This window comes from Eptesicus fuscus, chromosome 15 (assembly GCF_027574615.1).
Source record: "Eptesicus fuscus isolate TK198812 chromosome 15, DD_ASM_mEF_20220401, whole genome shotgun sequence".
In the NCBI taxonomy this organism is placed as follows: domain Eukaryota; kingdom Metazoa; phylum Chordata; class Mammalia; order Chiroptera; family Vespertilionidae; genus Eptesicus; species Eptesicus fuscus.
In genome coordinates, this window is record NC_072487.1 from 54,963,645 (window position 1) to 55,107,823 (window position 144,179).

The window sequence follows — 144,179 nt, forward strand, 5'->3', positions numbered from 1 at the left end:
GCCTGATTGTTGGGAATGACTGACTAACTGAACCCAGAAGGCTTCCTGGCAGAGGGAGAAATGGAACTGTGCCTCGAAGGGTATGTGGAGATGGGAAAAGTAGAAAGGAAATAAGGAAAGGCATTCATATATATTTAGGGACCCCAATTTATCAGGAGAATACATTTACAACAAGGTATTGATTTTTTTAAAGTTTTCTTTAAGCACGGTATTTTAAAAGGCAATACGTTGATTTTCAAGAATAGTCTGTTTCACGCAGCGCCTGATTCTGGGCCAGAGGAAGCTGGTGCGGAAAGGACACAATTGGGATTCAGGAGGGGAGCTTGAAGAGGAGGCTGCAGCTGATTGAACAGAGCAAACAGAAAGCTCTTATCACCTGTTCATCACGACTGGAGACAGCACACAAAAAGATGCATGTTTTAGCTTGAGGGATTTAAACAAATAAGAAAAGGCATTTTGACATTCCCACCACTCCCACTCTAATCCTTACTCAATCTTATTTGCTCTTCTAATTATCTCTTGAATTCACTCGCAGGTCTGTCTCTATTGCCTTATCCTTATCCCAAACCACCTTCTCCTCTTGTCTAGATGATCAAAGGTCTCTTCAACTGGCCACCTCACTATATTCATTCCTTTTTTTCCGGGGGGTGGGAGGGAGAGATAATTTTTAATGCTTTTTTTTCTTATTGTTGTTTATTTTGCTTTCTGTTTGTTTTTTACAAACACACCAGAGAATCGTGCGATGCTGCCAGCATTGGATGCAATCCTGGGCTGCAAGTCGGCACACTTTTTCGCAACTGGTCCCGTGATGGCAGACTTTTCATCTCACCTTTACTATTAACTCTGCCCTCCCAGATTATCTTCAAAATAAAGAAACATGCCATCCTTTCTCCCGTATGACTTTGTTGTGGAATTACCACCATTGGATGTGCCTTCTTTCTGTGCTCTGGTTTGCCTCTTTTGACCGTGTCACCCACACCTGCGGTCGGCAGTCTGTTCAGTCATCCCTGATCCCCTTCCCAGAGGCGATAACAGATTTTTGGCTCCTGTGGTGTCAGCACAGTTAATCATGGCTCCTACGGGAAGACTTGGGGAAACCCAGAATTTCCCACCAGAGGACCCACCACATCCTCACTTCTGCATCTTGAACACCAGAAAATGACAGAAAGGACCCTTTTATTCTTGTCCCACTGTTCCAAACTACTCTCTGTATCCTGAACAATTCTTTCATAAAATAAATCCGGGCATAAGCAGTTTTCTTCCTTAAACCTTTCAATAGTTGACTAGTAGGCTTATAACTAATTCCAAACTTTTTAACAAGGCCTCCTGGCCCTGTATTATCTGGGCCCTCTCTGCTCTGGTCTCTACATGTCCCATTGCCGGTGCTCTTTATGCTTCAGCCACGTGGCCATGCTTTGTCTCATGTCAGGCACTTTCCCACCACCCTCTTCACTCCTGGGCACCCATAGATCACTTCTTTGGAGGAGACTTTCCTGGCTCCCTATAGGTTAACCCCATTACAGGACTCAGAGAGACATTGTCTTTATCTGACTTGTCATTATTTGTTGAATGTCATCATCTTTCCAAGAGACACTTGGGGTACAGTTGGCGAACAAAATAGGCAGGGAGTTGTGAAACATACATTCTCGCAGCTAGAGAAAGATAATAAAATAAACATAATAAATTATAAAGTATGTTAGACCACAGAGGTATAAATAGAAAAGAAAGATATAGTGTAAGATCAGGAATGCCAGATGAGGGAAGCAGGTTGCAATATTAAAAGAGAATGGTCAGCATATCTCCAATACCATATGCCAATTAACTCAAGAAGTGTTAAGGTAAACATAAAAACTATGACTATAAAACTATAACTTTGAATAAAGCCTGGTATGGAATAGTAAGCCCTCAATACATGTTGACCAAAGAGACAAGTGAGCAATATACTCATACTAGAGGCCCAGTGCATGAAATTCGTGCACAGGGACGGAGGGTCCCCTAGCCCAGCCTGCACCCTCTCCAATTCAGGACCCCTCAGAGGATGTCTGACTGATGGTTTAGACCTGATCCCAGGGATCGGGCCTAAACCAGCAGTCAGACATCCCTCTCACAATCCGGGACCGCTGGCTCCTAACTGCTCACCTGCCTGCCTGCCTGCCTGATCACCCCTAACCACCTCTGCCTGCCGGCCTGGTTGCCACCAACTGCCCCCCCTGATGGCCTGGTCACCCCATGCAGCCTGCTGTTCAGTCATTTGGTTGTCCCTCACTAACCCCCCTGCTGGCCTTGTCACCCCACTCAGCCTTCTGTTTGGTCATTACTGAGGGCATCCTGGACAATTTGCATATTACCCTTTTATTAGTATAGATACTTATACTCATTCAAAATCCAAGGTTGCTTCCATTACAGAACAGATGAATCATCCTATGATCACGCAGCAGTGTAGGCAAAGCAAGGCGGGTGCCAGTGTTGTCTGAATCCTCCTCTGAAATCTCTCATGGAGAAAGGGAATTTGTCTCACTTCTTTCTCCTGTCTTTTGTGAGACCCCAACAGGGCCCAACAGAGCTATTTAATTAACCTGTCATGAGGGCACAGGGACTTCATGGCAGTGAATCCTAAGAGCACCCAAGGACCGAGGAGCTAATGACACACACACATGAAACTACTCTGTTCTAGAGATTTGACGTGAGGATAGATTTGGTATCTCAACTCATGGTTCTCTCTCCCTGTCTCTCTCTGTCTCTCTCTCCCTGTCTCTCTCTCTCCTTCTGTGTCTTCCTCCTTCCCTCCCTCCTTCCTCCCTTGTCTTCTCTTCTGAAAAACAAACAGCTTGGTTCCTGGGCAGCTGAGCTTTAAATTGGAAATGCAGTCTTCCTTGGCAGAACAGCAGTGTCACAGCCTCCCCACTGCTCGGAGCAGCCTGTGACATACATCCCTGCAGGCAAGGCCATAGAGGGCTGTGTAATATCCTGGAACCACCCCCCTAGAGGACCTCCCCGCACGTTTCCTTTAGGATTCTACTCCAGCGGTGCATTTCCTCTCCTCTCCAGCAGTTCCTCACCCTGGATTGATCTTTTGCTTTTTTTTCTCTCCACTTAATTACTGATCCCATTCCTTGGATCATTAGAAACCACCATGGCCCTGACAATGAGGACCACAACAGGCGTCAAAGGGAAATGTAGAGGGACCAGTGACTGGGAAGTCTGACAAAGTGCTCTGGTCCCCCCCCCCCCCCCCCCCCCGCCCCACCCCGACCTTCATAAGATAAATTTCCTTTCTAGGCTGTTTCTGAGAGGCCCCGGTGAAACCAGGGGCTCTTATCTATCTCTTCTCTCTGCTAATCTCAAAAATACAAAAGTTGGATTGAAGCCAGCTCCTACGTGGTTCTGATTCCTTCTCACCTAGATGATTGTGGTCGCTGATAAGTCTTCCTAACTCCAGTAGACACCCACTCTCAGGTAAAGGAGAATTCTTTGCCTTTAATCTATTCAGTCCTACAACATAGATCGTGATGACAACATCATCGTAAAGTTTGTTGTTGATAACTGCAGTCATTTTTGAAATGTTATAACCAGAGCCAGATGCAGGAGGATGCAAATACTGAAGTACATTTAAGAATCACATTTACTGCCCTGGCTGGTGTGGTGCACCAAAGGGTCGAAGGTTCGATTCCCAGTTAAGGGCACGTACTTGAGTTGCAGGTTCGATCCCCGGCCCTAGTCCAGGCAAGTGCAGGAAGCAACCAATCAATGTGCCTCTCTCTCACATCGATGTTTCTCTCTCTCACTCTCTCCCACCCCTCCCTTCCACTCTAAAAACAATTTTAAAAAGAAAAAAGAAAAAAAATACCCTTGGGTGATGATTAAAACAAAACAAAATAAAATCACATTCACTGCTTTTCAATTGAGAGCTTTGGGGACATATTCTCTGCCTATTTTCTCCCCAGACTTTAAACTGAGCACAACTTTCCCTGGAATTTACCTGATGTCTGCGCCCTTCAGGGGTGGGTGCGTGCATGTGTGTCCCTGAGTGTTCTTGCTTCCGGGCATCGAGATTCCAGTTTAATTGAGCATCAAAACCTTATTTCCTTCCAGCCTTTGATTTTATTGAAGGAAACATTAACTAGGCTTTCATTAAGAAAAGCTCTTTGTGCCCTGCTACTTTTTCCATCTGTGTGTTTTGTTTTGTTTTCCTGGTGGAAAGTTAGGGGTAAACAATATTAACAATTTAAAAAGAAGTTAGGACCATTCTCTGCGTGTCTGGGCAAGTGTTTTCCTATTAAGCAGTTCTCCTGGTGGTGGCCCCTAGATGACCCAGGGTCCCCCTTCCATCAGCCAATTAGATGGTAGTATGCTCTCTGCTTTCTCCCCAGCTTCTGGGCTTCTGCTGAGCTCTGTGCTCAGCACATCCTTGTGCTCCAGCTTGTTTTGGAAAGACTGGTCTCTACCAGAGATGGCTTACTTCTAGGTAGACTTGGACACTTGGACACCCCCCCCATCCCCACCCCACATTTTACTTCAGTTTTTGTTATATATAATTAAGGAACACATCTTTTAGAACAGCAATCGAAAGTGATTTTTTTTTAACAATCAAAGAGATCCAGAGGTAGAATTCAGTGGAATAATTTCTCCTTTCAATTTTACATTTTGAAATATGTTTTAGGTTTACATTTTTATTTCTAGGCTTTCCAGACACTTTATTTTTCCTTGTTGTTTGGATCCAAGGTAGAGTGGGTCTTATCTGGATGGAGTAAGCAGAAGGGACTGATCTAAGAACTATATTAGGACCATATAATTGGGTTCATGCAAGACCTAGAAAGGATGGACCCCAGACCTAGATTAGGGCTGGGTCAGGAGCTAAGGAACTGACCCAGGGCAAGTGTGATATTGAGTGATCGAGCTGAGCAAATTAAGCACATTGTCAGTGTCAACATTTGTGTACCTACTAGGTGCAAGGTGCTAAGGTTACCGTTCTGGTCACATAGATTGAAGCAGACTGACAGTCTAAAAAAGGAGCAGATATTAAACAATTATACAAAATCATGAAGGAGGAGGATGAAAGTGTATGATAGATCAGAGCCAATCAGGCAGTTAAGGATACTTTGCCATTGAAAACCGGTGTTTAATGCCGGTCTAAAGGAGAGGCAGATGTGTGCTAGGCAAATATGAAGGAGGAAGAGTGCTCTAAGAGGCGGGATGTGAGAGGGCCCAGGCCTGAGAAAGAGCTTGGCATGTTGCAGAGACTCAGTGAGAAGCTGAAGTACAGAAAGGTTGGGGTGAGCAGGGAGTGGAGACTGTTATAAAATGGGACTGGAGAGGTTTAAGAGAGTCAAAAATGATTGCAAGCTTAGACATTAGCCAGGCAACCTTCTGCCTCAGTTCTGAGAAGCCCAGGAATAGGGGCCCTAGACATCAAGTACTACTCTGGTGATAAGAGGCAGTGGCTGTCTTGCAGACTGTCCATTCAGGCTTAGGGCTGAAGTGTGAGTCAGGCATGCTAGTCTGCTTGAAGGATAGCCATGGGTAAATTGGACACCTGAATCAGAGTGACTCATCATATGTAAGCAGAAGGGACAGAGCTAATGACTGGTCACAAGGACCAGGCCAGTGCACTATGGGAGCCCCGAGGGAACCAGGAATGATCCTTGGGTCTAAAAAGCCACTGACAACAATGTGGGAGCCTGGTATCCTCACAGGACCCCTGAGTCCTGTGTATTTTGTGAAAATATGACTCAATTCTGGATTTCCCTGGATTGTGGATTTTATGCCCTTTGTATCTCTCTGCTTTAATCTGGGCTAGTTCAAGGGCTAAATCATGGATCTAGCTGTGACAGAATGTGGAGGGGGTAGAAGGAGAAAAAAAGGAATGTCAATTCCACCCTAATGTCATATGTGGGTTTTCTCATTGTCATTCCTTACAAGCTTTGAAAAACATCTCTCAAACTTAATAGTCAAGTATTTCTCTTGAAAGCCTCAATAGTGCCTTCTTAAATCCCACACCATCTCTTGATGAAATCTAGTTTGCACTCATCTACAATCCCATTTAATTTGTTCCTATCCCTTAATGTCTTTGCTGCTTTAAAAAAAGAAAAGGTTTTTCAGCATTGGGAAATTAAATGCAGACTGTGATCCTGGTTGGAGATAATGTACTGAATCCAGAACAGTAAGGGGTAGCTCAGTCACACCAAGGAAGTTAATGCCTCTTTAACATGTGTTAAAGATGAGTTGGATTTGGGGATTGTGGCTAACTGGTAATATAAATTTTTCTTTATTTTATTTTTTCTATTATCAGTTATCCCCTTATACCCCTTCCACCTGCCTCCACTCTCCCTGCCCCCTGCAATCACCACACTGTTGTTCGTGTCCATGAGTTCTTTCTCTTTATATTTTATTTTTTGTTCACTCCCTTATATTTTTAAATATATTTTATTTTACATAAAATATAACTCTCACAACTTATTTTTTTTCTTGCCTTTTCATTTTCTACTGAAACCTCCCATCCCCTCCTTACTTCCAATTAATATTTGGACCACATAGAAATAAGCTCTATTTTTCCCCTTTCTAGACATTATCTCATTTCAATCCTACACCACCTAATTCTGAGGAACTTTTAGAAAGTTTCACCACTTTGAAGGTTGTAAAACTCATGTCAAAGACCTGAGAATGGATTGTGCTGTCACATTCTTGCTTCCGGTGTCCCCTGACACCAGGGCAAAGTACACTGCTCAGTGGCCCAGAATCTCAATAAATAATCAGTATTCTGTATCAGAGAAATTAAAGGGGAAAAAACAAAAACAAAAAAAACGCACACACAATACTCTGCAAGGAATACTTCTCAGCGCCACTAGGGGTCCCTGTTTGAGAATTGTGTGAGCCCTGAGGATTATTTGCCTCAATCCTTGGATGGTTTCTCTCTGGCCCTTGGTGGTTTCTTCGCATGCCCCTCAGTACTCTGCAGAAGACTCAAGGGGACCTCTGCAGAGCCACCCAGCTCTCTGTGCAGCCTTCCCCGCTGGTCTCTGCCTTGTGGACTCCAGTTGCTTTGGCCACCCGACATTCCCAGCTCTAACTACTCAACTCCACCAGCCACTTTCCTGGGTTCCCCCTCTCTGTGTGTGGCCTGGGGAGAGTCTCCAGGCAGTAAACTAGGGCAATCACTTCTTTTGGTTCCCACCTTTCAGGGATCACTGCCCTTCATTGCCTCACGGCCAATGCCTTGAATACCATTGTCTCGTTTATTTTATCTCTATCTTACAGTTGTGTCAGGCGTGAAATCCAGTCACAATCATTTCCTCTTGGCTGGAAGCAAAATCCCTCCAGGGCTATTTTAAGGTTGTTTAAGATGGTTTTCTGTGCTCGCTTTTCTGAGGTGCCACTTCATATGATAATAAACCCAGAGAGTAATCTGATGGTAAATTTTTATTTTGTGGCAAAATGAAAATTCAAAACTTTTCTCTTGGGATTATGTTCCTGTGTCATTAATTTAATTTGCAATCATTATGGTTTTTCTGCAAAGGAATTTTTAGAATTAAGAAAATTTTACCTACAAATAATTTTCAAATGAATTAAATTGTTATGAACACTGATATTTAGTCATGAATGAAGTTGTGAGAATTTTACATTTTTAGGTATATACTTACATATTTATTCATTTGGTTTTCCATGGTTTGGGTGCCTTTTTGTTCACTTCGTCTATGTTCATGGGCTCTTAACTAGCTCACAGGCCCTAGGAATTGGGCCTCATTGCACCCAATGGAGAAAACAGCCCTGCTTTCCTGTAGGGGTTTGAAGTGGTAATCACCACCACTTACAGGAGATTTAATATCACCCCAATCATGGTATCTGAGCTTGAGGTGTCTTTCATTTCCCCAAATGTCAGTAAGGCACCTCAATAATTTTCAGATTTTCTTCGGTTAGGTACCAAGCAAGAAAAGGTTTGTCCCCTTTGGCAAAACTGTGACCTTTATCTCAGATGAAGCAAGTTCTTCAGCCAAAAACTTCTCATGTCCCAGGGGCTCACTTTCTGTCCCCCTAAATTAGCCAGGGTCCACATGCCCCCCTTGCTGTTTCTCTTCCCCACCTTGAGGGGACAGCTGCCGGTGTCTGGAGGCATGTGCAGTTGTCACAGCTTGGGCAGGAGGGCTGCTGCTATTGGCATCTCGCGCATAGCCCTGTAACTGGCGTGGGCCGCATGTCACACATAATGTTGAATTTGATCAGAGAAAGTGATAATACACAAGTCCAAAGTTGGTATCTTAGAAAAGGAAATGTGTTTTAAAGTTTCATTCTGGAAGAGGTAAGGAAGGTCTTAGTTAAAGGAAACACAAGTTTAAAAAAAAAATTGGCATTAATTCATGACCTTTTAAGAAAAGTGCGGTTGGCCATAGGTACTAGCAGCCCCTGTGTCACTCACTCTTCGTACCACGGGGAAGGGTGACACAGAAACAAGACAAACAGAAAAGAGGAAATAAACAGCAGACCCCCGAAGCGTGTAAAGTGAGCATTCCTTTGCATAGAGAATAAAAGGTGTAGAGGAAAATTCTTTTTATCTGGCCTCGGAAGTTTTAGAAAAGTCTAAAATCAAGTCTGCTTGGTTGTTTTGGGTTTTTCAAAAGAAGAACCAAAATGGACTCATTTCCTAATAGAATAGTTTCAGGTCAAAAGAGGAAAGAAATGTTCTCAAATTATCTACTGCTGCCCAGCTACTCTATTCTTACAAGTTAAGAGAATGTATTGTGGCATCAGTGTTTTATATTTGGTATACACACACACACACACATACACACACACACACACACACACATACACACACACACACACACACACACACACACACACACACACACACACACGGCTGAAGGAACCCAGTGAGAGGGATTAGTGATGTATTGATCCTGTTAACGAAAAAAACCATTGAAAACTGTAAAGAATTTTAGTGAGTTTATTTGAGCCAAAATGTCGACATATGCCGGGAAGCAGAACCTCAATGAATTGAGATAATGCTCCAAAGAAATGGTGGGTTCCATCTGTATTTATACATTGCCATCAGAGGAGGGACATAGGTGAGCTACATGAAATTCATTGGTGACGGATTAAGGAGGTGGGATAAAGTCAAAGGGTGGGAAACCCCTGGGATTGGATAAAAAGTAAAATGATGGACACATACTTAGGTGGGTACAGGAACAATTAACATGATAATGAAGGAATTTGAAGTATCTGTCCTGGCGCCCACCACATTTGGTTGTGCCCCAGGGGCTCCAGCAAAAGAAGGAAGTTACAAGTTACCCAGACATCTCACAGACATCTCACAGATATGTTTTTTTTTGTTTGTTTGTTTGTTTTTTTGTTTGTTTTTAATTTTTTTTATTTTTTAATATTTTTATTGAGGTATTATATGTGTACATATCTTACTATTACCCCCCCCCCCCACACCCACACATGCCCTCCCCCCCCAGAGTTTTGCGTCCATTGTTTATGCTTATATGCATGCATACAAGTCCTTCGTTTGATTTCATAACTCCCCCACCTTTCCCAAACTTTCCCCCTGTAATTTGAAAGTCTGTTTGATGCTTTACTGTCTCTGTATCTATCTTTTTGTTCACCACTTTATAATGGTCTTTACTATCCCTAAATGAGTGAGATCATGTGGTATTGTTCTTTCATTGACTGGCTTATTTCACTTAGCATAATGTTCTCCAATTCCATCCAGGTTGCTGCAAATGATGAGAATTCCTTCTTTTTTATGGCAGCATAGTATTCCATTGTCTCACAGATATGTTATCTTAGAGGCAAAAAGGCAAATGGGCTCAGTAAAGAAGATCTAAGTTGACCTTTGTCAGGGAAGATATCGGCCTAGGACATGACTGCCCACTATAACCTGTTTGTAGTTAAATATTTAATTTTCAAACCATCCTTTGTGGTTATTTCAGGTCTCTGAGTTTGCAAGACTGCCACATAGGCCTCCCCTGAGCTTGTCAGGTTAGCATGTGGCTCCTTCCGTTCACAATCCAAAGTGGTTAATAGCCGTGTAGTCAAAGGAGCCAGGGCAAAGAGTGGCCATGGAAGGAGATCAGAGATGAGTGCAGGCACAATTGTCAGCAAGGGCAGAAACAAGTAAGTCCCTAAGTTGCAAACCCAGAGGATGGGGCACAGAAAGAGGAGATCCATGCAGGGTGGACAATACCCAACATCTTGTAGCAGAAGCCTTTTCATGGCACGGGGCACTGTGAAGCACCAGGCAATTGGAATGCTGCTGATTACGGCTGTGTGCCCAGGGGCTCCCTATCGGGTCATTTTGTCTCTACGACTGTTCATGGCTTGTATATATTACTTTCCTTTCCCTGGAATGATTATTTATTTGACTTGACTGCATTGTAGATCACTGTTTTGCATTGTTTGTATACAGCCTGCTTATCTAGAGGACAAGTGATGTTTTTATGTAAATACCTAAGGGCCTGGTAAACATATGGTCTTACACCATGCTGCGTTTTTCTGTTTCAGCCTGGACAGTTGTCGACGGTGCAGCCTTGCTTCATGGTGTAAGAAATGGCTGTAGGAAACAACACTCAGCGAAGTTATTCCATCATCCCATGTTTTATATTTGTTGAGGTATGTGTATTTTTTTTTTTACCTTTATGGAAAAATTGGAATCATAGTAGCAATTTCTATCCTGAGAAATTGGAGTAAAATTATTTCATCTTATGATTGATAATTACATTTTGATAGCACAAACTGGATAAAGATTTAATAAATTATGCAATGTTTCTTTAATAGGAAGCCATAGAACATATAAACTTTACCTCCATGGGGGTATAAAATAATTGTGTTTGTTATATTTCTTTTATATTCAGTGGTAACTTCAATATAGTATGAATTATGAGTGCAGCATTTAAATTAAGCTGTTTTTCAAAAATCAATGTCATGTTTCAGGAATTCAGTACACCAGGCAGTTTACAGGTGATGTTAGTTGATGGTCTTTTGCCTTTATTGGAGTCCGAATAAAGAAAAAAGTCTTAAAGTTGTCTGTCTCTACTTGGCATTTTTCTTCAGTGGGGTATTGAAAGCTTGTGTACTGTGCAATTTTCTTTGGTCATGAATGATTTTGTTGAGTTGCTCCAAGTTTGTACCTGAAAACAGTTTCTCTAGCACCTTTTTGGTTAAACTTCTTGTATCTCCCTCTGTATGTGTTTGCTATGGAGCAGACGAAGACATGAAAATTTTAAGAAATGTGGAATTATATGATTCACACACATTTTTTAAAAAAACTATTCCAGGTTATCTCAACATAAGATGTTCATTTGCCAGAGACAGTGGTATATCTCCCTTCTCAATAGATACTAGGCATCTAATGGTATGTTTTTTATCCTGAAGATCAGGTTTCAAATATGAAAATGTAAACAGCTGAAAAGTAACTGTCAGAATTTCCTTTCTGGGTAACTGCCTGGCAGTTTTCACATCCCCAGGGTCAGTCAGCTGTAGCATGTTCTTGTGTTGTGGGATCTTTTTAGCTGAGTGTCACAGGAACATGGATGTTGATCCATTTAATTCGCCAGGTGAAAACAAACACTTGGATTAATCCTCTACTTATATTAGCAGAGATACACTTTCAGTACACATGCTATTTAAACATGCCCTATGAATCAATGCAACAAGTGTTTTTATCTTCTAACTCTTGAAATAACTTTAGCTATCTATATAGTCAGTTGGATAATTTTGAGCATTCTGATTTTGGACCAATAATATATGTGTTTGACTGATCCTTAAGTTTCACCTTATAGTCGCCCCTTTGTAGTTTAGATGAACAAATATTACTTGATGATTTACTTTCTAGTGATATTTGTGAATCTGATATATTGCAGAATCAGGTGGAAATAAGAAATTAGGGTAGGACAGAGGTATTAATATAAGCTAAGTCGCACATAGACTAGAACTAAATCTCTGAAAGGATAGGCAAAGAACTCATCTCTCATCATAAACACATATTCTTAATACTCTTCCTTTAACTTGCTATCCAAGACCAAGGGTAACTCCATTCAGACCATAACTATCCATCTTGTATATTGTGGGTTCTAGTCACTGTTGTTCATATTGGAATTGGAATGTAGGAAAAGGAGTCCTTTCTCCTGCTGCTCACCCAGGAAAGGGTAGAACGCTATCGAATTAGTTTTTGATGGTAAAACTTTTCTTTTGCTATAAGAAAAATGAATTTTTAAAGTGAGCTGCAGAAATTGGAGTATAAGTCATCTGTCGTCATCTTTATGCTCCCAAAAGCAATTTTATTTGACATTTTCTTAAAAATCAAACAGGAACCAAATCTCAAAGTAAGAGGTTTAATTTATTGCTGGAAACTATATCTCTGAAGATTTTTTTAGCCCGCTAATGCGTGAATGATGAGCTTTACTGGTAGAGCAGGCAACAAGAGACATAAATCAGTTTTTCTGTGCCTTAACCTGACACAAACATAAATATCAGTCTAAAAATCTGGGAGAGGAAAGATAGTTTATTCTTTTTCTTGCTGTGTTGTCATCCTTATTTTGTATGGAAATTTAAGATTTACCAGTGACTTCTCTCAGAAACAAGCAGGAGAAAAAAAAAAAAAAGAAATAGAATTAAGTAGAAATTGAAAGAGAAGGAGGTGAATCTCAAAGTGGCTTTTACAACTCTCATGTATTTCATTCATCAAACACTTCTTGTTTATCTATCAGGGGTCCTCAAACTTTTTAAACAGGGGCCAGTTCACTGTCCCTCCAACCGTTGGAGGGCCAGACTATAGTTTAAAAAAAACTATGAACAAATCCTATGCACCTGCACATATCTTATTTTGAAGTAAAATAACAAAACGTCAAAAACACCCGCCTGTGGCCCGTGGGCCGTAGTTTGAGGACGCCTGAATTATTCCAGGTATTCTGATATAACTGAAATATCAAAAAACTTGGTCAAAAATAACTTGGGTAAAATGTCAATTTGATCAATGAATATCTTTTCACTGTTACTTTTTAATCATGAAAGAATTCCAACAGAGAAAACAATGCAATAGACATCCTTGCACCCACCATCAAGACCACATCTTAAAATCTTGCAATATGTTCATCAAATATTTTTTCAAGGAAAATAAAATATTACAGCTAAGGTTAAAGTCTTACTGTCCTGAACCCAGAAGTAACTAGATTTTTGAAGTTAGAGGCTTCATTCCTCTGTATGATTCTCGTGTGCTTTTCATATTTTTTCTACATGTGTATATATCCATAAATAATATTTTAGGGAGATTTCACATAAATTATACTGTACTGAACTTTTCTTTTTCTTTTCTTTTTTTGTTTTGTTTTGCAACTCGCCTTTTCATTTAACAATAAGTATCTGAGATTTATCCAGATTGGCAATTATTCATTTTAATTGTTGCATTTTATCCTATTGTGTGAATATATCTATTGAGGGACAATTTGGTTGATTCTTTTTTTTAAAAAAAAACCAACATATAATATATTGATTAAAGTACAAAGTAAAATAACTGTGCACATACATTAAAATAGAAAACGTTTAAACATTAAGAATATCAACAAATGTATCCAAAAGCTAGATGATCAAATATTGAGAAAAATTATTACTTGTCAATTATATTTAATCACATGCACAAGCAGGATTTTCAATTTTTCATGAAAAACAATTCTCATGTAAAATGTTGGTTGATTCTTTTTTGTTTGTTTTCCTAATTTTTTTTTCACTTTCTCAAGTTTTGTTTTTTTTACTCTTACAACTTTTTCTTTTGCAAAAGATATTATTTCTGTTTTCACGTGCATGTGAACAAGAGCTTCCCTTGGATTAACACCTAGCAGTGGGATTGCTGGGGGATAATTACATTTTCCACTTGTTTATTGCTGCATTAGAGGATCAATGTTGATATTTTATATCAGTTTCCTTGGAAACAAACACACGTTGTTAAACTCTATTGGTGTGTCTGTAATTTTCTTAGATTTTCTTTTCAGACAGTTACATCATTTGCAGGTAGTAGCAGATTTGTTTCATTTTTTCTGATTGTTATGACTTTAATTTGTTTTTCTTGTCTTATTGCTTTGGTACTATATTGGATAGAAGCAGTGGTAGAGGCCATCTTTGCCTTGTTTCTGACTTTTACATGAGTGTGGACTCTCACTTCTTATTTTTTTGTTCTCTGACTGCTAGATTAGATTTGTTTAACCCGTTTATGTTGTTAAAAATCTGCCTGTTTTTATACTTACGGTTTTTCTTTTACCTTCTTTCAGATTATTCTGTTATCTGAAATTATTGGTATCCTAATTCTCCTGAATGTTGTTCTGCTGTCTCTAGCACATGGTGAATTATTACCTCGTTTATTTTTATAATTTGTTTTGAGCTCATTTTTAGCAGAACTTGCTTCTTCTGTGGGATTCATGTGGGCCTTAGGTTTTAAGAGTATGTCTTTGAAGGAATTTTGCATGCATGTTTCTCTTGAGCTTAGGCTTCTTTATCCAGAACCCAAACTTGTACATCCTGAAAATATAATTAGTCAAAGTTCACTTTCTTTGTAGTCTTCTTATGCCAGCAGGTGGATTTAGATAGAACACATTTTCTCTGAAATGAAAAGCAAACTTTCAGAATTCTGGCTTTTACATGGGAGTCTCTGTTCCAACTCGAGTTCTCAAGTCCTATCACCATGGACATTAAAGCCCAAATCCTATTACTGAGATTGACATGTAACCCTTTCTCTACTCCCATCTAGGCCCACTGGATCATCAGGTTATTCACTTACTACTCTTATTTTTTAGGACATTTACTTTCTCGTTTCTGTTCCTTGAACTCAATAATATTAACTTTTGGTGAGGATAAAGGTACTTACAACAAAATAGCTAAAAAAAAAAAATAGTGATCTAAATAATCAAATATTCTTTCTATGGTACTTTTTCACCCAGGGTACTTCTTTCTCTCTTTCCTTCCCTCCTTCCACCCTCCCTACCTTCCTCTCTGCCTTTCTTTCACAATGTTTTTTTTCCTTCTCTCCCTCTCTCGCTGTGTTCCTCCTTTCTCCTTTTCTCTGTCATTTCAGCAACCTCTCTCATACTTGATGACCTACAGAAGGAGGATTTTCCTGGGGAAAAACACACTCATTTTGGTGATTAGAGTATCAGGTTTCCCCTAAAAATAAAAATATAAGCTGTATAAGGTCTTTTATGTCTTCACTATCCGTTCCAGATATATTCTTCCAAAAATGCTTAGGACTGAGATATCCCTTTGACAAATCTTCCCAGATAACAATAGATTCTTCTCAACAAGTTCACTGAATTCTCTGTAAACTCATGAATAACTCAGTCAAGTCTATTTCAAATATATCTATTTTAAAAGCAAAACTCTAAGTGGAGCTTAGCTTCCTTGGAAGACAATATTAAGTACCAGGACTTTGGGTGCAATGAATGCAATTGTTGCTTAATGTGTACAGATGTGACAGTTTTATCATTTTGATGGTTGCTTGTACCTGCAATTTTTATTGCCTGTTTTTGACAACTCATTTTTCTCAGCTCGAACCTACCAGGTGAATGTTATAAATCCCAGCCTGGAGATAAATAATCTCATGAAGTTCTGCAAGAACTTGATGATTCTGAGTATTTTTCTCAGGGGCCAGAAGTTAAAGAATTTTATATCATCATTTTTGGAAATGTGCCATCTCATTGTTTCTTATTTTTTGTGTGCCTCAGGTTATAAAAAACAATGAGTCTTGGTCTGGCTTTCTGATCTTTACTTACAGGTGCTTAGATTTAGCAGCTCTGAATGTTTTATTCCTGAGACTTAGATTGTTACTGTCTTAGATGTTTATGTTTAAGTCACATTGAGAACTTTTTCTCTCATTTTTAAAAAACTCAGTTGGTGTTTGCCTAGGAGAATTCTAATCCTCATGTATAATTGAGTAGAATGAGAAAAGAACTTGATGTCGAAAGTCCTAGTTTCAGTCGGCCATCTGTTGCTGCTACACAGTAACTTCTTTGGACCTCAGTTGCTTCATCTGTGAAATGGAAATAAAAACTTCCTCATGGGCACTTTCAAGAAATAAATGAGGTAATGGACCTGAAAGTACTTGCTAAGTAATAAGTATTTAATAAATATTAACAAAAATAATTTAAAATAACTACTCTTACCCATTAGAACACAGATAAAAACAAAAACAACAAATGAAACAAACCAAACACACACACACACACACACACACACACACACACACACACACACACACACATGCAGACACAAACACCAAAATCCTGACACTTAGAGAGGGACATTGGCAATACTGCTAGGTTTAAGGGACCAATATTTTTAGAATATATACTGAGGTGCTATTGGATAAGATTCAAACAAGGCAATGAAAAAATTGTGGCCTTCTAAATTGCAATGACAAACGCAAATTGTAAAGTACTTTCCCATTTTTTATTATTTGCTCATCATTTTGACCAGTGTTTATCATACTGGAGCAAATGGACAATACCAATATTTATTTTCCATCGTATCAAAACACCAGTGCTGATATTTAAAATGAAATGTGGTGGTCATTACCCTTCACCCTTATTCTCAGATGCTCGCCAGCTGAGTGAGGGCTCCTCTGTTCCACAGCACTGAGTCTCTCCAACTGGGATGTTTTGAGATCAAGGTTCCAGTTAAAACAAATTATCACGAGGGGAAGAGAAGTTAGGACTAAGCAAATGCATCTGACCCCAGGGGACAAAGGATCCGGAGAGGTGGCGGTACCCACTCTGCAGGAAATCAAGTGCTTGCACTCCGAGGGAAGGACTGGGCATTGGGCCTGTGGACCTTCCAGTTCCTTCTTTTTGTAACCCTCCCACCACACCCTCTTCTTGTTTTCTAAAAATGGTAATGGTCATAACAATAAAATGTCAGGGCAGGATTTTGCATAGGCAGGGATGAGGTCAGAAGAAAAGCACCTTTGCTCCTGTCGACATTGTGATGAAATACATAACTCTCTGCAGTATATTATTTTGCACAGTCTGCAGGTGAAATGATTTTGATGCATTTTTCTTGCATAAAATTTATCCTTTAAATATAATATGAACTAGTCTGAGTTGTCATCGGTATGTGTGGCTGGCCAAGCTCTTTATTTATTTTTTTGAATCTTAATTCCAAGATTATATGAACCTAATTTCTAAGTCAATGCAAAGTTATGATTATTTATTCCAAAAAAATCAAACAAGAGCATTCTGATCTATCTCACAGCATATAAAAATACAATTTATAGGAATGCTCACTTATAAGAAAAGAAGTATAAATTAGCGATCTGTAGGGAGAGCAGTTTGGAACTGGGTACCAAAATCTTCAGGCTTTTGCATTCCCCTTTTTGACTCCAAAAGTACACTTCAATTCTACTCTACAGAAATAATCATGTATATGGCATGTTTTGCTATACGGCTACTTATCATAAAATCATTAATGATGAAAAAGCCCTAATATTAAAATACAGGGGGTTTAAAAATTCTTTCTTTTCATTAAAAAAGTGGAACATTATTCATCCATAAAAATTATATTATAGAAACATACTTCATTCCATGAAAAAATTCCAATTAGGATGTTAGGGGAGAGGGAATGGTCAGAGCAGTATATGACCTGCGTTTCTCTAGGCTTCACCATACGGTGCATATGGCTGGCATGACATCAGTAAGAACCAAAATCTCATTGTCTATTGCTGACATCCGGCAGCCCTGTGGTCTTCCCCAGTTAAGCCCAGGATTGTCATGTGCGCTCATGAAGCCGGCTCTTGTTACTCAGAGAATTAGAGAATTTTCATTATCTCCAGCCATGCACATTCCCTTCCTCAAGCAAAGAAGCCACAGAAAGGTGCCTCGCTGTAGTCATCACCAGCATTGTTCAGATGGGGAAGGCTGACCTCTGAGCCCCTGGTACTTTCCCTACACAGAGGCTGGGAAGAAGCCCTGCTCCTGAACTCCACATCTCACTCTGTCACCTGAGCAACAGTGGATGCTGCTGTGTCTGATGTTTTCGTCTACAGCACTCCTGTTCACAGCACTTAGACATGAATCCATGTGGAAGGACCAATGCCTAAAAGCACACACTTTAACTCTCCTACCCTCGTTTTTTTTTCCTTCTGCTTTCTCCGTGCAGATTAATTCATGGGAAAAGTTTTGGGGGGACCATCAGACTCAGACATGTTAGGATCATGGCAGTAGATATTGCAGCCTCCAAGCCAGATAACTTTTTCATTCAAATTCCTCAGTAGAGACATAAAATGTGATGCCTTTTTGGAAATATGTATATGTGCCTATGCAACCATATGCCTAGAAAGAAGAGATATGCACAAAAATCAGTACTCATCTCTGGGTGTTGGGATTAAATGTGTATATATATATATATATATATTGCATGAATTTGATTACTGTTTCCATCAGAAAAAGATTAAATAACCTTTTTAAGGCTGCAGTAAGTTATTGACATCTAGTATGAAATACAGAATTCTTTATACAAAAGTAGAAACACTTAATTTTGGGTATATTACATGGAATTTAGATAACTTGTGAATTCATTTTCTTTTGATAGTAGACAAAAGAATACTTAGCCAAAAAAAAAAAAAAGGCATTTCAAAGACTCATTTTCCTTGGAATTATTTGTTATTTCACCAAGTAAAAATTTCAACTCTATGTTACTAAAACATGTTTCTCTCAACCAATAATTGTTCAGATTCATCTTTGGCATTTCCTGAGACAAAACCCTTTGAAGCTTAAATATTGGTGTGCTTTCTTTTCAGCCCTGAAGGAAGACAGTGTGATAATTTGGGGGAAACTTTAGATTTGAGTATCTGAAAAAATAGTTGTATGCCCCTCAGCAAGCTACTGAGCATCTCCAAGTTTTCGTTCTCTCATTTATAAAAGGATAATAATACCTGCTTTACTAGGTTGTCCTGAGGATAAATAGTTTTTAAGGTCCCAGCACACTGCAGCTAGATGCTCTCTAATCATTAGCTCACAGGACAAACCAGCTAGGACCACACACCATAGAAAAGCAGGCATTTGATCAGCTCAAGGGTGCCCTTGAGTTTTCTTTACATTATGTTTATTCAACTTACTCTGTTCTGTCATTTTTATTCGGTAACCTGTCGTGGGCTGAAGGAGGGTTATTTATATGGTTCCATGCAGACAAAGTCTGTGACCTGCACATGTTTGGGTGACTTTGGCATGGCCTCTAGCTCAAGTGAAAACTCAAATTGCTGACTTGTCAACCTAAAGACACACACAACTTCACTGTTTAATTTGTTTGCTTTCCACAGAAATTAGACTATTTTGAAAGAGTTGAATGAAAAGACATAGTTTTGACACACTTCAAACATAAGATGCAAAATAGCCAACTAAACTTGTGCAGCCAGTTTGGGAGTTTCTGACTTGATCTGGCCACTGAAAAACAACCTTGTGTTGGATGAAATTTTTCCATTCGGACTGAACATTCAAGCTTGCATTGTATAAGCAGCGACAAATTCTGACACATATTTCCAGGTGAAATCAGGACCTTCATTGTTTACTGGATGTGTATAATGTTACCACATTGCCTTCCTGCTGTAGAGAATTTCATGCTGAGTTCTTTTTTTTAAAATACATTTTATTGATTTTTACAGAGAAGAAGGGAGATAGTTAGAAACATTCATGAGAGAGAAACATTGATCAGCTGCCTCCTGCAGGCCCCCTACAGGGATCGAGCTGGCAACCAAGGTACATATGCTTGACCAGAATCGAACCCAGGACCCTTCAGTCCACAGGCTAATGCTCTATCCACTGAGCCAAACCAGTTAAGGCTCATGCTGAGTTCTTAATGGCAAATTCCACTTTTCATTGTGAGACTCCTTCATGAGTGAATATATTTATTTTATTTTAATTTTATTTATTTTTAAATTTTATTAAATGTATTGTGGTGACATTGTTAATAAAGTTATATAGGTTTCAAGTGTACAGTTCTGTAATACATCGTCTGTGTAGTGCATTGTGTATTCACTACTCCAAGTCAAAGTTACTGTCACCATACATTTGACCCCCTTTACTCTTTTTTACTGCCCCCTACTCCCCTTTCTCCCTGGTCACCACAATACTATTTTTTGTTTGTTTATTTGTCTTATTTGTTCATTTGATGTTTTTAGTTTTATATCCCACATGAGTGAATCATATGTTTTTTTACATTTTTCTGTCTGACTTATTTTGCTTAGTATGATATTCTCAAGATTCATCGATGTTATCACAAATGGCAGTATTTCCTCTTTTCTATGGCTGAGTAGTACTCTATTGTATATATATATCCATGGTCAGCAAACTGCAGCTCGCGAGCCACATACGGCTCTTTGGCCCCTTGAGTGTGGCTCTTCGACAATATACCACGGCCTGGGCGAGTCTATTTTGAAGAAGTGGCATTAGAAGAAGTTTAAGTTTAAAAAATTTGGCTCTCAAAAGAAATTTCAATCATGTACTGTTGATATTTGGCTCTGTTGACTAATGATTTTGCCGACCACTGGTATATATGTTCCACATCTTCTTTATCCAGTCATCTATCAAAGGGCACTTTGGTTGTTTCCATGTCTTGCCATACATATATATATATATGTACTCCTGTGTACATTGCAGCATTATGTATGGTGGCCAAGACAATCTTTTTCATCTTCATATCTATTTTTCATCTTTATATCTCTTAATAGCTATTATAAAGAAGTTATTTTTACAGAGTATATGCTTATCTTGGGTTGGATTCCTCCAGAAACAGAGCTTGAAACAAAGATTTGAATTCAAGTAGTTTATCTGGATGATAATCCCAGAAAGTCCCTGTGGAGAGCAGGGAAATGGAAAGGAATGAAGCAAATACAGGGGGCATGAGAGAGCAGGTTCCCACGTGGAGGTCTGGGGCTCTGTGCATGCTGGGGCTCAGTGCATGCTGGAGACGGTGGAAGGCTACCCAGATTATGCCTCAGAGTTATCCTAACTGTGGGATGAGGAAGCTGGAGTATTTATCATACGGTAGCTGCATTGTTGTTTGAGGTTTACTCCAAGGGGTGTTGATTCCAGACACTGTGGCCAGCCCTGCATGCAGCCCGCACACTTCTGTACCTCAGGAAGCCCTCAAGGAGAGAGGTGCTTTGTAAGAAAACAGCGAATGCCAAGGGACTATGGCAGGGCACTGGCTGCCTCTGCTGTTAATGTTCGATAAACTCATTGCACAGAATTGAATGGAATTTGCCAAGAGCTATAAGAAATGTCAAGTGATCCTAAAGCCTGAAATCATTGATTTTTACTCACCTCCTGCAGATACATGTTTTCCACAGTTTCAACTTTGTCAGGACAGGGTGACTTGAGGGCAGTGCCATCCCTGAAAGCAGCAGCAAGACAGGTTTTCTTCTAACTCCATCACTTTTGGGATGTCTCCCACACCCAGGCTATGTTATAGATGGAGCAATAAAAGTACTTTTTGTGCTTTTTTAAAAATCAAGCTATATGGGATCCCAGTAGAGATGCTGGGGACGGGGGAGGGGGAGGGCGGAGAGATTCTTCATGGTCCTTTGGAAAGAGTACTAGGCCAGGGAGTAGGGAATGTAGGTTTCCATCTTTTGTCTTGTGTGACCTGTACCATGTGGCCTTGCAGAATTCACTTTGAACCTTCTAATCCTCATTTTGCTGATCTGTAAAATGTACAGATTGAATACAGAGGTTTCTTCTAGCTTCCAGTATGATTGTCCTATGAAATAAAGCAATGACACCTATATGTGTTATGTGGATCAAGTAGGGATTGGTAGAAAAAATATAGCCTTAAAACATATGTGCAAATACACGTATTTATTTCTAAAAGATGTGATGTGTCTACTTATTCTGTCTTTATTTTTACTCCCAAAATGAGCAAACAAATTTTCATGGCATTCAGAATATGTCCTTTTCAAATGGTTGGGTTTTTTTTCCTTAAAAACAAATTATTTCTGCCCTGGCTGGATGGCTCAGTTGGTTGGAGCATCGTCCCGTACACCAAAAGGTTATGGGTTTGATTCCCAGTTAGGGCACATACCTGGGTTGCCGGTTTGATCCCTGGTCAGGGCATGTATGGAAGCAACCAAGCAATCAATGTTCTCCCTCACAGCAATGTTTCTTTCTCTCCTTATTCCTCTCTCCCTCACTCACTCTGTCTCCCTTGCTCTCTCTCTCTCTAATAATCAATAAAAACATTTTAAAAATGATTTATTTTCCCACTTACAAATGAGACTATTACATTTTTCATGTATCAGAACAAGGGAAGGAAGTTGAGAAAGAGAATTATGTCTTTTGTTTTTCTTTGACTGACATGATTAAGTGGTCTGTGGAGATTAATATCTATTGGAAATGTGTGTGCTGCCCCATGTGATGCAAATTTCTCTGAATTTCTCATTTGTCTTTATAAGCTCAGCAGAGTTAGAGTTGTATAAAATATCCCCCACCTCTTAATATTTAAAAAAAACAACAACACTTTTTTTTGCTGATTTAGGCTAAGTGGTGTGCAGGAGTTACTAGCACCCAGCTCAAGTCCACTGGGGATTTGTAGGGCTCACTTGCCCCAACCCCTGTCTCTTTGAGGACTTTATATCACACTATGAATAAAGGAAATCAAGTATTTTAAGATAGGGATGAAAAGTCATATCATGATATAAATGTCAAAGAGAAGGAGGACTCACATCCCATGCTAGCACTACCTTGAATCACCTTTGGCTCTGACATCCCCACCTGGGTCCTTTAAGGGTGGGTGTCCCCAGGGTTGGCCGATGCTCAGCTGAGGACACAGAGTGGACCACGAGAACAACCCCTCATTGCCTACTCAGGACTGAGAGTGATCATAGCCCCTTCCTACTGGCATCCCTCCAAAAAGGAACATTACTTACCACAGTTAGGAAGAGTAGACATGCAACGAATACATATGTGGTAAGAGGTTTTTCTGTAGTGATTACTTGCATTCTCTTGATTATTTGCCAGATTATACCTTTTACAATCTGCAATTATTTTAATTTTCTTGTTTTTTTTTATTGTCTCAGTGTACTATAACTCTATGTATAGCCAATGTAAGATAATAAATATTGGTTCAGTGGATGAATAAATAAACCCTCAAGGAAAATCTAAATATCCAGTCCCCTTTTCTTCCACTTTCAAGAAATGAAGAAGCATGAGATAGATAATGAGCTAGAAGCATCAGAACACACTAACCTGTATGATTATTACAAAGGCTTCCCGCTATTTCATTGTACCTGGACTGGGAGAACTAAACAGAGTTGTCTTTATACCCTCTAATGCAGGCGTCCTCAAACTACGGCCCGCGGGCCACATGCGGGTGTTTTTGCCGTTTTGTTTTTTTACTTCAAAATAAGATATGTGCAGTGTGCATAGGAATTTGTTCATAGTTTTTTTAAACTATGGTCCGGCCCTCCAACGGTCTGAGGGACAGTGAACTGGCCTCCTGTTTTAAAAGTTTGAGGACCCCTGCTCTAATGCTTTGATTTAGTGTGTGTGGAGTTTTTTGTTTTGTTTTGTTTTGTTTTTTGATACTGTGGTTTTTCTCCAGCCATGGTTTGAAGGTTTTCATACTCTAAAGTCTAAACTATTGAGCAAAGTGTTCCCTTTCTTGGAGCCCACGTGCACTTTCAGAACATTGTAGCAGGGGGCTGAGATGGAAGGATGCGGTGAGGAGAAAGTGGGGGTAAGCATGGGGAATATAACCCAAGCTTCTACCCCTTAAGTCAGCTCCAGGCTATGTGACATTGGGCCACCCTTATTCCCCACCAATGGCAATTTTATCACCAATGGACTGTATTTCAGCATGTGAACTGATCAAAGAATTCTTGATGGAACCATGATCTGCCTGGCTTGTCCTTCAGGAACTAGAGGAAGAAGAATTAAATAGTGAGATAGTTAAGAAAACAGTGCGGACTAGAGTCTAAGGAGAGGTCCTAAATGAAAGGCTAGTGGCCCTGTCCTAACTACAAGCATCGTTTGTTCAGGTCACACACCATTTTATTTATTTATTTATTAATATATTTTATTGATTTTTTACAGAGAGGAAGGGAGAAGGATAGAGAGTTAGAAACATCGATGAGAGAGAAACATTGATCAGCTGAATCTTGCACACCCCCTACTGGGGATGTGCCCGCAACCAAGGTACATGCCCTTGACCGGAATCAAACCTGAGACCCTTCAGTCTGCAGGCTGACGCTCTACTGACTGAGCCAAACCAGTTAGGGCTCACACACCATTTTAACAGTCAGGAAACTTACCAAGCTCTGATACCTCTTGAAAAATTGAAAGATGTGGTAATACTGGGATCATATCTCATAATGCAACAATCTCCTAGGGCTTGGAAACAGCATCTCCTTTAAATAGAAGCTAGAGTTCTTGGTTAACCAAGTCCCATTATTACTACTATCTTATGTTCTTCTAAGTTCACTCAACTTATATTGGTCCCTATAGGCTTATAGGATTTCAACTCTGGTCTGTGAATAGATTTAGGAATATTAAAGGGACAGTACTCACTGGATATGTATTTCATTGTCAGGGTGGAAGTGAATGGGCAGTCACTGCCTGACTACACTGGAGAAAATCAAGGGCTCTGAGAAGTTGTGGTTCTTCTTGCTTGGGCATCTTTAGGAGACACACACATGGAGATGTCTCTTGAACCGGAGTATATTTTGGTGGTTGAGAATTTTTTGGTAGTGGTGGTGGGCTTTCCACTCCCTTGTGATAGTTTTGTCAGCATGCCACGCTTTGCATTTTAGTCAATTTGTGCTGCTCTCTTTGTAAACACCCTCACCTCTTCTGGATACTGCAGCTATTCTGTAGTCTATATACTTCAACCTTCATTTGTTCCAAATGGATAACTATCTCTCTACTGGAAAATTTGCTTAGTCTCAGTAAATGTGTGTCTATTATTAGTTCAGATTAGTTTTGCCAAATCACTGAATATAATATCCTTGGGGCAGAATAAATTAATACATTTGTAAAGGTAATTTCATTAACTACCTTTTCCACAGCAGTGAGAAAAAGGAGATAGAAAATTTCAAGTGAATCCTTAGAGTGATTTTCTAAAAGACCCACACAAATTCTAATTAGTTGTAAACTGTAATTTGGTACTTTTCCCATTTACAGTGAGAGATCTCTCTGGCCGCTACCACCTTCTTTAGTGGTTCCCTTTGGGCCAGACTAAAAAAGAGAAATGTCTAAGTTGGGTATGCCATTTTGGCCCTCTAGTCCTTGGTTTCCTTATGCACTCTCTAGCAATCATTTATTGAGTGTGCCTGTGAGAGCCCTGAGCAATGAAAGAGAGAGCTCAGAAACTAATGAAGTGAAAGAACCAGACCTATGATTCTCAAAGGGTAATCTCCAACCTGTAGCATCAACATGATGTTGGAACTTGTCAGAGATGCAAATTCACAACTCCCACTCCAGATATATGAATGAGAAAGTCTAGGGGTGGGCCCCATAATTGTGTTGTAACATGCCCTCTGGGTGATCCTGACATATATTGAAGTTTAAGGGCTGGAGTTTTCTGTGTTCCATGTATAGCAATCTACCCTGGGTTTCCTCACAAAGCTTTCTCTGAAACTAAACAAATAAACAAAGGGGTGAGGTCCATGGTATTCAAATAGGCAGCCTTTTTTCTTCTGTAAGTTCTCCCTGTCTAGTAGAGATGTGTGCTGCATGGGTATTGCAGCGTAGGGGTGTTATAGACAGGACCAACCTTTAAGGTAATTCTGGAGAGGGTGAAACATTCGCTTCTTATTTATCTTTATATTTAAGGTAATTTCTCAGATTTCTTGGGCATGTTTAGCCAGCCAATGCCTCCACAGCCCAGTAGTCAATGCTTCTTCCTTTCCCACAACCTCCTTTCCATTGTCAATTGATCAGAAAGATAGGATCGACCAATTCTCACAATGAAGGACTCACGTTTAGTCCAAACCATGGAAATGCACAGGGTAAAATTGGCAACATATTGTGAGCAGTTGACAGTGCAATTTCCTTGCTAGCCAGAGTATTTGATTTCAACGTCACATGAATATAAAGGAATCTGCTTATTCCAGATTTGCCCATTTTTTTCAGCTACTGAGGTAGTCCCTTGAACGAATTTCTGCAAATGTGGGTTATTTTAGCAGCGAGAAGTTTAAAAATAGCACATCAGCTATCTTCTGGATCACAGCCTTGCAGATTTAATCATTCGCTCTGTCTTCAAGATTAACACTGATTCCTGTAGACAGTTTGATTGTGCAGTGACTATTAACCCAGGTCTGAGCCCAGGAATAATGGAGCCCTGCATGTGAGAAATGAGCAGTATTTCTTGGAAATATGTGGATTATTTTCATAACCACTTAAGCTTCCTTCAGATGTAAAATGATTATTAGAATTATGAAACCAAGTATATTGGTTTAAGCATATTTGCTATGTCCTGACAATTGCCTTAAGTTTGTGATCATGAACCATACTTTGCTAACCCCCCGAACAATGGTCAGTGCTGCAATCAAATACGCAGTGGCATGCTGCCATAGGCCAACGCACCACTGGCTTTGGGGTAGTGAGGTATAGATGGTATGCACCTCACAAGAAATTAATGTGACCGTGCTACTTCTTCAGAGCACTGAGGGGATCATTCGGGAAAAGATAAGGACTTGTGCAGATAATGAAGCAAGCAGTTCAGAGGCCAGCGGATCCTTAATTCAGGGGACACAGGAGTTCCCTGGACTCTGTGGGGTCTGTGTGGAGAATACCCAGTGGTTAGCAACAGACAGGGAAAATGAGTTGGTGCATTCCACCCACCCCACTCTCCAGAGCCCTTTGCAAGGGATACTTGATTTGCCTTAAGTATTAGAGGATTCATAGTCTCTCATCAATTTCCCCCCAAACATTTGACAGGGTATCCTATGAATATGATGGAATGTACACATTCCTGTTGGCAACTTTGTTGGCAAAAATAGAGAGGCATTTAAAACCAAGAACTTGGAAGAAGAATGCAATTTCCTTTTTTATTTATCTTTACAATGGAAATTAAGCACTCCTCCATTTTTTAATCTTAACTAATTTTAATTTTATACTCATGCTTTAATTATAATTATAGTATTATGAGCCCCCAGTTAATTTCAGAGTTAAAATTGCTGCTGAAAATAGTAATCAAAAAGATAGGAGTGGAGATTTCACAGGGGACACCCGCCCAGTCAGAAATGAGCTTCATTAAGGTGGAAAGAGAAGAGCAGCCCTGACACCCAGGAGCTGGCCTGGTGCTGTGGGCGAGGCCCCAGCGTTCTGAGGAACACAGACAGTTGTACAGGACATCAGCGTCGGACAAGGCCATTTTGTGACGATGATGGGTGAAGACAAAAACAAGACCACTCTGAGTTCACATCTGAGCCGATAAAACACACACATTATCCAAGCAAGAAAACGCCGAACCTCCCCTAACAGGAGTCTCAGCTAATAGGAGTGACTGTTGTTTCTTTACTAGTCACAGCTTTAGTCTCCCTCTAGTCTGCCTGCCCTTAGATAAGATTTATTCAGATAATCATGAAATCATTCCTTCTTTCCGAAATTACCCGACCCAGAGCGAAGCCTGCTTCTTTGGATCTTCTTCAAATCGCTGTCAAATCCCCAATCCTGTCGTCCTTTCTAACATCCTCTTGCGGAGACTCCCACAGTTCCCCTTGGTGTGCCTTCTCCCTCCCTGCAGTGAGTGACAAACCCAGCTTGCTCAACTGCAGGGGTTGCCCCTGGTGGCCTTGGCTAGAGAGTATTCTGGAAGTGCGTTTATTATTTGGTTGTATCCATTCTGGAAAACAAATTTGAATTGTTCTAGTTATGCCCACCTCCTTGACCCTGGGCATGGCTTGCTGATTCAATAGCTCCGTCCCTCTCTGACTTCAGTTTTTCTGGGAGATTTGTTCTTCATGGGTTTATATGCTGAAAAGAGTGTAGTCCTTTAGAGTCACCTTAGAATCCAAACTGAAAATGTGTATTCGTCAGGGTTCTCTAAAGAAACAGAACCAACAGGGTGGGTGGGTGGATGAGGTTGATATGATATTAAACATCTTAGTATACTGCATGGGAAAGTAAAAGTTTATTTAATTTTTAATTCGGTTGTTATGGTGTTATTTGTGCACTTACAGAAACTTCTAACAGCTGTCTTTAAAAATGTAACAATTAAGACTACAGCAACCCCAGCAGGTAGCAAACTAAACCTATGAAAGCATGGAAAACAGAGAGACTATTTTAAAGATTTCACCAATGGAAAAAGAACTGCTCAAATGTCTTAACAGAAGTTGCTAAGCAGAGTCACAAAGGCAATTAGAGTGAGCACAGGGGAGGGAAATGAGTGGTGATAATTAAAGCTGCCACCAGATCCACGCACAGTGCAAACCCACCCTCATCTATGTCCTTTAGAGAGACTGAGGAAGCCAGCACGGGAGCAGACACAGGGTCGTTGCTAAGCCAGTCGTGTAGTGAACACTCCCCTCTGCCCGGCTTCTCCCCCATGGAAAAGAGAAACCATGTCATCTCATCATTGCCAGGAAGCTCTGCCATTCACGCCCAGTCCTTGCCCGTGCCTCTCACTGAAGATGAATGGGGCTCCCCGACACCCTGCAGCTAAATGGTCTCGGGGGGACTGGAGGGAGGTTCCCCCTTTTGAGTTATTCTCAGCAGCTCTGCTCAGGGTCTGGGGTGCTGGGTGCATGACACTTAATTCACTCCAGCCATTTGGTGACAAAAGCTTCATGAGAAGAGAAGCATTTGGTGCAGAAATCTAGATGCATTTTTCAACCTCTTGATGATTATCATTACCGCTAAGGGCCGGGTTATGACTGTTAGGACTGTGCCACCCTTTTTCTCTCTTATACCTGGGAATACCTGTTAGGCTGAATTTGGCAATGTTGCTCTAGTCTTAATTGTTACATTTTTAAAGACAGCTGTTAGAAGTTTCTATACTGTGCACCCTCAGCACATGCACACACACACATAACATAATTAATATGACATGGTAATACATACAATTGTGTTTAAAGAGTATAAAACAATATATCACGTAGAGGAGCTCAGTAGCTGGTTGATGAAATTAAGATGTTCTATTCCTTCTGACTCCAAGTTCTCAACATTTTGACCGCATTTCACCTCACAATACTTACAGATGTGGGGAGCGCTCCAGAGCTGTGTCTGTGTCCTGCGCATCCCCCACCCGCCCCCCACCCCCCAGGGTGACATTCCTCCTCCTCCTGCAGCACTGTCACGGGCCCTCGCTGGGAACTCAGGTTTGCACCCCGCAATGCTCCACAAACTCGGCATTTTCTCAGCTGACGCTTAGCTCCCTGGTCCACTCTGAAACCCACCCATCCCAAGTAGAACTCCCCTGGCCTCAGAACAGGGGCAAGGGGTCCCCCCAGTTTTCCCCTTGGTGGTACCATCTCATATACTTGCCATTCCCCATAGTGTTCTGGCAGAAGTAATGCGGCTCCACACCTTGTTTGAGTGTCCACTGAACCAGTAGGCCTGTCTTCCAGATCTGAGTTTCTTAACCTCAGCACAGTGCCATTTTGGACTGGGTGATTTTGGGGGTGGGGGCTGTGCTGTGGATTGTAAGATGTTTAGGAGCACCCCTGGCCTCCACCCACTAAATGCTAGCAGCGGCTCCCCTCCAGGTGTGGCAACCAGAATTGTCTTCAGGTCAGTTTTGCTTAGGGAGGGCCAAATAATATGTCTTTACACCAAATCTTTTTATTTTTATTTTTAAATATATTTTATTGATTTTTTACAGAGAGGAAGGGAGAGGGATAGAGAGTTAGAAACATCGATCAGCTGCCTCCTGCACACTCCCCACCGGGCACGTGCCCACAACCAAGGTACATGCCCCTGACCGGAATCGAACCTGGGACCTTGAGTCTGCAGGCTGACGCTCTATCCACTGAGCCAAACCGGCCAGGGCTACACCAAATCTTTTCATCTGTCTCCTACAGTTGGCAGTTTTCATTGCTCAATACCCCCCTTATTCTATCACAGATTTTTTTTACCATAGACTTGTGTAGGCTTTTTTTTTTTAACCTGGCATTTCTGGAAACCACTTGACAACTGCCCAGTAGACCAATGTGGTGAACCAGTACCCACAGAACAGGTTTCAGCCCAGGACAGGGCCAGGTTAGGGGACAGCCCACGGCTTCTTGGGGAGCCTCCCAGCCAGTCCCTATCCTTCAGTCAGAACCTGTCTTGATTGTGGGGACTGCAGTGCCCAACTGTCCACACTGCGAGTTGGATTGCTCTTCATTCCGTTTGGAATAGAACAAACAGGAAGAATGTTTGCTCATTCCTGGGCTACCTTGAAAAGCCAACTTAGCCATAAAATTTGTGCATGCTCTTTACCTGATAGGGTGTCATGTGGATTTATTTCAGCTCTGGTGAGAATATGGCTTTTAGCTACACCAAAATGCATCAGACAACCCCCTAACCAAATCAATCTCTATATGCCTTTTAGCTGTCATCCCAAACCCACGTAAACCTTTCACAGATTGTGAGTTAAACTCAGTCCTTTGCCATGATCCATATTATATAGTAGGATGGCACAAACATAAATCGCCATTTCTCTATTATTTGTTCTGAGAATGCGGACAGCTGTATATGATTTGGCTTTTTCTGCAGATAGCTTAGAGCAGGAGCCCTTGAATTGGGTTCTGCAGAGAACGAGACTTCTGACAAACTCAAAGAAGGCGGGGGATGGGGCCAGGAGGAAGCCTGTGTGATTCCTCCCCCTGCCCCATCTCCTGGGCACCCCCATGGCGGTATGCTTCTAATACTGGGGCCCTGGAGGAAATTGTGTCTGCAAACATTTCACTGCTCGCAAGGCTTTAAACCACAGTCCTGAAGGAAACACCATGTTTCTGCCTCTGAAAGGTCCGAGCTAGTCTCAGGATGACCGGCCCTAAAATGACTAGAAGTCAACAGCTATAGAGGATACCAACTTTGGGGGACAAATGTCTCCTGAATTTGCATGGCAACATTCTAGTTGGCATAGACTAGTGCTGGCCATGACATCCAGAAGATAGAACTTCCAGAAGTTTAGTGAAGACCATCATATTCTGAGAGACAAATACCCCCTCCCCCCGCCCAATTATTAAATCCTTTTGCTAATTTACCTGCAGCAACAAGGACCTATAATGATAAGTTCTAAGGGGAACTTAAGCCTTTGGATTTCCCATCCCAACTATGGGACAGCGAAAGAAAGCCACAGACTATTTTCTGCCTGACCAGCTAACTAAGAGTGTTAGAAAATGCATTTAATACATGGGTTGGGAAAATTATGCTCTATTTTGAGGTAGCTTGAGCTCCTCTGGGAAATGATGGCATGACAATTCTAGTATAAATGAAAAGCCCAGTTAGTTTAATTCTGTCAATTTAAAGAAAATTATATATAAATATAGATGTGAAACATATACACGTAATACCTAGATGTATGTAACCAAACCAGTACTTCATCATTGTAGAAAACAAGTCAATCTTCAGATTATAGTTTTATAAACATTTTCAGTAAATTATGGAACAATATGAAACCCCTGTTCAAACTTCTCTCCTGTTCCTATTACTGTGCTGGAACCTGTGGCTTGATATCTGGGACTAAATCTCCCCCATCTTATAAAGATGGACTCACAAAGCCTCTCGCTGCCCTAGATGAGCTGTTGTAAGGAATAATAAAAAGATGCCACTGAGCTTTAGCCTCTGACAACTGACAGTGGGAGAGGCTGCATGAGATGGAAAGATTCTGCAAAGAGTTTTCTCTCCCAATCAGGTGGTAGATTCTTTGCTGTTGTTGATGGTTACACACTAACAATGGTTAAAAATGTTCTGCTAGGAAAATAATGAGTCTAGGGCTATATCCCAAAAGATACGATCCACTATTAAATTTTGAGCATTCATTTCAGATATGGTGGGAAACTTAATTAAAGCTTCCACTTAGATGACTGAACTTCTTTTTCCTTCTCACTGAACCCAAAGTTGCTGATGTCCAGGCCTCTGTCATTGAGCCTTAAGGGAGTGTTCTATTTCTTCCTTATGAGGAGGATACCCTGGTGACAGTTTCACTTGGTGGAGAAAATGCCCTGTGGGCTCCTTCTCAGTGCCCATCGATGGCCCAGGGTTGGCACTTATCAACACTCTGGAGAGGATCTGTGGGTGTGAAAGGCTGTTCACATGTGGGGCCTGAATTTGAGCCTGCTCAGCAATCTGTCATTTGGGGTCATTTGAGGAGTGGATTTTACCAGCAATTCCTCCTTAAGTGAAAAGAATCATTAAGTCAATTCCTTTCAAGCACATGGCATCTTTAATATTTCTGATGGACCATTTGTGGAGAGAAATACTGTCACTGCTCACATGACAGGATCCCAAAAATAGAAGACACTGCAGACAGACTTAACAAGGGCCCTTCCTCACCTCACTGCGCAGGGCTGATTGGCTCATTCTGGTCCCTCACAGCTCGCCCAAAGCAAGAGCCAGACAGACCACTTACCTTACAAGAATTCACCCATAAACTCCCAGATTCCCAGAACTTCACATCTCAGGTGCCAAATGTGCAGCTGACCATGGAGCATGCAGTGAAGATGGCCAGAAAGGAGCAACAATAGGAGGGCCCACCGCAGTCGGTGGGAGTGACATGCTTCAGACACACCTTTCTGCCCATGCTTACGTATGTACCACATTTGCCTCCGGAGGCTTCATACACCCCCACTTCACATTACTTCCCCACTGTTCCCTGTGCCTGTCCAGCCAAATAATACCGCTTAACCGTGTCAAGATTAGGACAATAAGTTGGTGACTATTAAGATGCTTTTGTAAAAATGGTAGATCCACTCCTGTTACACCAAACCAGATACACATATTGGGGCTTGGAGGGCCCTTAGGATCAACCCATCCATACCACTTATTTAGCATTGGGGAAACTGAGGCCCAGTGAGATTAAAATCTCTTGTCCAGTCACACAGTAACTTTAGTGAGAGAACTAAGACCAAACCCCATGCCTCCTGACTCCCAATTCAGTGTTCTTTCTACAAGACCAAAGGACCCCTGACTTCTTTTCATCTTTTACAATCTCAGTCCCTTTTTTCCCCCATTTTATTTTACATTTAATTAATTTATTTATTTTAAATCTTTATTGCTGAAAGTATTACATGTGTCTTCTTTTCCCCCCATTGACCTCTCTAGCCCACTTCCACCCCCCACCCAGCCCCTGGCCTTCACCACCCTAATGTCTGTATCCATGGGTTATGCATACAGATTCTTTGGTTGATCTCTCCCACTCACCACACTCCCCCTCCCCACCTTCTCTCTGAGCCCCGAGTTTACACCCTGACCTGAGGATTCCACTGCATGTCTTCTGGGCAGGTGTCACAGTAGCTCTTCTAAAAGTGAGTTTCCTGCCAAAACCGGTTTGGCTCAGTGGATAGAGCATCGGCCTGCGGACTCAAGGGTCCCAGGTTCGATTCCGGTCAAGGGCATGTACCTTGGTTGCTAGCACATCCCCAGTAGGAGGTGTGCAAGAGGCAGCTGATCAATGTTTCTCTCTCATCGATGTTTCTAACTCTCTATCCCTCTCTCTTCCTCTCTGTAAAAAATCAATAAAATATATTTTTAAAAAAGACGTTTAAAAGTGAGTTTCCTGGGAAACACGTAGCTTATGTGGCAGAACAATATAGTGAGATAATAATTTGTATGTGTGTTTATCCCCATTCCCCTACACACACACACACACACACACACACACACACACACACCATTATATTCCATTTCAACACCAAGCCAGTAGTAGTGTACTTCTCAAATACCGGGGATCCATGCCAGGAAAACGGCTAAAGCTACTTATATTCACTGACTTTTCTTGTCTTTTAGCAAAGCTTATATTCAGAGGAGAAAAATAGTCCCCAAGACTAGACAAGAGGAAAAAAATGGGTGGGTCTTTCAATTAATGGGACATATGTCCTGCTGGGTGGCAGAACTTTTGCAAGACCTCAAAGGTGACAACCACATGCAAGACCTCAAAGGTGACAACCACATGCAAGACCTCAAAGGTGACAACCACATGGGACACCAAGGAGGCTGGACCTTGGGCCCAGAGGCTTGGAGTCCAGCAAAGATACCTGTGACCAAACTGTGGCACAGAAGTAGCAGAGCCACTGGAACTAGAAGGACCTGAGTGAGCAGGAATCTGAGGGCTTCAGGGCTGCCCAGCGCAGTACAGACCAGCACCCTGCGGGCTCTCTGATACACTCGTAAGATCCTGAGGAATCCCATTAATTGCTACAGGATAAATTTCTGTGGCCCCATGTGATGGCAGCTCAAACTCAGATATAGATTGACATTTTTTAAAAAGGGAATTTAAAAATATATCCTATTTTAAAGGCAACATTTTTATCTGCTAAATTTGTATGAAAATTGTTATGAAAGCATAGGTATTATGTTTGCTTCAACAACTGGAATCCTAGCAACATTTGTTCTCAGAATCTAAAAAGACCCAAATTCAAAACTAATGATTTGCCCCAAAAGATTTATGGTGAGGTGGAGATTTTGTTTGCTCTGTGAAACCTTTTCTGACCAGACATCCCCTCTCTGGGCTTCTACTGTATCTTCTAAATGCATCTAGAATTGTTCTTGACGCTCTGCATTATACTAGTTTTGTATAGGACTATCTCTCTTCCTACACTGTGAGCTCATTAAATGTAGTGTGTGCCGTAGTCTTCAGGGCATCCCCGGGAACCAGCACGAACTCGGGCATGTAGGTAAATCAGTGGATCTGTATTATGCTGCAGTCAGAGCTGTGGCTCTCCTGTAGCCTTTTTCCTGAAAAGAGGTTCAGGACGAATTGGGGATCCGCAGCTCAGGCTACGTGTCATTTCATCCTGAGGTTAAAAAAAAAAAAAGCAAACCTGTGCATTCTTCATTTGACCCAATGAAAATCAGAAAACCCAAAGTTATTTAGAAGGTGTGAGGTGTCTAGCTTTTCAAATTTGTTGCTGCTGTTGCTTTCAACTCAGGTCAATTCAATAAACTTAAGGGGAGTACTAGTATATTTGGGGCACTTTGCTATGAGAAAGAGTGTGCCTTTGCACTCACGTATACACACACACACACACACACACACACAATCTGGAAGCTCCTAGCCTGTTGGGGAGGGTAGGCAAAACCAATACAAATGGTGAGTAAAAACCATTTGCAAATTCCCTTATGATCATACCCACTGTAGGACCCTCTTCCAGGACTAGCATAAACCCAGCTGATTGTAACTCTGGTACAAAGACCAGCCCATGCAAGTCACTTTGGGGGTGCAGGAGTACAAAGGCTGGATTCTGAAAGCAAGGAGTCCACATCTTTTATTTGGGCCTGGAAGTGGCTATAGTATTTGCCTCAGAAATTTGGTGAGAATATATCACACTTAAAAGTACAGTATAAAAAAGAGTATAAAAAGGCTATCAAAGAAAGAATCTATATATATAAAAGCCTAATATGCAAAGTGTTCTCTCGGAAGTTTGACCAGGAGACCAGGAATTCAATAGCTCGCTATGATGTGTTGACCTCCAGGAGGCGGCACAGAACAAAGGAAGGCCCGGGGAAGGAAGGCCTCTATCGGCCCTGATTGCTAGCCAGGCCTAGGGACCCTACCCATGCACGAATTTTGTGCACCGAGCCACTAGTAAGTATATAAAACAGATATCAGGGAATTAAGTGGAGAAGATAGAATATAAAGAGATAGAAAGGATAAATAAGGTGTATTTAATCAATAAATTTAAACACACAAAAAGAAACTGGACAGAGGTTGAAATTGACAGTAAATTTCAGTGGGACTATTGGAGATATGATAGGTTGGGAAAGATGATATTATTTAAAAGCAGAGTCCATTGAGTTCACCATAAATGCTGCACAGAAACTGGGGAAGCCATAATTTAAAAGAGTAAATAGTCAATTCATTATAGAGGTTATTGGACAGGGTTGCTGCTAAATTTGGAGGAGAATGAGTTGGCTGGGAGGACCAATAAGAAGTTAATAGAAATTTGCAGGGATGAAATACAAACTATGTGAGCTGAAGGAGTCAAATGTCGAAAGATCCCTCTCCCCAAGTCACTATATTATTTACCCAGGAGTCGATATAAAAGTATTTTGGGCTGCAGCCCCCAAGGAGATTCTTATGACCAAATTGGCCATCCCCATGACCTGCCCTGTCAAAATCAACCAGTTCTTAACTCAGAATGAAAAAAAATGATTAGGTCTGCTTCCATAAGTTTGCCTTCTTTATTATTGGATCAGAGGTTTGATATAGAATCAAAGCCACAATGATATATTAATCCTTTTTTTTTCAATTACAGTTTATATTCAGTATTATTCTGTATTAATTTCAGGTGTACAGCATAGTGGTTAGACAATCATGTACTTTTAGAGTGGGCCTGTCCCCGCCCCCTCCCGATATTTCAAGTACCCACCTGGCCTCATAGTTATTACGATATTATTCACTATATTCCCTATGCTGTAATTTACATCTCTGTGACTATTCTGTAACTACCAATTTGTACTTCTTAATCCCTTCACCTTTTTCACACCCAGTCCCCTACCCTATCCCCTCTGTCCACCATCAGTCTATTCTCTGTATCTATTTTGTTTTATTTTGTTCTTTAGATTCCACATATAAAGTAACACATTAATTCTTAATTAATTCTCAATTTTATATTGAAATAAAAATAGTGTTTGCAGTGTTGTTTAGTAAAAAAAAAAAAAAAAAGTTCAGTGTAAGGTTTAAATAATATCTGTTTATTTTCCAGTTCATCAAATTTTCCACATCTCCAAGATCACAGACACAGAAACAGAAGTTAGTTTCTTAAGTGCCTTAAGCTAATTTGGCATCCCTGATTAACTCTTCCTGGAGAATCAGTAGACCTTTAGAAATTAAAATTTACTTTATTTTTTCCATGTATAAAAGCAATGAGCAGAAAATGCAGAAAAGAAAAGAAAAAGAAACCATCCATTGTCCAATCATCCAAAGAAGTCTACTGCTAATAATTTGATGCTGTTACAAATTATTAGCAGTAGATTTTTAATCGCCCTTTTTATCTTTGTAATTAAAAGGGAGATTAAAAAGGCTTTTTTTGCAAAATAAGATGCCTAAATCTAAAGTACTGGGTATTTAAAGCTTCCATCTCTGCAACAAGATCTTAAAAAGCTCTTTAATGGGAAGTAAAATTCAGCCTTAAAACTGACCATAAATTTAGAGGACCCATTTGGCGGCTGCAGCAGCAGATCAGCCGATTCGAAGGCCTCTCCAGTCTCTGTGCCTTGCCAAGTGACTGAGGTGGAGAGGCAATGGAACCATTGCCTTCTGATTTTAATTAATGTTTAATTCTCAGTAGCAGAAGTACACTTCCTCTTGTAAGTTCTCATTAAGTTTCTTAGAATCAGTTAACACTCTGTTTATAAAGATGTGGATATTTTCCCTAATTACTGTGATTTTGATTACTGCTGTCAAAATCAGTGCTCTGTGTCAAGAGATCGTGACAGTGGCGTACATCCTTCTCCCCTCCCTCCCCTGGAAACGATCCAGTCCTCTCTGGAAATTAAATGCAGTAAAAGGCTTAATAAAGTGGAGAAGGGGGGTTGGGTGGTGAATCCAGACATATCACGTCTCATTTCAAGCCACTCCAGAATAAAACCAGAATGTATTCATCAGAGTGATGAAATGTGCGGTCTGTTTAAACATTAAGGATATAGATGCAGAGTTCTATTACTTATGATAAATTTCATTATTGCAAAATCCAATTCATTCTGCTGAACAGGAATGCTGACATGATTTATGATCTCAGAAACACATTTCCCACTCCTGCTTTTTCCTTTCATGTGGAGAGATATGGATGAGGGTATATGTAAATCCTGGCTTCTCCACCCCTTCAGCTGCCCCTGCTCTGGGGTAGAATAAGTTTCATCACTGGCAACGTTTGGAAGAAGCACTAGACATGCATGGCTCAGCTTCTTCCTCCTTCCTACCCATTTGGGAGCCAGATACCACAGGAAACATGTTCTGGTCTGTGCCTTCTTTGTGGGGAAGGACTGTGGTTTTCTAGCACTGTCTGTGCTTAAGTAGATATGTCCACCTAATTCTGTGGTTCAGTATTAGAAGCTCCATCTAAGCCACATCCTCCAAACCAGCCCTTCGGAATACCAAGAGAGACTAGCTTGATCTCTCTTACACCTTCTCTCTTAATTGATTCAAAATACTTGGTGGGTGAAAAGGGTGCTATTTACTGGCTCCCTTAAAAATGAACATCACCAAACACAAAGGCTGGTAATAAAAATTAAACACACACACACACACACACACACACACCAACACACACACAAAAAACACCACTCTATTTTTAGGCATGTTTTTAAGGAGCTTTTTTCTTTAGTCACTCTCTATTCTAAATTTTCAGTGTAAATTCTGTAACACATCCTGCCTTTTAGCATTTAATTCTGGATCTGTTTAATTAAAAGGAAGGAGAGAGAGGAAGCCTAGCTGTCAATGGCCAGAATTTTCCTTGGCAGAAGGCTATTATCTTCACAAGTTGTTATTTTCCTCCTGTTGTATTAGGAGTGATTTTCCCCGTTTTCCTGAGATGAGGTAAGGTTGAATGACTAGCCCAAGTTCTCACAGCTGGTTAGCAGCAGAGCAGGGAAATGAACTGTACAGTTTGAAGGCCAGAGCTTTTTCTTCACGTAAGCTTTCACTACATCTCTCCCCACAACCCTTACCTACCCTTTCGCTATCAAGGCCACTAGGAGAATGGGAGGAGAAATAAGGAACAAAAAATGGTGCCTTGACAAATAATACTTGCTGGAAGTGTAATAAAAAAATGTAGTTTTGCCTGCTTGCTACAATGAAGGACAAACTCATGAGACAGGTGTTGGTGCAAAAGGAAAGAGATTTATTCAGGTGCCATGCAACCTGGGAGAATGGTGGACTCTCATCTCAAAGACCATCTCCCCTTCCTGCTCAAGCCTGCAGTTCTTAGAGGGGAGGGATTTTTTTTTTCCTATCCAGCTATCTTGCTACCCTTTGGCATACTCAGGTCCTGTCCATTCATCTTTCTAGGTTTCAATGTATTGGGGCCCTATCCATGCATCTTTCTAACTTTTGGCATGTTCAGTGGCTCAGTGTTAACCTCCCCCAGAGCCATCTTGGTCAATGGGGGAGACTCCCTGGCACTCTGACTGACTGTCTATCAGTAGAGGGCAGTGATTTGCCTGGAAGCCATTTTTTAAAAATATTTTTTTTATTGATTTCAGAGAGGAAGGGAGAGGGAAAGAGAGATAGAAACATCAATGGTGAGAGAGAATCATTGATCGGCTGCCTCCTACATGCCCCCTACTTGAGATGAGGCCCACAACCGAAGCATGTGCCCTGACCAGGAATCAAATGGTGACCTCCTGATTCACAGGTTGACACTCAACCACTGAGCCACACCGGTTGGGCTGGAAGTCGGCTAGCTATAAATTGAGGGTTTTTTAAGTATTGGGGTGTTTTTTTCTGCCCCCAAACAGATTAAGCCACATGAAACAAGGATTTAGCAAAATTTATCCTACTGCAATAATTTAATTTTTCCAGGTGCTTTTGAAAAAGACCTGTGTGAGATCTCACATTTAAAAAAAATTCTTATTTGAATATGCTTTTGATTTTTTTGGTCTAAAAATTATTTGCAATTGCAAAACTATTCTGATGACTCTTTTCTTCCAAATTTGTTGAACTGATTTGAAAGTGTCACTACAAAGGTCAACATTTTTTGAGTTTATTTCTCAGAGAATTCTTGCCTATGAGAAGGTTAAGATTCATTCATGTCACCACAATAACAGAACCCATATTTTATAGAAACATCCAAGTGAACTTTGCTCACTGTTTATTCACTTGTAGAGTGGTGCTGTTTTCATCCTGTGCCTGTAGACAGTATCAGGGAGAAATACTCTAAGGGTTTATGAAGTTGAGGAAAATATAACTCAACTGGAAACTCATGTTCTAGGAGTTCAGAGTATGACCCTCAGGGGTGAAGGCAAATGTTATAGAGGAGTATGTACTCATAGCTCAAGTCTGCCACTTACCTGGAAGGGCTTCATCAATGTGTGCAGAATGAACTAAGGTAAAAACCTGGATGAGCCTTAGGGTCGGTTGGAATTAGACAGCCATACCATGCTTCAAATAGAATTTGATGTATTCTTCCTTTGTGTTGTTCCTTAAGATATCAAATTTTAAATCCTAGAATTCTAACTCCTAAGGTGTAACACTAAAAGTATTTTTGAGGATAGAGGGTGAGAAAGCTAGGACATTAAAATTTTCTACGAAGTGTAATCATTCATAAGTAATTATATCAGCCATCTGGCATTTATATGATAGTAGATACGGGAAAACTTGCATTTATTTTGTATTGGCATTTAATAATTTTTATCCCTGAAAAATTACAGGGCTGTGTGTGTTCTAGAGTGTAGAAATGCAGTTCTTCATGTCATACACTGTGCATTCCAAATCTACATATTCTCCCTTTTCCCCTTCCAATTCTTTTCATGATTGTGTGCCTTTGCCTGTCTGTACCAGTGGAGGGGGAGAGACCAGACCAGTATTTGTTGTATTATAGAAGTTTCCCACACAGAGAACTGTTGAATTTTACTCTCATTACAGCTAAGTGGGAGCTCTAAGCATCACTGATGCTAGTTCACCACCATGCAGATTCAGCTGTCTCCTCGATTCCTAGGACTTAGAAATGCTGAATCCGCAGCTGCTGTGATATTTTCTTTTTTCTGCTCAAAAAAAAATTTTAAGGCCACCAACATCTTTCATTTATTTTGGAAAAAAACGAACATGTGCATGCTGTACTTTTATTTCCTTCATTTTCATTTAAAACAGATGATGTTTCTATGCAGATTTTTCTAAGAAAAATAGTTTCCTGTCCGCTTTGATTTGTTGATCATTTTATAGTGCTTATAGAATTACCAAGAGCACTTATTCTTCTCCTGCTGCTAGAACGCCAATGCCCCCTGCTGATAAATTCCCCAGAACCTTCCTTCAGAAAATGAGAACATAACCCTCTGTGTTACAACAGGCACGGTATTCACCAGCCTTGTCTGAAAGGGACACGTGCTTCTAGGGTCATCTTAGTCGGCTGTATTAGCCTCTCATTAGTGTAATTTCCTCTATTAGCCTTTACTAACACAGTTAGAAGTTATTTCATGCTTGGCTGGCTTTATTATAAAAACAATTTTAAAGGTATCGATAGAGCTTTGCACCTGACAAAATGAGAACCAGAACTAACATTTGATTATGATAATATAATTTCTGTTACATTATATTTACATTTAATGGGAGAAGTCCCTTAAAATACCTTTGTATTTGTCTTTGTTTCTTTAGTATTTTAGAACTTATGTCATAATGAGATTTTAAAACCTAATGCTCTTGATTTACTTGAATTCCTTCTAATGTCACCTCCATCAAGTAATTTCTTGGTTTCCCTAGTGATAGAAAACATGTCACCTACCAAACCAACCAACTGCATCTTTGCCTGCTATAACAGCTTTTGCTATAACAAATCTAATTCCTCTTAATTCTTCAGAAGTTGAAAAGAAAGATTATGTTCTTCTCTTGACATACTTCTCTTTCCCGGGAAGAATATTGCCAACTATAAAAAAAAGACAAACACATTTATGTTTGACCAAAGGGACAAAATGTCAGAATGCCAGTAGAATATAAAATTCCTATTTTCAAATAGTATGTTAATTTTTAGTCCTCTCTCTCTCTCTCTCTCTCTCTCTCTCTCTCTCTCTCTCTCTCTCACTCTCTCTCTCTCTCATTGGTTACAATACACTTTAAAAAGGGTTATTTTTGGCCCTAGCTGCTGGTTTGGCTTAGTGGATAGAGCATCGGCCTGCAGACTGAAGGGTCCCAGGTTTATTTCTGGTCAAGGGCACATGCCTGGGTTGTGGGCTGGATCTCCAGTAGGGGGCTTGCAGAAGGTAGCCAATCAATGATTCTCTCTCATCATTGATGTTTCTATCTCCCTCTCCCTTCCTCTCTGAAATCAATAAAAATATTTTTTTAAAAAAAAGGTTATTTTTGAACTCAATAAAGGACAGAGGAGACAAATTCCATTTCTGTATAGTGTGATTTGAATGTTCCTAAGAACATGCCATCTCAGGGCTTCTTCATAAATGCCTAGAAATTGTTAGGTCTCCTGGCTCAGCCCACATATTCTTAAGCAAGCAGTGTCATGTCAGATGCGGATTTCTCATGAGGTTGGAAAATTAGTGAATTTGGACTGAGATGTTTTCATCAGCACAAGGCCAGTTGGATCTTTGTGAGACTCATCATTCCATTGAGCTCTGCCACGACTCTTCAGGCAGATGCAAAATCAAAGCTCCTAGTGCTTTCTATGCAACCCACTCCCCCCTCCTTTCATTTGCAGTTAATTTTGCTGTCCTGGTAGCCAATAACCAATAACAAAACAAGCAATGGCCTTAAACCAAGCACTAATAGCCACATTCATATTGCTAGGTTTGTTCTGCCACTAAGTCTTAAAAGTTGCTCTTTGCTATTATAGTGTTCCTAAGATAATGCAGGATGGTTTTATTTTTTGAGGGAACAAATTATAATATATATATATTTTTAATTTTTATTGAATTTATTGGGGTGACATTGGGGAATAAAATTATATAGGTTTCAAGTGTGCAGTTGTATAATCTATATATATAAAAGCCTAAGTGACTGTTACAACCGAACAACCAGTCGACCAGTCACTATGACACGCACTGACAACCAGGGGGCAGACACTCAACACAGGAGCTTCCCCCTGGTGGTCAGTGCGCTCCCACAGCCAACCTCCCTTGCCGGCCAACCTCCTGTGGTCCCTTCCCCCCGGAAGCCAGACAACCTCCCATGGTCCTGCCAAACTCCCGTGTTCCCTCCCCCACCCCCTCCCGCTAAGGCTCTGGGCACTGGAGAATCTGGGCCCGGGAAGCCTGTAGGAGGAGAGTGACCCCAACGCTGATCAAGACAGAGTAGCAGCTCAGAGGGGGTAGAAGGGGCAAAGCATACCTGCAAACATGTAAAGTAAGCACCACCGCCATCTTACCACGACTCAGAAAGAAGAAAAATAAGAGAGAGCAGTATTTCCAAGGAAGACAAACTAGTTAACAACTGAGAGTGAACAGGCTTTCTCCTGTCTTGTTTAAGTATTACTGTTCAATTAAATTACATTTAATGTTCCTCTCATTACCATCACCCAGTATTTGAACAATAGATTTTAGACCCAAGTGTTAGGGCTTTTGTTTATCTTTATGAAATTTCTTTAAGTTAAATTTAGTTGTTCATTCCAGACTGTTGAGGACTTTCTGGATTCTGATTTTGTCTTTCAGTACATAGGCTATCCTTCAAAGCCTACATCATTCACAGATTTGATAAGGCTGACTTCTAACTCACTGGCATAAGACTGAGAAATGACCACATCTAGAATTCTCCATTAATATTACTACTGACTCATTAATAAACTCACTTTGAGTTCCTCCAATATTCAATATACCTATTATCCAGTCCACTTTTCTATCTTGTCCACCAGGTTCTCAAGGTCACATTTTGCCAGGTTCCTGGATGTGATCTAAATATACCACAAATAACTCATTTCCCTGCTGTGCCAACCTAGTAACTCCATTAAAGAATGAAATAAGATCAGTCTGAGATGACCTGACTCATGCTTACTGAACCCATCCTGGCTCAGAGTGATCAATGCTTCCTCTTCTAAGAGCAAAGAAAGTTGCAAATCAACGAATAGCAGGTAATAATACCACATGTATAGTGCTACTTAGAGACTATTCTAAGTTTTTCATATGTAATTAGTTCATTTAATCTTCACATCACCTATCGGTTGGTGGATAGTATTGTCTTCATTTTATAGAAGAAGAAACTGAGATATAGAGAATTTAAGTGACTCTCCCAAGATCAGTGATGGACAAAGGCAGGATTTGAACCTAAACTCTCAGCTTCTAGAGTCAGGTGCCTTTATCACTGAATTATACTACCCCTTAACAGTAACAGAAGTGGCTGCATCTGGTGTCTTTGGCCACAATAATAACGCACAACAAACCACTCCAAAACTCAGTGGTGTGCAACAGTGATCATTTATTTAGCTTATGAGTCTGTAGATTGCTTTTTAGACCTTTCTGGGCAGTTCCCCTGGTCTTGGCTTGGCTCACTCATAAGTCTGAGAGTTGACCAGCTATTGTCTGGGGCTCACACATCTTTGTGGGTTAATTAGCTGTCACCTGGGGTGACTTGACTCTCCTCCATATATCTAATGGCTCCCTCTAGCAGGCTAACCAGGCATGTCCTCCTGGTGAAAGCAGAGGTGCAAGAGCAAATGGGAACACACAGATGCTTTTTATGCCTCTGCTTGTAGTCACATCCAATGAAGTTTTTGCTGCAGTGCCCAAGGATTCTCCCAATATCAACACTGTTCCCTGAAATCATGGGCAGCACCTCCCAGAAGGAGGAAGGCCCCAATAATATGTCACCTGGAGCCAAACCCTTTACACAACTAGATTCAGAAATCTGGCCTCCAGAGGAGATTCTTCAAAAAGAGAGGAACACACAAAAAATAAGCGACACAAAAGCAACTCCAGCTTCCTCTCACTCCTCCTGCCTCAGGCTTCTAGATAATGTCATTGGGGGCTTACATCAACCTGCTCTTCACCTGTAATGTCAGAGAAGAGGATTTTTACAACCATCACAAAGAAGGGAATGGACTCTAAAGAGATATTTAGGAGGAAACGTGTTTTTGGTTTCTAATGGGGTTTAGATTTACTACATGGCAATTTACAGAGCATTCCTTGTTATTAATGGTTGTCCTGAGGCGCTTGAGAGAACGTGGGCTGTAGGAGCAGTGGTTTGTGGGTATTGGCACCCATCTGGCTAGCATCTGGATCTTGAATCCTAGTCTGGCTTTTATTCATTTACTGAACAAGCCTTCATGGAGCACCCACCACATACCAGGCTCCGGGAACATAATGGCTCTGCTGTATGCACCATCCCTGGGGACCTCTTGGTCCAGGGCACTGATTTTTTACAGGCCCCACATGGAAGGATATATCTTTCAGACTTAGGGTACTCATTGGAATCTCTTTAGGAATTAAAGTTGCATGATTATTATTATTACTAGAGGCCCAATGCACAAAATTCATGCAAGAGTAGGCCTTCCTTCCCCCGGCTGCTGGCACTTGCTTCCCTCTGGCACCTGGGATCCGGGCTTCCCTCGCAGCCCAGGCTTCATCCGGAAGGTCATCAGAAGGACATCCGGTCTAATTAGCATATTATGCTTTTATTATTATAGATTCTCTCTCCAACACCTCTGAGTCCTTGAACTTGCTGAGTGAATATAACCGCCTCTTGAATATATCCAGCTAAACATATTTTTTTTCTTATTTCAAGGGAATAGAGTTGCTGTCCTCCTTCATAGGAAACAAAGGAGCCATTGCCTGGGAATGGGTTTGGCTAAACCTGGCTTAGCTCATACAGCAATACTAATAGTTATCAGAATCTACTTTGGAAGACTCTATGATGGTGATGATGCAGGTTGGAAGGGGACAGATGGCAAAGCTCAGACCAGCACCCTGACTACACTCTGGTTCTGACATAAAAAAATGTCATGAAAATGTAAAGACACCATTGAAATGATCTTTCACATACTGGACTTTCTACCCTCTGAGGCCATGTGACAGGTCAAAAGGCAGAGGCAGCAGTCAAGAATGACAAGGTACTCAATGATAAACAATTATTAACTTCCTAATATGTAACTAAGTCCCTGAACCTTTTCAGCTCAACATGCCCAGCTAGAGCAAATGCTCTAAATGTATCTTCTAAAGTAATTTCACATTTCATTGAATAAATTTCCACTGACAAGGCATGCTCAGCCATAAGAACCCTGGTATAATGGCAGAGTATTTAGAGTGCTAAATGATACAGACTATGCATTGTGCCTTGTTCAGAATGTTTTAAAATGAAACAATCATTTCAAAAGGAACAAATATCAATCTGAGAGTATAAAAGCAAGAAAAGGAGGCTTAGATTACTTTGCAGAACCTCCAGTCAAGCATAGATAGCCAGAGAGTGACAATTTTTCATAAGAATTGGGAGATTATGCACTCTGGGAGCCTTTCCCCTATCATGGGTGTTAGAATAATTGCTCCCCTAATTCAGTTCTCTAAGCAGCTTAATTCCTGTTCTTATCTCAGTGCAATTTAGAGAGAACATAGGAACAAAAATGCCGAATCTTTTCAGTATCTGCTTCTCTAAATGAAACTGTTCAAATGACTCCAAGTTCTGAGTTTATGTGGTTGACCTCATGCTGGACATTCCTCTCAAAGACAAGGTAAAGAAAGCCTCTCCCAAGCAGAGACTCAAATTGAGACACAGTTTTAGGATTATTGGGAGGGGGAGGAGTATAATAACATCTTCCTAATGAAATACATTGGCGGACACCTTAGCCTAAGATTAGAGGGAAGAAAAGTCTTTGCTCCATTCAATGCTGTAAATTTAGTAGAATTACCATGTTTGCATCAATTTTCATGCCAAACTCCATGATACAGAAACAATATCAGATGCCAGAATTGGGGCCATCCCTGGGGCAGGAGATAGCCATCTTAACTGAAGCTACTGGTGCTTCCTCCAACATTAAAATAAACCATCATTGATGAGCAAATAACTGGCCATACCCCCATGCTAGGTTGCCTCTTGTGCCCTCTCCTGTGGAGAGGATACTTTGGAACTAGTTTTCTTGCCGCAGGAACATGGAGTACTTCGAAGGAGCACAGAAATCCTTCCAGCATCTACTAAAAACCTTGTGGTATTCCATTTCAGGACCCATTTTATATGCCTGAACAGGTGGTGCTCCTTTGTTCATCAGAGGTGGCCTAGTTCCAATCAATTGTAATGACGGGAGTACCATGTGGAAAGAGATTGGAAGACCGAACTGGCTTCATCAGGAAAGAACCCCAAGAATTACTGCTGTCTTTCATAATTATGGATGGAGGAGTTTGGCATGTTTTGATCATTCTAGTCCTGTTGACTTAAAACTACTATTTTTTCTCATTTCTTTAAAAAACACGGGGACCAGGAAGCTTAGTTGGGTGTGGCAGATGGGTTTAGGTCCTCCACATTTTGAACAAGGAAGATGTCGGTCCTATATGCGTGTCATCTGATAGTTTATCAGGTGCCTGTTATAAAGTGGTGCAGGCATTTCTAAGCGGCAGCTATCCAGCATTGGAGCACTTGGAGAAGTGGACAAGTGGTTTGCCCTGGAGACAAAGGAGGAGCTGCACCTCCAGCGAGCAACAAAAGGTTTGAAACTGCCAGGTCTCTTCTTGTCCCCTGCTAGGCAAGAGGCACAGCTGCATTTGAGGACACACGTTTCCTAGAGATGACTGCCTTCCTTTCTCTTCATCCTCTCCCATGCCCAGTACAGTATAGGTACTTGACACGTTGTGATAAGGGTTGAATTTGTTGTGATAAGGGTTGAATCCATGCTGCCTAGAGATGCCTAGTGCTAAACTGGCACAACTTAGAAAACACATTTTACGATGAAATCATTTATTAAGGGATCACATTGCTGCATTAGCACTCAAAGGTTTATTGTTTTTTAATTCACAACACAGAAGAGCTCTCTGTCCCTTCCTCCTCAATGCATCCCCACTGACCTGCCTCAGAGAATACTGGGGCTAATTCTATTATGTCCTTCATCCCTATCTATATTCACCACAATTAGAAAACAAGGACTCAGGTAATCTCTCACCCTGTAGCCTCTTGTGCTCACACAACACCATCTCTCATCGACTCTATCTCCCACCTACCTCAACCCTGAATTGCAGCCCTGTGAACTCTACAACTCACCAGTGTGTCATCGCTAAAGTCCCTTGTTCTTTGTAACCTTGTCTGAACAGTTCCTTCCTCTTCTTACTGTGAGCTTGGCTTTCGCAATTATATAGCTTCCTAGAGCTCTCCCAAGGGCTATGTTTTATTTCCTCACACCCTTGTGCTTTTGGTCTTGGAGACAAGGTAGGTGTCCTTGCTCCTCATCACTTCTAGACAGTTGCCCTATTCACCTTCAAAACCACCAAGTTTTGAAACTCATGCCATCAATTGGTACCACTCACTCTGCCTCCTTGGTGCGGTTATCCAAAGTTCTGGACCACTCCCTCCCCTATTCTTTGAAGATTCTTGTTCATGGCTCACTATTACATTCTCTTCAACTCTGTCTCCTTTGCTCATTCATCTAATTTCTTTGACTCCTCTTTTCTCTCTGTGTGCTCACTTCCTAGGTAATCACATACTCCGATGACTCCCAAAATGTATCTCTAACTTGCATATCTGACTGCCTCCTGGACATATGCACTTAGATGTCTATTAGGCATCTCAAAATGTATATGTTCAAAATTAAACGTCTTATTTTCCCCATCCCAAATGTACTCTTTTTTATGGCCTCCTCATGTGACAAAGACTTTACTTTGTGCAATGCTGTTTCCCTAATGCCTCGCATAGTTTATCAATAAATGTTCAATGAATGAATTTCTTTATATCTTCATAATAGTAGTTGAAAACTAACCTTACACGGTATTTTACTTCCTCTCTGTTGTGAGAGAACTAAGTGGGATTTTGTGAGCTTGCTCCGGAAATGCCATGGCACAGCAAGATCAGTGATATGCCGAGTCCCCGGTAACTGACCTGTAAACAGAACTTTCTACCAACTCTGATTTCTCTGACAAGGGACTCTGCTGCACTCTAATGTGGATTACTGCCAAGGTCACCCTCTCCAGTGACAGGTTTAAAGGTGTCACTTCCCTGCTCAAAACCCTTCAGTTGTTTCCTCTTGAGTATAAATAATGTTAACGACTTCTGCCTGCATGCACAGCCCTCCTCTTCTGAGTTTGCACCTACTTGTCATCTTTCATCCTGAGAAGGAGCCCTTGGTACACCCAGCATGCTATCCCTAAAGGTGAAGCTGGTCCCTGAACACATCTGTGTCAGTTTCCTTGATGGAAAATAACAAAAATGAGACTGGCTTAGCAAAAAAAAAAAAAAAAAAAAAAAAAAAGGAGGGGGGATATGTTAACTCATGTAACTGTAAAGCTCTCTATTTACTAACATAGGAAAATAATCAAAATATGCAAGCTATGGAATAACATGTACAGTGTAATTCTACCTATGAATCTACCTATGATTGTGTGTATTCACATGGGGAGAAAAAAAATCTAGAAAAATAAATAGATACTACATGTTAATTGAAAGATGAAACAGAGGGCCAGAGACCATGGGATACCAGGACACAGGCTTTATTGGCGATCACCCTGCCGCCGCCTTCCAGAGGGGAAAAGGGAAAGAGAGAGAGCTTGAGAGAGCTTGCTGGGGTGAGAGTGCCTTTTAAGGGGAGGAAAAGAGGGGACGGGGCTTAGGGCACTCAGCCCACGCTGATTGGTGGTTTCATGTAAGGCACATGATTAGGCACCTAGGGATTTAGGAATTGGGGGTTTAGGGTATATGGCAGGTGCTGATTGGTGGTTCAATGTACAGTCCATATAAGGTGTTCAGGAATGTCCGGCTGCAGGTGGAGTTTACATCATACTCTGTCCATCAGTTGGGGGAAGGGAGGATCTATCATTCCAGGCTTTTGCTAATATTAAAAAAAATTGAGAGTCCGGGCAGGGTCAGGGGATGAAGGTCCGTCTTCCATAGCTACTTCCTGCTGAGAGGGGGCGTTGTTAGGGGCATCTACCCGGGGTCTCAAGGATTCTGGTGTTAGGTTCTGAATTCAGTGCCAGATAGATCTCTCCCACCTTCTGGTTGGCGAACGCCTGCATTCTGTTCTGCAAAAGACTAGAAAACAGCGCATGAGAAAGGGGGCTAAAGAGCAAAATTAAAGGAATAGACACGAGTTGGCCTAATGATGGTAGGCTGGACGAGGAGTGCAGCAGCATAATTTCCCTAAGAGACTGGTTGGTGAAGTCTTGAGAGTGAAGTCTTGTTGAGTCACTTGGGAGGTAGAAGCTGGTCCTGAGGCTGCCACAGCGTCACTTGTCTGGTTTTGCTGCTTTTCTGAGCCTGAAATATAACTGAGACCTAGATGTTATTTTTAGGGGGGAAAAGAGTAGGGATCTCAGTTGCCTCACTAGTGATATGAAAGGGGAGAATAGGTTACCCTGGGGGTGAGGTTCTTGCTTTCCCAGTTTTGCCCCTTGCTGGGCATTCACATGTTTCTTGTAGGTCCTGAGACAGGGTTTCAAAGTAGGTAGAGCAGTGGTTAAGCTCCCTGTGGCAGTTCCAACTCCTTCTGTGATGCTGAGGGTTAGGAGGAGAGGGATGATCTGAACTCCTCTTTTGTGTCAGATATGATGGGTTACGGGACAGTGAAAGACTGATTATTGGGACTGCATCTACATTGGGTGAGAGATAGATGAGAGTACAGGTTCTTGTTCAGCTGATGGGGAGACAGATGTATGTGTTTTCCCCATAGAGGAAGAAAAATCCCTGATCATGGAGACAAGCTGAAAGGTGTAGGGAGAAGAGGTGGGCTAAAGGGATGAGATTCCTTTTTCTAGTTCCACAATCTAAGCTGAGAGGGTGGTCACCATGGCGCTACCAATAAGGGGTGACAGATGAGTGATTGAGATTGTGTTGCAGTGAAAGTGGGAGGGAAAGAGAAGGAAAGGAGTAGTGGAAGCCAGGGACCAGGATGGTTGGATAAGAGGTTAGATACTGAATATTCTGGTTTAGCTTAAGAAGTATCCAGCAACCTTGTCCTGCCAGGCTTGGAGACTGAAGCCTCACTATAAACATGTCTAGATGCTAGAAAAGGCAGCGGGGGAGGGAGCAGGCTCCGCAGCCTGTTCCCAGGCTAGCCAGGCCTCTAGCCGCTTCAGTCCCAAATGGCCACATTCTTCCTACAGATAATGGTCATAGAGGAGATAAGGAGATAAGGCACTTACAGTCCAAGGAATGGCTTGGCCTTTTGGGGTAAGAGAGTGAAACTGAGGTAGGTGACTGTGGTTTGGAACAACTGGGTTTTAAGAGGGGATGCATGGTAGCCCTGGCCGGGCACCGAGGTAGAATGAGAAAAGAGTGAATGGGGGAATTTAGTAAGATGCAGTGTAGACATGAGGTGGCTAATAGCTGTGAGACTAATCCGTCAACCACCATAATAGAGACTGAGGAGGGGACAAGGGTCCCAGCAGATTAGAAGGGCAGAATAAGTGGCCCCAGTGTCAATTAAAAAGGAGATCGGCTTACCTGCCACCACAATCGTTACCCCGTTACCCGAGGCTCTGTCCTGGTGATGGAAGTCTGTGGGGCCCTGTCGGGGCCTGGGCAGCTTCTTTGGTGGTCAGTCCCAGGAGGTCTGGGAGCTCCAAACCGGATCCAGAGGGTGGCCATGCTGGACTGGCTGAGGCCAGACCTGGAGGAGCCAGACTACAGTCTGAGTTCCAGTGGCCTTCCCTTCCGCACCTTGGGCAGGGCCCAGGTGGGGGTCTCGGGTTTGAGCAGGACTTAGCTCAGTGTCCTTCCTTGTTGCATTTGAAGCATGGGCCCGGAGGAGGCTTGGCTCCTGACTTACCCACGGTTGGAGGACTGGCACTCCGTTTGGGGTTCATGAGAGTGGTGGCTAGGAGCTGGAAGGCCCCCTACTGGGCCTGAGCCTTGGCTGATCTCGCTTGATTTTGGATTTGGGTCTCCTTGTCTCTATTATTAAAGACCTTAAAGGTTAGGTTAACGAGGTCTTTTTGAGGGGCTTGTGGACCTGCAGTTGCGGCGTATGTCGGGGAGTAAAGGTGGTCAGGTCAGTGGGAAAGAAACCTGAGATGCCTCTCAATCTGTAAGGCTGGACATAGAGAATGGGACATGGACTCAGACTATGCCCTCAGTTCCTGCTGCCTTCCTCAGGGGTAGAGTGGACGCGAGAGTAGAAGAAGCTGTTGAGGAAGGCAGTCTTTGGGCCTGAGAATGAGTGTTAGATGGAAAGGCTGTTTTGGAGCTCAGGTTCTCAGGATTTGGGCTCTGGGACTGGGGAGAAGGCGGCTGCTGGTTAAGAGGGTCTGAAGAGAAAGAGTCTAGATGTTTTTCAATTTGAAAAAGGTCAGAGAGTGAGAAGGGAAATGGCCAGCCACCTGTGAATTTGTTTGCTGGAGGCCACAGGAGCGGAGATAAGGCGGAGAACACAGGGAAAGGAGGGGGGTGGTTAGAATTCTCAGAGGTAGAAATGCCCCATCCTGCCTCCCAAAATGAGGGCGGGACCAGGAGGGGCTTTGCATGGAGACTGAGGACTCAGGAAGCGAAGATCCTGAGGGAGAGGAAAGGCCTGTAAATGCCGCCGCTGCCTCCGGTCAGTGGGTGGGACCAGTGAGTGCAAAGGAAAAAAAAAGTTAAACGTACTCCTGGAGTCCTCCAAGGACTCCAGCACTCCACTCCGGCAGCGTTGACCTGGAGAAAAAAAAAGTGCTTAGGCAGAGAGGGACAGGTTTAGGATTGTAAGGAGGTCGCGAGATTGAGACACGTGGAAAGAAACGATCCGCTGGGTTGAAAGAGTCAGAAGACAGAGAAAGGGGTTTGAGAGGACAAAGAGGACTTCCAGAGGAGGATCTGATGGGTGGAACATGAGGAATAAAGCAAGGGGGGAGAGCGGGAGGATGGGTGGGGAGGGGAAAGCCTGTTCGTTGGAATCTCGAATGCTTCCCAATCCGGTGGCAAAAATTATCTAGATCTCGGAGGAAATTGGAATTTCCAGGCCACAGAGAGACATTGTCGAGTTTATATTGTGGCCAGGTAGAACTTCTTGGAGGTTACGAGAGGGTTTGGATTGAGGGGTTCCCTTGACCGGAGGGAAAGGCCACCGAGAAGTTGGGGAAGGAATAAGAAGCGTCCTTCTTTTCCCTCTGCCAACCTGTAGAAAAAAGGACAGGAGAAGGTTGCAAGGTCGTCACCCTGAACCTTTCCCGTGGAGTAGAACAGAGTTTTCCCGGCCAGGTACCTGGGCTTTCGTAGAAAGTAGAACGTAGAACGTATTACGTAGAATGTAGAACGTAGAACGTAGAACGTAGAATGTAGAGCCGTGTACGGGAAACTCTGAGGCCTTTCCAGGTCAAGGGAACCGGGAGTAGGGGGTGTTGGGAAAATCCCTGAAGCCTACCGGTTAGAAGGAAGCGATGAGATTCCCACGTGTCCTGGCACGGCAGGGTTCGAGGAGTGTTCTGAGCAGGCCAATCGACTCAGAACCATGCCGCCGAGCAGAGCCAGAGCAGGAGTCAGAAGCTCGGGGCTAGGTTCGAGGATAGTCCATGCTCACCCAGGTTCAGCACCATGATGAAAGATGAAACAGAGGGCCGGAGACCTTGGGATACCAGGACACAGGCTTTATTGGCGATCACCCTGCCGCCGCCTTCCAGAGGAGGAAAGGGAGAGAGAGAGAGCTTGAGAGAGCTTGCTGGGGTGAGAGTGCCTTTTAAGGGGAGGAAAAGAGGGGACGGGGCTTAGGGCACTCAGCCCACGCTGATTGGTGGTTTCATGTAAGGCACATGATTAGGCACCTAGGGATTTAGGAATTGGGGGTTTAGGGTATATGGCAGGTGCTGATTGGTGGTTCAATGTACAGTCCATATAAGGTGTTCAGGAATGTCCGGCTGCAGGTGGAGTTTACATCATACTCTGTCCATCAGTTGGGGGAAGGGAGGATCTATCATTAATAATGATTAATCTCTAGTGAGTTAAATTCTGATTAGAATTTTAAATTCTGATTAGAAATTCTGTTTCATAATTTTCTAAAAGGTTCAAATTTATGTTTGGTTCATGGTACAACCCTGCTAATGCAAAGCCATCATGTACTGTCCCATATGAAGCCACTAGACATGTGTGGCTATTTAAATTTAAATAAATTAAGGAAAAATAAGATTTAAAAGTCTGTTCTTCAGTTTCAGTAGCCATGTTTCAAGGGCTTGGTAGCCTCACGTGGCTAGTGGCTACCATGTTGAGAGTACAGACAAAGAACATTTCCATCGATGCACAATGTTACTCCCACAGAGTGAAACCTGACAAGCGAAATTAACCTAGATGCTCATGAAATTGCTTTCAGTAGGATAATTGACTTTGCTTAGATGCAGCCGGAGTGAAGCAGGTGCAGGCCTGAGCACCTGTGATCTGACAATCTCCAGGAGTGTGAGTGAGCATCGGGTCTGTGTTCATTTATGCAGCATAGTGTGTTTGGGAGAGGCACTATTACAGAGGCAACTTAACCAGTAATTTTAAGGAATATATGGAAAATCCCTACCTGGTAATTTTAAAGAAAAATGAGAACATCTAAATCTTATGCAACATTGACACAAAGCGGACACATCTCCGCGGCTGTTGCGGACGCGGAGACCACGCCATCTTGAGAAACAGAGCTGCCTGAGACTCGGATCCTGGCTTCTGACACAAACCAGGACCCTGCAGCCACTGGGGACAGAGAACTGCGATCACAGCTTCAGACCAACAAACAACAAGAATCCAGACGTCCCGGCAGAATTCCGTGAGTCAAAGAGCCTACCCCCTCCCCGCAGGCACGCAGACAGCTCCATTTTAACTGATAGATCCGCCTCTCTCCCAAGCCGCAGAGCTGTGCGCAGGGACTCGCTCCCCCTCAGGGAATTTGGCGCGCGCGCGCGCGAGAGCGCACAGGAGAGAATCAGCTCCCTGTTGGGGAAATCTGTCAGTGCGCACAGAGGGCACCCCTTCGGAGAATTTGGGGGAATTTGGCTTGCGGGTCACAGCTCTCCCTTCAGGGAATCTTAGTGCTTGCACAGAGGGGCTTTCCCTTGGGGGAATTTGGCGCGCAGGACAGACTCCGCCCCCCTTCCGGGACTCCGGGAGAGTGCACGGAGCCAGCTCACCTTCAGGAAATCAAGAGTGTGCGCCCTAGCCGGTTTGGCTCAGTAGAGAGAGCACACACAGGTCGCAGCTCCACTTCAGGGAATTTGGCACGCCGGACACAGCTGCCTGGGATCCCTGACTCACAGCGCATTCACACTAAGAGCCAGCGACCCCAATTGTTGGTGCATGCACACATAGGGACCCTGAGTCTCAACGAGAAACCGCACAAGGCAACAGAGACTCTGACACTCTAGTCCTGGTGCAGACAAAGGGAAACTCTGACTCCTGGCACTTGCTAAGGATCTCATTTTCGGCACATACCAACAGTGTGGTGCAGACAGGGTCCCTGAATCTAAGTGTGCACACGAGACCACACGGAACACTGGGGACACTGACCCTGGGCAAGTCTGGTTCCCACCAACCAAAGGCAGCCACACGTCCTAGTGTCAGAGCACTTCAGTGAAACTCGGGTGGAGTGAAGTCCCCACAGCACACGGCCCAGGTCCACGCAAACGGAAGCTTGAGCTTTCTGGTGATAGCCAGAATGGGGAAACGAAATAACTCACAGAGGAAAGAAAATGTGGAGTCGCCAAGAAAGGAAATCAGTGAAACTGAAGCTTGCAACATGACCGAAAAGGAGTTTAGAGTAATGGTCGTGGAATTTATACATCGGATGGATGAGAAAATCAACAACTTATGCAAGAATCAGGAAGAAATGAAAAGTGATATAGCTACAATCAAAAACACCATGGAAAGTTTCAACAGTAGACTACAAGAAGCAGAGGACCGAATTAGTGAGTTAGAAGATCAGGTACAGAAACAAGCTCAATCTCAACAGCAATTGGAGAAAAAAATTAAAAAGCAGGAGGAAAGCCTAAGGGAGCTTCGGGACAACATGAAACGAAGTAACATGCGTATAATAGGGCTGCCAGAAGGACAAGAAGAGCAGCAGGGATTAGAAAATCTATTTGAAGAAATAATGACAGAAAACTTCCCGGATATGGGAAAGATAAAAGTTACGCAAGTACAGAGAGTCCCAAGCAGGATCAACCCCAAAAGACACACACCAAGACATGTCATAATTTCAATGGCAAATATAAATGATAAAGAGAGAATCTTAAAGGCGGCAAGAGAGAGACAGAGAGTTACCTACAAAGGAACACCCATCAGATTGTCAAATGATTACTCAACAGAAACACAACAAGCTAGAAGTGAATGGACGGAGGTATACAAAGTGTTGCAAAGCAAAGGACTGAATCCAAGAATACTATATCCAGCAAGACTATCAATCAAAATTGAAGGGGAAATCAGGAGCTTTGCAGATAAAAAAAGGCTTAAGGAGTTTATTACCACCAAACCAGCAATGCAAGAATTGCTAAAGGGAATACTGTAAAAAGAAGAAATAAACAGGTAAGAAGGAATATAGACACAAAAATAGATATGACCACAAACAAATACCTTTCAGTAATATCTTTAAATGTAAATGGACTAAATGCTCCAATCAAAAGATATCGAGTAGCTGAATGGATTAAAAAACACGACCCATATATATGCTGTCTACAAGAGACCCACCTCAGAACAAGAGACTCACACAGATTGAAAGTGAAGGGATGGAAAAATATCTTTCAGGCAAATGGAAATGAAAAAAAAGCTGGGGTAGCAATACTTATATCTGACAAAATAGACCTCAAAGTAAATGCCATAACAAGAGATAAAGAAGGCCACTTCATAATACTAAAGGGAGAAATCCAACAAGAAGAAATAATTCTGGTAAACATATATGCTCCCAATATAGGAGCACCCAAATACATAAAAAAACTCCTGGAAGATTTCAAGGGAGAGATTAATAGCAATACAATCATAGTAGGAGACTTTAATACCCCACTATCACCACTGGACAAATCCTCTAAACAAAAAATCAGCAAAGAAACAGCAATCCTAAATGAATCACTAGACCAGATGGAATTAATTGACATCTTTAGAACATTTCACCCCAAAGCCACAGAATATACATTCTTCTCAAGTGCACATGGGTCATTTTCAAAGATAGACCATATGCTGGGTCACAGGCAAAGTCTCTTCAAATTCAAGAAGATAGAAATTATATCAAGCGTCTTCTCAGATCACAGTGGCATGAAACTGGAAATCAACTACAATAAATACAATCCAAAGAAATCAAACACTTGGAGACTAAACAGCATGCTATTAAACCATGACTGGGTCACCAGAGAGATCAAGGAAGAAATAAAAAACATCATGGCAACAAATGACAATGAAAACACAACAATCCAAAATCTTTGGGATACAGCGAAAGCAGTCTTGAGAGGGAAGTTCATAGCTCTACAAGCCTATTGCAAAAAACAAGAATCAATGGTAATAAATTACTTAACCCTACAACTCAAAGAGCTAGAAAAAGAGCAGCAAGAAAAGCCCACTGTAACCAGAAGGAAGGAAATAACAAAGATCAGAGCGGAGATAAATGACATAGAGACCAAAGAAACAATACGAAAGATCAACAAAACCAAGAGCTGGTTCTTTGAAAGGATAAACAAGATTGATGGACCTCTAGCCAGGCTCACCAAGAAGCAAAGAGAGAGGACCCAAATAAACAAAATCAGAAATGAAAGAGGTGAAATAACAACAGACCCCGCTGAGATACAAAGGATTGTTACAAAATACTACGAACAACTCTATTCCAACAAACTGGACAACCTGGAGGAAATGGACATATTCCTAGAAAAATATAACCTTCCTAAAATCAATCAAGAAGAATCTAAAGAGCTCAATAGGCCAATAACTATGGACGAAATTGAAGCAGTCATCAAGAAGCTTCCGGCAAACAAAAGCCCGGGGCCTGATGGCTTCACAGGAGAGTTTTACCAAACATTCAAGGAAGAACTAAAACCTATCCTCCTCAGACTATTTCAAAAAATTCAAGAGGAAGGAACACTTCCAAGCTCCTTCTATGAAGCCAGCATCACCCTAATACCAAAACCAGATAAAGACAACACAATGAAAGAGAATTACAGGCCAATATCCCTCATGAACATAGATGCCAAAATCCTCAACAAAATTCTAGCAAATCGGCTCCAGCAGTACATCAGAAAGATCATACACCATGACCAAGTAGGATTTATCCCAGGAATGCAAGGATGGTATAATATCCGCAAATCAATAAACGTGATACATCACATAAACAAATTGAGAGATAAAAATCACATAGTCATATCAATTGATGCAGAAAAAGCATTTGACAAAATCCAACACCCTTTCTTGATAAAAACTCTCAACAAGGTGGGAATAGAAGGCTCATACCTCAACATAATAAAAGCTATATATGATAAACCCACAGCAAACATCATACTCAATGGACAAAAACTAAAAACATTTCCCCTAAGAACAGGAACAAGACAGGGATGCCCACTCTCACCACTCCTGTTTGACATAGTACTGGAAGTATTAGCCATTGCAATTAGACAAGAAGAAGAAATAAAAGGCATCCAAATTGGAAAAGAACAAGTAAAGCTGTCTTTATTTGCAGACGACATGATATTGTACATAAAAAATCCGAAAGACTCCGTCAAAAAACTAATAGACTTAATAAATGAATTTGGCAATGTAGCAGGATACAAAATTAACGCCAAGAAATCTATGGCCTTTCTATACACCAATAGTGAACTTACAGACAGAGAGACTAAAAAGGCAATTCCATTTACCATCGCACCAAAAAAATTAAGATACCTAGGAATAAACTTAACTAAGGAGGTAAAAGACCTATACACGGAAAACTACAGGACACTGAAAAAAGAGATAGAGGAAGACGTAAACAGATGGAAGAACATACCATGTTCATGGATTGGTAGAATCAACATCATTAAAATGTCCATACTACCCAAAGCAATCTATAGATTCAATGCACTCCCCATTAAAATACCAATGGCATATTTCACCGACCTTGAAAGAACTCTCCAAAAATTCATCTGGAATAAAAAAAGACCCCGAATAGCCACAGCAATCCTGCGAAAGAAGAATAAAGTAGGAGGGATCTCAATACCAGATTTCAAGCTGTATTACAAAGCCACTGTTCTCAAAACAGCCTGGTACTGGCACAAGAACAGACATATAGATCAGTGGAACAGAATAGAGAATCCAGATATTGACCCAAACCACTATGCTCAATTAATATTTGACAAAGGAGGCATGAACATACAATGGAGTCAAGACAGTCTCTTCAATAAATGGTGTTGGGAAAATTGGACAGATACATGCAAAAAAATGAAGCTTGATCACCAACTTACGCCATACACAAAAATAAACTCAAAATGGATACAGGACTTAAACATAAGACGGGAAACCATAAAAATACTAGAGGAATCCACAGGTAGCAAAATCTCAGACATATGCCAAAAGAAATTCTTCACTGACACTGCCCCTAGGGCAATGGAAGCTAAAGAGAAAATTAACAAATGGGACTACATCAAAATAAAAAGCTTTTTCACAGCAAAAGAAACCATTAACAAAACAACAAGAAGGCCTACTGCATGGGAGAACATATTTGCAAATGGCATCACTGATAAAGGTTTGATCTCCAACATCTACATGCAGCTTATACAACTTAATAAAAGGAAGATAAATGATCCAATAAAGAAATGGGCAACAGACCTAAATAGAAGCTTTTCAAAAGAAGACAGAAGGAAGGCCAAGAGACACATGAAAACATGCTCAACGTCACTAATTATCCGAGAGATGCAAATCAAAACAACAATGCGGTACCATCTCACACCTGTCAGAATGGCTATCATCAACAAATCAACAAACGACAAGTGTTGGCGAGGATGCGGAGAAAAAGGAACCCTCGTGCACTGCTGGTGGGAATGCAGACTGGTGCAGCCACTGTGGAGAACAGTATGGAGCTTCCTCAAAAAACTGAAAATGGAACTCCCATTTGACCCAGTAATCCCACTCCTGGGAATATATCCGAAGAAACTAGAAACACCAATCAGAAAGGATATATGCACCCCTATGTTCATAGCAGCACAATTCACCATAGCTAAGATTTGGAAACAGCCTAGGTGCCCGTCAGCAGATGACTGGATCAGAAAACTGTGGTACATCTACACAATGGAATACTATGCTGCCATAAAAAAGAAGGAATTCTCATCATTTGCAGCAACCTGGATGGAATTGGAGAACATTATGCTAAGTGAAATAAGCCAGTCAATGAAAGAAAAATACCACATGATCCCACTCATTTAGGGATAGTAAAGATCAGTATAAAGTGACGAACAAAAAGATAGATACAGAGACAGTAAAGCATCAAACAGACTTTCAAATTACAGGGGGAAGGTTAGGGAGAGGTGGGGGAGTTATGAAATCAAATGAAGGACTTGTATGCATGCATATAAGCATAAACAATGGACGCAAAACTCTGGGGGGGGAGGGCATGTGTGGGTGTGGGGTGGGGGGGGGTAATGGTAAGATATGTACACATATAATACCTCAATAAAAAATATTAAAAAAAAAATAAATAAATAAATAAATCTTATGCAACATTGAGATTTACCTGTTTAATTAGAAAGAACAAACTGGTTGATTTGGAAAAATGTTTTTCCTTTTCTTCTCATTTGCCTAATTCCCAAGAAACTTAGCAAAGCATTTGGAGAAAGAAGAATCATGTTGCTTTCTGGTAGGGAAATGAAAATGGTATCTTAAGTACGTCTGTTGAAAATTATTTTACAGGAAACAGGAAGCTCTACCTTGTTTGTTTTTTTTTAGTGTTGCTGAGTTTTTTGTTTGAATCATTAACATTTGTTCTACACTGCATGCAGAATATTCAGTGTTTGTTATAGGTTTTATTCTAATTTAGAGTCATAAAATCATTTATAGTGCTTGTTTTTTCCCCCAAATATATCTGTAATTTAAAGACTCATGATGAGAGAAGGATTCATGTTGTAAATAACAAAAAAGAAGTCTCAATAATTTTCATTTAAGAGATAACAGTGTGATTTTAATACTTAATAGCAACTGACTATATATATATATTATATATATATATAGTCAGTTGCTATTAAGTATTAAAATATATATATATTTTCATTTAAAACCATGAAACAGTAGGTCCATGAAAATATCCCTCATTTTTTAGAGCAAAATAATTACAACTCTTTCTTTTCAAAACACCTATTAAGATCTTGCATACCAGACATCACTGTTCAGAACATGTTGATTTATATTCAAAACTTTAGTTTTAGCCAATATGCTAATAAGATGTCTTAAACAGTTTCAGGTTATATGTTTGTTGGTCAGATGCCAGAATTACTATAAGTAAAATGAATTATAGAATCTCATCCACTCACTCAACTGATATGTGTTAAAAATCTATTATGGACCTGTGCTAAACTGGAGTCACAGATATGAAGGACACTTTCCCTTCAGGCCTCACAGTTCGGTGGAGGGAAACACAGGAAAATCAGAGATGGCAATGCGAAACTGTAAGGGCCGGGGTCCTGTAGGTTTTCCCAGGGAGCTGTAGCAGCACCAGAGGAGACATCTCATCGCACTGCAGGGGTGCTCAAGGGGTCTTCCGGAGCCATTTCAGGAACTCCAGTGTTCGTCTGAGCCAGTGTGCATCCACTCTGGGTTCTTCTTTACAGCATCTGTACCTACTGTCCTATACCAAAGCATTCCTAGGGATGAAAAACACATAACACTCCCCCACCCCCAAATAAGGAAAGTACAGGATCAGACATACGATAGAGCCCCATTGAGCTCCATCCCATTCCGGTGGAGCCATAATGACTAGACAAATTTCTTTTGTTGGGCTGAAATCCTATTCTCTCCTGTTTCTCCAAGATTAAGTGGATTAGAATGTCACAATTCTTAAGTAAATTACTTTCTAAAAAATATATATTTTATTGATTTTTTACAGAGAGGAAGGGAGAGAGAGAGAGAGAGTTAGAAACATCAATGAGAGAGAATCATCGATCGGCTGCCTCCTGCACACCTCCTACTGGGGATGTGCCCGCAACCAACGTACGTGCCCTTGACCGGAATCGAACCTGGGACCTTTCAGTCTGCAGGCTGACGCTCTATCCACTGAGCCAAACCAGCTTCAGCTTAAGTAAATTACTTTTATTTGCAGCATCATACATTAGGATTTTTAATGTAGATATTATTATAACGTGGACAGGCCAAAGGAAGCAACAATGAAGTTCTCTTTTTTTCTTCAGAGGAGGCACAAGTCTCAAAACGATTTGTTAGGACCAATTCGAAAGCCATTCTTTATGCAGAAAGACAAACCAACCTCCCCCAAACCAGTGCAATGCTCAGTTAGAAAACAAAAACTGCCATGATGATGATTTAAACACTAGGCTTGTGCACTCATGCTATCAGGGTTTGCTCACCCGGTGGCTATGTCTGCTGATTAAAGCCATATCTCTTTTACTGGAAACCTCTTTTGATTATTAATGAAGGAAATTTTGAAGATGGCAAGAAAATTACATTTCCTTTGGAAATTATAGTTTAAGTGTAGTTTCTTCAACTGGCTTTTTAAAAATTGAGAAGGCCTCAGCCTTATAGATTAATGAGATTTTCATCCCTTAATTCCCACTCAAAAGCCCTCCCCCCCTACTTATTTACGTAATAAGTCTTCTGCACACATCTCACCTGTCAGAAATGACACAAGTCTTCATTCCCTAGAGTAGGGCTAACCATCCTGGATGTTTGGGCAATTGTATTTCCAAAGATTTTCTTTTCTTTCTTTCTTTTTTTTAAACAAATATATTTTTATTGATTTCAGAGAGGAAGGGAGAGGGAAAGAGTGATAGAACCATCAATAATGAGAGAGAATCATTGGTCGGCTGCTTCCTGCATGCCACACACTGGGGATCAAGTCCCCAACCTGGGCATGTGCCCTGACCAGGAATTGCACCTCTGGTTCATAGGTTGAAGCTAAACTACAGATCTATGCCAGCCAGGCACTTTTTCACATTTTGTACAGTGTAAGGCTTTTCTCCACTATAAAAATCTCGGATATTAAGTAAATTTTCAGCTGTGCATACAGGCTCTACAACATTCTCTACATTTGTAAGGTTTCTCTTCAGTATAAAGTCTCTCATGTACAGTAATACAAGAATGCCTTTTAAAGGCTTTTCTACATTTTTCATATGCATAAGGCTTCTTCCCAGTTAGAATTCTGTGATATTCACAAAGTTCTCACTACTGTTAAAGGTCTGATGACACTCCTCACATCTATAAGACTTCTCTCAAGTATGAACTCTCTGCTGTACAGTAAGGGTTGAGGATTTGCTAAAGTCTTTGCCATATCCTCTACATTTGTAAGGCTTCTCTCCAATATGAACACTCTGGTATGCAGTAAGGTTTGGGAAGCTGCCAAAGGATTTGTCACATTCTCTACATGCATGTGGCTACTCCCCAGTATGTGTTATCTGATGGTTAGTAAAGCCTGAGGAATGCCGGAAGGCTTTGCCACATCGTCTTTATTTATGGGGCTTCTCTCCAGTATGAACACTCTGATGATAAGTAAGGGATGCTGAGGCAAGTAAAAGTTTTGCCACATTCTCTACATTTATAAGGCTTCTCTCCAGTATGAATTCTCTGATGTGCAGTAAGGGTTGAGGCCTGCTAAAGACTTTGCCACATTCTCTACATTCATGAGGTTTCTCTCCAGTATGAACTTTCTGATGCATAGTTAGGTGTGAGGACCGGCTAAAGGCTTTGCCACCTTCTTTACATTTATAAAGCTTCTCTCCAGTATGAACACACTGATGATGATTAAGGTATGAAGATCAACTAAAGGCTTTGCCACATTCTTTACACTTGTAAGGCTTCTCTCCAGTATGAATTATCTGATTTAGAGTACAACCTGAAAGCCAATTAGATGTTTTACGAGAATCTTTACATTTATAAGGTTTTTCTCCAGTATGGATTTTTTCAATTTATTTGGATTGAATATTGGACTGAAGACTCTACCACACACATTCCATTTGTAAGTCTCCTCCCCAGTATGAATATTCTCTTGTTCAGTGTAATTTGAAGATTGCAGACAAAATTTGACACATTTACTTGCTTTGTGTGTCTTCTCCACAATAGGAATAACCTGATGTATATTGTGATTGGACATTTGGACAAAGACTTTTCCACTTTTATAAGGGTTCTCTGCAAACTCAGTTCACCAATGATTATTAAGATATCACTCTTGCTAAAGTTTTTCCAATGTGCATTCCATTGATAACTTGTGTTTCCATTATATGTACTTAGTATTATTTCAGAGAATAAGTCTTGTATTCTGGGCTTTGGAAAAAAGGCCTGGGTATCTTCAGATGACATAGCCACAGAGACCAGGTTGCTATAGTTCTCCAACATCACATCCACGTACAATTTCTGCTGAGCTGGGCCCAGGCATTCCCACTCCTCCTCAGAGAAATCTATGGCCACATCCCTGAAGGTCAGTGGTCCCTGAGAAGCAGCCATTTGGTCCTGGTTACTGATCCTGGTCCTGGGATGTTTTCTCAGGTGACAATTGAGGAGTCACAGAACGTGCCTTCAAAGGCGCCCACACATCCTGTTAATCACCTCACCTCACACCCACAGTCAGAAGGACCTGGAAATGAGGAAAAGGCCATCCCTTCCTGTCCGCTATGAGAGGCTCCGGAGCGGGAATTTCAATAAGGACTTCAGCGCCTGCAGTGACCCTCAGCCTTCCCTGCGTGGGGAGGTGGAAGGAGAACATCAGCTTTAAAGCCCCAAAGATTTTCTTTAGTGTTTTTGACTGGAGTAGATGACAGCAAAGGCTCTGATCTCACATCTTCACTTTTTTCCCCTTCCTCTGCAAGAGGGAGGTGATGCCTTTGGCGTCAGTGTCTAATGACTGGCATTCAGCTAACCCACTTGTTATTCTTACCTTGCCCAATTATATTCATTCCTCTAAAGAAGCCGGGCACTGGGGCAGTCGAACCTAAGAGTATGTGTGGATTTGGAGCAGAGGTTGTTCCAGAGCCCTACAGGACTATATCCTATAAGAACAGCATAGGTTGTTTTGGATATGGCTCTTTAGATTCATAGAACAAAAATCAATTGCATTATGTGAAGCCAAAAAGGAATTTCTTAAAGGATAAAAGTGAATCCTATGAGTCCCTGAAGCATAGCCTGGCTTCAGCATAAACTAAAATGAGAATCTGAAAAACCACCAGAACCAAGATTGTTCTTTCTCCCCAGGCTTTCTGGTCTCCTGACTTTTCATGTCCACTTTATTTTTTTCTCTGTGTGTCTGTCCATTAGCTTTCATAGCTGTTCCAGGTACAGATGGCCACACTAGGCAGCTCTGTAGTTCTGGGATCTGTAAGTCCTGAGTTCAAGTGATCAACAAAGACACACAAAGGTCTGTGAATCATCCAGCCAGTATGGTTCAGTGGTTGAGTATCGACCTATGAACCAGGAGGTGACAGTTCAATTCCTGGTCAGGGCACATGGTCAGGTTGCAGACTCGATCCCCAGTGTAGGACGTGCATGAGGCAGCCGATCAATGATTCTTTCTCATCATTGATGTTTCTCTCTCTCTCCCCCTTCCTCTCTGAAGTAATATATATTAAATGTCTGTGAATCTCACTTCAGATTCTTGAGAGAGAAGCTCATGCCATAGTTCAAGTGGCCTGCAAGCCAGGGAATCAGTCTTGCAGTAGAAGCATGACTGGGTTCATGTGTAATTCTCAGAGGACAATCAGGGTCTGGATGACCATCTCAGATGATGTCAACTACCAGGACCAGTGAGATATTTTCTGTCTTTTAAAAAGTTTGAGTAGAAGTGAAATGTACATTTATCCATGTTAAACCTATAAGGAATAACAAAATATCTGATTTCTTTGATTTGGGGTTTGGTTATTCTGCTCATTTCATGCCAGTCAGAATACCTGCTCTTATATTTAATTTAAAAATAATTATTTCATTAAAATTATAAATCAAGTTAATTATTCTAAAGTAAACAAATGCAACTTGCTAAGGAAATATGTTTCAAGTTTGGGAACCACAGAGGAAAATTAAAAAAAAAAAAAAAAGAGGATCCTGGTGTTGAAAAACCAACTCCGGGATCCACTGCATAATGAAGGAGATTCAGGGAAAGCATAAAAGCTACAATTCTGCTGCCCCATTAGGGCAGTCCCTTTGAGACTGACCTGCTCATAGAGATCACTGAGAGCTTCTCTGCTTACATTAGTGTTCTGTGCTATGTAACAAATTGCTACAAACGTAGGCATTTAAAACCACTCAGCCTTATATCTTGCCGTTTCTGTGGGTCAGGAGTCTGGGTGTGAGTTAGCTGGGTTCTCTGCTCAGTGTCTTATTAGGTGGAGGTTAAAATGTCAGCTGGGACTGTGATCTCACCTGAGGCTCAGGGTCTTCTTCCAGGCTCACTGGTTGTGCAGAAATCAGTTCCTTGCAGCTATAGGACTGAGACCCTCAGCTCTGGAGTCAGCCTGCCATTCCTGGCCATGTGGTCTTTCCCACAATGTGGTGGTTTGTTTCTTCCATGTCTCTGATGCTTTGACTCTTTTGACTTCACTTAAAGGTTTCAGCAGATTAGGTCAAGCCCACACATTATAATCTCTCTTTTCATGAACTCAAAGTTAACTGATTAGGGACCTTAATCACATCATCACAATTCCTAAGTCTTTGTCATATAATGTAACATAATCAAGGGAGTGACATCCTATTATATTTATAGGTCTTGCTGACACCCAGAAAGAAAGATTACACCAAACATGTACACCTGGGGCAGAAATTTTGGGAGCCAGCTCAGAATTCTGCCCATTACAGAGGTCGCCAACCTTTCGGACCTCACAGACCACCAGTGGTCTGTGGACCACCGGTTGGTGACCGCTGCATTAGAATACAATGAAGACTGAAGATTAACTTGGTTCAAACTCACCTAGGCATAAATTCACCAGTCTTTGGCATAAAGGAGAATTGGACTATGGGCCTAGCTATGTTCATAAACTAAAGGAAATCCAAATAATGTATGCTTTTATTCCACCAGAACTGTTTTTTGGCTATTCTTCTCTTACATTGGTCTGACTTTTTTTGTTAATTTTCTCATTGATTATAGATACTTGTATAACACACGTACTATTATATAACGCTTTATGTATCATATGCTACACAAAGACTTTCTCCAAGTCTTCTCATTTAATTCCACTTTCCATATTATGTTATACCCCTTAGAGTATTTCCCCCCAATGTGGCTCAGAAAAGCCAAAGTTATGTGTCTAGGATTATAAAGCCAGTCAGTGGAAGAATAGAGACCAAAGGTTAGGCCTTCATCTCCAAATTATGGGGGTATTTTCCTTCTTAATTCTCCCTTATGTCATCAGAGTATAATGGCTAAACGTGACATATCATGACCAAGAGAACATTTAGCTACCCTCAGGAATGATTCCCAGGGCCACCTTCCTTTGATACTTAACTGAGAAGAGATTGAACACAGTTTGTGTATCCTTTCTCTAACCCTCAGTATCATCTTTAAAAGCTGAGCAGCCCAAGACCTTGTTAGCATATCCTACTCCCACAGGGCAGCGGGCCTCTACAGATTGACATAGTGGGCAACACCTTCAATTTTGTGGAGTTTCTGATTGGTTGGTTGATTTTGGGTAAGTCATGGGCTTATGTGTCTGCCCTCACTCTCTGGACACACTGATATGCTACACACACACACACACACACACACACACACACACACACACACACACATTCACATTCACTCAGATGAGTCTATACCACCATTGCCTCTCCCCCACTCTCTCAGCTTCTATCAGGTCATATAAATGAGTGCTCCACAATTGCCCCAGACTTTACAGACTGATGGAAAACATTCATGTCATCTCAGCCTCTTCTCTCAACTTTGTGACCTTCCCAGCTATGACTGTTTGTGACATTCGCTTTTCTCTGATCAGCAGAGATCCTGGGTAGAAACACAGTGCTCTCAACCCTGAGACGCTGGATTTCAAGTAGTGGTGGATTCTGCCTTCTGAATCCTTGTGGAATGATCAGGAATGAATGCATTTTCATATACAGGGTATATTGGATTGTCATTCTTAGAAAGAGACAGCTGAGGAAAATCCCTGGTACATAAGCTCCTTATACCTCATTATCCCCCCGCCCCCACCCCACAGCCATAGATGCTCCTTTCTCACTGACATCGTCAACCCTTCCACCAGCTCTTGGGTCCAGCACGGCTTCACCATCTGCTCATATGACACCAACATTATGGCTTCCCTCCATGCATCCCTAAAGGGGGCTGGAGAAGGCAACAGAGATGGCAAGTGTGCCAGCTGGCACCAGTGGTGTAAACCTAGACAGTGATGAATCGTGGCCCAGACAAGGAGGAAGAAGGGAGGATGCTGATGGCTAATTGTGCAGTGTCATCAGTGCAGCGAGGCAGACAGGCCTCTCTGCTCCTGGAAGTGGAACCAATGTGGTGTTTCTGTCCCTGCAGTAAATGCATAAGCTTTTTTTTTTTTTTTTTTTAATATATGGTCACGAGAGAATGTTCCGTGGAAAAGAAATCGAGAACTGAATTGTTCTATTTTTGCATCTGTGCATCTCTAACTGACATCTAACTAACGGGCAATTTGAGATTGCTTGAAAATGATAGGGAGGGGTTTATGGCTACTCATGGGAAGCAAAGGCAAGGGGACTCATGCCAATGGGTCCGTTCTGTCCCATAGGCTGCCCAAGTTCCCACCCACCTCTACTATCCTGAGTCTCCAAGCATTCCTGTTCTTTACTTCATGCCCTGCAATTAATTGATTCATTCACTCATTTATTCAATGCTTTCTGGATGCTGCTTTCAAGATTAAATTGGTCAGGCAGCTATTCAAAATTTCAAATTTAGACATCTGACCATTATTGTTGATTTCGATGTATTTGATGTTAAGACAATTCTATGTCCTAAAAGTTTCTATTCTCTTTTCTGTTGAGTCCATTTACAATTTACACCATATGTATGTGTATGTGTATATTTTTGCTTTTGTTTACTTCATTTTTACCTTTCCCTCTTTTCAATGAAAGTGGTAGCACAGAAGCACAGAAATGTAATACCCTTTCTCAAAGAGGAAGCTAGATGCTATTTTTGTTTTGGTTTTGTCTAAAAAGCCCTCAGAGATCCTGACTTTCTCCAAACATATATCTCCCAAGGACTGATGATGCCAAGAGAGAGACAGACGTGTTTCTAGCCACATGGATGAGACACACAGAAATTGTAGATCATCCCCATGCAGGAGACAGACAGCTCCAGAAGCAGAGCCCCTAAACTGTTGGCATCCTAGTGTTATCTCAGCTTCAAATCACTTAGGTCAACTGGCTAGATTCCTTCCCATCAGGTCAGCTCAGTTGACTGGTCAAGCACAAAAGAAATAGAAACATCATGGCCTTGACTTTATAAACTGGTTTCTGGCTTTAATACTAACTACTTATGCCCCTGGGTTAGTAATTCCAGGGCTGGAATAAGAACTTTAGACTTCCTAAACCCTGAAAAGATTATGGTTTTCCCCTACTGCCCCAATTTAAAGACATAAATGATGTACCAATACATCTTCCCAAGTTCTGTATTTTTCCCCATAATGATTACATTGACACTTTTAAGCAAATCAATATTTAAAAATATTCTCTCTCCATTTGAGTTTCCCTGCTTTGCTGCTGTTCAGTCTAAGCACATGTTTAGTTTACTTGATTTATCATTGGCCCGTTGTCCTTGCTGGGCCTTGATTTTCTCCCCTATGAAACAGGGCATTAGACGAGAAGCTCCCCAATATCTCTTCCAGCTTAGTTTTCGTAATTTCATCGTCTCAAAGACGTTTACTATCTATTTTTATCATCATCTTATCTTGGCCTTTTGGTTTCTTCCAAATACAAATGAGAAAAATAATGTTGGCATTTCCATATCCCCTCAACTCCACATACCTATTAAAGGCAATATCTAAACCTTGGTGAGTATCTGGGACATTTCTGAGTCAAAATTAAATGGTAATCAAGTCCCTTTTTATGTCTAACCCTATGAAAGATACAGGTCTATAATAAGATGTGATCAGCAGCAGAGTCCTTGATTTATTGGTAGAAAGCATTTTGGAATAAAGACAAAAGCTTTTTGGAAAAGGACAAAAGTTATAAGTGATGTAGAATACCTGCACTGTTTTCATCCCTACCAATAATTTAGGGTGTGGTTCTGAAAATTTCCCTTGGCCTAAGCTAAATTCTAGGCTTTAGCTTTCCTGTTTCCTTCCTTCCTTCCTTTCTTCCTTCCTTGGTCATTCATTCATGATTGCCCTGCCTCTAATATTTTATAATAAGGTAAGTCTACCTCTCACAGTTTATGGAACTTCTCATGAACAGACCTCACATCTACATCTTGCCAATTCTTCTGCCACTGCCCTTTGACTTTTCACCTCTGTCCTGAATGGAAATATTGCCTCGGCTCCCACGTACCCTCTGAGAGGGTGGCCGCAGAGGCTGGGTCTCCTGCACGCCTTGCTGTGCTGTGCCTCTCAGATGGGAGCTGTGTGTTATTTGCTGGAAGGTTTAGATAACAGATGTTACAAGGCAGACAGGCAAGCACACACTCCCGGAGCCCAGAGCATGCTGAGCCAGGCACGCACACACTCGCCAATACCAATACCAGGAGAGCTGCGGGGTGATGGAGGGACTGTGCTCGGAGGGGCGAGCGCTGCTGCGAAGCCCTGCTAATGTCTCTGTGTGGCCATGCTGTATTTTCAGCTTGTCATCATGGCCGGGACAGTGCTGCTTGCCTACTACTTCGAATGCACTGACACTTTTCAGGTGCACATCCAAGGATTCTTCTGTCAGGACGGAGACTTAATGAAGCCTTACCCGGGGACAGAGGAAGAAAGCTTCATCACCCCTCTGGTGCTGTATTGTGTGCTGGCTGCCACCCCGACTGCTATTGTAAGTACAGAAATAGACTCCCTGCTTTGTCGTCAGATGCTAAACCACATTCCTGTCTGCCTTCTCTCCTCTTTCCTCCCTTCCTGGGCATTCAGCAGCAGCCTTATCAGGGGCATCCTGTTTCAGCCAAAACAGAGTCAGTGTGACTCTGCATAAAAGCTCATTGAAATAGGTTTTGTCTTTTATAAGTGGCTTTTGCTTTCTGAATTTAAATATATATATTTTTTAAGCATGTGTGAATGTCATAACTCAACAGGCATGGTCGGCTAATGTGTGAAGGACAGCTACTGTGCTCTTGAAAAAATATACGGTGGGTGGTGTGCATTAAGAAGAGGTCTTGAATGCAGATGCCGGGGTTGATATAAAGCCTCTGGATCAGAGTGGCGTAGAACCCCCGGGGCCTGTGTCTCCTGCTGTTTTGATTGAACTTCCAGAGATGAGAGCAATCGCTTGACCTGATGTTTGCTCTGATTCATTCTTGATGCTCTGGTTCTGTTCACGTTACATCACATTCAATTAAGTTGTAACTTTACCTTCATTTATTTCATTCCTTTCTCTCATGAGGCCAAAATAAAGGCCAGACAATCCTTTAGGGAGACTGTTTCAAAGCATAAAGCTCACATATCTGGATTATCTGGTAAAGTGATTTAACACTTAGACATTTTAATTTTAAAAATGGCTTGGCAAGGGTTTTAAAAGGAACATTTCCGTGCCTAAACATGCTACAAAGTCAGATTGTCTGGGATGTAATCGCAGTGATCATTTCTCCACTTTTCTTCCAATAAATGCCTTCCCAACTCTGCCTCCTCCCCCACCTGCCCTCTCCTTCTCCCCTCTTTTTTGGACAGTAATAAAAATACTTGCTGGTGTGCTGAGGAATATACTGATTGCTCAGACATTCAACTCAAGTATTGTTTTCTATGCATATTTTTGCTTGCTTTAAGATGAGAAATGGAATAAACTTTTGAAAGGTAATGTGGACATAAGGAATCATAATGCTTTATTATTTTAATCATTTTGATAAGACTGCTGTAGGGATGAGGGTCAGCACTGATTAAACATGATGTGTCAAAGTGATTAATACAACCAGTTTTGCAATCCTACACTTAGATTCAAATGCTGGCTGTGTGACTTTGGGCAAGTCACTCTTTGCCTGCCCCCGCCCCCATAAAAAATGGGGGTAATGTGACTATTGCATAGAGTTGTCTCAAGACTTAAATCAGATGATACATAAACATGCCTTAGCTCGGTGTCTGGCATGTGTGTACTAAGTGGTTAGAAAGAGGGGAAAAAGAACCTGTCTGGAAACACAGCCACAAAGCACCTTCAGATAGTCACAACAATCTCACTTAGGATTGTTGATGCAAGCATATAGAAAAGGATTGGTAGATTCGTCTACCTAAAAATAAACATTTCTATCGAAAGAAAAAAGTATATAAAACCTGCAAAAAAGTTTGCAGCATGTGAGACTCAAATGTAAATATCCTTCATACTTAAAAAGATGAACTTTCTGAAGTAAAAATGGGAGAGAATAGACAAGTATCAAAACAATGAGTTGGCTGTGTGCATATAAACAATTTTAAACTCACTGATTATTAAAGAAAAGTAATATTTAAAAATACAGCATTTTCCCCATAGAAAATTGGCAAATGTTTTAAAGAGACATATAGCCCATGTTGTTGAAGGTGCAGATGCTTTTATGCAATTCTAGTCAAAGTGTAAAGTGACATTTTCCTCCTGAAGAGCAGCTTGTCAAAGATGTATTGAGCATTTTATAAACTTCAGACCCAAGCATTAATTCCATTTTCTGAACTTAAGTTATGGAAATAATCAGAGTTTTAAAGAAATACAAAGATTTGTCTATAGGGATTTTCATCTCAGTAAATAGTTTAAAAAAGTTTAAATAGTTTAAAAAAAAACTTGGAACTAACTAAATACACAATATTATAGGATTGTGTAAATACAGTATGGGTCAGCCATGTTTTTGAAACACCTTTAATAGCAATGAAACCTGCTTGTGATTTATTGTTAAGATTTTTTAAAGGCTAAAAATTTAATATAGAAGGGAAACCTTTTTCCCTTCTCCAAGATAATCTAAACTTCTCTTAATTTTCTGGCTTTGTTTCCCTAGAAAAAGAAAGGGAACAGAATAAATGTTTAAACATGTCTAAAATTCTCTGTGTTACTAGCCAAAACTAAGCCCTGATTGGTGAATACATCTGGACTCAGAGAACTATAATTAGCCAAGGAGGTACCATGCTTTGACGTCTGAGTACAGAGATGCCGGAAACTTGGCATGTCCGTTTTGGGGCCATGAAAGCTACGCCTATATCGGCTCCCACAGGGCTGAGGCTTTTCAGCCTGGTGGCTCCTGCATCCTCTTGTAAACCTGTGGTCCCCTTACACCTGAGCTGTAATGCTCTGCTGGACCATGGCAAGGACACGTGCTGAAGAGGAGCATGTGCTGCTGCCCTGTGGGCAAGCTATGATTCCTCCCAAGGGGACCAAGGCCACGTGTAGGATGTGGTTGTCTATGGGTCTGAATATTTAATAGACCCTAAGAAGATACCTTGTGCGTGTTGTAAGTATACTCCCAAATGTATACTTATATATAAAAATACTAGTAAGAAATAAACTAAAATTTACAATGATTATGACTGAGTATTAATGGTACAGTTCATTTTCTTAATTCTCTTTAATACTTTTATATATTTCTTTCCACTTCTGCATGAATGCATATTATTTTCAAATCAAAATATATATTCTAAAACAGATTGTATACTCCAGTTCTTCTGGTGATAAATTATGAAATGACCAGTCTTTAATAAGACTTTAAAATGGCAATTCTAAAAAGCATAGACACACATGGTCAAAAAACAAATATAGAAAAATAGAACTTCGTGAAGAATTTTCTCTTCTCTACATGCAAAAATTATAACTCCTTTATACTAAGTTTTTCAGCAGAAACTCTTCTCTAGGATGCAGATTTTGATCATCTCTCTTTCATTGATTTCTCACCCCAAATGACACAATTAGAGAGATCAGATGTTCCAATGGGAGGCCAAGGCAATAGAGTCAGTGGACAGTAAACTGAGTAGTAAGAACCTACAGCTCTATTCCAGCTCTCAAGTACTGAACCCTGATCCAGACTTTCTACTCCTTTGCTTTTCCTGATGAAAATGTGACCAAGGATGCTGGCAGGTCCCTAAGATATGTGCTGAGGAATAGTCCATAAATGATAGAGATAAGAATAACATCTTTTAATTTACTTATATTCTGCAGCCCTGCCTAATTTATCCTTACTACATGCCAGTGAAATAGAAAAGAGACATCTCAAAAAACATAGAGAAGTTATATGGTGCAATTCCCTTCGTTCTGAGTTGAGAACATTGAGACTTAACTAGGTCCAATGATTTGTCGAAGGTCCCAGCTAGTTCTATGTATGACTGGGTAGATATTGGATCCACTTTTATTTTCTTCCTGAATGAGGGGCCTTGCTAGGAACCAGAGTTGATTACAGCTGATGGGTTAATGGCAGAGAGCCATGTGGCCTTTGAACCCTGCGGATGGTGCTTGATCTTCCCCCAAGGTCTGAAAGTAAGTAAGCAGCATCAGGTCAAAAAGCGGAACTCTCCAGACACTCAGAAACATTGCCTGGGAGCAAGGAGCTGTGTTCATTTCTTCTGCCCCATCCTAGGGAGGGATGGCTCATCCAAAAGCAGCCTTTATTGGGCCACGGGGACACAGATCCCAAGAGCCTAAGTCAGCACAGGCCCTGCTTCTGAGTGCGCACCCTTCATTCTTCACCTTGCAGAGTGACCCGACTCAGGTTTGATCTGACAGGTGAGGCAGGGATCCCCAGCATGGCTTTGCCTCCAGTGACTGTGTGACCTCTGGTAAGTCATGTTCCCTCTATGGGTTCCCTGTCTCGTCTGTAAATAAGAGGAGGGGTTGGGCTACATGATCTCCAAGATCTCTCCCGTTCTAATATTTCATGAGAGCTAGAAAAAAAAAAAAAGAACATTTTGATTGATAGGCTCCAAATGTCAGATTCTCGATCCCCAGGTCTCAACTTTCTTTCTGGAGTTTAATTTTATAACTCTGTACCTGGTCAGGTGATTCATAGAACTGTAGCTTTTTGGTTATATTCTCTTTATTTTTTTATTCCTCCTTAAACGCATATCCTGTTTCCCCTAGAGTCAGAAGAAGGCAGGGGTCCTCTGGGGTAACTCACTAATGGCAATGTTCAAAAAAGTAGCTCCACCTAGACCAGCCCTTGGTTTTCTCTGCATTCTCAGGCACATTAGCCATAGGAAAGCCTAGCACCCTCACTGCACTGTGTGTCTATGGACGCGCATTAACAGCCCCGCTTAAACTTCAGGGACACACAAGAAAGACACAGGGGGAAAAGACAACGTGTGTTTGACCTGTCATTTCCTATTTCTCCTTTGTGCTTTGTCAGAAAAGATCAGCATCGTGTTGAGGCAAGGTCACGTGGGAGAAACTGCACAGGGACAGGCCCTGCTGTCCCAGACCTTCAGGAGAGGTTAGAGCTTGGAGGATTTATTGTGTCCAGAACCGTTTGGCTGAAAGTGGTGGCCCACTCTTCCAAGAAATCTACAGGGCGCACTCGGACCAACTTGAAAACCCTGGCTGACTGCTGCCTCGGGCCTCCTCAATAAACTCAGCCACTCCTAGTCCAAGGCAGAGAGCCGTTTAGATAAGAGGATTTAACTGGGCAGAGAATCTGATTTACCCTTATTTGATCTCCGCTCCAGTGCCACAGGGCATGAGAAAATGGCTATTAAGCCCTTTCCCCGGCCTCACAACAAACTAACAGGGGAGTATTTAGCATGGAAGCTGCAGAGCATTTGATGCCCAGCTGAGAGAACTGGGACAGCCCGCCATTTGCATGCAAGTGTGCACGCACGCACAAGCTTGGCTAAAGTTTCCCAGGGAAGGAAGGGACAAGCACAGTTTGATAGAAAGGCTCAATGTGGAGGAAGTTGTGAATCTTCACTTAGGGGGTGTCGGGGCTGTAAGCTCTCACAGTGAATATGAAAGCCCCAAGCACACTGTGGATCACAGAGTGGGCTCAGTAAATGCAAGTCTGTGTGAGGGCCGCTGAGCGCACAGCTGCTGAAGCAAGGGGCCATTGTAGGACCTTGTCCTGCCTCATCCTCTGCCCCATCCAGGCTCTGAGCATCTCATCTGTTGAAAGTCCCTTTAAGGCCTCATCATTCACATCTTTTTTCCTTTTGTACATTACCACAGGACTTTTGTTGTTTTTTTTGTTGTTGTTGTTGTTTTACCATGAACATATTTTCTTTGTTGCTAATGTACAATTTACAATTTTTTTCTGGGAAAGATTTACGTGAGTTTTTAACCCATGGACACAGACAATAGGGTGATGAAGGCCTGGGGTGGTGGATGGGGCCAGCTAGAAGGGGTTAATGGGGGTGAAAAGAAGAGACGTGTAATACTTCAACAATAAAGATTTAATTTTTTTTTTAAATGTAAAGAAAAAAATTAATTTCCCTATATTTGGTCCGTGAGTGCTCTCAATTCCTTTACAGATTGTTTTCTGCCCTGACATTGTTCCACAGACAGATTTGCTTACCACCTTCGAGATACCCCTTCTAATGATCAGTGACTAGTGACTGTGTTAAGGAGCTTTGATCATTCATGTCTTCAAAAGACTATTGTTTGCCTAAAAGACATGAGGATCAATTTCCTTGGTGATCACAACGCATTTTACTTTTTATTGAGAGCAGTATTTTAACTAACTCGTTTTAAATTCCCATTTCTCTTGTACCCACTGTCAGAAAAAAGGCGTAAGAGACAACTATGCTTTGGAAGTGTAGGGTGTCACCTTGGTGCTACATTTTATAACCAGTGTGAATTTAAGGCAGCCTTCTGAATGGGCAGATGCGGCCCCTGGATTAAGACCAGCAGGGAGGCTGCAATCAATGAAACACTTACTATCTCAGTTGCTGAACGGTTTTCAAAATGCCATCATCATCCCAATGACCTTGATTTTATTGAAAGCCTTGAGCTTTGAAAGACATAAGAAGTGCCTAGAGCTGAATTCCTTTATTTACACTTAGGTGTGATGAAGCAGAAGTCAAGAGCTCTTAAAACAACCAAAACTGAGCAGTGAGAGGACCAGCCCCGCTCGGCAGACCTGGTTGGCCAGCGGCACCCATCAGGAGAGATTTAAGCAGAGTATGAAGACGTTGGCAGGCAGGACTGGCACCATAGTCTACGTGTATAAAAATCTCCTGTGTCACTTTTAAACAAAACCTACAGCAAAAACCATGTCTGTCTGTCTTGGAAATGCTCATGCCTATGGAAGCTTCTCAGAGAGCTTATTGGAAGCTTTTAAAAATCCCTGAGGCTGCCCTAACTGGTTTGGCTCTGAGGATAGAGCATCAGCCCAGGCACTAAAGGGTTCTGGGTTCAATTCCGGTCAAGGGCACGTACCTTGGTTGCACCCTAGCCCTGGTCGGGGCATGTGGATGGGTGAGGCAACCAACTGATGTGTCTCTCTCAAATCAATGTTTCTCTTTCTGTCTCACCCCCTCCCTTTTAGTCTCTCTAAAAATCAATGGAAAAATATCCTCAGGTGAGGATTAACAAAAACATTTATAAATAAAAATCCCCGGAACTGAAAGCTCTGAAGCCACTTAGACACTGATATTGGGACCTGTGGAAAGAACCCTCTCCTCTTCCTCAGAGCAAAACCCAGAGAGGGGGCTGCCAGCCTCTGCTGTCCTTCGGGAACCCAGTGACGGGGCATCAGGACATCAGGAGTGTGAGGACTCAGGAGCAGGCTTCGTCCACTTTGCTTCAAGGGAAGAGAAACATTCATTATCATTAACATGTTCGAGGCATTAGGTCAGTAACTGGATAGACAGGTTCCACCCTAGGCCTGGACAGCTTAACCGACGGGGCTGAGATTGAAGCCTGTGGTGTGATTTCAGTTTAATCAGCCTCCCTTGTCAGCTTCTATCATAAAGCAAAGATGTTGGAGCTGCAAAGGAACCTTCGTGGTCTTCTAGCCCAACAGATAAGAACCTGACTGATTGACAGATCAGAAACTGAGGCTCAGAGAGGTCAAGTGACTGGCCCAAGGTCAAACACCTGATTGGGGCAATGCAGAGCTGGAGTCACACCATGGCTTCTGGCTCCAGGACTAGGGACATGATTTTTCAAAACCAATTCCAACAGGCATACTTACATAGATGGACCAGAAAGCAAAGGCAACAATCATGCTTTGAGCACCTAGAGATGCTTTGACATACATTTTTTAATACTCTCAACAATTTTCTAATACAGTTATTACCCTCATGTTCAAAATCTTGAAAAGAAGGGGAAAAGTGAGGCTTAAAAGGAATCAGTTACTTCCCCAAAGTCACTCATCAAGAAGGAAAAGAGCTGTAATTTCAACTTCACAGCCCACAGTCAAAAAACAGCAGTGACTTTGACCTTGCTAATGATCAGAGCTACACCTAGCATGTGTGTGCACCTAAACCATATAGTCCAGTAATTCTAGATGCCCTTTTTAATGACAACTACATACAACATGCAGTGAATCCCGCTTACAATATAAAATTATAATACATCTTACAGTGTGTATTTTTTTTTCTGTAGGCTGTTTATATTTTGAAATCTAAAAAACTGTTCCCTAAATATTTTGCATTTATATCACTTATTGATCACTCACCAGATCTCCTACAAAACATTGTGAAGAAATGAAGTCTAAAAGATAGCACACCAAAGTAATATACTACATTCTAGGGTTATTTGTTTATTTATTTGCTATTTGGGTTTCCATATTTTAAAGACAACTTTATCAAGATAGAATAGTTATCCTCATTACTTAAAGTATATTTACTGTTATCTAAATGTCTTTTGTCCCTTGGGATTAATGCAGGTATAGCTGGGGGGTGAGAAATGCACTAATGGAATCCATTTGCAGTTCATTCATTGCCAGATCTAGAGTTTGGCCTTGATGATTTCTCACCAGAGGGTGTTCTCATTTGCCATGAGTGATATGATGTTTGTCAGCTAACAATGAGAAAGGCCATAATAGGGCAGCCAGGATGGAACACATGGTGCATCCCACATGCCCCAGCTGCTCTCTGAACAGAGTGGTAGATAGAGGCAGAGCGTGTGTGGCAAAGATACAGATGGAGGAACCTAGCCATTGCCAAAATCAGAGTCATAAATCTGACACAATGTGCTAAATGGCATCCAACGTGGGCTGGAGGCCTGGCAGGAAAGGAGACCCCTTCCCCTGATCAAGCAGAATTCTCCCTCTCCCTTTCGCCAAGCAGAATCAGGCCCTATATGAGACGATAGGATCCAGTGGATGGAGAAATAGCACCCTATGTGTGGTCAGGAAAATGAACATCCATGAAGCCCACTCACTGGGATCGAGAGCTAGATTGTTTCCTATCAGTCCTAACTAAAAACTAGGAAAGCTTCCTAAAAAAGTATAAGATGACCCCTCCCCTTCCTCCCTTCCTTCCTTCCTTTCTTCCTTCCTTCCTTTTGTAAACATTCATTATCACTTAATATATTCTAGGCTTTAGGTCAATAACTAAATATATAGATTAGTATAGATATCCTTGCTCTGATTTTTTTTATGCTTCATACCTCAATTGTGATATGAATATTGTTAGCTATTGATAATATTTTTTTGTGTGCTGCTAATCACTTTGACATGAGAGTCTTGAGACATTTCACTTATGGATTTATTTGAACCCCATACCCTTTTGCCTAAGTTCTATTTGGTCTGCTATACCTTGAAGTGATTTTGTTTCAATTTTTGTATGTACTTTAAATATATATATTGATTGATTGATTTCAGAGAGGAAGGGAGAGGAGAGAGAGATAGAAACATCAATGATGAGAGAGAATCATTGATTGGCTGCCTCCTGCACACCCTCCACCGGGGATGGAGCCCGCAACCCGGGCATGTGCCCTTGACTGGAATCAAACCCTGGGCCCTTCAGTCCGCAGGCTGATGCTCTGTCCACTGAGCCAAACTGGCCAGGGCTGTACATGTATTTTTTAACAAGAATAGGTTGTATATAGATTTTCTCACGTATCTTCTTGCCTTTTTAATTTTTTTTTTTATCCTCACCTGAGGATACTTTTTCCATTGCTTTTCAGAGAGAGAGAGTAGAAGGGAGGGAGGGAGGGAAAAATAGAGAGAAACATCCATGGGAGAGAGCCACATCGACTGGTTGCCTCCCACACACACCCTGACCAGGGATGGGGAGCGAACCACAAGCTAGATACATGCCGTTGACTGGGAATTGAACCCATGACCCTTCAGTGCTTGGGCCAACGCTCTAACCACTTAGCACACCAGCCAGAGCCATTTTCTTGCTTTTTTGCCCTCTTACACGAGTAGTAGAAAGCTTCAATGAATTTGCAGAGCTCTTTCCTATACAGTAAGAATGTTTTCATCTTCTGAAATGGCTGTGGCAAGCAATGCTTTCTCTTTTTCTCTTCTTATTTTTCCCATGTTTATCACTCTCCATCCCATTTCCCTGATTTACATTTTAATCATTTCATGACATTACATGACATATTTATTAGTTTGTTTGTGTTATTCCTCTAACCCCCACAGATGTGTCACCAATGTTAGGACAATTCCCTCTCCAAAACTAGTGAATGAAAAATGAATATATAAGTAAATCTAGTTTGAAAAAGATCATTTACTATGTGTTCCTTAGTCCTTGGTTTTTATTTACTCTTAAGCAATACACCACTAATTGCATGCTGTCTAGTCCATATTGGGAATTTCCTGCAGTGTTCATCTTCAGAGAAATTAAGGTCAGAGGGTTCTATCCATAAGTAGATCCTCTAAAAATTCAATGTTTTATTTGTTCAACAAATATTGAGTCTACTACATACTGGTCCTGTTCTAGGCACCATACAAGGGAGGGCAAAAGTTCTTCCCATAAGGACATCAGAGTCAAATAAAAAGGGACTTACAAACAGTAATTGTAGTTAATTGACTAGATGTTAGGATAGAGATCTATATGATGTATTGTAGGAGCAATGACAAGACAGGGTCTCCCTTTTCCTGAGGGGGCCTGACAAGGCTTTGAAAAGAGCAGTGACATTTTCAGTGAGTCTGGAAAGATAAATAATAGAAATCATTTCTCTTTTTTTATAATCTTCCTCATTAAACCTATATTCCAAAAGACCTTCATTAATCTGACATGCTTAATTCATTCAACATTGATTAACTACCATGTACCTTCCACTGGGTTAGGCCCCTGGGATACAATAGAGAATAAGAGAGGCATGACATCCCATAACAGAGAATAACAATAATACTATGTAATTATTTGTGATAAGACCTAGAAAGGAGAAACACGAGGTAAGAGATTCATGTACAACAAGAATGCCTGAGCTAGTCTGTGGAATAAGAGAAAACTCCCTCACGGAAATATGATTCCCTGTATCCCAGCATCCATGAATTTATCCCCATCTGTTCACGAAGATAAAGAGGAGCAATGCAGTTCCATCATGAACAGTCGGGACAAACAAAGCCCCTTGGCACCTCATTTTGGCAGCAATAGGTCTTGGGGGCAAAGAGGGAGGACGGGGTTCCTGAAGCCATTCAGACATTTTTACATGACAGAGCTCATTAACTCGTTGTTAATTCCAAGGGGTGTTAGGCACAGAATATTTCCACACCTGCCAAGGTGATCCATGCTGGCCCATTGTCTGCCTGTCTGACCCTGATTTCTGTCTATTCCAATTGACTTCCCACCCCGCTCTGACTGCCTACAGTTCTATTTCTGCTATTACTATTCTTTCTTGTACTTGAGTGTCATAAGAGTTTTTCAGTGATTAAGGCATATTGCATTTAACTTGTTTTGTTTTCTATGTTCTCATTGTTAAACACAAATTCAACAGATATTTGTACTGAGTCACTAGTAAGTAAGAGTGTAGTGGTTAAGAGGAAGAACTCTGGAGCCTAGAGCCAAGCTTTCCTGGCTTCAGAGTTAGAGTTTGTGACTTACTAGCTATGGTGACCTTGGACAAATTATCTAACCCCCATATACCTCAGGGGTCCTAGCTGCACAATCAGGGTGACAGTGTCTATTTAGAGGCCACATCCTAGAGCTGCTTCAGACACAGTCTGGCTATGTGTGGCCAAGTCCCCAAGACTTTCAATTTCCTTACTTGTAAAAGCAAAGGGAAAACATCTATAAATGATTCCAATTTAAAAATTCTATAATTTAATTTCCATCACCCATGTGCCATTCATGATATTGTTATTTGTATTCATCTAAACAGATATTAATGACAGGGGGAATGTAAGGCATGGGAATTCTTAAACATTGGTAGAGTTTATCTGAAACCACAGGATATACAAAGCAAAGAAGAGCATCTATCTGATCACATTCTCCTGGGGCAATGTTGAAGTAAAGGGTTAGGAAAATAAAAGTGGCATGTGAAGTGGTGGGAAGTGTGGACTTTGGCACTCAGCTGTCCAGGGTACCGCACGTGCCAGTGTGTGTTCTAGAGGGTCAGTTACTTATTCTTGCTGAACTTTCATTCTTCACTAGTACAGCAAGAGTAAGAATACCTGCATTGGGGATCTTGTGAGCATGAAAAATGCTATGATAACGTGCCTGACACCTAGTTTTTTGTGTGTTTTTTAAAAATATATCTTTATTGATTTCAGAGAGGAAGGGAGAGGGATAGAGAGTTTGAAACATCGATGAGAGAGAAACATCAATCAGCTGCCTCCTGCACACCCCCTACTGGGGATGTGCCCGCAACCAAGGTACATGCCCTTGACCGGAATCGAACCTGGGACCCTTCAGTCCACAGGCCGATGCTCTATTGAAGGCCAAACTGGCCAGGGCCTGACACCTAGTTTTTAATAGATGATGATAACGATCAACTTTCTAGTCTTCATTGCTGGTTCTCGGTCTTCAATTATGGCAGTGTCAGAGTTGGTGACAACTTGTCTCATTCTAGTCCTTGTTTTAAATGGGAGTACGCTGTGCTGGGAGCTATAAGCATAAGGAAGAAATAGAAGATGTAGTTTCTGTCATTAGGGAGCTTACAATCTATGCAAAGGCATTATCATTTAAATTATAATACACATGTATTAGTTCAAGATAACAAGGAAGAGGAGCCAATCATAAAGAAGGGACAGTCAGCCAGTTTAGAGGAGGAGAAGCATAGCTCAGGCAAACATTCAGGTAAGGCTTTATCGTGCCAATGAAGGTAGGGCTGCATGTCACAAAGTAATAACTTACCGTGCTGTGTGCATATAGTGCCTTGTTGGGAACACTGGTTTTCCCACTTATTTCTCAGTATTGCAACTCACATGGCGAGTTAGGAAAAAGTCAATCCCAGCGTGAGTAAACCTGATCATAAATTCTATTACATTTTTTATTTTAACTGATGCTTTATGACCTTAGAATTTAATATTATAGTCTGAAATTGATCTGAGATTATTAATTATTGCTTTCTCTAATACTCCCGACCAGTTCAGTGCAAACTACTGCATACCTCTCCACCTCCCCAACATGATACCTTTTAAAAGGATTCTGGAGCCTCAGAAGCTCTTTGTGTTTGTGCTTTTGAAGCCACTGGTCTTTTTTTATCAGACAGCTCTCCAATTTGACATTTCATACACATTCCTTCTGCAGATTTTTATTGGTGAGGTATCCATGTATTTCATAAAGTCAACCCGAGAATCTTTGATTGCCCAGGAGAAAACAATTCTAACCGGAGAATGCTGTTACCTGAACCCCTTACTCCGAAGGATCGTAAGATTCATAGGTGAGTACAAGAGCATAGGTGAGTACTGAACTGAGTCACACTTACAGGTAAAACCTACTAAACTTAGTAAAGACAAACCCACTTGAGCCAGGTGCTTTGAGGCTTTTGCCAAGTGTAGAAACTGAGCCTGATCATAGTGCCAGGTCACATTTTTGATCCTTCAAGCGGAGTGGTACTTGTTTTAACAAAATAATGCTTTATGCCACCAAGGATGAGAAGAAACTTGGGATTCTAATAGATTTCTGGGGAGGCTAAGTTGATAAACCCTTCTGCATAGTGATTTGACAATGTATTTCAATGGTCTTAAAGATCACTGTTATTTTAAACCCAACATTCCACTTTAAAGTATCTGTCCAAAGGAAATTATCAGAGATATAGATAACTTTTTATGGACTAAAATTACTTATCATAATATAAATTAGAAATATTCAATAATACAATTTTTAAAAATAATGCTACCACCATAAGTTGCATCCTCAGAAAATGGTATTTGTAAGAATTTTTATTGAAAGGAGAAATATTCAAGGTACAATGTTATGTGAAAAAAAGTCAAGACACTATGAATCTATAATTATTTCAAAATAAAAAGGATACAACATTATATAAATGTATGTGTGTGGTATGTGTATATGTATTTGTGTATGTGCATCTCAGAAAAAAATTAAAGGAAATATGCTAAAAGTTAACTGTTGTCTCTTTTGTTTTGTAGGATAATGGGTGAATAATTTTTATTTTTTTGCTTTCTGTTGTCCTGTATTTTCCAATTTTTTATCATGAATATGTTTAATTTTAAAATAAGAAAATGAGCTAAACATTATTTAAAAAAAAAAAAAGAGGGGTGGCAAAATAAAGGCTATCCAGAAAGATGGCCCCGTTCTTTAACATCATCTCCAATGTACAAAGCATTGCTGAAAGTGGTACTGCAAGGTCCCCAGTTCCTTGTCTTCTCTAGTCTGTGTGGCATAGACTTCAACAGATAGCTCCTCACCCCACTCCACAGATCCAAATTAAATGTTAAATGAGAAAATGACAAGAATAGCAAGTTAAGGGGAAAACATTCTAATTAAGCCATCTCCTCCTGTAGATAAATGTTATTGTGTTGACCTTGACAGGGAGGATTGAATTCCTTGGATTCACAAATCCAACAATACATTTTTCCCCAAGGTTATCATTATAAGAAGATGTCCCACCTCCCAGGCATTATGTATAAACTGTCTTAACTAAACTCTTCTGCCCATTTCTAAACCATTGCATAATTTCTTAAATTTCATGTACATGATGTGTGAAGGAAGGAAAGGCATTGACTGAACTAACAAATTTGACCAACACTTTATAAAAACAAATGTAGTCAAATTAGCAACAGATATTTGGATGTCTCCCTTTTCTCATTTCTTCACTCTCCTTCACTTCCCTTATTACCATTTCCTTTGGTATTGCATGACATTGAAGAACAATACGGAGATTTAAATTCTCAAAAGATAAGCACCTATATTTTGCTTTTTCAGCAGCAAAACAAAATAAAGAAGTCACATTTTCCCCAAAATTCATGAAGATAAATTGAGTTATATCCTTTTCATACACAAATATACTTGAATAAAAATATTCATGTAAATATCAATTATTCAATAGTAACTCTTTAATATTGAAAAGCATTCGAATTCGCTGAGGGTTTTTGGGTTGTTTCATATAGAAGGAAAAGTAAACTAACTTTCTCTTCCTGAATAACTACCTCTTTTTTTTTTTTTTTGGTTAAAGAAAAAAAATGGATCCTAATATGCTAAGATTAGACTATTAGCACCTATAATACCCTGTTACCCAGAAGCTATTTATTGTTGGCTTTTCATTTGGAATCACATAATTGCCTTATTATTACTTCTAATAAAAATTTAATTAAATTCCAAGCAAGTCTTCTGCCATTTAGGTCAGATCTAAGGAGTTGGTAGCACTGGGTAGAATAGAAAGTGCCATGGTAAACAGTTAATTCATGTAACACTAATTAATTGCCATAAATTAAGTGTGATCTAAATGAAGCATGAATATTTTAAATGCAGTTTCAAAGGTCACAGTGTTTTATGGTTATAAGAATTGATACCCTGAGACAAGCCTAATGTTAGCCTTTTCGAGAACTAGAAAATCCTTCTCAGTTTTGAAAGTCATTAAAATGTACTTTATCTGAAAAGAGACTTGATTTGATTCAATCAATCCATTTCTACTTGCATTTACTGTTTTTACTTCAATTACAGAAACTGGGAGACTGATCATATTCATTCAACCTTGAATGAATAATTTGTTGGGCATGTACTATACGTTAGGCACTGATTAAGGTATTAAAGACATATTAGTGAACCAAATAGAAAGAGATTTGCTCCTCGTTGAATTTATATTCTCGTGGGAGAAACCAGACATTAAACAAATAAATAAATTATAGTGTTTGTTGGAAAAGTGCTATGGGGGGAAACAATAATGTAGAAAAGGGAAATGAGGAGTTTGTGGAGGCAGAGAGGCAGTTTTAAATGGGGTGGGAGAACCTGTTTTACAATGAGAATTGTCTAAAGGTGGCAGTGACTTCATAGGAAGACAAGGACCATCCCTGCCAACCAGGTGCACAGTGAACTAGGTTAGCTCCATGTGCTGATGGAGGAAGTTGAGCCTGGTGGGTGCTCTAAAAATAATTTGCAGTGCCCAGGCACCCAACTTTAGTTCTGAGACAAGAGGCTAGGCCTTAAAAGGAAAATGTCAGGAGCAACACAGGTGGAGAGATTTCTAGACTCAGCAGCAGGAACCGGAGTTGAAGAAAAGATATATAGATCAGGTGGAAAAGCCAAGATGGATCTTAGGGGAAGTAAATGGAACCTCAGCTTCCAGACTCCATGAGTAGCCAAGCCACCAGACTTTGAGACTCAGATGTTGGTTACTTCTGCCCGGCCTGGCTCAGTGGTTGAGCATCGACCTGTGAATCAGGAGGTCACGGTTCAGTTCCCGGTGGGGCACATGCTCAGGTTGTGGGCTCAATCACCAGTGTGGGGCCTGCAAGGCCAATCAGTGATTCTCACCATTGACGTTTCTATTTCTCTCTCCCTCTCCCTTCCTCTCTGAAATCAATAAAAATATATGTATTTTTTGCCCTAGCCCAGTGGTTGGCAAACTCATTAGTCAACAGAGCCAAATATCAACAGTACAACGATTGAAATTTCTTTTGAGAGCCAAATTTTTTAAACTTAAACTTATTCTAACGCCACTTCTTCAAAACAGACTCGCTCTGGCCGTGATATTTTGTGGAAGAGCCACACTCAAGGGGCCAAAGAGCCGCATGTGGCTCGCGAGCCGCGGTTTGCTGACCACTGCCCTAGCCAGTTTGGCTCAGTAGATAGAGTGTCGGCCTGCAGACTGAAGGGTCCTGGGTTCGATTCCGGTCAAGGGCACATGCCGGGGTTGCAAGCTCAATCCCCAGTAGGGGACATGCAGAAGTCAACCGATCAATGATTCTTTCTCATCACTGATGTTTCTCTCTCTCCCTTTCTCTCTGAAATCAATAAAAGTATATTTCAAAAAAATATATATATATTTATATATAAATATATATACATACACACATATATATTTATTTAAAAAGATGTTTGGTACTTCCTACTATGTATCAGGATTGGCCCTGTGGGTGGAGATCAAGAGTGTAAGGGGGGAGGGATGCTGAAGCTGGGAGCCTTAGTTGATCCAAAAGGCATAGCCAGGGATCAGCTCTGCTCAAGGCTCAGGAAGTGTGATGAGGCTGTTTTGGGTTGCTCTGCTCAGTGCAGAGAAGAAATCTCACCTTTGAATGACATTTGAGAGAGAAAGCACTGAGCTGCTGTCCTTAGAGGTGGGAAGTAAAGAAGATACTCTTGTTGAGATTTTTTTTTTAAGTCATTAAAAAATTATTTAATTTTATGCTCCAGGGAAGTAGAAGTATATTTGTTATTTCATTAGTAAAAATATTTGGGGTGTTTCTAGTGGATTATTTGCCATCTTTATTAAGTAGTTATCCTTCATCTTCACTTATGATGATGAATAGTTATAATATGACAAATAGAGGATATTTTTTAATATCATGAGTATGATATTAAATGTGTTGTTTGAAGTTGTTAGAATTATAGGCTTCTTGTCTCTTTCCTCTGTTTCAAAACTATTTTTATAATCAACTTATTTAAAATACTGCGTACTTTCCTCAGATATAAAAAAATAATAACATCTATATATAGCTCACAATTTACAAAATGTTTTTATAACTATTTCTATGATTTGCATAATAAACCTGTGATATAAAGTAACTGAGGTTCAGATTAATTAATTTAAATAAAACCTCTACTTAGAATTAAAAGCATGTCATCAAGACAAGTAGACTGCTGTCAGTCTTGGGTGTTTTTGTGAAGTCTAGAGAAGAACGAGATCAGAGAATCTTGAAGTCCTGAAATTAGCTATCCAAGGAACTGATACATTTAATTCTGTCAGAAACTTCTTTTTGAAGCATAAGATAATATTTGATATCTGTAGATCAATTTACACCAATGGTGTTTACATTATACTATAAAAAAGCTGATTCATTGCCAAAGGGATGAGAAAAGCCCCTCATTCAGTGATTACATATAGATATTCTGTCATATTCTTGGTGAAAAATTGCTAGCTAAAAATTCGAGGAATTTTTGTTCTGTTGTTCAAGGCAATACATTCATCAGGGTCATGCTCTAAATCCTCCCATCTTCTCAGTGTGTGTGTGTGTGTGTGTGTGTGTGTGTGTGTGTGTGTTACCAAGCATACAGAGCTAAAGCGCTTTTTTCATGGCCTGATGTCTACCCATATTTTTAAAGTATAAGCTTAGATGGTAATGATTAAAAGTATGATTTATAGCCATACTTTATAATCTCAGCTCTGCTACTTATTAGCTGTGTGAACTTGGTCATGCTATTTGACCTCTCTATGCCTCAATTTCTTCATTGGTGAAATGTGGAAATAATAATAGTGTCTACCTCATAGAATTGTGGTGAGGATTAAGAGCAGTAATACTTTGAGGTATTTAGAACAACACCTTGTACATGCTAAGCACAGAGTATTAACTTCCATTATTTTATTTTTATTATTATTACTTCCTAGTATCCATGGCAGTCCTAAACAAACATCTCTCTAGCACAGTATGTCCTTGCAAGAAAATGAGATGGACATGGTAACTGCAGATAAGCAACCTTCATTAGGAAACTTGTCGTTTGAATAAGGCGTGTTAAGGAGAAAGCATTTTCCTATCTTCCCATCATGCTAATCAGGCACCCTGTTGAATGTGAATGCTGAATGTGAAACTTCTCTGATGGGGTGTGCAGGGCTTCTGAGCTACACCTTGAGAGGCACAGGACTCACTTCAACTGGATTTCCCAAAATTATTCTGGAGATTGCTATTGTCCTTCCCCTGGGATTTGACAACCAGCATGAGGCAGGGAGCATGGGAGTGGCCCTTGACTCCTGCAGCCAGATCAGGAGGGTTCTTTCTCCTCCTTGGGTGGGTGACATCCTCTGCCAAACCCTCCCCTATCCTAGAGTTGATCTTGAAACCCAGTGGCCTGGTCCTCCAGACCATGGCTCTGGGTCATCGCAGCCAAGCCTTTTCGCAATTCCAAAGAAACAGAGCAACAACAATAAGGCTGGAGCCCATAGCTTTAGACTTTTGTGTCTGCTGTAAATCCATTCAGAAACATAACCAGCTCCTGAAAAGGGAGCACCACTGGGAGCCGAGCCCTACGATAAATAGAACCCACAAGGAGGAAGGGTTACAGGAATGAAAAAAAAAATCTGTTAAATTTTCAAAAATAGGATCTCACCTAAAGGATTTTAGACACCAGTTTTAGGGCACCTAAACATTTTTAAAATACCTTCAAATAATACCTTCCAATATAGACAGACCATCAGTGGTGTTCCGGCTGACTCCGAGGACAAACGTAGCTATTTTTAGCTTCGGAGGCTTGTAAAATACACAGGAGGAGCTCAGAGTTAAGTGCCAGGCCTGGCTGGCGTTGCTTACAAAAGCGCCGTGGGATCTGCCATTGTCTGTGAATCACCAGCGCTGCAGGTCCCCCTGCCCTTTGTTGGCGTGGCCGTGCCAGGTAGGTGTTGCCCAGGCAGCTGCAGTGCCCTTTTGAGGCTACATCAAATGCACCAGCACGAAATGTTTGGGAAGCAGGTGCTTGTTAAGCCGTCAGGAGAGGTAGACCTAGTCCAGGGGAGGGAAAAGCAACTTTCAGCAACGTTATCATGCGACAGCCACGAGAACTGGCTGTCACAGTCACTGTGGCCACAGAGCTGACACTACAGACAGGAGCCAAGGAGCCTCTGTCTCAGAAAGAACCAACCCGCCCTAATTGGAAGCACTTCTGACAAATACGATGCCAGAGGAAAACGCTGTCACTGTTCCCCTTTCAAAGCATAAATTACCCTCGTTTCCTGGAAAAGAATGTCTAGACGGGCTTACTGCCCCCTCGATAAAGCCCCAGACCTGCTCTTGGAGAATCCTGCTTAAAGATGAAAAAAAAAAAATTCTAACCATTCAGACTTGCAGAATGTAGGGGTGAAAATTGCCAGGAATGATCAATGAGTGGCTGCTCTGGGAGGTCAGACCCTGCGAGGGTGAGCTGGCTGACGCCGTTCAAAGAGCCGGTTCTTATTGTGAGAATGCGAATCCTGGCAAAGCCACAAAAAAAGAAAATTATAGCAATCAATACAGATCACAGGAAAACCGGATGAAGCTTTCAGCCACACCTGTCTCCATTCTGCTATAATGGATTAACTTTCGAGTGCTGATATCAGCACAGTTTGAAGATTCAGGACATTGAATATGGGAGTCAAACTTGGGTAGAACTTTAATGGAAACTATAGCAGACCCTTGACATTCACGAGGGTAACGCTGCCTCTCACGCGTGCCAACGTCTCCCATAACTGAGCTGCATTTGAAAAGTCGGCTTTATCCCTTTAAGCAAATTGTACACACCTTGGCTCTGAATAGCCTTCTCTCCATATATTGAACAGATAATCTCTACATGTGCTCTCTAGGCTTGGGAAGAATTCAGAGGGAGGCTTCCTGTAAGGAAATGTGCCTATCATTTCCAAGCTTAGTAGGGTGAATCCTGTGGAATTTACCAGCGAACAGAGAGAACCCAGGAAATAAAGCCCACCCACAGGAGTCTCAGCCAAACAGCAGTGTGGTAGGAAGAATGATGCTCTCCTCTCCCAAAATGTCCACATCTAATCCCTGGAAACTGTGGACATGGTACCTCACATGACAAGAGAGAACTTAGGGGCGTGATTAAATGAAGGATCTTGAGATGAGGATCGTGTCCTGGATTATCCAGGTGGGCCCGATACAATCAAAGGGTCCTTATAAGAGGGAAGCAAGGGAGAGTCTGAGAGGGGGAGTGGAAGCCAAGGACATAATGATATGGTTGCTGAAAGGGGGGTCACAAGGTAGGAATGAAGGCATCTTTTAGAAGCTTGAAAAGGCAAGGAATACACTTTGAGATTAGCCCAGTGAAACCTACTTTATATTTCTGACCTTCAGAACTGCGCGAGGATACATTTGTGTTGTTCTGAGCCACTCGGTGTATGGTAATTTGTTACAGCAGCAGTAGGCAAACTAATACAGTCAACAACGTTTGTCTTGAACCCTCTTTACTTCTTCTCATTTTCTCTTCCCTACATCAAAAGAAACATCCCATTCAATCAAGGTTTCCGGAATGATCTTTCCTCTCTCTTTTAAGGACAACTCCCCAGCCTCATTCACTCTGATAGGAGAAGTTCATTTCCAAACAGCGCCAGGGAGTAACTGTTTTCTATAGAAAGAGAATGCTGTTGAGTAACCACTTAGCACTGGGCCCCATCACGGGTATTTCGCACCTTAGTTCATCTCCCCAACTCCTTTCTGAGGCATCACTCCCGTCCATCATTTTGTGACTGAGGGTCCCAAGTTTCAGAGACAGTAAACAGCTTATTCTGTGAATGAGCCACCAAGCGTGGGACTGGAGCCCAGGTCTCTCTGACTCCGTAATTCAGAAGTCCTTCCCAGTAGAACATGCCGCTTCTAATTTACTTACACAAAGTAATGCAATGCTAACAGCAAGATGCCTGCATGGAGAAGCAGGTGCCACACCCTGGAAAGTTAGAGGTGAGGGGACAGTTTGACTCTGGGGAAGACCTGGCCTCGGTGTTTCCTCTTGGGGATAAAACCAGTCATCAGTGTGTGGCACCATTTCTAATTCTTGCAAATCTTCTTCCAGGGGTATTTGCGTTTGGGCTTTTCGCTACTGACATTTTTGTAAACGCCGGACAAGTAGTCACTGGGCACCTAACGCCATACTTCTTGACGGTGTGCAAGCCGAACTACACCAGTACGGACTGCCGAGCCCACCACCAGTTCATAAACAATGGGAACATTTGTACCGGGGACCTGGAAGTGATCGAAAAGGCTCGGAGATCCTTTCCTTCCAAACACGCTGCCCTGAGCGTTTACTCCGCCTTATATGCCACGGTGAGTATGCGAGTCTGGCCGTCTCTCCCACGTGGAGCTACGGCTGGGATGTGTGTCTGTCTGCCATTCTTTCATCACTGTCACTTCTAGTGGTCTTTTGAGTCTTGTTACAAAATGTTTCTCCTATGTGATATCATGCTGTTGCCCCCACCTTGCCAGAGGACATTAGTTCTGGGAAGAACGTTGATAATCCATTAGTCAAATCTCCCCATTTTACTGATGCAGAAACTGAGGTCCTGAGAATAGCTAAGAACACACAGTTAGAGCTGGTACCCAGGCTTCTGGCTTTGTGTCTAGGATTCTCTCACGGCCCACAACAGCACTCTTTGCCAGAGTTCTGGTGGGTTCCAGACGGCACGGACTCCTCACACCTGCCTACAGCTTTGCAGGTGTGGGCCATAAAGGCATGGCCGGTCCTGCAGTGCACACAGCCGGGGAAAGACACGCTTTCCTCCGCTCCTCCTGACGCTTCTCCATCGCTTTGCCACCCTGATGGCTGATCCCACAACCCAACACTTCGCGTCCCCCTGCTCTCCAGAGCACTCGAGCCTTGGTGCCCACACTGAGGTATAATGTTCTCTACACTTTTTGCTGTTATCACAGAGAAAACCTAAAGTGCAACTCGTCTTAAAATACAAGGAGAAATGATGGTATCGTGCTTTCTTTTCTACTCTTTCATTTCTTCCATGCGGGAAATGATCTCATTTCACCTTTCTCTGGCCTGTGCTTCTGTGGGGGCTAGAAGAAATAATAATACTTTCCCTCCCACCTGCTAAGTGATTCTGGCTGTGCTAATTATCAACTTAACAGAGATAGATTAACAAGGGCAAAATCAAAGTTCAATATATGTGCATGGGGAGTTCTCATAGGCATGAAAATTCCAAAAACAATGAAGCCGCCTTGGGTATATAAGACATTTCGGACCAAGGAGAAAGGTGGGGAACAGGAAGTTAGATTTCAGAAGTGAGGATGGGCGAGTCACAGGTAATTGAGAGAAAGCAGAGCACACGTGGCAGGAAAACCCTTGCTAGGCAACTCAGAAACGGTGGGACACAGGGCCAGCTAGCTGATAGGCTCGGCCCCAAGCCCTCTTGTTTACCATGCTTAACGCAAATTAGGCTACAGCAGCATCCTAAGATCTCCTTCCTGAACCAGGTTTCTCTGCCTGAATCCCCTGGGCAGGAAAAGTGGGGAGGTCCTGTTTCTTAATAAACAGCTTCAAATCAATATCCCCAAAAGGCAGCTTCAGGGTGGAAAAACTTTGGTCCCTTCACTTGCATAGAACTGAGAGGTAGGGATCAGATCAAAGGCTGAATATCATAGGCAGTTAGTGTGGAAGCGCAACTCTTGGTGGAAAATATCCCTTTCCCTTCCTTCTACGCATTTTATACTCAGGAGATGACTGGTCTAGTGATTCTCAATGAAAGGTGAGGGAAGAGAAGACAGACAAGAGACCCCTCTCAAACTGCCCATTCTTCCCAGAGCTTCTGAGCATGCCCCCTCCCCCCCCCCCCCCCCCCCCCAGCACGTTCCCATCCCCTCCCCTGAGAGTCTGCCTCTGACTGCAGATAATTCCTGCAGTTACTCTGAATTACATACATTCAGGGAGGAAAAAGAGTGTCTGACTACCAGTCTGTCTCTTTTAGGGACAGACTTTAAAATAAAACGCTAAATATTCGCTCTAAAACAAAGTTTCCTTGGAGTCCCATTTACAGGATCACATCCATAGGACCAATTTACCAACCACCAATTATCCAAAATGTCTTCTTAATGATTCCTTTAAGATCTTTCTTTAATGAATACGTGATAAAAGTTATTTCAGCTTCCCCTTCCCCCCGCCCACAGTAAGGAAACACAAACATAAATCATACAGAAGCCTCAGTTTACAAAGCAGATCCATTATAGCTCAATGAGGCTTCTTCGCTTTTTAAACAAACTATGCCAGGTTTCTTTTTTTTTTCTCTTTAAGCAAAGCAAGTCCTCTCAGGCATTCACCATATTTTTTCACATTCAAAATATTGACTTGCCTTAAATTATCTAGAAATTAAGTTATATGAAGCAATGTACATATTTTAAAATATTTTTATTGATTTGAGAGAGAGAGAGAGAGAGAGAGAGAGAGAGAGAGAGAGACATTGATGTGAGAGCATTCAACCCAGGCATGTGTCCTGACCAGGAATCCTTTCAGCGCATGGGATGACACCCAACCAACTGAGCCACTCCAGCCAGGGTGAAGCAATGTACATTTGCACCATTTTCTATATTTTTATCAGGCTCAACTCATTGCTATGTGAAATTAATTTTTACCATTATAAAAATTAAATAGGTTACTTGTAATAAACTGCTCTCATCAAATAAGATATAATTTTATTTTGGGGAGAAAAAGTAAGCAGAGCCAGCTCACTCAGAATCAATACAGCTATAGCACATTTTTAAGGATTCAGATATAATCCAATTCAAGTCATGCCTCACTATCATCAGATAAACCCTGATACAAGATTCTAATTGTGCAAACATTTCTGAGCCCCCATTATGTGTGAAGTCCTTTCAGAAATTACTCAACAGATATTCCCTAAGCACTAGTTCATACTGTGAAGAATACTAATTAACTGTAGGCCTCATATGCGTAATAGTTTGTAAATTAATAGGAAATATTTATAAAGGTTATATTTAAAAACAATATAGAAAAACGAAACTTAAATAGACCTGGTATAAATGTTCCATAGCATTGCTTACGCGGCCTCAGAATGGTAATAACACGCTGTATTTATGTAGCTCTGATCTAACCACAGTTTTTCAGGGTCTCTGCTACATGTAATGGAAAGAATCCCATCACCCTGTATTCACACCCTGTTGAAACATCATCCTAGGAAATTAACAGTGTCCACTGTAATATTGTAAAATGCCCCCATTGGAACTTGTAAACACACCACAGACTATAAATTAAGTATCAGCATACTATTCTTCAGGGTTGCAAACTCATTTCTCACTTTTGTTCAAGAAATGATGGATCAATAGTGCCCTCTACTGGTTTCTTGTAACTATTACCAAAGATGATCTAACGAAGTGTTTACTTTTTTGAAAGAAACACACCTTCCTAACTAGGCCACCGGGAACCCATTTGATAACTGAGCCTATGCAACTTGGCTCAGCTCCTCACCGTGAAATGAGAATAGCCTACATATTACACTTGAAACTAATACAAAATAATATTGAATGTCAACTGTAATTGAAAAATAAAATTATTAAAGAACAGCCTACTTACATTTAGGCTTCATAAATTTCAAGTGTCATAAATTTAATCACTCTTTACTTAGTTTAAGTCTTCCCAGTCCTCTGGATGTCCTGACACAATTTTTTAAATTAATATTTTAAAATACACTAGAGTCGCCCTAACCAGTTTGGCTCAGTGGATAGAGCGTCGGCCTGCGGACTGAAGGGCCCCAGGTTTGATTCCGGTCAAGGGCATGTACCTTGGTTGCGGGCACATCCCCAGTAGGGGTGTGCTGGAGGCAGCTGGTCGATGTTTCTCTCTCATTGATGTTTCTAACTCTCTATCCCTCTCCCTTCCTCTCTGTAAAAAATCAATAAAATATATTTTTTAAATGGGGATAAGTGCACCCACCTTTTTAAAAAAAAATACACTAGAGTCAATGAATGGATAGAGCTGATCACAGTTGTCCCAAGGAATGTGGAAATTAATTTCCAGCACAACTGAAATCTATTTGTGTGACACACTGGTTGGGAAGTTCTAATTTAGTCAATCAACTAATCAATAAATGCTTTTGTATTCATTGCTTAGCAGTGTGAAGAATCGGCTAGCAGTATGGGGGATGCAAAAAAGTAAAATGTAGAGCCATTCATCTACCTGATCTTCTCCATAAACTTCATTCTCATAGAAGGATTATTTGGTATCTGAGAATCTCACATGGGTTTCCTAATACCCAAAATGGTGCTTAAATTTATTACGTGAAAACTGCAGCTTCTGAGCAGTGTGGCTCAGTGGTTGAGCATCGACCTATGAACCAGGATGTCACAGTTCGATTCCTGGTCAGGACACATGCCTGGGTTACAGGCTGGATCCCCAGTAGGAGGCGTGCAAGAGGCAGCCAACTGATGATTCGCTCTCATCATTGATGTTTCTATCTCCCTCTCTCTTCCTCTCTGAAATTAATAAAAATATATTTTAAAAAAATACACCTGTGTCTTCTGAATCTGGTCATTATTCCACGCTCATTCTTCCTGTCAAACATAATTTTTGTTCACATGTCCCCTAGAATACAAAACACCATGATTAATGGACATCTATCCATTGTTCTTGCTGCACTAGTTTTCTACCCAAACTCTGCTGCGTAGCTGAGGGGAGCTGTTCACCTGATTGATGTGGTTGCTTTGGCACAGCCCCTGTTTGCGTGTGTTGGTGTGTGCATGTGTGTGCACTGTATGAGGAGCCTCCGGGTCACTCCCCAGTCTCTGTCCTGTTCCAGATGTACATCACAAGCACAATCAAGACGAAGAGCAGCCGACTGGCCAAGCCAGTGCTGTGCCTCGGGACCCTCTGCATGGCCTTCCTGACGGGCCTCAACCGGGTCTCTGAATACAGGAACCACTGCTCCGATGTGATCGCAGGCTTCATCCTGGGCACTGCGGTAGCCCTGTTTCTGGTAAGTCAGCTTCCCTCTTTCTACCTTTCTCCCTCCCGTGCCCTCTGAGAGGCTGCCCAAGACCATGAGGAGTCAGGTTCCCAGACAACACAGCCTAAAATTTAGACTCTAAACCCATGTTTCTCTGAACCTTGCGAGTTGCAATTATTCTCCAAGTATTATGCATCCTATTGCTGCAAGGATGATTTCTAAAGCACCCTTTCCTTCAGAAATGTGATCGCATATCCCCCTGGGGTTGCGGGGGAGGAGGAAGATCGCTCAGGAAGAATGGTTGCTCCACTTTCATCAACACTGTGATTGGGATTGGGATTGGGATGGGGCTGGGACTGGGGCTGGGCAGACTAGTGATTGCACACCTTCAAGCCATTGTTCTAACATACGTGTTCAGGATGTGTGGGGAGGAGCTAAGTGTTGCCTGGGGGAAGAACAGAGAACAAAGACCGCTGGTGGAAGCAGGCAGCCCCTTCCCTAGCCTCCCAGGAAACTGAGCTCGGGCCGACTTGCATATCTCACTCAGAAATAGGAACACTCTCAGCTAACCCCAAACCTCTTAGAAAGCCCCTGTTATTATGGGAGCATGCCCTCGGACATCTTGTTTCTGCTACAAGTGGCTGCTCAACAACATATTATACTCTTCCTAGAGAAGAGCTGTGAATGATACGGTTTTCTCCATATCTTTATAATTCTGATGATATTTTAGTTTCTCAAATACATGGGGATCTGGCTACCTCTTCAATTAGGAAATCCCTTAATCCTAGTTGGACCGGAAGAGACGAGGTTGATTTTTATTGTTTTTGTCTTTTTTTTACAATTTTATGGAGGTATGATAGGCCTATAACATATGGCGCAAAAAGTGTACAATTTGGCCAATTTTGACATATAGCTACGTCCTCTCTCACCCTCTCCTTCCCCTCATTCCCAAGCTACCACTGATCTTCTTTTCTTCACCCTATACTAGTTTGTCTTCCGTAGGATTCCATAGAAATGGAACCATAGAGTATGTAATTTTTTTTTTCTGGCCTCTTTCACCCAGCATAATTATTATGAGATTCGTTCGTGTTGTAGCATGTATCAACAATTCATCCCTTTTCCTTGCTGTCTAGTATTCTGTTGCATGGGCGTACCATAGAGGTGCGGGTTTTTAATAATCCTCAAGGATTTAAAATGGGCCCAAAAGCGTTTAGAGTCACTCGCCGGGCCTGGAGAGCCACATGTTGCACATGAAGTGAGTCCCTCACAATATTCAGCCAGCTTCCCCTCTGAGACGGAAGCCATCACAGTCTGGATGGCCCCTCCCATTCTGCAGTCAATCAGACTGGCATCTCACACAGAAGGATTTCACAGTCCTGTGACCTCACTCCTCCTTGTCCTCCCCAACATATATAAAATACACACATGCCTCTCCCAACCACTAACAGTTTCCCAGTGTTTTTGCCGGCTAAGATTCACACAGAAAATGCTCACATTTATTCAGAACGCTGATTGGGAAACTCCATTCTAATTCAGAATTATTTTTAACGGATCTAGGCTTTTCTTCTATTAAGTGCAAAAATCTCTGGGTCAGTGGTGGGCAAACTCATTAGTCTACAGAGCCAAATATCAACAGTACAACGATTGACATTTCTTTTGAGAGCCAAATTTTTTAAACTTAAACTTCTTCTAGCGCCACTTCTTCAAAATAGACTCGCTCAGGCCGTGGTATTTTGTGGAAGAGCCACACTCAAGGGGCCAAAGAGCCGCATGTGGCTCGCGAGCCGCAGTTTGCCGACCACAGCTCTGGGTGAAGGCGCAGCAAGAGTGGTGCTGAGGATGTTCTGAGGCGCTGATGTCTCATAGGGGATATTTTTCTAACGTTGCTTTTTTTAAAGAGGGAAAGACTAGAGGTGACTTCAGAGAGGATAGAGTTTTCAAAGAGACATCAGTACCGCATAAATGAGATGGCTCAAAAGGAAAGCCAGCCAATTTTGCTGTCCCTCAGTCCTGGAGCCAGCCAGCCCCAGCTAGAGAGAAAAAGCAGTGTTGACTATCCCCCAAAAAATGTGATGGGGTTTTTCCAGGATGAAATCTATAAAATGCTTTGTGTTAACTAAGGCCCCATATACAGATTCTGCTTTAACATTAAACTTGTTTTCTCTTAGTGGCTCATAGCCCTGCTTCCTACTGTGTGGCCTATTATTGGCTTCCCACTTGATGGCAAATGTCAGAATTTGTTTTCCACAAATGATCTTTTTGTAAGACCCAGCCCTGCTGTTGGGTTGCTCGGCAGGTGATAGACCACACTGTAACTACATGTGCACATGTACACAACCTCACAGGCACACTCAGTAAGCTGGAATATGGGAGGGGGAGGATGTTATAGAAAAGACTGGAAGCATTCCAAAGCAGAGACTTGGAGAGTAGACAGAAAAAGGGAGGAGAGTCTGAGAAGAGGAGCATACTTGTGGCATATGTTCATTATTGTTTTGTGTTTCCTATGAAGATGAGAATGGTGGGTGGAGGGGGAGATTATTAGTTGAGCAATTACTATATACCCTACACTTTATGTGCACCAAATCATGTGTCCCTAGGACATCCCTCCCAGTATTCTTATCCTCATAGAGGAGGAAAGTGAGGCTCAAAGATAAGTAACTTGCCCAGTGGCTACACAGTCAATAAGCCATGAATCTAACCTGAGTGTTTTCAACTCCAGAGTCTCTTCAACTTCAACACCTTCCACTTCTCCCATTTCCTGAATGGAGGGAGTTTAAGCAGAGATGGGGGGAGGGAGGGAATATTTATGAAAATGTTCTGCAGGGTTGGAAGAATGACAGGAAAGATTCAGAGGCACTGGATATAGAAACAAAGATGCAGAACAATGAAAGAAAGAGCGTGGGAAGAAACAGACAAACTCTACATGGGCAACAGAAGCAGGCCAGATGGTAAAAACAGACTGAGGTATGAAGGGGAAATAAAGAACAGTAGATAGTAATTTAGAGGGAAAGTTTCTTAATGGAAGCATAAAAGTGTCACTAAGGAGTTATTTAATCTCAAGCATATAGTGGTCACATAATTTAAGGGTGATCATTTTAGGTGGAAGTTAAAGACTAGCTAACAGTGCATGAGTATTTGCTCTATGTTTGGTGTTTGTTAAGAGGCAAAATATTATAGTGGTGTGAGCTATGGAGTTTAAATCTCTGTGTGACCTTGGGCAAGTTATCTAGCTTCTCTGTGCCTCCTTCCCTACGTTGTAAGATGGTTGAGAAGGTTAAATGAAGTAAGTAAAACTCTCAGGACAATGCCAGACACACAGTTGCCCTCAATAAATGTCAGGCGTTTTATAACCATCGTGTCCTTTCATCGTTACGGATTTATGAGGTAGGTATTACATTACCCTCATTTCACAGGTCAGGCTCAGTGGGTGGATGGGTTATCATTGGCCATCTGGTGATTAAGCAGGTGCTTCCTCAGCACTTAGAATGTGCGCAGCAGGCAACCTGGGCCACGCCCCAGGTCTTTCCATGGAACCTGCCCACTGGCTCAAAGGAAGAAGTCACTATGGCAATGACATTCTAAGGGAACGGCCTGCCACTCTCAGAGATGGCCAGGCACTGATGGCTGTAGTCTGACCCAATCTTTTTACCCCTCATCCTGCAGGGAATGTGTGTGGTCCATAACTTTAAAGGAACACAAGGATCTCCTTCCAAACCCAAACCCGAGGATCCCCGTGGAGTACCCCTAATGGCTTTCCCAAGGATAGAGAGCCCTCTGGAAACCCTAAGTGCACAGGTATAGTAAAGTGGCTGAAGCAACCAAACCCACAGGCTCAGGCCTATCCCTTAGAAGGGCAACTGTTCCATTCAACTATTCTATTAAAAGCAGGCACCACTGCATCTGCCCAGCGGCAATAACAGTCTGGTGGGAAGGCCCTCAGGAACTTCACAGCTTCCCTCAGTTAGTCCTGCCTTTACTCTGGGGCGTGGCAATCATGAGACCTCAGGAAGTTCTTAGCCTCACGCAAACCTCCGCTGCTTCAGGATACCTTGGCCTCCAGGGTAATAGCACAGTTAGGAAATCCAGACCAATTATGTGGGAGGTCCATTTGATTTAGTAACTAGGACAATATTTGAAAAGAAAATGCTTTTGTTATATGTACTGACAGATGTAAACTAGAAGCACATTTACAAGGTTATTAACAAAATAGATGCACGTGTCCTTTTGGATCTGTTCTGATGACAACCATCAAAATCTCGATGCAACAATACTTGCTGATCACTTATTTACACCAGGGATACAGAAAATAATTAGCCACACCATCCTTGCCCGCAAAGAACTCTCAGATGATTAGGGAAGGCAGATGTCAGTGAGTCATCATAAGCTGGCATGATGAATCACAGGTCCAAGATTTGCTGTGTGAATATAAATGAAGAAAGAAATATTCTGTCCAAGAAGACAGGGAAAGCGTGGAGAAGATGGCATTACTCACTCGCTCACTTTTACCTTGGACAGTTGCAAGGGGCTTTACATATAGACTCTGATGTGAACAAAAACCTATTGAATCAATAGTATCATCCCCATTTCCAGGTTAAATATAGGAATACTGAAGATCAAGGTGTTAAATCACTTGCCCAAAACCACATACCTCGTATGTTAGAGAGCTAAATGGGTAGTTCTTTAAGTAGAGAGGGGAGTGATTTCTGCCCAAATGTTTACTTTCTATAACAATCTATCTTGAAATTTTGTTTTCATTTGGCCTTTTCTTATTAATCCATTTGTATAGATCCTGCAAAGGAAAGTAAGTCACCTCCCCCTAGAATTAGTGTGTGTTTCACATCAGTACAACATAAAAATATTTTTCACTATTTTATTTTAAAATTATTAATGCCCTAGCCCAGTGGTCGGCAAACTCATTAGTCAACAGAGCCAAATATCAACAGTACAACGATTGAAATTTCTTTTGAGAGCCAAATTTTCTAAACTTAAACTTCTAACGCTACTTCTTCAAAATAGACTCGTCCAGGCTGTGGTATTTTGTGGAAGAGCCACACTCAAGGGGCCAAAGAGCCGCATGTGGTTCGTGAGCTGCAATTTGCCGACCACGGCCCTAGCCAGTTTTGCTCAGTGGATAGAGCATCAGCCTGTGGAATGAAGGGTCCCAGGTTCTATTCTGGCCAAAGGCACATGCCTGGGTTGTGGGCTTGATCCCCAGAAGGGGGCGTGCAGGAGGTAGCCGATCAATGATTATCTCTCTCATCATTGATGTTTCTATCTCTCCCTTCCTTCCTTTCTGAAATCAATAAAGAAATACATTTTAAAAATAAATAAATAGAGATTATTAACTATCAGTCATCTCTCTAAGATAACTATCCTCTGAAATGTTATCAATAAACCAGAAGAAAAATCCAATAAAGCTATTTCCATCTTGGGAAAAGTATGTAGGGCTCTCCCTTAAATCCAGTGCCAAGTATTTTATTTGTTTATTTTCTCTTAACCTGTATGAAGATGAAATTTTTTACTCAGTCTAATTAGAAAGAATGTACTGAAAAATATCTTACTGGTTTATTTATATATAGCCTGTTGATGCAGGTGGAATGGCAGATTAGCTTAAATAATGAGACCTTGTAATGAAATGGTGAAATAGACCCTCCCTCATTTTTTTTTTCCTATCTAATTATGTCTCTATACCTGGTGATGTCAGAGTGGTTCCCTCTATTTTCTGAAGTGAAGCAACTAAAGACAAAGGTCAGTTTGAAAAGGAAACAGAAATATTTGCTGAGTTCCACAAACATGTCAATCTCTGTGTCCTTATAAATGCTGTTTACCTCGCCCCGAGCATTCCAGTCTAAGGACACCTCGATCCCACCCATCCTTCCTCCCAACATTGCTCAAGCGTTACCCTCTGTCTGAAGCCTTCTCCAGATCCCTTCTCTCTTCTCTTCAAGACCATGAGTATTTGACCAGGCCAAGAGACAACCAGGCCATATTTTGGGAGGTTCCACTTACATTGAAAAATGAAGTGCCAAACAGGGTTTCAAAAACTGCTATTCACATGATAGGTTTTAAAATTTATTTTAATTAATATTTTGATTTATTGCTCACAATAGGCAATGGTGGAACTTCTTTCACATATCTTTGTATCCATGTAGATCACCTCATCTGGGTACAACTTGAGGCCTTTCCTGAATACCAGTCTTGGGCCAGAGGACCCTCAGAGTCCCTCAGGACCGCCCCTCACTAATTAAAGCCAAGAATATCCCCTCACATCTGCCTCCTACAAAGACTTAGAGATCTTTGAGGATCTGAACTATATCTTCCTTACTCTTCATATTTCCTGGCATTCACTAGGTGTGAAATAATGTTTGGTGAGTAGACAGATGCAAGCCAGAACCAAAGCCTGAACTAGACACTTGAGTCAAAACAAAGAACCTAAAATCAGACCATAGAATCTTGATGGAAGTTAGAAATGTATGAGCAACAGTGAAACAGGACTAATGCAGACTAGTTCAAGTGAAGCTACAGGAAGCTGGATGGAAGTTCTTACCTCTCAAGTGATGTCTTCCATACCAACGTGGGAGATTCAAGTAACCACCCACCTGCTGTTAATGTCAAATATTTCCACAGGGTTAGTGAGGAGAATATCCCCTTTATTTGTTGGTCAAGAAAGTTGGCTTATGATGAGCCATCACATTCAATCTCACAAGAATCCTGCAATTGGCATCATTATCCTATTTTATAGATGAAGTAAGTAAAGCACAAAGGGTTTAAGTAATTGCCCAAGGTCACCCAGTCAAAATGAAGACATAAGCCCATCTACTTCTTTTTTTAAAAAAATATATTTTATTGATTTTTTACAGAGAGGAAGATAGAGTTAGAAACATCGATGAGAGAGAAACATCGATCAGCTGCCTCCTGCACACCTCCTACTGGGGATGTGCCCGAAACCAAGGTACATGCCCTTGACCGGAATCGAACCTGAGACCTTTCGGTCTGCAGGCCGATGCTCTATCCACTGAGCCAAATCGGTTAGGGCAAGGACCATCTATTTCTAAAGGCCCTGATTTAATTCAAGGGGCATTTCATTTTGAAATCTGCAACTCTCAGCATTAAAAATGGAAACATACCATAGGGGTTAGTGTGTTTGAACTGAGCTACAGCTCTTCCCAAATAAATATGTATGCCCTGCCTTTTCCCCTGAGGGCAAGAGCTCCCCTGTGCAATTCCAACATCCATGTTTTCTGTTAGAAGCTAGTCCTTTGCCATTTCTGAATTAGAGCCATCTACCCAGGAGGAGGATCTGGGGGATCTGAGAGGAGATCTGAACCTCTCTTCAGATCACCATTCACACCCATGAAATCCATCCCACTGTTCAAAATACCTCAAAGAGAAGAGTAGATTGTCTGGATGGGGAGGATACCCAGTCACCCCTCTTTCCTTCCTCCTGACACTTTCTTTCCCCTTTGCCACATAGAGTCCCCAGAGCTACTGTGTTGCTTTCCTCTCTCAAATATCAACTCAAATTTGAATGTCTGCCTTCTGTGATTCCCCTTGGTTGGGTTGATGGAAACAGGGTGCATTTTTCTAAAATCTTTCCCAAGTATCGAAGAGAAACCAGAAAGTTAATAATTACAGAATGCAAACAAAACAAAAATGGCCACGTTTCTGAAGCATTATTCTGTGGTCCTATAGAGTTATTGTGATCTTAAAGACACTGGCTGCAAGCCAGCCACGCTCTACATGCCCACATTCCCCAGAGCAATCAAGCTTAGTATTGAACAATTTATCTCCTTGTCAATCACAGTTTATATTAACAAAGAAACTAGAGATGAGACTATTGTGCTAACTCACTCTGGGTTTGGTGTAAAGTCTCCTTGTATCTCCAGATTGGGGGGTGGGAGGAGAGGACTTTCTTTTCCTTTTTCTTTTTTCTTTAACACACACAAGAATCTAATCCATGGGAGATCCAAATGCCTGGGACCTTACTCCAGGAGATTCTAGTTCAGCAATTTGGAGGTGAAAAAGATTATAGTTAAGAAAAATTCCCAGAGAAATTCTAATGACCCCCTTTATGCCAGTGATATCAAAGATTTCATATTCTAAGTAGAAAAAAGGATTTGGAGAGAAAGAACTTGGAGAGAAAGAAATCTGCCCAAAGTCACCCATTTAGTTATCTTAGAGTGTTGGATGACTTTATCTTGACCTTTTACTCTTAAATGTAATATTATAAATGACCAATATTTTAGTCAAAAATCAATTTTCAAAAAGAAAGCATACTATAACACAGTTATTTTTCATCTTATGGTAAAAATGCATCCAACCTTAATTTTTACAAATATGACAGATCAGAGTACCTTGAAAAAAACAAAATAGTCAATTTCTAAAATTCTTAGTTGAGCTCTCAAACCGGAATCAGGAAACCTGTAATAATTAATTAGAGCTATAGCCACAGTTTCTTAAGGTATTTGCCAATTCTATGAACTTGGGAGCTGAGGATGAGATGAGGGAAGTGGGTGGGGAGAGGTTAAGTTCAAACAAAAGAGGAAGCTTTGGGCTGCAAAAGGTGGGGTTATGCAGTTAACCCTTGAACAACATAGGGGTTGGGACCTGACCTCCCCCCCACACACACACAGAGTTGAAAATCCATGTATAAATTTTGACTCCCCCCAAACTTCACTAATAGTCTACTATTGACCAGAAGCCAATAACATAAACAGTCAATTAACACATATTGTATGTTATATGCATTATATACTATATTCTTACAATAAAGTAAGCTAGAGAAGAGAAAATATTATTTTAAAAATCATAAAGGAGCCCGGCCAATGTGGCTGAGTGGTTGACAATCAACCTATGAACCAGGAGGTCTAAGTTCGATTCCCGGTCAGGGCACATGCCTGGTTTGTGGGTTTGATTCCTAATAGGGGGCATGCAGGAAGCAGCCAAACAATGATTCTCATCATTGATATTTCTATTTCTCTCTCCCTCTCCCTTCCTCTCAGAAATCAATGAAAATATATTTTTTTAAAAAAAGAAAATCATAAGGAAAATACATTTACAGTATTTATTGGAAAAAATCTGCTATAAGTGGACCCACACAGTTAAAACCCATGTTGTTCAAGGGTCAACTGCATATATAAAGTATATAAACAAAAGATAGGGGTTATATAAACAAGCACATAAACAAAAATCGACTACAAAAAGTTGCAATCATAGTAGGAGATTTTAATACATTTCTCTCCGTAATTAATAAGCAAACAAAATATAGTAAAGACATCAATGTTTAAAAAGGGTGATCTAATGTGCATTATGTATAATCCTTCTCAAAACACATGAAACATGAAAACAGACCATGTAGAAGACTATAAAGTAAGTCTTGAGGAATTTTAAAGAATCTATATCATACAGACTATATTCTCTAGAAAAAAATTTCAAAAATACCTAAAAAAATGCCTATACATTTGAAAATATTAAACTCACTGCTATATAACTCATGACTCAAAGAATAAATAATATGGAAATTTTTCAAAAATTAGAACTGTCCAATATTAAAAACATCTATAATAATAAAAGCATAATATGCGAATTAGACTGATGTCCTTCCGGATGACCTTCCAGACAAAGCCAGGGCTGTGAGGGAAGCCCGGGTCCCAGGTGCCAGAGGGAAGCTGGTGCTAGCAGCCAGCGGAAGGAAGGCCTACTCTTGCACGAATTTCGTGCATCAGGCCTCTAGTTACCTTATAGAAGATGTGGGAGATAGCTATAGTTATTTGAGATCCTATATATAGTGAGTAAGTATAACATAAAGCAGAATTATATACAGAGAACAAATTTAGATGAAAAAAATAATCTGATTTGGGTTGAAAAATGAGGGAAGATTACCAGGAGAGGTAATAATTTCAGAGTTCTTCCAAAAGCATATCAAAGAGAGGGAACAGCCTGTGCAAACTCGAGGAGACAAGAAAGCAAGAGATATTCAGGGGGAGAAAATGAGTGTGTGCATGTAGGTGTCAATCAACCCAACACTCAGATTTTATCTGCTTGTGTTTGCAGAATCACTCTGCCTCCATGACCGAAGTTACCTGAGACGGCTGCTGTGTCACAAGCTGTTTTTTTTTTTAATCACCCTCCAATTCGATACTTCAAGACACACAGTTACTCGATGTCAAACTGTGAAGACAAGTATTATGTTTATCTAGTTAGAGGCTAATGTTTTGTACATTTTTGTATGAGGAAGTGATGTAGCTTGCCCTGATTTTTTTTTTTTTTTTTTTTTGGTCAGCTTTAATATATTTATGCCAGAATTTCAAACCAACAAAATTTTCTTCTTGTTCAAGTGTGCATTGAAGAACCACATTTATTCAATGATTGATGTTGTTTTGTGATATTTGTACACAGATCTTTTCTCAGTTTTATAGACACAGAAATGAAATTAATATTAACAATTCACTTTAACCGTTTATTATCACAGTTGCTGCCTCCTCCAGAATTTTTGAATATTAATGAAAGTTAACTTTTGAGTTGCAGGGAGGACAGTGTTGGATAATGGCAAATCTCAAAATCAAATTGTACAGAAAGAAATATTACTTTCAAAAAGAACTTGGTGTTCTGATCTCTTAATGTGTCATTGCATTCTAAGTTAAAGTAATATATTAATGAAGTCACTTCGTTACACAAACGATTGGCAGAAAATCCTGAATTTGAAGGGTGTTGGGATTATATGATTCTTTCTTAGACAATGGTCTCTCCCATCTTAGAAACTCAAGATGATTCTGGAATTATGCTCTTAGGCAGGCATGTGACACTAGCCTTCTTTCAAAAGCAGCCAGCACCAGCCTCCCCTGTCAACTCAATAGTTTTGTATATCATATTGTATGGACTTTATATGAAAATGAATATTTTACAGTTTGCACAGTATTATTTTACAGAAAGGTTATCAGAGCATCTACAACCCAGAGCCCAGAGCAACAGCTTGATTTTGTGACTTTTAATTGTTCTAGAATTTTAACTGCATCTCATTTTTCTAGCATGGTGATAACCGATGTGAAACTCCTTTAAGAGAGGAGCTCCCTTGTCTGTACCTATCTGAATGTTTTCTTGACACTTCCATGTTGGCTCTTCTTACCTTTTTTTGTACATATTTTTTTTTCTAAAAAGAAAGAAAAAAAAAGTTATCACAAAATGTATTCTGGCTCATGTCCTTTGTTTTAAGCTTCATCCACTGGGCAGAGGTATTGGAATTGTCACAATGACGTGACCTCAGTACACATTTATACTTTGCAGTTCCAAGCCTGCTGAGCTAAATCCTAAAAGAGGCTGCACATACAGCACCGATGTTAGAATCCAGGTCTGCCTGGCTCACAATTCCACTCTTCCCACTACATCAAGATACCTTCAATGCATTCAAAGGCTTTTTGTTTTCTCAAAAACAAAAACAAAAAGTTACCTGCTTAGATGGTTCAGGGGTGGTGTAGGTAAAAAAAGCATGTCATGAGAAGGATGGATTCTGTTTATGAGAAAGAACTTGCAAGCTTTGGGCTCTTATATAAGCTATCTACATGTAATGTTGCCCAATTTCAGACTGATTCATTTTCTAAACATATTTTAGGGTTTTTATTTTATAACAACAGTGAGAGTTCAACTCTATTTCATGCTCATGGAAAGACATTCTGGAAAATGCTGTCAGGCTGTACTAATTTTACATTACCAATTTCTTGCCTCAGTGAGAGGCCATTTAACTATTTAACTACCAGATGGTATTTTCAAGAACTTAAGTTGACAATTTGAGCATTAGCTTCATATTCTTCTCTCTGGTTTCAGTCTGGAAGGACCTAGTAGAAACGTCCCAAGCTCTCTAGCCACAGACCCCTATTTCCTGGCCTTTGGCTTTGGGTATATTGGTACATAATGGAGTCATGTTCCACAGGACACCACACTGAGGTACTTGGAACTAAGGGGCATGTCTGGGTTCACGTCGCTGGGACCCCCGTGCCAGTCTGATTCCTATCATTATGCCATGGCAACCTTGGTGTTGCCCCTATGTAGCCCCAAGTTGCTTCACGGGCCTCACATTATCTTTCAAGCCTGCCAATTGAGATTCATTTCTTAGGACTAGGGACCCCTTACATGGGCCTCCTACCAAAGCAAAGCCCCCTGTCTACATAGGACAAGTGGCCACTTAGCCTCAGAAAGAATGAATTCTGCAAAGATCTTTTCTTCCTCTTTTTAAGGAAAGCCCAGAGGAGCCTGAGAAGTCTGACTCATTGTGAGAGGGAAGTAGGAAGAAACAAAAGAAAGGCGAATAAAGAGTGTTGATATAAGCAACCTCATGAGACTATTAGCCCCTGAGGATAACTATGACATATTTCATTTCTTTGATTCAGTGCCCAGAACAGGGTTTGACACAGAGTAAACAGTTAAAATGTGTCACGTCTATGGATTACAGACTTCCTCCTAATTTGGCTGAAGGAGACCTGACTCACTTTGGACAAAAGAGAATTTGAATGGCTCCTAAAGGTATCTGAAAGATAAGTTTATTTAGATATAGGAATGATAAGGGTGAGGAGACTGCACTCAGCAGTTACGAACATGTGGGTGTCTCTTTCAGTAAGGCCTAAAGATCTCTCTGTTAGGCTGTGATCGGCAGAAGGGCTGTATGTGGCTCTACTGAATAAGAGTATGCAAACAGGCATAACCCCATACTCAGAAAGAGAGGGGGTGGGTATCGTTGGGATGATTTAAAGAACAGAAGAGCGAGGAGTAGCATTTTTGTTTCAAAAAGTTGACTTGATTTCCATATTATGTGCAACTACCAGAACCTCTCAAGGGTGTTAAGTTTCTTGGAAGCAGATTCAGCAACTACTAGATGCCCTAGCTTGTTTTAAGGAGTATTTACATTAAAGCTGTTATACTATTTCTGCCCTGCTGAATTCAAGATGTGTACTAGAACTAGCCTGCCATTTCCTATCATCCCTGGTACTACCATGGGAGTTTTGTAATGAACACCAAACCTCTTACTTGCGTCTTTGTTCTTGATCCAGATGTCCCAGGATCGATGGATATATTTATTCCTTCGATAAGTATTTAATGAGCTTCTATTGTGTGCCAGGAATTATGCTAAGAACTGGGAATGTGCAGCAAAATAAATTTACCTACTTCTTACCCTCATGGAACTTAGAATCAAGTAGAAGAAAAGGAAAACAACCACAAGCCAATTGATATATAATTAGTGCTTTGAAGGGCGACCTGATTTGGATAGAAAAGGCTTCTTAAAAAAAAAAAAAAGACATATATGTTAGAATGAGTAGGAAGTGACTAGACAGAAGCAGAGAAATGCATATGAGCCCAATGAAACAGCATGTGGGAAGGTCCTGGGGCAGGAAAGAGCTTTATGCATGTGAAGAAGTAAAGGGAAGCCAGAGTGACTGGAGGACAGTGAGAGGTATTTGATGATGCTGGTGAGCATGTTGGTGGCTTTGGAGGCCTTGTTGTGGATTTTAGAACTTTCTCTAAATTTAGTTACAGGAAGCCCTTAGAAGACAGAAAGCCCTCAGTAAGCAAGAGAACGACATAATCTGGTTTATCTTTCTAAGAAATCCTTCTGAGCTGCTTCTGTGTGTAGAATGAGTTGAACAGAATCCAGAATGGAAAGGAGATGATCAATTAAGAGGTCACTGTATTGGAAAAACCATGATTATGACTTGACTAGGGTAGTGGTAGTAATAATGGAGAGTGGGTTGGAAGGATATGAAAAACAGCAGGGAGCTAGACTCAACAGGATTTGAAGCTGGATTGGATGTGGTGAGATAACAGCTCTCACTAACACTTTCTTTCTAGAGAAACTTTTCTAAATTTAATTCCCCTGCTTGGGAGTTACAATTACCACCACCGCCCATCCGTATTTCCATAGCTTTTCATAGTAACTTTACCACAACTGGCGGGGTAGGGTGTCAAGACAAGGAAGGTGTGGTCTCTGATTCTACCTGATCACTCAGGCAGGATTCTCAGGACAAAAGTCACCACATGCCAGGTCTGAACCTCAGCCTTGCGGGGCTGAAACCAGGCTCTGAGCTCCTCAAAGATGACCAGTTTTTTATGAAGGACTCTTACCTATTGAATGTAGCAGGATAACCCATTTCTCTGCATAAATATTTTCTAATACTAATATAAACCTCCTAATGAGCCTCTCTATCCCACTGAGTAGAGGCGGAAAAAATAAACTTAATTTGCCAATTAAGTGTATTTGCCTCTCCTCCAATTAATCCAGTCTCATAATGGTAAAATCAGTCCTTTTGGGGGACATTAACACTTTACTTCTCTTCACATTATTTTTGTAATAATCCTAAACCTCCCCAAAGCAAGTAAATAGCACGGGGTGGGGGTGAAGGTGGGGGTGGAGGTGGAGGACAGAGCAAGGGAATGCTGAGAGAAATGCATGTAAATACATTTAAAAATATTATCTCTAACACATCATAACCTAAACTAAAAAAAAAAAAAAAAAAAAACCTAAAAAAAACATTTATTAATTGATGGTAGAATCATTTCTCTCTAGTGTCCAGAATTTGACATTCCTTATCCACACTCCATTTTGTAATTGAGTTGTCTAGAGAGCCATTTTATTAGTTAAAATGTTGTTAGGTGAGCATGAAATCCCAGCAAAAAATAAAATAAAATAGTGTATATGGATATTTCAATAAGCCCTGGGAAAACCTTACTATACAGCCCTTGTCCCATGACCAGCATGACTTTTCTCTGGTTTTCCTCAACTGGGGGTTTTCTTCTCTGTCCCAGTTTTTCTCATTCAGGACAACGCTGAACACTCACTGGACCTTTCTCACTGAGGTCAGAACACACCTCTGTTGGGCCTGCTTTATCTTTCTGTGTGTGTGGTAATATCCAAGTATTTGCAAAGGCCCTGTGTCTTTGGACTAGGAGAAAGTCTGTCTTTTATGTAAGAGACTTTACATAATACTTTTTTTTTTAACTACCAAAGTCTGTCTTTTACTATTACATGCTGAGCCAATCAAACTAAGAAATTATAAGGACACTTACCACATCCAGCCTCAATTATAGTGGAAGCCATAACAGAAAAGCTACGGCAACCTGGGTAGATACTGCTGTCAGCTGGGTGAAATAATAGTTACATGAGTCTTGGGAAAAGACTAAGTTCAATACTATTGTAAACTTGTCTCTACTTATGTAAGTTTAGGTAAAGTAAGCTCTCCACAGCTTAATTAACACAGCAATAAAATGGAAATATTTTAGTGTCTCCCTATGCTGTGATGGTTCATTTTATGTCAGCCTAACTGAATTACCAGGTGCCCAGACATTTGGTCAAACACTATTCTGGGTATGTCTGTGAGGGTGTTTTGGATGAGATTAACTTCTTGAATCAGTAGACGGAGTAGATTGCTTTCCCTAATGTGGGTGGGCCCATCCAATGAGTTGAAAGTGGAATAGGATGAAAAGGCTGACCTTCCTTCCGGTAAGAAGGACAGCCCCTGCCTGGCTATTGGAGCTAGAACATTGGTTTTTCCCTGCCTTCACGCTCAGATGAAGCATTGGCTCTTGGACTTGAGCCTGACAGCTTTCAGACTGGAACTTACATAGTGGCTCTCGTGGTTTTTAGGCTTTCAGACTAGACTTACATCAGCTTTCCTCGGTTCCAGCTTGCCAATCGCAGCTCTTGGGACTCCTCAGCTTCTACAGTTGCATGAGCCAATTCCTTACAGTAAATGTATTTCTCTGTATACATTCTGTTGCTGTTGTTTCTTTGGAGAACCCCAGCTAATACAGATTTGGGTACTGACTGGTTGGTACACTAACAAATGTAAGATCACCTAATTGCTCTTAATGAAGACAAAGTGAAGAAGAAAAGGATGAACTCTGGGATTTTAATTCCAAGCTTATGTGCCCCATAAATGATCTGAAAGCCTCTATGTGTGCTCTGAAGAATATCCTTATCTCCTCTAGCCACAGGGCTGAGATTGCTAAAAATCAAACTCAGAATCTTATTTTGTGATTGGCTGAATTACAGTGCAAGTTGAACTCCCAGCCTCACCAGGTGCTCACTGTTGAAGTGAGAGCATTGAATGGGGAAGGTACACCAGAAGTTAATGTGAGAATTAAATCAGGTAACTAACTCGTGAAAAGCCTTTAACAGAGTTTTTAGTACACAGTAAACATTCAATAAGCATTTTTGTGTCTTCGTTTCTGTAAAATAAGTGGCTTATTTTCAGCTCTTCTCCACTCAGGAAGTGACTCTATTCACCATAGATTTCACTTCTTACTATCCCACAAAGAAAATGCAACACAGTCACCTCTCACTACAATACCTAATCCTCAGGTTATGCATATTATGTGAGCTTACAAAATTTTAAGAGTCAAATAAATACATTCAAAATGGTTATTGATTTTTCATTCCTCTCACTCAATTTTCTTTTTAAAATGTTGGCTGTGCAATTTATCCTACTATACCGCCTCAGTCCAGATCAAGGGAGAAGTGTCCATGATCCTGATAGTCTTCAGTACAAATAACAGACAAGCCCACAGTCAGTAGCTTAAACAAATAAGGAAATTTATTGAATCCAATAACAAAAAATCCAAAGGTTAAACAGCTACGAAAATAACATAATTAGCGCCCTACTTCCACTCTCTGCAACTCATTTGGCTCAGACCTTGTGTGTTGGTTTTGTCCTCAGTCTGGCTCCTCTCATGGCCCCAATATATCCTCAGTCTTAAGACAAAACAACATCCAAAGAGAAGAGCTGTCATATCTTTGTTTTCTAAGACAAGGAAAACTTCACCCCAAATTCCCAAATGTCTCTTTCAATCTCCATTATCTTCAGATGTCTCTGACCTCTCATTGGCCAGAATGATGTCACATGTCCAAGCCTACACTAATCACTGGATGAAGAGAGAAGACCAATATGATTGGTCCACACCAATTAGTACTCATTAGGGCTGGAGTAAGTCTAGAATTCTCCAAGCACAGGGACCCAATTTGATACTACTAGAAAGGAGGAAGGTTAGACTACCAAGAATACTAGTATATGCAGCACAGATTTCAAAACCAATAAAACTTTCTACCAGAAGCAACAGAAATCTGTGAAGAGCACATACGAAGAATGAGAGAAAAATACCCAGTCATGGTTAAAACATGACAATGAAACAATAGGTTGGCAAGCCTTAGAGATAAAGAAAATCCAGAGACTGGAAGGGTTGACAGATCTAGAATTATTTGTTCTCTAGCCATCACATTAATAAGACATTTGATCTAAAGGCTTAAGTTCAGATTCAACAGTGTTGTTCGAGATAATTCTGGGCATTCTACCTTACATCCCATCATGAAGCACACAAAATCAAATTGACCATTTTTAGCAATGCTAACTTTGATGGGAGAGTTTAGGTGATGACAGTCTGATCTCTCCACTGCAAAGTGACATCATTCCTTCCCCCTCTTTTTTACAACCAGCAAGTGATCTGTAGGATGAGTCTTCGTGCTTTATTAAAACTACTCTTGGGTTTAAGGGGCAGGAAATGTGGGAGAAGAGAGATAAATTAGAAGCTATTTAGAAATTAACAAAATGAGAACTACTGCATATCAAGAAGCCAGAAAAATAAACACAAAAAGGGCAGAAGGAATGCACTTATTTTAAATAAACAGAAATAGATTAATCAGATTTGACTGATAACCAAACCAAAAGCTATTCTTAGAAAAGATCACTAAAATAGACAAGTATTTGGTAAGTCAAACTAAGAGAAAAAGGAGATAGCACGTAAATAAACAACAGGGAATATGTGAAAAAATACAAGAGAAAAATGTGTTCTAGAAAATATGGGTGAAATTCTTTTTTTTCTCTTTTTTTCTTTTTAATTTCTTTATTGATTGAGGTATTACATATTTGTCCTCATCCCCCCATTACCTTCCCAACCCCGCCCCCTCTATGGGTGAAATTCTGAGAAAATATAATGACCAGGTTGGCTTCACAATAAATTTAAAAACCCAAATTAGTCAATATGAAGTATTCATCTATTAAAGTTAGATGAATAAGCAAAATTAGTTCATTAATGAATGTAATTCACCATATTAACAGATTGAAGGAGGAAATAATTATGAAAATAATAATAGCTAACTCATAAAAATTGCTGTGCACCAGGCACTGCTCTAAGAGCTTGAAGTATATTAACTCACTTAATTTCAATAAATGCTACAAAGGCACTTGATTAAATTCAACCCCATTCCTGATTGAAATTGTAATAAGAATAAAAAGAAGCATCCTATTCTAAAAAAAAAAAAATTAAAGTATCAACTGGAAATCTATAGCAAGCATTACACTTGATAGTGATATTAGAACTTTGCATATCAAATGTCAGAAACTCAACTCAAAATAGTTTAAACAGAAAATGTATTTCTACAAGTAACTTGGATGTTCCAGGGAATTTACCTAGATTGGCAATACCTGGATTCAAGGTATCCCTAACTGGGGTACAAAAGATTATTCAGTTTGCATTGAAATAGCAACATTTCCTGGTGCATATAAACTAATATTCAATTTACAAAAATTCAAAGTACATACAAATTTGTCATAAATACTTCAGATGCACCTAGACCTTTGGTTTCGTCCAGTTTTCTTGCAGTTCATTCAAGGTGACTGTGAATATAGAGCAATCTGAAGGGCCCCTCTCCTCACCACATCCCTGCCTCATCCTCCTTTTTCTCTCCCTCCTCCATCTCAGCCTCAGCCCTTGCTCAGAGCTGGCTTCTGGTTTGAGTGAGGTGTTGCCTGAAGAATTTCTGGATCTCTCCCCAGGCGTGCTCCTGGGCTGCCGCATGCGCAGCAGGGTCCCCTCCCCAGAGCAGGGGTTGAGAAATGGAGTAATTACGGGAACTGGCAAAGGGGTGATTCCCGGAAGCGGAAGCGGAAACAGAGTAAATACGGGAAGCATAGCACAGGGGTGCATAGGGCGGCTCTAGAAGGTGGCCTGCCCCCGGGTAGACCAGCATCCTTCCATTGCTTCTCCCGTGGCTCTGCAGCTGCTCCAGGGCCTGCTCAGCATACTCTTTGCTGTTGATCGACTGGTCATCCTCTCCTATAACGAAGAGGATCTGACCCCGGGCCTTTTCAACAGGAAACACGCTCCGCTGATTCAGCTCCTCCCGGGGGTCCCCCCTGAAGTGGCGGAGGCTCACAGCCCCGGAGACGTGCACCTGCATGCGCTCCAGAAACGAGGGGATGGGTGACAGAACCAGACCCCTGTACCGGAACGGGAAGTCATAGACGGCATTAGGCCCGTTGATGCAGACGGCGGCTACCACCTGCTTCAGGAAGCAGGCCATGGCCAGCCCGATCTCTGCACCTTTGCTCACAGAAAGCACTCCGATGCCTGGCCCTCGGATCTGAAACACAAAATGCAGGGAACCCGTGGCAGGCCGTCCACTGAGAAGCCGTGCCACAGGCCACGAGCTAGTGTGACGGGCATTAGAACAAGTGAGTGGGAGTCCTGGCACTCGGGGTCACCAGCTTTTGTGACTGAGAACACTACCCACCTCCCCTCTCTGAGCCTATTGTCTTGGGGGGTGGTGTGTGTGATAGTATTACCTACCTTGCCGGATTGTTATTGAAGCTCAGGGGAAACAATCGAAATAAAGACTCTTTATCAGCCCTGGCTGGTTTGGCTCAGTGGATAGAGCGTCGACCTGTGGACTGAGGGGTCCCAGGTTCGATTCCGGTCAAGGGCATGTACCTTGGTTGCGGGCACATCCCCAGTAGGGGTTTTGCAAGAGGCAGCTGATGGATGTTTCTCTCTCATCGATGTTTCTAACTCTCTATCCCTCTCTCTTCCTCTCTGTGAAAAATCAATAAAATATATTTAAAAAAAAATAAAGACTCTTTATCAGCCCTGGCTGGTTTGGCTCAGTGGATAGAGCATCGACCTGTGGACTGAGAGGTCCCAGGTTCGATTCCGGTCAAGGGCATGTACCTTGGTTACGGGCACATCCCCAGTGGGAGGTGTGCGGGAGGCAGCTGATCGATGTTTCTCTCTCATCGATATTTCTAACTCTCTATCCCTCTCCCTTCCTCTCTGTAAAAAAATCAATAAAATATATGTTTTTAAAAAATGCTTTATCAAAGGCAGAGTTCTATAAAAGCCTGAAGGATCTAATGCGCCAGCCGCAATCTAGATCCTAAAAGTAGAGGCAGGGAAGAATCAAATTTTTCTCTCCAGCTAGGAAAAGAGGTTCTTTCAACTATTATGTCGGTGTGGTTCCTATTTAAATAGCATGTTACAGCTACAGAGGTTTTGCACGTCCATTAACCCAAAGGCTAATCCTAAGGAGGAAAGACTTGGATTCTACCGACAGGTGAATTTCAGGACCCCGTCCAACAGGAAAAGCAGTAGGTCAGAGGAGTGGGTCCTTCCTTCTGTGATAGCTGAGGGAGCCGAGGGGAGGAAAGGGTCCGAGAGACAAGGGAGGAAAGGACCAGCATCTGGATAGACAACAGCATAGACATAGCCACCTGGTATGCTATTTTGCTCACAATTTTATTGCCAACACCTTTCTGTCCTCAGAATCACCTGATACAACATTGAAGAGCCCGTTGTAAATAAAAAAGCAAGCACTTTAAATGCAAGAAGTCTTGGCTTTTTGCCCATTGAAAATAATCACAATATAGCCACCTTTTTTTTCTTGTTTCTTCATGCCGGTAAGCACTAAGCTGATCTCTGATCAATCCCACAGTCCCCTAGCGTAGATATGAGCATCAATCCTACAAGGTAGATAACAGCATCCCCATTTTAACTGTCAACTGTTGTACTATGCCCAGGTTTAAACAGACTGGTAAAATGATCAGAACAGACATCTGTGATTTTTTTTTTTTTTGTCTTTTGCTATCAGGTTGCAAGGTAAAATGAAAATTATTTAAATACCTTGGGATGAGCTAGTAGCAAGTTGGCAGCTTCCTCAAAATATTCCAGGTCCACCTCCTGCAGTAGCTTGGGCAGGTCTTCATAGGCAAAGTATGCCAATGCCAGGACTGCAAAGCCATGGGCAGCCAGCAGGCTGGCTCGGAATTCAATTAGACCCCCCACACCCCCAAACAAATCCATGATTCCTGGGAAAGGGCCTTCCCCTGAGAACAACAAAGAGAGGAGAGAATGAGATTAGAAAGAGGGAGAAGAGGGTCAAGCAGAGAGCACAGGCAGAGCAAAATGAATTCCACCTTCCCACACAAACACGCAAGGGCAAGTTCGTTTTAATAGATCGTGGGAAAATACTAGTTCGTTTTAATAGATCGTGGGAAATACTTCGATGCTCTTTAATTTCGTTTTTATTTCCATCAACACTGTTTTCTCTACCACCAACGATCAGTCTCACCTGGAGGGAGAAAAAGGGCTCCCCGCACGCGGCCTTCTCGGATGGGCACCCGCTGCGTCCCGGGGCGACAGAACCAGCGCTGCACCACCTGGCTGGCCCGGGGCTGAGCCGGGGCTGGATCTTGGGAGCAAACTGAGTCGTATAAGTCCAGAGTGACCAAAAAGGGGCTGTTCACATCCCTCTTCAGCAGCCTCCCAAAAGGCCTCTCAGGCTTCAGAGACCAGAAGAGGCCCATGGGATGGACCCCCACATAGTCGCCTCCCACTGAAGGAGCCTGCTTCAGGTCCAGCTCCCCAGCCTCGTCAGCCCTGTAGAAGGCTTTGGACTGGTAGAGGTTTCCCTTCTCATCCTTCAGAGATGCCGTGAGGGTCACCAGCTGCAACGGAGGCAGGCCTGTCGCTCGGATGTGCACGGGCTCATCCGAAAGGCCACTGGCTGGGGTGGCTGTCAGCTGGAACATTGGCGACTGGCCTGCAGTGGAAGAGGAGGCTTTGAGTTGGAGAAAATTCCAAGGAAAAGGTCCAGGCCAGGCTTATGTGAGGTCCAGCCAAGATAGATTTCCGGAGACAGTGCAAGGTCTGCAGAACATTTGGAGGAGGGAGTGCCCATTATCCTCATTTTAAACAGGAGGAAACAGGTTAAGTAACACATTCAAAGTCTCATAAATAATTAATAGTAGAACTGGAAATTCAAGCTGGGTCCAACACCACAGTCTCCTGTCTTATCCATTATATAACAGTGTGTTAAATCTTAGTTGTGTGGTGTTAAGTAAGTTGAGCTTTAATTCCTCAGTTGAGATAATACCCATGGGGCCAATTTCAGAGGGTGTTTGTTAGAACCCAAAGGTGCATGAGGAAGGGCTTAGAGGAAGGATCAGTGCTGCTTTTCAGCCCCCGGCCTCCCTGGGCTACAGGCACAAAAACACAGATTATACTGTGGTGTGTTTACTTTCTGTCTCTAACCTCTCCCTGCCCTTGTAAATCTGACCTCCCGCTCTTGCACAGTTCCTATTATTGGTTCTTTTTAAGGGAAAATAAAACTTTATGATCTTGTCTCAATGTTGTTTGTAGTAAAGAGACTATAATGTATATTTGATCAGCCATTTCTTACTCTGCTCAATTATGAGGAAAATTTGGGGTGTTCCTTTCTTATCTTCCTACCTTCCTTTTCTTCCTTCCTTTTCTTTCTTTCTTTCTTTCTTTCTTTCTTTCTTTCTTTCTTCTTTCTTTCTTTCTTTCTTTCTTTCTTTCTTTCTTTCTTCCTTCCTTCCTTTTTTCAAATCCTCACGTCTCAAAGGATTTGAACCTGTTTACAGATAAAAAACAAATACAGAGTGAAATAAAAATACAATAGGGACGTGGGAAAATAGGAACTAGAATCAGAGGCATTGATAAAAGAAAACCTGAAGCATGAAAAGTAGCGCATTTTGTGGGCTATGAGTTTGGCACTGAATTCGTGCAAGCCGCAGGAAAAAAGGCAACCTGGTCGGTTTTGTTGTTCTAATTATTCTCATAGAAACAGTTACCACTTCCTCAGGGGAAAGAAAAGAGTGAGGTCTTTCCAAAATTTAGCTCTGGAAAAAAAAAAAATCTCCTATGAGACTCTGACATAGGTATGGAATGCGGGGGGTTTTCCAATAATATCTTCACACACATTGTAGCAGTAGGTGTCCCTCAAAAAGTTTGATTCTCCAAGGGATCCTTAATTTTTTATGGGGGAATATGAATTCAAGACGTTCAGGGCTAGATTTGTGAGAAGAAAAGCCTTGAGAAAATAAACTGGCAGGGACAGAAAAGGGGCTCTTGATGTCCAGTCCTTCACTGTGGAAAGAGAGTCATTGGAGGAAGGCGATGGTCAAGAGGAAAGTGATTTTCTGCAAAGACCTCATTTCCTCCCAACCTGATCTCCTATCGACAACCAGCAGTACTGGCCATTTTGTGTAAGCCTAAACTCTTGGACCATTTGAGTTAATTGAATAATTGTGAATGTTTTTCCTCAATACCTGGAAAGTTCTTAACAGAAGAAGGTGGCATCAGTGCAGACTTCATGGGTCTTTCATTCATGTTAGTGAGATGGGACAATCTTTTTAAAAATCCCATGTCCCATACAACATTTTGATGCTCTGTGGGTATTTTCTGATCTGATCCTTCCTGTAAGCCTCTATATCAACTGTTTCCTTTGTCCCCCCACACTCCCCCAAAAGAGATCGTAAAGAAGGGATCGGTGATTTCCCCTGTTTTACAAATCCATTCCCAGGTCTTCTTGGTACTTTCTTTCTCAAAACTTCTATACCAAGTATTGACTCTAACAGATTTTATCTTCAAGTTGAATTAATTTGAATTGTTTCCGTACCCACTCTCCAGCAGGCATCCTGCCTCTGTTCTGATCCCCTCAAGTGAACTACAAACTCCTCAAGGGCAGGAACAATATGCTAAAACTTGGAGGATCCTATTGATACTCATGTATCATACCATGTACATGCTTAGGAGCTATGAGATTCATAATGTGCAAAAATAATAATAATAATAGAAATGTAATAAAAGTACTCTACTTAAATAGTGCTTTTGTAATAATATAAGATGTTGAGATTTCTTCCCAAGACCTGATTCCTCTTTATCTGAGAATTGCTCCCCCAAAAGCCCAGAAAATAACTCTCAGTACCTATGTTTATACCATGTGACCTCAATCTTAGGGTCATTGTGATTGGATCAGGTCCAAATACGTGATTCTAGATGTGCCAGGGTTGTTCTCCTCCCACCAATTTAGAATTGAAACTCAGAGATCACTGGTCACTCTATCAGGGTCAGGACAAAAGGTGAGGCAAAAGGGCACCTAGGTAGCAAAATGTATTGGCATCGCCAAGCCCCTCAAGTTCTGAAAGTTTGGATCCCAGGAGCCTCTCTTGCCTCATCCTAGTGCTGGTCCTGGACTCTGTATGTGGCTAACTTCCCAACGTTCAGAAGCTATACCCGGGTAATCACAGAAAGCCTGTCTTGGGGTGGAGTGTGGGAGTGGGAGGAGAGAGGGACAGAGACAGAAATAAGATGGTTTTTATCTTGAAAAACCCCTGTTCCAGAACAGCACAGCACTTTCCACCTCACTCCCCCAGCCCTTCAGGGCAGAGCTGCAGGCTCTATGACCATTTTGCTGCAGGCTAGAGTAGCTTCTCACCACAAGGTCTGGCCCAACTGTGTGGAAGTCATCGGGGCTCCTTTTGTTTCCGAGCTGCCCTTTGGGGGTGTGAGACAAGGACCCAGAGAGCCGCCACCTTTAGCTACGCTTATAAGTAATAGGTTGTCTGAATCTAAACAGGGTTTATTATTTCTTTATCAGCTGCATCTCTCTGTTTTAGCCACATGCAGCTAATCAAATTTTAATTCGTTAAAAATAAAATTTTAAATTTAATGCCTCACTCACACCGCATTTTAACTGCTCAGTAGGCACAGTTAACTAGTGGCTACTGCCTTGGACAATGTAGATATAGACCATTTTTATCATTCTAGAATATTCTATTGGATAGCACTACTCTAGATTATAAATTATTCCTCCAGGGCAGGAATTATACCTTGCTCCACACTCTATTCCTTGATTCCTAAAATCGTGCCTGGCACATATTAATTACTCGGTAAATGTTTAAGGAATTATAATTTTTTTAAATGATAGGTAAGAGAGAAAATAAAATAAAATTGAGTGAAATTTCTCCGAGAGAATGAAGAAGAATAGAAACCCAGTTGAATTTTGATGCACTACTACTGAAGTTGGGAGACTCCTCAAAGTCCAACATAAAATTGCCAGGCTTCCCCACTTCTTTGCAGCAGAAAGCAGAATGCTGCACACTGCAAAGCGTTAATGAAACCAAGGATACGAAGCAACCAGAGGCCAAGAACCCACAACTGGTTAGCCTTGTTGTTGGAGAGGGAGCCCTCAGCAATAGGGATACAACCTGATAGGGACTGAGAGCTTAAAGCCACATTGGTGAGCTGGTTCCAGACCCCCACATTCCCAGGGGAAAATGGATCAAGTCTATGCCCGCCAGGAGAACTCGACTTTTCAGAGGAAGGGCAGTTAAAAACTGGCCAAACACCAACACACAAAAAATAAAAGAGAGCCGAAGGTCACTCATAGAAGTTAACATTCCTAATGAAGCAACAACAATTTCATTTCCTTTAGGAGCCTAATGCCTTTCTTTCTTCATCGGGAGCACGTTCTCCCCCTCCTTCCAAGCAATTATCCTAAAAACAATGTCTTAAGTCAAGAAACAATCTCTCCATGAATTCACATGAACTGGACCCTGATTTTTGCAGCCAAGTTTATTTCGGATCAATAAACCCTCACGGATAGGAATCGATGGGCCCTCTGAGAACTGCGCTACCTGCTGAGATGACAGGAAACACACACACAGCACAATGAAGGCAGCCTTCCCAGGTGCCCTGCCCCTGAAACCAGAAAGCAGACCGTTCTGCCCACGCCGGGACAGCCCTGCTTCCCCACACACTCACCCTGAATTCCGCTGCAGGAAGCAGTCAGGAGCAGAATGCTTGCACTGGCCTGCAAGCACTGGACACTTGCCTGTGGCCCGCTAATCTGTATCGTTCAAAACATGCCAGCCTTCTGTTCGAAGGTCAAAGTGTCTCCCCAGAAACAGCAAGCAGCACTTTCGTTTTAAGGCCCCAGTAGGCGGCAGGTCTGGGCAGAGGCTGTTGAGCAGCTGTGCCTTTCAGTGCAGAAGTTTTATAAAGGAGTCTCATATTTCATCACACAGCTCTGGTTTTCGGTCCTTGACTCCACCTCTCAACTCCCAGCTCTAGTCTCCTTTGCTTCAGTTCCTTCTGGATCTTCTCCTCTAAGTCTGTGGCCTCTTAGGCAGCTGCCTTTTTGGTGGCTTTTAAAAAGATGAATCCCAAATATCCATCTTCAGAGCAGTGTGGGTTTCAGACTCCCTGGAAATATTGGGGGGTTGGGTGGGGGACACTTTGTAAAGTATGTGATTAAAGTATATGATAACCACTATGGGGTACACCTGAAACCAGTACAAAACATTAACTGCAAAGTGTAATTAAAAAATAAATTTAATTTGGAGAGGGTTCAGGCTGGGCTGAGGGACACCCCCCCGCCAATGCACTAATTTTGTGCACTAGAGGCCTGGTGTACAAAATTAGTGCACTGGGGGGGCGGGGGTTGTCCCTCAGCCCAGCCTGTACCCTCTCTAATCTGGGACTGCTGGATCCCAACCACTTGCCTGCCTGTCAGCCTGATCTACACCTAACTGCTCCCCTACCGGCCTGATCACCCCCAATCGCCCTCCCCAGCTGGCCTGATTGCCCACAACTACCCTCCCCCTGCCGGCCATCTTGTGGCAGCCATCTCTGACCACATGGGGACAGCCATCTTGTGCAAGGGTGTGAGGGTCAATTTGCATATTACCTCTTTATTATATACCCGTGGTCGGCAAACTGCAGCTCGTGAGCCACATGCGGCTCTTTGGCCCCTTGAGTGTGGCTCTTCCACAAAATACCATGGCCTGGGCGAGTCTATTTTGAAGAAGTGGTGTTAGAAGAAGTTTAAGTTTAAAAAGTTTGGCTCTCAAAAGAAATTTCAATCTGTTGTACTGTTGATATTTGGCTCTGTTGACTAATGAGTTTGCCGACCACTGTTATATACGATAGCCCAGGTGGTGTGTCTTAGCTGGTTGGTGACATCCAGTGCACCAAAAGGTGGCCAGTTCAATGTTGCGCTTTCACATCAGAGTTTCTCTCGCAGTCTCTCCCTTCCTTTTTCTCTCTCTCTTTAAAAAAAAATCAATAAAAACTTTAAAAAAAAATTTTTTTTTAAAGAATAGACTTTCTAGATGAGTATGCCAAAGATTCCTGAACCTTGCACCCAGGGATTCTGACTTAATGGGTCTGAGGTAAGGTTCTGAGATCTGTACTTTGAATGGATGCTATTCCATATCTGTTTGCAAACCACTCTTCCAAGTAACAACAGAAGCCCTCCTGGTGCAGAAATGCCTCCCGTAGAACCTCTGAAATCTGCCTGTTGTTAACTCACTCAATATCCATTGTCATAATGTACAAATGATCCAACCTACAGATTATAGTCTGTGCTTCCAGGTTCTGAATTTCTCAAGGGCGGGGACCTTGTCTTTTAATTTTTGCTTATTTTGCAGCCACTGAGGTGTAGTTGAGAGACCACTGATCTCTGGAATCAGAGAATCCAAGATTGAAACCCTGATCCTCTATCATCTATCAAGGTGACTCACCTCGGGCAAATTACTTCACTTTCCTTTCTCAGCTCTCTAGTTTATAAAATGGGAGTGATGTGATCAAATGCATTAAAAGTGAAAAACAAGCCTTGAGGAGAAGGGGCGGAACTTCGGAAGTCATGGGCAGATTGGAATGTCTGGAAGAGCAGGGTACTTGGCACAGCGCTCCCACACTGGATGAGAGGAACCTTGGCAGGATAGCAAGGCTCCCAGCTAGTGACTAATTCCCAGGACCATATCCAAGGATGGGAGGAGAGGGCGGGATGGGGGGGTGTAGAGGAGTGCAGCAGAAATAGTGCTGTTTTTCTAAAACTTTAAGAGAAGCACAGAGGGTACCGAGGTGATATAGCGAGGTGCAGGTTAAACTGGCACCGAGCCAGGCCTTTTCTACTCTTCTGACCAGAACAAAAGACATCAGGAAACCTGGCCCTCCACAAACCCTTAGGGATGTAGCAAATGAGGAGTGAGGGCACTGCTGGGAGCACCGGGCGGGAACGTGCCAGCTATGTACAAAGGGGACATTAGCAATTGTCCATAGGTAGGTGTGAACCATGCAGACAAGACTCTGAGGTCTTTTGAGGAAAAAGGAATTTGAACCTCCAGTCTGCCTTCAAACTACAACTCTTTCCTGGGTCTCCAGCCTGCTGGCCTGCCCTGCAGACGTCCAGCCCTACAATCACATGAGCCAAACTCTTAAGTCTCTGTCTCTCTCTCTCTCTGTCTCTGGCCAGCCCTGAAAACGTGTGGATTCCTCAGATACATATATTAATTTCTAGAATAAACACAAACCCACAAATATTTAATTAACCCAAAAGGAAGACAGGTGTTCTGATTATTTTGGCTGTGTAACAAACCACGCCAAATGCAGAGGTGTGCAACAGTAATTGATTTTGCTCATATATTATGTGGGTCAGGAATTAGGACAGGACTCCGTGGGATCTGCTTGTCCCTGTACCATGATGTACGGTAGCAGAACTGGAAGATGAAAGTCAGGGATATAAAATCAGCTGAAGGCTCGGTTTTTCATGTCTGGGATTTGACGCTGGCTCACCGCTGGGGCATTATTTCTCCTACACTGAGGTCTAAAAGTGGTCTTTCGGCATGGGCTAGTTTGGGTTTCCTCACAGCTTGATCTGTGTTCCAAGGGAAAACCTCCTGAGAGAAAACCAAGTAGAGACTATATCCCTTTCTCCTTTTTATATCGTAGCCTTGGAGGTCATACTGCATAAATCCCTGCCGTTTTATATTGGTTGTAGCAGTTACACGTCCCCATCGAAGTTCAAGTAGAGAGAACATAGCCCACAGGCAGGGCTGTCTGGGTCGCAGGCCACTCCAGGGTGAGATGCCCCCGTGGTGGGGACGATGGGGACTCCCGAGGCGGATGGACCCCCATGGCTGTCTTGAAGGAGGGCTGGCTGCCCTCTGCTTCCCACCCCTCACCCCCCATGGGGTAGGAGGCAGCCTGTGAGCAAAAGGTGATCTGGGGCTATGGGTGTTAGGCCTTTAACCCAACTTCCAGTGATTGGGAAGTCCATGCATCTGCGTGAGGAACTAAGGAGCCCGGCCAGTGTGGCTCAGTGGTCAGGTGAACAACGGTGAGGCGTCTCGAGAACAAGGGGGAGAGCCCAGCTGACCAGCGGGAAGTGGTCAAGTGAACAAGGGCCATGGGAACACCAGGAAGAGGTCAGGTGAACACAGGCTTGGGAACAGCCTGAAGTGGTCCAGTGAGCACGGGTGGAGGGGGAAGAAGGAGAGGGAAGCGGGGCGGGCCGGAGCCAGTGGCCAGCTGGACGTGGTTACGTCATCAGGGGAGGGGCCAGGTGGACAGCCGGAACTTGGTCAGGTGAGCCAGGGCTTGGGGCCCGGTCACAGCTTGAGGTGGTCAAGTGGATAGGCTGGTGGGGCCACCTGAATGCGGAGGAGGGTCACAAGGGCACGCAAAAGGCCCACTTTCCTGTGGTCCGGACCCTGGATGGCACCAAGAAGGTCCCTGTCCTCAAGGAAGGGCATTCCCCGTGAGTGAGACAGAGAGCTGGCCCTCAGGGCACGGCCACCAGTAAGTGACTCTGGAGGGGCCAGGACATGGCTCCCAGAGGGGAAAGGGTGTTCAGGGGCTTAACACGGCTCTGGCCGGGATTTCAAAACCCCCAGGCAGGGCTGCCTGGGTCCCAGGCCACTCCAGGGTGAGATGCCCCCGTAGTGGGGACGATGGGGAGTCCCGAGGCGGATGGAACCCCATGGCTGTCTTGAAGGCGGGCTGGCAGCCCCCTGTTTCCCACCCCCCACCCCCCACGGGGTCGGAGGCAGCCTGTGAGCAGAAGGTGACCTGGGGCTGTGGGTGTTAGGCCTTTAACCCAATTTCCAGAGATTTGGGAAGTCCACCCCGCGGCGTGAGGAGTTATTGAGCCCGGTCAGTGTGGTGCAGTGGTCAGGTGAACAAGGGCAGGGCCCAGGTGACCAGCTGGAAGTGGGGAGGTGAACAAGGGCCTGGGTGACACCTGGAAGTGGGGAGGTGAACAAGGGCCTGGTAACACCTGGAAGTGGGGAGGTGAACAAGGGGTTGGGGCCCGGTTGCCAGCTGGAAGTGGTCCTGTCATCAAGGGGGAGGGCTGGGGGGATAGCAGGAAGTGGTGATGTGAGGATAGGGGTTGGTGGGCTGGTCCAGGTGAACAGCTGTAAGTGGTCAGGTGAAGAAGGGGGCGGGGCCCAGACCAGCTGGAATTGGTTGTTATCAAGGGGAGGGACCAGATGGACAGTGGGAAGTGGTGAAGTGTCGGAGGGGGTAGGCTGGGCCCAGGTAAACAGCCCGAAGTTGTCAGGTGAACAAGTGCTTGGCGCCAGTTCAGCAGCTGGAAGTGGCCAAGTGGGTAGGCTGGTGGGGCCCGTGAATGTGGCGGAGGGTCACAAGAGGACGTAAACTCCCACAGACCCCTCCTCATATTGGGAGAAATAGTAGTCACATTGTTTTCAAAAAAGCATGTGGACCCTAGCTAGTTTGGCTCAGTGGATAGAGAATTGGTCTGTGGCCTGAAGGGTCCCGGGTTTGATTCCAGTCAAGGGCATGTACATTGGTTTCAGGCTCCCTGTCCTGGTCAGGTGTATGTGGAAGCTACCAATTGATGTGTCTCTCTCACATTAGTGTTTCTCTCAGTCTCTCCCTCTGCCTTCCACTCTCTATAAAAATCAATGGAAAAAATATCCTCGGGTGGATTGAAAAATTAAAAAAAATATTTAAAATAATTTTTTGGGTGAAATACATGTGTATAAGCACATCAATTCGTGCAGCTGTCTTTGGGAAATATAATCTGCCACAATAGGAAAAGAGAAATAAAAGATTAAATAATAAAGGTCTAAGTATATCTGTCTAGGAAAAAAAGAGTATATGTTATGGTATTGTCCATGGTTTCAGGCATCCTCTGGGGGTGTTGGAATATATCCCACTTAGATATGTTATTCTCTAGCCATATCTAAAGTCTGAACAAAAAATAATTCCTGATTAATCACATCCTCGTTTAATCATTTTGTCATTCAGAACCATTTGAGAAATTTCCACAAATTAAGTACCCCAAAGTGTACAAATACTCACTACCCTGCTGGATATTCACAGGTACTCAAGGGCACTTTTAAAAGTTATAGAAAAAAAAAAAAAGGTTTGAAATACACTATCTCTTTTAAAGAGAACACCCATTTATAGAATCTGGTATATTTGTTACAGAAAAAGTCCCAGTACTTAATAATTGCCACATATTCTTTTTTTTTCTTTCATTTATAATACTTACACTAAGGAAATGGCAAGGCAGAAAAACAAATTTCACCTTTAAAAAAATTAAAAACACAACACAATTCAAGAAATCTACTTTAATTTCAAAAGAGATTACTTCAGAATGAACAGAATCATTCGCTACTCTTTCTAGTTGTGCAGTAAACCAAACAGTGTTACATCTTTCTATAATATCCCCCACAGACTTTTATATTTCTATTATACATATCTTATCTGTTTGCTCAACTGTATATATACTACCTTAGATTTAAGAGTATTGACAGAATTAAAACATTTTCTTGCCTATGAAGAATGCAACCACTTCTGAACACGCCATAGCCTTATATTTTAAACCCAAGTTAGTGTCTGAAGAAGAAATTTTTCATAAATTATTAATGACCTGTTTCTATTTCTTAAAAGTTTCAGCAAATGTGAACAAAAGAAAATCTTGTTATGTGTCAATTCATGATGTTATGAGAAAAAAAAAATAATGCATTCTTCCACAGAATAAGTGGTTTTATATTTATTTATTTATTTATTTATTTATTTATTTATTTATTTATTAGAATAAGTGGTTTTAGAGAACAGTTCTGATAGTATTTCAAAGTATCAAAAGGTCTGATAGGTAGCCTCCTTGTTGAGGGGAGTAGGGGGGTCGATGATTACAATAATTTCCATTCCTCTTCTGAATTGCTCAGTAGCCCCAAGTGATTTTTATATTGGGAGGCAAATTACTGGCCACGAGTTCATCAAATTTAGATCTGTCTTGAACAGGCACCTTGTAGAACTCAAGCACATCTCTGACCCTGCACATCTCATGGAGCCTGGAGTTAGGCACAGCATGGCCCAAGTCATCAGCTAACCGTGCCAAGAAACTGAACTTCAGACGACCATCGTCCAGGGAGATGTCCTCCCAATTGCCAGGAGCTGATGAGCCAAAAATGTCTTTGACGCTAGATTCCAAACGACTCTGGAGATCTTCAGGCGGTGCGTACGTTCGGCTTCGTAAGGGCGGGCACGCCAGGATGGGTTCTTGCTTCACCTCCTCTACTGTCTCGGCTACCACTGGCTTTTTCTGTTCTCTGCAATGATCAGAAAAACGAATATGTGAATCTTTGGCTCACTGCATTCGTGAAGCTGACAACCACCACAAGTGGACCGGCCCCGCCGCTCGCTCGCGGAAGACCTGCGCTGAAGCCCAACGCGGAACCCTAACGCACTGGTCAGGCGCAGGACCGGGGTTCCCTCTTAACAGCGCGGCACTCCCTTTGGGATCCGTCCCTTCACCTTCCTCCGCTTCTTTCCTTACTTTCCATGAGTGTGACCCACCACCTAACCTTACGCTTTACCTGAATCGAGACCAAAATTCTCGGCGTGGGACCCCTGCGATTATCCACGTGAGGCCTTTTCTCCAAACGCCGGGCACTGAGACCGCCGCCATCTCTGTGGAGAGCTACCCGACGGAGCTCCGCCCCCGGCCGACCGTGACGCTCCAAGACTAGCCAATCGGGTGTAAGCTTAGTGGCAGATGTTCTCCGTTCCTGGTAAGAATCTCCTGCGGTATGCCGGGAAGTGTAGTCCTGAGGAGGCTGGACCGCGACGCTCTCTCGGAGCATGACGGGAGTTGTAGTTCGGCGGAGTCCCGGGAAGGTTCCGGGTGACGCCTTCTGGTCTGGGGGCGGGCGGTCAAAGCGCTCCTGGGCTGAGAGGAGGAGAAACTGACAACGGGGAGGAGGCTCTAGCGAGGCCTGGAGGGCTGTGCAACCAGCAGGGGAGGGAGTTCGGGGTCTGGGGGCGGCCAAGAAGCGCTTCTGAAATGCTGCTGGGGTCGTGACCGCTCGGGGACCTAGACGGGACCTGGCCAGATCCAGCCTGGAGGCCTCTCCCTGGTCGGGCCTAATCTCCAACGGTCGGATAGGCCTCATCAGAGACTCCTTTCCGTGCGCGCTCCAGGTTCCTGCCCGAATTTCTGGCCAGGAGATGGCCTCCGCGAGCCCCCCGCTGGACCCAAAGGTAAGTCGCCCCTCCGGGTATCCCCGTTCTCTCAGCACTCCTCCAGCTAGGCCGCGCTCCACCGCCCCCTTGTACCCCGACAGCGGTCTTTGGGGCCCGCACAGTGCGAGGAAGTGTCCTTCCCTGCTGCTCAGGGGTGCGGTTCGCGATTAAGCTGCCCACTGGCTCCTTTTTATCAGGAGCGAACCTGATAAATTAGGAAATGCTCCATTCTAGGGCTCTCACTTGTCAGTGTTCCAGGGGAGGCATCCTTTTGGACCCTCCTCTGTGCCTTCTGCGCCTGTCACTATGCGTGGATCCACCATAGGCGCTTAGAGAACTTAATAGAATTGAACTGAACAGGATCACAAACCAGTGCGAATAGAGAATTGGAGCGGGGCAATGAGGTGAAGAAAGCTTGAGGGGGCCTTGGGGAAAGCTTACTAAAATGAAAAGGTTAGAATATAATTATTAAACCACAAAAGCCTTATCCTTAGGCCCCCGACTCCCAAGGACAAGGATCCAGCTCAGTTACCGTCTATTCTGAGGTGCCTGTCTGTTGGAGTCGGTTCCCAGAACGGGGCCCCCATTTGGAACGCTTAGTTCCCATGTTCCTTCTAGCCTATCCCTGCCCTGATAAGTACCACTGTCAGTGGTAGAATTGTCCTTGAGACAACAAGGACTGACCACAGAAATCATGCTATTTCAGGGGTTGCTGACATTTGAGGATGTGGCTGTGTTTTTTACCCAGGAGGAGTGGGATTATCTGGATCCAGCTCAGAGAAGCTTGTATAAAGATGTCATGATGGAGAATTATGGAAACCTGGTCTCACTGGGTAAGAATCTGCTGTTCCTCTGATTAAAATATCTAAGAGGCTGTCAGACAACAGACTCTGAGAACACTTGGACCAGTACCAGTACCAGTACCAGAACTGCTTTGTTCCAAACTTCTGATTCAAACCTTCCAGCCATTCATTGTTTACATGACTCTGACCCCCCGAATCCTTGCAGTGACCAAAAGACAAGCCTTTCTGGCTTCCTGTCTTCACAGTCTCTTTCCCATATTGCTCTGTACTTTCCCTCCTGGCTCATCCTCCCACTGCTTTCCTCCCACCCCTCGTCACTCTGCCTTCTGGAGCCGCTGTTCCTCTTCACATAATGTTCCTTACCCCTCCTGGCCTTCACTGAAACCTGGCACCGCCCCAAGGACACCGCTTCTTTGGGAGGGACTGCTTATTCTCCCACATCCTCTTCCTTTCCCATCCTCTGTCTCAAGCCTGGAAGGGAAAAATTGCTCTTCTCCCAGCTTTTCCATGTTCTTCCCAAAGCATTCGTTTTCCAGCTTCAAGCACAATATCTCCCCCTTTGAGGCCTCAGCAGTCTTGCTCTACCCACTCAATTCCCTTTTCACTGCCATTTGTCAACTGTTTGTGGATCCTCACACATAGACTTGGTCACATGTTTCAGAGTCCTCTATGCTAACCCACACCATTGACGATACAGTCATTCCTTAGGCCTCAGTGTACCTTGACGACATTGTCTTCAGGGACCCTGCTTTCCCTTTGTATTCAGCAACTCACATCAAGGATCATATCCTTAATTTTATCATAACTGGAGTTTGCTATAACTTTTTCCTTACTGTTCTTCCTCTCCGACTCCTTTCCCAATAAACCTGTTCATTCTTAATGGTGTTTCCTGTTCCTTGACTTCTCTGTTTGTTTTTCTCCTCCTGCTTCACCTCCTCATTTAATTCATGAATCTGTATTTGAAGTTATCACCAGCATGCTCTTGTCCACCTTGTCATTATGCTCTACCCATTCTGCAAGCTTGAAATCCTGTATTCATTATAAAATCTGCCTTTTTCTCTCCTCCCTGAGTTACTAAACACAGCAGGAGAAATTCTTTAACGGAAAGGATTGATGCCTTGTATATATGCATGGTTTTTCTTCTAGTCTCCACTGGGTTTTTACATCTCAACAAGTTTTTATTTTTGATTTGCTCATTCCCCTCTTTCTTTAGTGACTATTTCAAAAACAAGAGTTTTCATTCGGTCCATAACTCAGTAGCAGACCTCACCTTCTGTTTCACCAAGAAGACAGAGGCCACTAAACATGAACTCAACTTTTTAGCCCCTCATCTGCACACTTAAGGCTGCCCCTATCTTCCTACTTTTCCAACTACTTAGACATCAGTCATCCTTTGCTTTTTCCCCTCTTTAGTTTCTGTCTCTATTCCTTCTCCTCTAAGGTCTTTATTCTGATAATAGGTATATTCATGGCTCTTTCAATTGGGGAAAGAAGAAGGAAAATAAAAAAAAAAACAAACTATCCTTTGAGCCACAGTCTGCCTCTTGCTGCTCCCTGTAACCTGCTACTTGTTCTCTTCACAGCCAAGTTTTTCTATGTGTAGTTAATGTGTTCTGTACTTTTTTTCTCTAAGCCCTTTTTTTGCCTCTACTACTCCCCTTTAATTGTTTAACATTGGTCTATAGCCCAGTTGTCAAATGCAAAAGACTCTCTTTGGACCTTATTTTTTTTTTAATTTCTTTATTGATTAAGGTATCACATATTTGTCCTCATCCCCCCATTTCCATCCCACACCCCTCCCCACACATGTCCCCACCCCCCTGTTGTCCTTAACAGCCGGTTAGGCTCATATGCCTGCACACAAGTCCTTTGGTTGATCTCCCCCTTTACCCTCACCCTTCCCTACCCTCCCCCCGAGGCCCGACAGTCTGATCCATGCCTCCTTGTTTCTGGGTCTGTTCTTGTTCATCAGTCTATGTTGTTCATTATTTTTGACCTTATTTTTAAATTCTACCTCTCTATAGCTATTTGAAATTCATTATTGCTTCCTTCAGTTGCCTTGCACTCTCAGACTTCCTCTCAGTCTATATACTTTCCTTGGTGGACCTTATCTACACTTGTTTCATCAGCTACCATCATGTGATGGAAAGTCTCATATCTTTCTCTCTACCTAAGAGAGATGATATGGAGCCTAACTGTCTAAATAAAAATCCTGGTTCCACCACTTACTAGTCTTGTAACCATGGGTCAAGTACTTATCTGTGCCTCAGTTTCTTTTTTTATAAAATGGGAATGATAACAGCACTTACTTCTTAGGGTTATTGTGAGCATTACCAGAGTTAATATATGTAAAGCACTTAGGACACTGACTAGCATGTAGTAAGTACAATATACACATTGATTGCTATCATTACTACCATTGTCATCTTCTTTGTTGAGCTCTGAATTCCTAGTCATCTCTTTTTGAAGACCACACAAGACACCTGACAAATCTCAAATAATTCATTAAGATCTCAAGGGCCTCTTCTTCAGAATTGAGCACTCCTTCCTCTGCTACCTTGTATACACATACATTGTTTAATTTATCACACTTTACTGTAGTTACTCTTTATGTTATTTTTTTAACTAGATTGAACTCCATGAGGTCAGTAACTATTTTTTTTTCATTTAATTTCTCCAGCACTTAGGACAGAACCAGGCATATATTATATGCTTCTTAAATATTCATGTGCCTGAGTGAGTATACTTAAAAGTCATAACTTGGCTACATTATTACATTAGCCCTCTTATTCTAGTCTCCCTTTGTTTTAATATGTTCTCTTTTTGCCACCAAAATGATTTTTTGTTAATTAATTGCTTATAACTTCTGGTGATTCATGATAGCTTAAAGGATAAAAATCTTGATTTCTTATCATATATACTAGGACCTCCTTAATATAGTCTCTGCCTAGCTTTCTAGCTTCATCTATTTCTGACCACCATTTCAATCTACAGCAATATCAGCTGCTGATTTTTTTTTTTTAATATATGTTTATTGGTTTCAGAGAGGAAGGGAGAGGGAGAGAGAGATAGAAACATCAATGATGAGAGAGAACCATTAATTGGCTGCCTCCTGTACGCCCCCCACTGGGGGATCAGCCCACAACCCAAGCATGTGCCTTTGACCAGAATTGAACCTGGGACCCTTCAGTCACCAGGCTGACACTCTATCCACTAAGCCAAACCAGCTAGGGCTGATTTTTTTTTTATTTTTAACATTCCGTGGTGGTGTCTCTGAGTAACTGCCAGCTTTATCCACATACATGGTATCCTGGTTGATAGAACCAGGCAAATGACTAGCCTTTCCTGTCTCTAGTGCTGTAAAACGTGAGTACCATATGGATAAAGACATGGCAGTGAGCCCATTTGTGATATCCTACTCTCGGGCTCTCTTCTTTGGTGAAATACAGCTTTTCATCATTTATTCCACAGTCTCTTTATTCTCCTCTATAAACTCTTATCTCCATCCCCTTGATGAGAGCTCCCTTGATGAGATATCACTATTACTCGATTGTTCCAATGTAGTGCTTTCCTCCACTTTATCTTGTTGCTTTACTTAACACAACACTTCTAGATTTGTAATTTTGGTTCATTATTTATACCTTTCTTTCCTTGCTGATATTTCTTTAAAAACTTTAATAGCTACTTTGATGGTACAGCTTACAGCTTGATTTCTCAGTTCTTGATCTTTCAGTCCTTTCTATTGAAATCAACTTCTTCAGTTTTAATGACTTTTATTCAGTCTACTTGACCATATTAGACTTTGACAGAAATGGGAATTGCTGTACTTACAAGACTGTAAATTCATGGTTTCCTTCTTTGATTATAATCTCTCTGTACTTATTTGTTCCACTACTCATTCATTTAATAAATAGTTATCAAGCACCATGTTAGCTCTAAGAATACAAGTTCTTCCCCATCCTCCCATTCTTTTACCAAGAAAATTGTTGTTTTTATACTCCATTGGGTAGTAGGGTTGGCAACTGTTGTCCACAGGACAAATGTGGCCCATTACCTGTTTTTGTACACAAAGTTTTATTGGAACATTGACTGCCCATTCTTTTATGTATTATCTTTTCATGCTATAGTAGCAGAGTTGAGTAGCTGCAACAAAGACCACATGACTCACAAAGCCAAAAATGTTTATATCTGGCCTTTTACAGAAAGAGTACCAACTCCTGTTCTGTCCTAAAGTTCAGCCACTTCCACTTTGCCATTTCCTTGCTTTTCCTCTCTCACCTCAGCTACTATATTATAAAACTGTTTGGTTAAAGATTATAGAAATCAACTACTTAAACTAGCTTAAGCCAATAAGAGAAGTTATTATAGGGACATAGATGGCTTATCTATATACATAAAAGCCTAATACAGGCAGTCCTTGGGTTACGTCAGACTCGATGTACATCGTTTCATGGTTATGTCATCATCTCCCATTTATTTATATTAAAAAAAAGTTCTGTCATTTCAATGTATGTACATATGTGCTTTATGTTTTTTATTATTTATTTACCACAAGTAAAGGTCAGGAATTGTTATCTTTCTTTTAAAATTTTTTTACTGTTTCACTTTATTACTGCTGTGCTCCATGTGAGTGACATAGGTGGTTATGTACCGTACTTTCCGGCGTATAAGACTACTGGGCGTATAAGATTTTCCTGGGTTAAAAAGTCGTTTTATACACCAGAAAATACAGTATATTGGACTATATTGATTGGATTAGATATATTGGACTACCGTATTTTCCGGCATATAAAATGACTTTTTAACCCAGGAAAATCTTATACGCCCAGTCGTCTTATATGCCGGAAAATACAGTACGTTGCTTCCAACTTATGGCGAAAATCACGTTACATTGCGCCATAGGAACGGATCTCCTACGTAACCTGAGGACTTACTGTATGCTAATTGTCCTTCCGACCATTCGTCCAATCTCTATGATGCGCACTGACCTCTAGGGGGCAGATGCTCTGACCAGTAGGTTAGCTTACTCCTGGGATCCAGCCGGGTGAGATGGGCCGGACACGCCCTGGAGCCCTCCCGCAGTCCCTCCCCAGCCCCAATCGTGCACCGGTGGATGTCAGAGAGCTGGTTTCGGCCCAATCCCGACAGGCCAGACCGAGGGACCCCACCAGTGCACAAATCTGTGCACCAGGCCTCTAGTGGAATATATGAGCAGGATTGCAACTGGACATCAGAAAACAGCTAAAACCAGAAATTGGATCACTGTCAGGAAGTTGAGAATTAACTCTGTCTTTGTGTCCTGTTTTTTTCTCCTTGGCAGAATAGTCTTTCCTCCTATGTTCACATGCTTATGTCCCTTTAGTTTTTAGTTTCTGTCTTGATAGGTTACAATTCTAGTCACATTTAGACTATTTCAATTTCAGTTCCAAATTTCTGTGAAAGATGCACTTTGAGTGAGCTATCTTACTCTAGACAAATTAGCTATGCTCACAAGATGGGAACATATAAAGCAAGTATGGCAGATAACTCAGAAGGTGATTATAGCTACCAAATGCAGATCAATTGGGTAGTCATTTCTAGGCTGCTCCATGTGAAGCCTAGACTCATTAATTTCTCTGTCTATCTGCTTGACCTATATATTTGTATGCCAGTGCCTATTTTATTTACTTGAACAAGTAAATAAATAAATAAATAAATAAATATTGAACAATATTTTACATTTTATATCTGTTAAGATAAGTCATTCTTTTACATTCCTTTTCAGGATAACTAATTTTCTGCATTCTTCTGGTTGGAATCTAGATTCGTTGGGGTTTTTTGTTGTTGTTTTATAGGATTTTGATTAGAATGTAGTTAGGTTCATAGATTGGTTTGGGGAAGAATGAAGATCCTTGTAATATTGAATCTCTCAATCTCTGTTTAACTGTCTTTTATGTCCTTCAGAAAAAATTTCTGGATGATTTTTATGGATCTTACACTTTTCTTACTAGGTTTATTTCTAGTTTATTTGTGATTTTTGTTTTACCATGAAGAGCATATTTTAATTTTCTACATTTCTATAAAATGGCTTTTCTTGGTAGTAAGAAACAGTATCTATTTTATATGTTAGTCTTGTTATTGCTATTATATCCTAATTAATTATTTTAGGTAGATATTAATATCATTTGCAAATAAATAAAAAATTTTCTTATTCCTTTTAAAACATCCTCTGGAATAATATCTATTGAGTAAACATGAAGAGACTTTCCCTTCTTACAAGAAATTTACAATCCAGTGAAACAGACAAAAATAAACACTTAAAAGTACAGTGTACTAATAGCTTTAATGGAGTTATGGACAAGGGCTAGTGATGAAAAACAGAACACCTTAATACGTCTAGTAGAAAGAGTGAAGGCTTTGTTGAAGAACTATTGCTTTGAATTGAATCTTAAAGAGCAATCAAGAGTAGCCCAGCTGGTGTGGCTCAGCAGTTGAGCCCTGACCTAGGAACCAAGAAGTTGTGGGTTCCATTCCCAGTCAGGGCACATGCTGCTGGATCCCCAGTAGGGGGTGTGCAGGAGGCAGCCAATCAATGATGTTTCTCTTACTCATGGATGTTTCTATCTCTGTCCCCTCTCCCTTCCTCTTTCTAAAAAGCAATAAAAACATATTTTAACATAAATAAATAAGTAAATATAGTAATCAAGAGTTTTCCAGGTAAATAATGTTGGGGGACATTTAGTAAACAAGATATGCAGTGAAATGGCATGAAAGATCATAACACAAGCAGTTTGTTCACTTAAATTATAGTAGAGTAGGTAGCAGGGTGAGTTACAGTGTAGAAGTGGTGAGTATCATAGTGCAAAGAGCTTTGATTTGATCTTAGAAGTAGAATGCTGGTGAATCTACAGATGGTGACATGAATAGAATTCCATTTTGTGACGATTTCTCTGAATTCAGTGAAGTAAATGTAGTGTGGAGGCATATATAGAGTGAGATGGTGTAAACATGGATAACAATAAACAGTTGACAAAGGAAGAGAAATCCATGAAGGAATTGTATTATAAAAGGTCTAAGAAGAAGTAGGGAGACAACTAAAAGAATATAATGATACAGAAACCTAAAACAGATAGTGTCAAGGAATGGGAGTGGTCACCAGTGTCAGATGCTGCTATAGGAAATAAGGACTGAAAAACATCCATTATATTTTTACTCAAAAGTTATTGATGACTTAATAAGTTTCTCTAGATGCTAGAAGCAAAAACCAGATCTCACAGTAGATTGTAGAATAGATTGAATGGGAACAGGTTGGGCATGGAAAACATAGTTAGGAAATGAAGAGCTACACCTAAGATTTTTTCCCCCCAAGATTGGCTTTCATCAAGAGAAGGATTTCAGATTCAAGGTAAATGGTCATATTTGTATGTTGGTAGGAAGGTGTCAAAGGAGAATACAAATTGAAGAAAGAGGAAAAAATGCTACTAATTAAACAAGTTCCCGGAGGCAAGTGATATCAAGAGAGGGTAGACGGATTAGTCTTGGATAGGAATGGGGTATATATTAATGTACAATTGCAGATCACTTTATAGGTAGAGGGCAGAAAGTTGAAGGAGTTCTCCTATCCTTTTTAATTGTGTGAAGGAAAAACACTCCAATGAAATTGAATTTGAGAGAGAACGCTGTAAGTAGCCTAAGTAAAAGTGAAGTTTCTAGTAATTTGTACAGGGAATAATGGTTTGTGTTTTTTTTTAGAATAAAATAACTTAATGACTGGTTTGGATTAAGTGAAAAAATTCAAAGATGACCTCACAGTTAGAAGACTAGAAAGTTGAGAGAAAAGGGGAACTCTAAAAAGGAAATTGTTTAAGCCAAATTTATACTTAGTAGTGATTGAAACTTCCAGTGAAGTTATCCAACAGGCAACAAGAGATATAAATCAGGAAAGAAGTCAGTATGCTACTCAGTTATATCATAGACCATTATGTTATCTTTCCTCAAACACAGTGGTTCTCAACCTTTCTAATGCCGCGACCCTTTAATACAGTTCCTCATGTTGTGGTGACTCCCAACCATAAAATTATTTTTGTTGCTACTTCATAACTGTAATTTTGCTACTACAGCGGCTCTACAGCAGCGGTGCTCAACCTGTGGGTCGCGACCCACAGGTTGAGAACCGCTAGCAGGGTCACCTAAGACCATCGGAAAACACAGATATTTACATTACGATTCATAACAGTAGCAAAATTACAGTTATGAAGTAGCAACGAAAATAATTTTATGGTTGGGGGTCACCACAACATGAGGAACTGTATTAAAGGGTCGTGGCATTAGAAAGGTTGAGAACCACTGCGTGAGATTTTCATTTCTCAGTTGTCATGCAGCTTATCATTTGGAACTAAAGGGTTCCAATTTGGGTCTTAGTATCTTTAGAGCGAGAATCATATATAGTTGAAGAATGTGGTGTGATTTGTTGTAGGTGAAGTCATAAGCTACCACAAACTGCTCTTTTTCTTTGTTTCTTCTATTAGTTCTGACCATGTTCCTTTATATTTATTTTATTCTGTCTTTCTGTATCATGGACTCCATGTCACTTCAACCTATCACTATTTTTGTTAAAAGCTATTTTCTGTCTTGGTACAGGAACTGCTTTTTACTTAATATTTTCTTTGTCATATTATTTTCTTTCTCCACTTATACTTATTGTCCATTCCATTTAGTAGGAGGCTTCATGTCTTATCTCTGAATCCTGGCTCATTACACAATGCCTGGAATACTTTTTATTGTAATAAATAAATTCTTATTAATGAGTTCATTTTTGCTTTCCATGATTTTTGTTTTTTATCTTTTTCAGTGTCTTTTATGTGTTCCTTTTTGTCAGTTATTTGGTCTACTCACTTTACAATAATGCTATCTCATTCTAAATTTTCCTGAACCTACTGTTTTCTTCCCATGTTATTCTTTCTTCCTTGGTAGACCATTTCATCCCACCACTACTTGTTTTAATTCTTTGTTTATTCACCTTACCTTGCATTAATTTACTAATGATTTACCAGCCCTTTCTCTCAACTCTGCTTGCTCCTGCAGACTCATTCTTTGCCTTATAAACACTCTTTTCATACCTGTTCTCCAAGAAAAAATTTCATTGCATCAGATAACTAATACTCAATAATGGTAATTATGTAGTTTATACTCTTTACCAAGTAATGGGTACTATTCTGAAAGCTTTGTGTATATGAACAAATGTAATCCTCAAAACAATATTGTGAGGTAGTAAACATTTGATATAGTAGATTAATTTATCTTAATTTGATTTATATGAATTATTTAATTTTCTGACAGTTTCTCCTTAATAGGAAAGAACTTGGCTGATGTTTCTGTTTTCTATTTATTATTCTAGATGTTTTAAACAGAGATAAGGATGAGGAGCCAACTGTGAAACAAGAAATTGAGGAAATTGAGGAAGAAGTGGAGTCAAAGGGTATAATAGTTACAAGAATCAAAAGTGAAACTGACCAGGATCCCATGTGTAGAGAAACCTTTGAACTTGTTGGTAGGTTAGATAAACAGAGAGGAATCTTCTTATGGGAAATACCAAGGGAATCTTTGACCCAGGAACAAAGAATGTTCAGAGGAAACACTAACATTATTCGTAAGAGACCTAACTCAGAAGAGAAATGCCATAAATGTGAAGAATGTGGAAAGGGTTTTGTCCGCAAGGCCCATTTCATTCAACATCAACGGGTCCATACTGGTGAGAAACCGTTTCAATGCAATGAATGTGGGAAAAGTTTTAGTCGCAGTTCATTTGTTATCGAACATCAGAGAATTCACACTGGAGAAAGGCCCTATGAGTGTAACTACTGTGGAAAAACCTTTAGTGTGAGCTCAACCCTTATTAGACATCAGAGAATCCACACTGGAGAGAGACCCTATCAGTGTAATCAGTGTAAACAGAGCTTCAGCCAGAGAAGGAGCCTTGTTAAACATCAGAGGATTCACACAGGTGAGAAACCCCATAAGTGTAGTGACTGTGGGAAAGCCTTCAGTTGGAAGTCACACCTTATTGAACATCAAAGAACTCACACTGGTGAAAAACCTTATCACTGTACCAAATGCAAAAAAAGCTTTAGCCGAAATTCATTACTAGTTGAACATCAGAGAATTCACACTGGAGAAAGACCCCATAAATGTGGTGAATGTGGGAAAGCCTTTAGATTAAGTACATACCTTATACAACATCAAAAAATCCACACTGGTGAGAAGCCTTTTCTTTGTATTGAATGTGGAAAAAGCTTCAGTCGGAGCTCATTTCTTATTGAACATCAGAGGATCCATACAGGTGAAAGACCTTATCAGTGCAAAGAGTGCGGGAAAAGCTTCAGTCAACTTTGCAACCTTACTCGTCATCAGAGAATCCACACAGGAGATAAACCCCATAAGTGTAAGGAATGCGGAAAAGCCTTTAGTAGAAGCTCAGGTCTCATTCAGCATCAGAGAATTCACACCAGAGAGAAGACATATTCATACAATGAAACTAAGGAAAGTTTTGATCCAAATTGCAGTCCTGTTATACAGCAGGAAGTCTTCCCTAAGGAAAAATCTTATAAATGTGATGAATGTGGGAAAACTTTTAGTGTCAGTGCTCATCTTGTACAACATCAAAGAATCCACACTGGTGAAAAGCCCTACTTATGTACTGTGTGTGGGAAAAGCTTCAGTCGGAGCTCATTTCTTATTGAACATCAGAGAATCCACACTGGTGAGAGACCCTATCGATGTAGACAGTGTGGCAAAAGCTTTAGTCAACTTTGTAATCTTATTCGACATCAGGGTGTTCACACAGGTAATAAACCCCATAAATGTGATGAATGTGGAAAAGCCTTTAGCCGGAACTCAGGCCTTATTCAGCATCAGAGAATACACACAGGAGAGAAACCTTATAAATGTGAGAAGTGTGACAAAAGTTTTAGTCAACAGCGCAGCCTTGTCAACCATCAGAAGATCCATGCAGAAATGAAAACCCAAGAAACCCATGAATGTGATGCTTGCGGCGAAGCCTTCAATTGCCGCTTATCTCTTATTCAGCACCAAAAATTGCACACTACATGGATGCAGTAAATGGAGAGAAATATTTAAGTTTAGTTGGACTTGAGACTAGCTTACCCAAGTGCAGTTTCAACATTGCTCAATATGAGTCAGATTTAGTAAGGAAAGTATCTTTGGCCTAAGGCAAATGGTTTCTAGAGATTCTGCGAATAGTGGGCAACCAGCTGCCCACAGGCATTTTTCATTACCCTTTGTTTTAATGACTCAGTAATTTATGCATCTTTTTAAAACAAATCTTTCAGGTTAAACCTGGGCTCAGAGCATTTGGTTATAATAATGAAGGGAGAATGACAAAGTTGCATTGATACAAGGGAGCTAGAACCACTCATCTTATATGGTAGTTCTTTCGGTTCTATGATATGTTTGGCTATGCATGCCAAAGTCCAGCAATTGAGCATATGATGAAGTTTTCAAGGAAACAGCCCAGATTTTTTTTGAAACTGATATCCAAAGTTTTTGTCATTGGTTTAAGCCAGTTATTTGGCACGTGAGTTACAAGAAAGCAGTTCCAATGCCTCGTGGTTCTCAGAAATGTGAAATGAGTGGACCATTAATTTTACATGTAAAGATTATGTGAGTAACAAACCTAGCAAAGGTGTTACCGAGGAATCTTTGGGAGTGCCTTTTTTCCCAAGATGGGCCCAAAAAGGTGGAGGAAGACACTATTCTTTTTGTGTCCTTCCATCTGTGAAAGATATTTGTAATCCTATACAAATAATTTTATTCCTTCACTACCAGTAGCATGTGAAAGTGTACATATTTTGATTGCCAAGAATTGAAGATAAAGAGACCTGGAGTCTATGTTAGGAAGCTGAGATATTTTGGTATTGCTTTGGTTTTTATAGTAACTAGACTTTGCATGCAGTTTTAAAATTCTTATTTCTGGTTCTAGGGCTTCCCTTAGTTAAAGGTTACTATAAACCTATTAATTCATCTGTTCTAATCATTAAACCTGTTTTGGTTTTTTTTGCTTTGTGTAAGAGTTCTTTGTTACTATAGTGTAAAATCTATCCTGTCAAATATATTACTATGTTTAAAAATTAGAATCAAGGTCTAAAGGAAATTGCTCTCACTTATTCTACCTGTGAGACAGTAGAGATATCCAGAGATAATTGGAGTTGTGGACATGATATACAGGGAAGATATCGGCTAGAAATTTATTTAGGATTCCAAAGTGTTTAGACACAGAAATCAATTAAGATTTAACAAGAGGATAAAGTAAAAAATAAAAATAAATAAAAAAAATGAATGAGTGAATCAAAAAATGGAATCCCGAAGCCCACTCTTGTTTATTGGGTGGGCAAGATGTGACAGAAACTGAGGGAGTTTCCAGAAGTATGGAAAACCCAATATATAGTGATAGTTGCTATAGGAAAGTGGCCTAGAAGGGTACTGAGGAGATATCAGTGAGGGGTTGAAGAGTATCCTTTAGATAACTAAAAAGTCAATGAGTTCTGTAAGAGAAGCTTTTGAATTTGGAAAGAACTAGATTTCAGGGGGTTAAGTAATGTCTGGAGAGTCTAAATCAGTTCCCAAATTCTATCAATTCATGACTTCTACATTCAAATGGTAAAAAGGATAATTTGTAAACAAGTTAAATTGATTAAAGACCTTCATTCTGAACTTATGCCCCCTGCTTTTTTAATTTAAAAAGTTGTTTTACAAAATATTAGTTATTTTAGGTGATGGTCTGTTGACTATATGTCTCTGTAGGTTTAAAAAAAAATTGGCAACCTTTTTTCAATTATTCTTCTTACCCACCTAATTTTATTGGTCTAGAGTAAGGAGTAAAAGATAGATTGTGAATATAAAGAGGCGTGTGGATCAAGATTAAAGAAAAATTTGAGTATTTTTCCATTCTGAACAGAGAGTCACTTGAGGGAGGTTGAAGATAAAGGAAAGCATGTGGACATTGATTGTTATAATCTAAAGTTAATTCTAGCACTAATGGAAGAATTTTATTTGGAGGTTTTCTTCCTCCAATTT

The 144,179-nt window shown here is 41.5% G+C and overlaps 4 protein-coding genes and 1 pseudogene across 6 annotated transcripts; 2 read left to right on the top strand and 3 right to left on the bottom strand.

The window, feature by feature from the left end:
* The window catches only part of LOC103286577 (60S ribosomal protein L23-like), a 4,191-nt pseudogene extending 3,048 nt beyond the window's left edge, over positions 1-1,143 (bottom strand).
* Positions 1,144-10,542: 9,399 nt separating this feature from the next.
* On the top strand, positions 10,543-106,995 carry PLPPR1 (phospholipid phosphatase related 1). The gene is made up of 7 exons (XM_054727275.1): positions 10,543-10,605; positions 70,720-70,908; positions 83,607-83,739; positions 92,025-92,275; positions 96,763-96,939; positions 100,573-100,704; positions 106,963-106,995. The coding sequence occupies exons 1-7, from the start codon at positions 10,543-10,545 to the stop codon at positions 106,993-106,995; spliced, it is 978 nt and encodes a 325-aa protein (XP_054583250.1).
* An 8,197-nt stretch (positions 106,996-115,192) lies between these two features.
* Positions 115,193-119,460, bottom strand: BAAT (bile acid-CoA:amino acid N-acyltransferase). The gene is made up of 4 exons (XM_028145925.2): positions 119,449-119,460; positions 118,289-118,759; positions 117,841-118,043; positions 115,193-116,308 (listed from the first exon to the last, which is right to left on the bottom strand). The coding sequence occupies exons 2-4, from the start codon at positions 118,746-118,748 to the stop codon at positions 115,661-115,663; spliced, it is 1,311 nt and encodes a 436-aa protein (XP_028001726.2). The 5' UTR covers positions 118,749-118,759; positions 119,449-119,460; the 3' UTR covers positions 115,193-115,660.
* Positions 119,461-128,393: 8,933 nt separating this feature from the next.
* Positions 128,394-129,788, bottom strand: MRPL50 (mitochondrial ribosomal protein L50). The gene is made up of 2 exons (XM_008141851.3): positions 129,660-129,788; positions 128,394-129,392 (listed from the first exon to the last, which is right to left on the bottom strand). Exons 1-2 carry the CDS (start codon positions 129,749-129,751, stop codon positions 129,005-129,007), a joined length of 480 nt encoding a protein of 159 aa, XP_008140073.2. The 5' UTR covers positions 129,752-129,788; the 3' UTR covers positions 128,394-129,004.
* A 209-nt stretch (positions 129,789-129,997) lies between these two features.
* On the top strand, positions 129,998-143,437 carry ZNF189 (zinc finger protein 189). 3 transcript variants are annotated; one of them, XM_008141847.3, is made up of 3 exons: positions 129,998-130,323; positions 131,012-131,138; positions 140,485-143,437. In XM_008141847.3, exons 1-3 carry the CDS (start codon positions 130,291-130,293, stop codon positions 142,203-142,205), a joined length of 1,881 nt encoding a protein of 626 aa, XP_008140069.2. In that variant the 5' UTR covers positions 129,998-130,290; the 3' UTR covers positions 142,206-143,437. The 3 variants fall into 3 exon arrangements, with proteins under 3 accessions (XP_008140069.2, XP_008140070.2, XP_008140072.2); XM_008141848.2 differs by having other exon boundaries at positions 131,054-131,138; XM_008141850.3 differs by having other exon boundaries at positions 131,057-131,138.
* The last annotated feature ends 742 nt before the right edge of the window (positions 143,438-144,179 follow it).

Bases quoted from the DNA above. Each gene is read 5' to 3' on its own strand.
- PLPPR1 (XM_054727275.1), top strand. From the start codon at position 10,543: ATGGCTGTAGGAAACAACACTCAGCGAAGTTATTCCATCATCCCATGT. The intron at 70,909-83,606 runs GTAAGTACAGAA...TTCCTTCTGCAG, and splicing joins CTGCCACCCCGACTGCTATT to ATTTTTATTGGTGAGGTATC. The intron at 96,940-100,572 runs GTAAGTCAGCTT...CTCATCCTGCAG, and splicing joins CTGCGGTAGCCCTGTTTCTG to GGAATGTGTGTGGTCCATAA.
- BAAT (XM_028145925.2), bottom strand. From the start codon at position 118,748: ATGTTCCAGCTGACAGCCACCCCAGCCAGTGGCCTTTCGGATGAGCCC. The intron at 118,044-118,288 runs GTGAGACTGATC...TGTTGTTCTCAG, and splicing joins AGCCCTTTTTCTCCCTCCAG to GGGAAGGCCCTTTCCCAGGA. The intron at 116,309-117,840 runs GTATTTAAATAA...TTTGTGTTTCAG, and splicing joins TGCTACTAGCTCATCCCAAG to ATCCGAGGGCCAGGCATCGG.
- MRPL50 (XM_008141851.3), bottom strand. From the start codon at position 129,751: ATGGCGGCGGTCTCAGTGCCCGGCGTTTGGAGAAAAGGCCTCACGTGG. The intron at 129,393-129,659 runs GTAAAGCGTAAG...TGATCATTGCAG, and splicing joins GAATTTTGGTCTCGATTCAG to AGAACAGAAAAAGCCAGTGG.
- ZNF189 (XM_008141847.3), top strand. From the start codon at position 130,291: ATGGCCTCCGCGAGCCCCCCGCTGGACCCAAAG. The intron at 130,324-131,011 runs GTAAGTCGCCCC...ATGCTATTTCAG, and splicing joins GCCCCCCGCTGGACCCAAAG to GGGTTGCTGACATTTGAGGA. The intron at 131,139-140,484 runs GTAAGAATCTGC...TTATTATTCTAG, and splicing joins TGGAAACCTGGTCTCACTGG to ATGTTTTAAACAGAGATAAG.